The following is a 111,247-nucleotide window of genomic DNA, read 5'->3' on the forward strand; positions in this document are numbered from 1 at the left end:
TACTGGGAGAGCCATCTGGAGTGGTGCTTAAGCAGCTGGCTTCTCAGATGATGGGAGGGAAGGAAAATGAGAGCTAGTAGGGTACCCCATCAGGCTGGCCTGGCTCAGCAAAGATAGTGTGGGCATAGGGCAGCACCACAAATTATAGTTCCTAGAAGGTGGGTTTTCTTTCAGGCAGCAACAAAAGAGAACACCGCCATTTGCAGGGAGTCTCAGTAAGCTGCGGCATATCTTCAGAGCCAAGGTGACCTATGTGGCATATACAGGTTCTGTCTTCTGAATGATCTTGGCAGCTTTTGTGAAGAAGATGACTTCACACATAGTATCCTATAGACTACAGTAGGTTAGACGGTTCATTTAATCAATGCAACCATTTTCTCAATTACTTAATCTGGGCTAGTTTTTTAATCTTTAATGTTCTCCTGCATCTCAAAAATAGTAAACAATTAAAACAAAAACAAACTTCTCATTCTAGGATCATGACTTTCAACACTTTCAGAAAGCTGTCATTTTTTTTAACAGTATCACATTACAAAATTCACTCTTTGTTGACACAAGCACTTTATGGACACCGTATTCCCTTCACAAGTCTGTTACCTGTGTTTTATGTACTCTACATTTTCCAGAGCTCAAGATTATGTGGGCAACTGCTATGTTGTCAGAGAAAGTGCAAGAAATATCTGGGCAAGCAATTTCTTTGCAAGGGGCGTGAAAATGATATACCTGCAACCATGTGGAGCTTGAATGTGACCGGTACAGAGAGATCATTTAGCAGCAGGAAGCAAGCAATTTCCAACACCCAGAGTATCAGACCCTGCCCAGAAGAGAATAGCCATATATCTTCTGTAACCTTTCCTCCTTCAGGCAATGAGTGCTACAGTTCCCTGATGTTCTCTAGCTATTCAAGATGCCCACAGATTCCCCTCTCTAGCACCCTATTGCCTCAAGAGGTAGCCTTTCAATTTTAGAGGATATACATGAAGAAAAATGTACCCCTAAAGAAAGTGATAAATAACTGTGAATGCTAATGTCTGTGACTGGGGGGCAAGGGACCGGCTCTGAGAATAGAATTGGAGGGGCAGTGGATTTAGGTAAGGGAAGGGAGTTGAAAACATGCATTCCGTGAAGAGGAATTACCACAGCATTAGTTTTAATAATTGTCACCAGCACACTGTACTAGAGTGACTGCTATCACTCCATAGTTAAGGTTGCATCTGAGTTTCCATTGTAAGTTCAGTGTTCCCTTATCCCTAAAATTTAGTCTAACTGCTCTCAAATTAGTAGGTTAGATCTGTGTCTGCAACAGAATCTTTCAATGAAGTTTTAAGTTACCTGAACAGGAGGGTTCCAAATTTGACATCCTAAAGATAATATATGGGAGGTTTTAGTATTTTTTTAATTGCCATGATAGCAAAGAATACAAAACAGGAGACAAATCAAAACTCAGTTTATTGGGCTCTCCTTGCAGATCTAGAGCAGTGGTTCTCAACCAAGGGTGTACACGTACCCCAGGGGTACGGAGATTTTCCATGGAGTACTCAACTCCTGAAGATCAGTATTTCTCATCCTGATTATGGGGATTGCAACTGTAAGGCCAGCATCAGAGAGGGCAAGCATAGCAATTAACCAGGGCCGCCATGCTACAGGGAGTCCTGTGTAACTAACTTACATGCTTCAGTGCCGGGTGGTGAGGCTTGGGCTTCAGATAAGTCTCAAGTGGAAAACAGCCTCAAGTAGCACATTGAAATGTAAGTATAGTATTTATTTTCCAATTGATTTATTTCATAATTATGTGGTAAAAATGAAGAAAGTAAGCAATTTTTCAGTAACATGCTGTGACCCTTTTGTATATTTGTCTGATTTTGTAAGCAAGTATTGTTTGTGAGGTAAAACCTGAGGTTCATAAGACAAATCAGGCTCCTGATAGAGATACAGTAGTCTGGAAAGATTGAGAACCACTGACCTAGAGACTACTCCAGTTTTTCCTGTAAACTCTGCACTTGTGCAGCCACTCAGAAGAAATTCCAATGCTACCCAGTTGATTAGCGAAGTGCCCACAGTTAGATTTGTATTTCTCCTGGTAGTGCACATTCACACATGCCTCAGTGAACATAACGAAATTTATTCTGCACGTGGATGTAAAAAATCACATGGATGAATAGAGAACTTTGGACTATGCTCAAATTTCAATAATTAACTGTGATCATTGGGTCAAGCCACCTTAGAAGAGGTCATGACTTGATACCTGAAGATCTAAATATTCACTTGTATAAAAAGTGTCTCTTGCACATTTCTTGGGGGGGAGGGGAGGGCTTAATTTAACCTGAAAAATGGGTGTGGTTAGAGTTCCTGTTTGTTCTGAACATTATAGTTCACAGTGTACACTGAAGATACATCAGAAGGTGAAAACATCCATTTTCCTTCCATTTATTTCTTTCTCCTCCCATACATTACGGAAACAAATCCTACTTTGTTCTACATTAGGTACTCCCCTGTGTAATGTAAGTGCTGTTAGAATATTTTTTCCATTGTGCATTTGTAACTCCCATTTATTGGAAGTGTAAATTGTAGCAAGAGTGGTCTTTTTGGAGAGAAGAGATAGATGTACCAAGATTCGAACATGCATTCACCAGACATCATGTTTAATATCTATTTGATAATTGATCCAGATAGCGCTTGAAGACCCAGGATTATGGGAGGATTGGCATTACTTCAAGAAAAGGAAGCCTCACAGGAACAGCAGCAGAAATTACATTGCAGAGCCTAAGTCTATTGGCAAGGCTGTATTTAATTAGAGGAAAATCTGGCCAGTCTTCCTGCACTGTCTGGCATGTCAAAGGGAATACATTTAAAAGCCTAAAATAAGTGTGGTGTTCCTTGTAAACAGCTCCCATCTATCATTGCTCTTAAATAATTTGTGGTATTGGAGTCTTAGCTTGTTCACCCTTCTTCTGTTTGGGCATCTTTTGTATCTTCCTTCCAGTCATAAGTACTACGTGTTTCTAATGTACTTGATATCTAAGGATCTCAAACTCAGGAACATTTCCCTGGCCTTATACACAAACAAATCCCTATTTTATCTACTACACTTTCTTTCACTTTTCTGATGGACTTCAGGTGCACTCATCCTTACTTTTATTTTGAAAGAATCAAGAAACATGAATTATACTAATTGAAACTGTGTGTCAACTTGCTTTTCTGGGGCTATGTCTACACTGGCGCAATCTTGCGGCAGAAGTATGCAAATGAGGCTAAGCGTGGAATATCGCTGAGCCTCGTTTGTATATCTAATGAGCCACCATTTTTGCATTAGAAGTTCTTGCACTAGAAGGAGCTGTCTACACTGCCCCTTCTTGCATAAGAAAAACCCTCTTATGCAATGCTGCTGATTATTTTCAGGAATAAGGGCATTGTGCAAGAGGGTTTTTCTTATGCAAGAAGGGGCAGTGTAGACAGCTCCTTGTGGTGCAAGAGCCTCTTCTGCAAAATGGTATTCCACCCTTAGCCTCATTTGCCTATTTCTGGTGCAACAACCTGCCAGTGTAGACATAGCCTGTGTGTGTAATATACAGGCTGACTAATAAAGAATGAGTTTGTCCAATACTTCCAAACTAATTAAACAGAGGTAACTGGGCTAATGGGAGAAGCCTAATTATATAGTAGAAAGTTATCTTCCATCCTTTCCCACACCAATCCAGACACAGTGGGCTTTGCAGCACTATCCCTTTCAGCTCAAAGACTGGAACAGTAGGATACAACATCTCAATACTCTTCAAATGAACCCATATGGACACTGATTAGAATTAATGTGTTTGCCTTGCAATCAGTTCCTGCAGCTCTACTGATGTTAGCTATCCTGGCCACTAATACTCCTAACTGAATAGAATTCTGCTGCACTTGTAACTGGTAGGGCTTTGTCCTATTGAAAATATTCCTCTTCTGCCACACCAACTGGGACAAAAGTTTTATTTATTGTAGTTGTAGAAAAAAATCATTCATTGCTCTGGGTACTTTCACAATAATATAAATGCTAATCTGCCCTTCTGTATATTTATACAGTAAAAATGTAATTTAACAGAATGCCTACTTCAAGATATTGAACTTCTATTTATCTTTTTTTAAAAGTCAAAATTTACACACACTTGATGTTATAGATTGAACCTCTCTGGTCTGGCAACATGCATGACCGGGCATGATTTTACTGGCTCTCAGTGTTTTGTGCTATTATTTAGCTCTAATTTACCCCTAAATGTCTTCTAAGAACCCAGTAAGCAGTGGAAGTGTTGGTAATGCTACTAGCCAATATTCTGAGGGTGCCAAACTAGAGAGGATAAACTTCAACAACAAATAGTCTGGTAGCACTTTAAAAACTAACAACTATGTAGATGGTATCATGAGCTGCCCACGTCTTCAGAGGGCCAGCCCCACTTTTGGTTATTGGAAGAAGTGGTCTGTGCCCACTAAAGCTCATGATACCATCAACATGTTTTGTTAGTCTGTACAGGATCAACTTAAAAAACAATAAATAGTCCGGTAGCACTTTAAAGACTAACTCAGCTACCCCCTACAGCTTTTAAACTAGAGAGAAGGTCAACCTGTACTATACTCTGCTAAAGACAAGATCAGAGATTTCTGCATTTTATTTTTGCACAGCTTGTCACAGTTTTAGTTTGGCTTGAGAGCAGCTGGTAAGTGAAGGGAGAAGAAAGGAAAAGGGGAGTGTACCGAGGGAGGAGGAGGGGACAAAAGGGAGCGTGCAGAGAGGAGGGAGGGTACAGGAAGCGTGTAGGAGGAAAGGGGAGGGCACAGGGCGGTGGCCAGGAGGAGACAGGCCGGGGGCGTGCGAAGGGAGCAGCAGAGGGTGTGGCGGCGGCAGAGGAGGGTGCTGCCGGGGCTGGAGGAGGTGGTCTTCTCAGGCTCGGCGTGTGCGGGGCAGGGGCGCGATGGCTTCTATGGCTGCGGCGATCGCCGCCTCCCGCACGGCGCTGCTGAACGGGAACCGGCCGCTGGACGAGCGGGAGCGCAAGCGCTTCAGCTACTTCTCGTCGCTCAGCCCGATGGCGCGGAAGATCATGGCGGAGAAGGAGCGGATCCGCGAGCGCTACGGGCCCGACTGGGAGCGGCTGCCGCCCCGCCAGCAGGACGAGATCATCGACAAGTGCCTGGTGGAGCCGCACATCCAGGCCCGCTACGCGGCGCATCGCGGGGCCGCCCGCCCCGCCGCCCCCGCCTGCTACCCCAGCCTGCGCCTCAACACCGGCCAGAAGGTGGTGCGCTTCGGGGACGAGGTGAGCGCGGCCGGCGCGGCGCCGGGTGTGTGGGGCAGAGCGGCCCGGGGAGCCGCGGGGTGGGGTGAAGTGAGGGGCACCGGCTGGGGGGGATAGGATGGGAGGCACCGCGGTGAAGTGTGAGGGGGGAAGACGGAGGGATGGTAGAAGAGTAGGGGTGGGGGGGAGAGCAGTACGGGGGTATTGGGGGCATGGGACAAAGTGTGGGGGGAGGACAGTGGCTGTGGAGGGTGAAGGGGGCAAAGGAGGTATTGCAGGGGAGAAGGATGCTGTGCAGGGACTGGGAGTAGGGGGAGAGGAGTAGGGACGTTGGGAGCAATGGGGCTTGTGGCAAGGGGACTGCACGGGGAGGGAGAGGAGTGGGGGTTATTCATCAAGTGAGGTTAGGGGCTGGTAGTGGCTACAGTTGTGCTCTTGTCTGTTTCCATCAGTTATGTTAGAAACTTTCACTGCTTTGTGCTGTGGCCAAAAAAGAAGACTGTCAAATGCAGTTATGAGCTATGGGTGCGGGGAGAGGGATTGCTTGATGATTCCTTGTTCTGGTCCCTCCCTCTGGGGCATCTGGCATTGGCCACTGTGGGCAGTCTTGATAGTGGGCTAGATGGACCTTTGATCTGACACAGTATGGCCATTCTTATGGCCTTCTCGTGCTTTTGGGACCTGTGCAATACCTGCAATACCTCCTGCAATACCTCCTTTGCCCCCTTTGCCTTGTCTACTCTGAGAGGAACAGAGACCTGATTCTCTGCTGATGGCAGTAACAGTAAAAGTTGTGGCATAGCCAGGGCACACAGGTGGTCTTACCAACTGTTGTACAGCACTGCTTTGAATAGCAGACATGACAAAAGCCTGATCCTTGTCTATACTATGGCTACCGTCAGAGTTGTGCTGGTGGTGAGTTATGAATCCCAGTTTTCCTAGTATAAATGCAGAATGAAGGAATTTTATAGTGTGAATGAAAGAAGATTTCTGACTAGATTGGCAAAATATGTGATTGCAGTTAGCAATAATGGAATAAGTAGATCAGTAGAAAAGTACATCTGTGGAAGTTGTATGGATTGTGAAGAGGACTTTACAGATGGTAATTTTTAATAGGAATATAACAGTGTAACCATTTAAATGGTTAACCGATAAGCATGAGCTCATCGGTAACCGTAACAATTACACTCCAGCTCCCGCTCCCAGGAGTCGCTGCTGCCGGCTCTGATATCAGGCAGCAGCTGGCTCCCCGGGAGCAGGGCCAGGCGGCAGCTCAAAAGCTGGTTCCCAGAGTGTGCTGGCTTCCAGGGAGCTGGCTGCGCCCAGCGCTGCTGCCTCTCATACACCTCTGATACAGAAGCAGTAGTGCCAGGTGGCAGCCATCTCCCCGAGGACAAGGCGGCAGGTGGGAGCCAGCTGCCACACCACACTGCAGGCTGTGCAGTTGAAAGCTTATACTTCAGAGCCTGCAGCACAGCTGGCTCCCCAGGAATGGAGCCAGGAGTCGGCTCCCAGCACACACTAGCTGGTGGCTCCGCCCCCAGGGAATTAGCTGCACTGGGGAGCTCTGCAGTATAAAATGTAGGTTGCAGAGCCCACAGCATGTAACTGCTAAGATTTTAACGGTTATGGGGTTACCTCATTAGCTGCTTTTTACATCCCTAATTTAAAAAATAATTTAATAGTAGTAGAGACATGATCTCTACAAGTAGAACTCAGTTAATGTTTACATCGAATCTTTTCCGTGTTCTGCTTTTAAGCACAGTATTGAAAATATTCCCAAATTCTGGTCCTTTTTTAGAAACCTTTAAAAAAATTCTTGGTCAGTCTTTTCCACTGCTAATACAGTGCCAGGAAAAACAAGGATGTGGAAAGTTAGGTGGTTGAAAATATAGGTTTTGAAGCTTTTGATGTTCTCTCCAAACACATTTTAGTGTTAAAGGCAAGAAACTAGGTACTTGGTTAGTAGAGCACAGATTGATGTTACTCAGATTAAAGCTCTATAAACAAATCTGTCCATCTCTGAAGCCCTTCCTTTATTTGAATACATTGTTCATCTCTCCTTGGATATGGGATTCTATTCTATTTAGTTATTAAAAGAATGGGAAAAACCACAGCCGTTCAATTGTTTTAAAAAGTCTCTATGAAAGCAGACACAGTGTACAATATCAGTATAATTTGTTATCCTGATTTAAATTCTTAAGGCAAATTACTGTCAAATTATTTTTCTGGTTCTCTAGTCACATGACAAATTAATCTTATGAATTTGTACCCACCAATTTAATTTGAAGTGACTAGGGCTTGTGTTAACCCCCTTACTAATACCCTCATGTAGGATTTGTGAGCACTGCTTGAAGCACTTAGAATAGATAATCACCATAATGTTTCAGAGCTGGCTGTATTATAGGAGACCTGCATTCTGCATCTCCTATGTAAGGAAAATGTCAGGTTAAGCAGTATACATGTTTTATATCTGGAGTTTGATCCAGAAATATAGGGTTGTCTTGATTCTTAGTCAGTGCTAATGGAAATCCTGAATATTTCGCTCAATCAGTTCAAAGACCATCAGGTTTTTTTTTGGGGGGGGAGGGTGAAGAATGTGGTTGATCCATCTATTTGAAGAGGTATCTAAATTGAAAACGGTATATTTGGGACATTTTAGTCTTTCCCATTCCTTAGGCTGCATGTTTTGCTTTCATTGCTTTGAAATTGTGAAGACTTGCTGTTCTGAATTGTCTTGGAGTTAGAACAAAAGTGCTAGGAGTGGTTCTGTTGCAGCATTTTGACAAAATCTTTTCCCGCTTCATGAACTGATAGGCAAAATGCCACTGAGACTTGGCAAAACAACAATGAATAGAAATATCACTGTTCTTATCCCCTGTGTATGCTCTAACTGAGGGTAAACACAGTTAATCAAATTACTTGGTGTAGAGAGTTAAATTTGGGTTATGAAGCATCTGCATCAACTGACTTCCTTTTTCACTTCTCAGCCAACGCTTACATAAACAATCTTCCTGAAAAAGAGGTCCCGCTCTCTTCTGGCATTCTCCTGTTCCATTTTAGTCTTCCAATTGGACTGCCAAGCCTGAGGGGCCTTTCCTGGCTCATCATTCCTTGGCTTTCACAGCCTCCCTTTCTGATGCCAAACCTGAGTTCTGAACTTCTTCCATGGCTCCCTAATTTCTCTTTCTTCTCCTGTTGCCATAGAGCCACTCTGTGCTGCTTGGGGCTGTCTCTTGCAGTTGGAGTTCAATTTTCCAGGTCTGTGAAAGCCTCACTTACTGAGCTTTCATGTTATCTCTTGACCTGACACTTGCTCAGCTGTACGACTGTAACCCTGCTTTGACAGCACAACTGGATTCTTAAAACCTGACATCTTTCCTTTCCTTTGTCTTTCACACTTAGCTTCATTTTGTGCCTGTTTAGTATTTTCCCCTTCCGTTTGCTAGCTAGCATGCATCTGAGAGTACGTCTAGACTACCGCGTTTTGTCGACAGTATCTGTCGACAAAACTTCTGTCGACAAAGAGCGTCCAGACACATTGAGTTCTGTCGACAAAGCAAGCTGCTTTGTCGACAGAACTCTGTAGTCTGGACGCAATGTTACAGGCAATAACACCTTCTGTCGACAGAAGGTGTTATGCCTCGTAAAATGAGGTTTACCAGCGTCGACAAAACTGCTGAGTTCTGTTGACGTTATGTCGACAGAACTCAGCGGTAGTGTAGACGCTGGTATAGTTTTGTCGACAAAAGTCCACTTTTGTCGACAAAACTAGGTAGTCTAGACACACCCTGAGACTGCTCAAAAACTGCCATACTGAGCAGAAGGCATGAACAATTTGAATTTGCATAGCAGAATTGTATTTGTTGTTTTTTCAGATTTTTTCTAATAAGCATCTTTTTAAAAGAAAAATGAAACATAGCAATTGTTCTTCCATTGTAGCTAGGAAGATTTAATGAGAGAATTTCATCTTGGTGTGAAAGATTTTAATGGTTTTCTTATGTGAAAATAATGCTGGCCAGGTAAAACGGAAAAAAAAATCCTATTATCACTTCTAACTCCATTGTCTCCCTTTTAGTTCTAGTAGCAGGGTTACATCTTTATCTGTCTATCCAACTATCCCTTGTCTGCAAGAAAATAGGATAGCAAAATTTTCCTCTCTCAAAAATAACCATTCCTTTAGCTGTTTTCATAATAGTCCTGTAAAAAGACATTGTGCAATTGTGAGTGAGGAATTCTTTAGAGACTTATAGTGGCCAAGGTTTTAATTGTTTACATTTATTATGAAACTTGCCCAAGAGTTAAATCATTAGCATTAAATCTTAGTTAAACTGCAAAAGTATTTCTCCAGTTATGGAAACTTTTTATCTAAACAGAGCTAATATATTGCAGCAGGGTTTTGTTTAAAAAAAAAAGTCCCTAAAAGGAGGCATTTTATATGAAGAATCATCATTCCAGTTTCTTTTGCTTACCATTCACTCCCACCTCCTTATAAAAACAAATTAAACATTTTTACTTTACAGTGGCTCTGTATGCAAATAAAATGAGCTTTTGAACCTGGGACTGCAAATTCTGTAATGTTTTGGGATGCAATTGACATTACAAGGATAAAATATTTCAAGGTTTTCCTCGAGGACTTTGGGGAAAGTTGTGGGAATAAGCCAAAAAGTAAAGGAAATGAAGAATTCACAAAACTGGCAGTTAGTATCTCTGGTTTTTATTCCCGGCTGTGCCACAAACTTTCTGTAGGATGTAGACCAAGGATATAGATGGGCCGCAGGCCAAATCTAGACTGACAGACACCTTTGAACAGACCCTGACAAATTTATCTATCTATCTATTTATTTATTTATTATTGATTTTATTATTTTCTCTGTTGTCTGGACCTTGACTGTACCTTGGCCAAGAAATTTGAACCTTGATAAAAAATAATTGACTTTCCCTGAGGATGTCACTTGTATTCTCTGTGGTTCAGTATCTCCATCTGTAAAATGGGAATAAATAATTCCCCTTAAGAGGTATTTGTGAATTGTAATGAATTAGTCTGGAATTTTCAGAAGAGCCCATAAGCGGGATGGAATTTCTAAATCATTTAGAATTGTCACAGAAGCCTATTCTTAATGCAGATAAGACCTTTTTGTTCCTCAAATGGAATTCACTATAGAAGAATATGTTAAATTAGCTCAGTGTGCATTATTTCACCAAGGAGAGAGTGATGTGGAATTAAAAATAATACATCTTGCATTGGTTATTTTAGGGTGACTTGACTTCAAGTTAAAGGAGAGCTGGTTTTTAGGAATGGAAATGTGTGGTGATACTACCATCCTTTGGGAAAAACTTGATTTTTGCTGTCATCTTGCGCTCTGCCAAATGTTTAGGGCCTACTCCAACTCCTGTGACATTAGTGGAGTCTTTTCATTTACTTCAGTAGGAATTGTTTCAGCCCTTTTGTTGTTATTTTAATTGAAAATATAGCTTTTTAAAAAGAAAGCAAACACACATGTAACTCACTTGAGGCCTTATTTTAAAAAGGGGTTGGATAGCTCATGGGGGATAAGCTCCCTGCTGGATTGGGCTCATAATAATCAAATGTATGTTTCAAATACAATATCATTATGTAACTTGGAAACTGCTAAATTGGGGTTAAGGGAGGAGCTGAGATGTCCAGATGGCTCATATCGTACCACCAAGCCTTTAACATGGAAGTCTTACTTTTCCAAAGATGCCTGCGGTATTTTCTGTTTTGCATCAGACTTGAGTCTTTGGCTTTGTGATGTGAAGTGAGTGATCACCTGATTCTTTTCTGTTTCGCTAACAAATAACTTTATAATAAAAAATGTCCGCTTTAAATATTTGTTGAACTGCTATAGATTTCTATTGTCAAGAGAACTGAAAATGATTTCCACTAGTTAACCCTCCCCCTCTCCCTGACTCCACCCTTTCCCCTCAATAATGCTTATCAAAGAAGTAGTGTTCCTGTTCATTTTTGCTACAGTAAGATATTCAGTAACCAGCACAGGCTCTCTTTTGTTTTGGTTTGAGACTGGACAGTTGCTGTCAGATGCTTTGAACAATGCTTATATCATACACAGAGAAGAAGAAGGAAAAAAATACAGTATGTCTTTCATTTTGAAAGTCTGACGCCATTTTGCAACAAGCTGCCTGAATGTAGCAATTTGGTTGCATGCTTCTCTGTTGTCTTTGATAATCTGCAGCTGGCTGCTCAAGTCATCTGTGTGACTTGAGTTCTTGTTTGTTTTTAATTTTTTGTCTTGGACTGAAAATTGCCACAAGCAATCTGTTACATAAGTTATGTAGCAAGAGGGCAAATAGCTATTTACCTCTTTTTGTGAGAGAGTTCCATGTGTTGTGTGTTGAAAACCAGCTGATCAATATGAATTGATACTAATTCACGTTGATAATGAATAACCACAAAGATTTTGTTCTAAACTGGTTAGATATTCTTTAAATCAGTATTACGGGCCTAATTTTATTCTCCTTCCTTTTTCTTGCATGAGCATACAAGAATGTAGTGATCATATAGGAAAGGCAATGTAACTTAACTGATGAATTTCTAGTATAGTAAGTATCTTGGGGCTGAGGGTATATTTCAGAAAAATAGTTTCAGGTCTGAGATTATCATAAAGCTTTGAATTGATTAGTAAGTTTACAATGGGGTGGGGGAGGGCAATAATTTTTTGCCTGGGGCCATTTCAGAAATTTTTAAAGTAGCCCCGAGCCACACCGAAAGGGGCAGGGCCTCGAAGGGGTGGGATCAGGATTCTTCCCTGCTTCCCCACCCACAGACCATGATTGGCCTGAGAAAGGGGGAGCACCTTTGTTGTCCCCCCTCGTTCCCGGAGGTTGCCCCTGGCACTGGGGAGGAGACTTTGTGCTCTCCTCATTCTGCCCCCAGGCCAATCAGGAAAAATTCATGCACTTTCCCCTGTCCCCAGACCCTAATTAGCCTGGAGGCAGGGGAGCAGCAGGGCCTCCATGAACCGGATCAACCCACTTGGTGTGCCAGATCCAGCCTGTGGAGTCCTTTTTGCCCACCCCTGGTTTACAGTAACCCTCTGTTGTGACTTTAGGCCAAAAATTGTTGGTCTAGGTTGAGATGAAAAGGGGATGGAGAGGAAAACATAGTGTGATGAGTTTAGAGCATGAAGGTCTCTGTTGTGTTTCCCAGACAAAAAATATAAAAATTTGAAGAACGTTATTTGTCTAGGACAAAAGCCGTTCACTGTAATGTATCTACTATATAGTCGAGAAAGTCTGTCTGTCTGTTCAATAATGCGTCTTAAACGGTAAGCGCTAGAAGCACTGAATTTGGTATACAGCTTCCTCTTATCGTAACTTAAAGCAAGGTAAAGATTTCGTTGTGCCAGGAAAATGGGATGTGCCTGTAATGGAATTACTCCTCATAAAACTATATAGAAGAGAGACAGAATCACCAGGCAGGTGAAAGGGGCTGGCTAGGGGGCACCCCTTCCAGTCCAGGGCTATCCCAGTCCCAAGCCTCCCACCCCCATTTAAGGAGCGTAGGGGACTCCATTCCCCTTTGCCTGGGAGCAAGGGGAATGTACACTCTGGCTGGGAGCACAGGGGGACAGACGAACCTGGACCTGCCTCAGCTGGGGAACATGCACCCTATCTCTGTGCCCAAGGAGAGGTGCTTCTCCCCTGCCCCCAAGCCGCTGTGGTGAGAGGGGGCTGGGTAGTCCTCTCTCCCCAGGGCAGCCTGTACACTGAACCCGTCATCCCTAGCCCCACCCTAGAGCAGTGATTCAAATGAAGCACTTCATTTTCCAAAAATAAAAAAATTGAATTAAGGACTCAGGCAATGCTGGGTAAATCTTCTAGTTTAATATAAAATGGGACTGATCTGTTTGTAGCACTACATATGCCCAATATAAGCCTCATTCATCCTTAATTCATGATGTTTGTAAATATTATTTTCCAAAACATCAAAATGAATGTATAGATTTGGAAAACATTTTTGTTTATTGTATGGGAAACACACAATTTCTCACTTTGCTGCTCCTGCTTTGGTGTGCGTGGTACATGTTTGTGCCAATTATGCTGGCAGTGGTATATACAAATGTAGATTATGCAGGTAGCAAATTCAATAAAGTGGAGTTATGTTGAAAAATAGCATGTTACTCTGGAGAGTATTTGTGTTTTGAGTCATCTCAGCTTTGTTTATAGAGATACAAAATTTACTGCGGTTAGCACGGCAGAGTTACCACGACTGTAAGAGAAGAGGAATACATGTTCTGCAGCAACAATAGCAGAATAGATAACTAACTTCCAAATGGAAAATATTTGGTGGTGGTGCGGTGAGCTAAAAAGAGCCCAGTTGGATTGTCAGAGTGTAAGTTGAGTCTCCAGGACTGACTGTTTAAAAACAAAACAGCCCTTTCCTTCTAAACTGAGCAAATTAAAAGTGGAGTTTCTAAGAAGCAATAACTTTGGAACCTGACAATGCAGTTTGTAGTGTCATTTTTCAGAATATAATTACCATTTAATTTTTGACATTATGTGGTTCTTTACATTGCATAGGATGTTGGATAACCGTCATACACTGTGTATTTGGCTATTGTCACATGTAAAGTAGTTGGCAAAGATCAGACATACAGTACATTTGTAATATTATTGTTTTTATTTGTATAGCAGTGGCATGTAGAAGCCTAAACCAGGTTAATACAGCCATGTTGGTAGGGAGTGTACAAACATGTAATAAATGACAGTCCTTGCCCCCTAAGAATTTACATTCTTTAAACAAAAAAATTCATTCAGTCCATAGATTGCCTATGCCATCTTTCAATCTTTGGCTTGTTCTAATTTAATTTTATTACTGTTTTGTTACGCTTCAAGTGATGCAATATGAGTTTACCTCTTTTTGATATTTTTATAAATAAGATTGCTTTTTTGATTTTTAGAGATTCTTGAATTTTGTTTCAGGATATAACTTGGCAAGATGAACACTCAGCCCCTTTCTCCTGGGAAACGAAGGTAAGTTAGCTATTTACACCCCACCCCCTTGTTTTAAGGTCAGTTTGCCTCCGAATTAATCCTACTCTCATTTGAGAATTGATACATTAAGGTCCCTTTACAGTACACTGAGAGAAACTTGTAAAGTGACCATAGCATACATGAAAATTAATCCCAATATGTTTTCATTGACTTAAATAGAAGCAGGATCAGGTGCTTCATGAGCTAATATTTAGATTCCAAATGTAAGTGTAAAACTCTTGTTGTGCCATCAGATTTTCATCGTTTAGAAAATTGCAAATCAAATCTGCAGAAATTATCAGAATTTCCAGGTTAGGGAAGAAGAGAGAACCTGTAGGACTAAATAATTGTGAATCACCTACTTCATAAGCAAAGAGGACAGGATCCCATTTAAAATATATTTGTGACGGATGTAAGTGGTTTGGAGTGAGGAGAGAAGCATGCATGTATGTAACCCCATTGAATTTTATAAAACCTGCATTAGGCTTCATCTGGTGTTCTCTGCATCAGGCTGTGATGAAAACTGTTGAACTTGCTGCATCTGCGTGAAGTTCAGGTCTGCCTTCTTCCAAAAAGGAGTGCATAGACAAGTATCTTAGACTACTAGATTTGTTCTGCTTGTTGAAGATGTCAACATTGTGGCAAAAGTTCTAGCTAGGTTGTGGTTCCCACAATAGTAAAATAGAATGAGTGTCTCTGTAGCTGCAGAGTGAGGTCACAACTCAGAAATATGTTTGTGAGGGTTTGGTTGTAGTTTTTGATAGTGATTTCTAATGGCAAGATATTTTAATTTCCCATTGTGGAAAAATACAATCAATGGCTATGTCTACACTGGCCCCTTTTCCGAAAGGGGCATGTTAATTTCACAGGTCGTAATAGGGAAATCCGCGGGGGATTTAAATATCCCCCGCGGCATTTAAATAAAAATGTCCGCCGCTTTTTTCCGGCTTTTAGAAAAGCCGGAAAAGAGCGTCTACACTGGCCCCGATCCTCCGGAAAAAAAGACCTTTTCCGGAGGATCTTATTCCTACTTTGAAGTACTTCAAAGTAGGAATAAGATCCTCCGGAAAAGGTCTTTTTTTCCGGAGGATCGGGGCCAGTGTAGACGCTCTTTTCCGGCTTTTCTAAAAGCCGGAAAAAAGCGGCGGACATTTTTATTTAAATGCCTCGGGGGATATTTAAATCCCCCGCGGATTTCCCTATTACGACCTGTGAAATTAACATGCCCCTTTCGGAAAAGGGGCCAGTGTAGACGAGCCCAATGTGTTTGAATGTATAACTTTACTTTTTTTTTTTTTTTTCTTTTAAACATGAAAAGTTAGTCTCAGATTCAGACTTCTGTCAGATGCCAAAGGGGAGTCCACATGTTGAGGAACCAGAATCTACCATGTGTGATAGTGAATTCTCCATTATTATCAAATCCTAAACATGCACATTAAATCCCCCACCTCGAGTTATGTTTGTACAGAGTCATTTTATTATCCTCTAACCAAATCCTTCATAAGTTGTTATTGAGATGCAGTTTTTTCTTTCTACAGGTGAAGAGAGGTGTAACAGTGTAGCTGTAATGCTATGTTTACACAGCAGCGTTATTTCGGAAGAGCTGTCATTCCTAAATAATGGCTTGCTGTGTAGATGTGCTCTTTGTTATTTCAAAATAATGTTGAGCTGAAGGACTTCTTATTCCAACTCTTGCAACCCTTGTTTCACAAGGAGTAAGGGAAACCAAAGGAAGAGTATTCTTCCTTTGACTTCCTGCTGTGTAGACAGCACCAAAAGCTGAATTAAGGTATTTTGACTTCAGCTACGTAATTGACGTAGCTGCAATTGCATAGCTTAATTCGACTTTTGCCCTGCTGTGTAGACGTACCCTAAGTGAGTTGCTTATCTGCAATAATAGAAGGCTTATACCTGGAGAGTAGAGGGACAGTGTGAATTCCATTTCATATTTATATTTGAATCTAGCTTCTTTTTTAGCTGTTTTAAACTGAGACTACTTATATGATTAGTTCCATAAGAATGGCCGTACTGGGTCAGACCAAAGGTCCATCTAGCCCAGTATCCTGTCTGCCAACAGTGGCCAACACCAGGTGCCCCAGAGAGGGTGGACCGAAGACAATGATCAAGCGATTTGTCTCCTGCCATCCCTCTCCAGCCTCTGACAATTATCTCCTGGCTAATAGCCTTTTATGGACCTAACCTCCATGAAATTATCTAGCTTCTCTTTAAACTCTATTATAGTCCTAGCCTTCACAGCCTCCTCTGGCAAGGAGTTCCACAGGTTGACTACACGCTGTGTGAAGAAGAACTTTCTTTTATTAGTTTTAAACCTGCTACCCATTAATTTCATTTGGTGTCCTCTAGTTCTTCTATTTAGGGAAGTAATAAATAACTTTTCTTTATCAGCCCTCTCCACACCACTCATGATTTTATAGACCTCTATCATATCCCCCCTCAGTCTCCTCTTTTCTAAACTGAAAAGTCCCAGTCGCTTTAACCTCTCCTCTTATGGGACCCATTCCAAACCCCTAATCATTTGTTGCCCTTTTCTGAACCCTTTCCAAGGCCAAAATATCTTTTTTGAGGTGAGGAGACCACATCTGTACACAGTATTCAAGATGTGGGCGTACCATAGTTTTATACAGGGACAGTAAGATATTCTGGGTCTTATTTTCTCTCCTTTCTTAATAATTCCTAGCATCCTACTTGCCTATTTGACCACCGCTGCGCACTGTGTGGAAGTTTTCAGAGAACTGTCCCCAATAACTCCAAGATCTCTTTCCTGATTTGTCGTAGCCAAATTAGCCCCCATCATACTGTACATATAGTTGGGGTTATTTTTCCCGATGTGCATTACTTTACACTTATCCACATTAAATTTCATTTGCCATTTTGTTGCCCAATCACTCAGTTTGGTGAGATCTTCTTGGAGTCCCTCAGTCTGCTTCTGTCTTGACTATCCTAAACAGTTTGGTATCATCTGCAAACTTTACTACCTCACTACTTACCCCTTTCTCCAGATCATTTATGAATAAGTTGAAAAGGATTGGTCCCAGGACTGACCCTTAGGGGACACCACGGCTGTGTCTGCACTGGCCCCTTCTTCGGAATAGCCATGCTAATTTAGAACTTTGGAATAGGGAAATGCGCGGGGGATTTAAATAAACATGGCCGCCGCTTTTTTCCCCGGCTTGGGGAAAGTAGGAATAAGAGATCCTCCGGAATAGGGCTTTATTCCGGAGGATCGTGCCAGTCTGGGCGCTCTTTTCCGGCTTTTCCCCAAGCCGGGGAAAAAAGCGGCGGCCATGTTTATTTAAATCCCCCGCGCATTTCCCTATTCCAAAGTTCTAAATTATCATGGCTATTCCGAAGAAGGGGCCAGTGAAGACGTAGCCCACTAGTTCCCCTCTCCATTCTGTAAATTTACCATTTATTCCTACCCTTTGTTTCCTGTCTTTTAACCAGTTCTCAGTCCAAGAAAAGACCTTCCCTCTTATCCCATGGCCATGTAATTTACACAAGAGCCTTTGGTGAGGGACCTTGTCAAAGGCTTTCTGAAAATCTAAGTATACTATATCTACTAGATCCCCCTTGTCCGCATGTTTAACCCCTTCAAAGAACTCTAATAGATTAGTAAGACAGGATTTCCCTTTACAGAAACCATGTTGACTTTTGTCCAACAAATTATGTTCTTCTACATGCTTCACGATTTTATTCTTTACTATTGTTTCGACTAATTTGCCTGGTACTGAAGTTAGACTTACCGGTCTGTAATTGCCAGGATCGCCTCTAGAACCCTTTTAAAATATTGGTGTCATGTTGGCTACCTTCCAGTCATTAGGTACGGAAGCCGATTTAAGGGATAGGTTACAAACCACAGATAATAGCTCAGCAATTTCCCATTTGAGTTCTTTTAGAACCCTTGGATGAATGCCATCTGGTCCCAGAGATTTGTTAACATTACCGTATTTTCCGGCGTATAGGGCGACTGGGCGTATAAGACGACCCCCTATCTTTTTAATTAAAAGATAGGGTTTCATCTTATACCCCAGCGCCCCCCGCCTCCTTTGCTCCCGGTGTCCCTGGTCTGCTGGAGATGGTCCCCAGCAGACCAGAGGCACCGGGAGCAAAGCCGCCAGGAGCGCCTGGGCTGCCCCCCCCCCCCCCCCCCGGAGCCCCTCCGCGGCTTTGAAAGCCTCGGGGGAAGCCGGCGGCGGGGCATCCCAGGCGCGCATGGGCTGCCCCCCCGCCGGAGCCCCTCCGCAGCTTTGAAAGCCTCGGGGGAAGCCGGCGGAGGGGCTCCGGCGGGGGGGCAGCCCATGCGCGCCTGGGATGCCCCGCCGCCGGCTTCCCCCGAGGCTTTCAAAGCCGCGGAGGGGCTCCGGCGGGGGGGCAGCCCATGCGCGCCTGGGATGCCCCGCCGCCGGCTTCCCCCGAGGCTTTCAAAGCCGCGGAGGGGCTCCGGAGGGGGGGGCAGCCCATGCGCGCCTGGGATGCCCCCCCGCCGGCTTCCCCCGAGGCTTTCAAAGCCGCGGAGGGGCTCCGGCGGCGGGGCATCCGGCGTACAAGACGACCCCCGATTTTTGGGGGATGTTTTTTAACTTCAGAGGTTGTCTTGTACGCCGGAATATACGGTAAGTTTTTCTATTTGTTCCAAAACCTCCTCTAATGACACTTCAATCTGGACAGTTCCTCAGATTCATCACCCACAAAGGACGGTGCAGATTTGGGAATCTCCCCAACGTCCTCAGCCGTGAAAACTGAAGCAAAGAAATCATTTAGTTTCTCCGCAATGGCTTTATCATCCTAGATTGCTCTTTTTATAGCTCGATCGTCTAGGGGACCCACAGGTTTTTTAGCAGGCTTCCTGTTTCTAATGTACTTAAACATTTTGTTATTTCTTTTTGAGTTTTTTGCTAGCTGTTCCTCAGAATCTTTTTTTTGCTTTTCTTATTACATTTTTACACTTGATTTGACAGTGTTTATGTTCCTTTCTATTTATCTCACTAGGATTTGACTTCCACTTCTTAAAAGATACCTTTTTGTCCCTCACTGCTTCTTTTACATGGTGGTTAAGCCACGGTGACTCTTTTTTAGGTCTCTTGCTATGTTTTTTAATTTGGGGTATACATTTAAGTTGGGCCTCTATTATGGTGTCTTTAAAAAGTTTCCATGCAGCTTTCAGGGATTTGGCACTAGTCACTGTGCCTTTTAATGTCTGTCTAACCTCCTCATTTTTGTGTAATTCCCCTTTTTGAAATTAAATGCCAGGGTGTTGGACTGCTGAGGTGTTCTTCCCACCACAGGAATGTTGAATGTTATTGTATTATGGTCACTATTCCCAAGCAGTCCTGTAACGGTTATTTCCTGGACCTGATCCTGCGCTCCACTCAGGACTAAATCAAGAATTGTGATTCCTGCACCAGCTGCTCTTATTCTGAGTTGCTTGTTTAAAAAAATAAATTCCACGTATCATCTTGCAGTCTTCATTTCTGTTCAGTCTTTCCCCTGCTAGCTGATTCTTGTAGCAGTTATCTATATAATTTTGTGATGAATGGTATTCCTAAATCTTTTCTGCTTGATGTGAGTGAGCCTTCGTTCACCTGAGGAGAATAATGTAATCAACTTTAAATTTGACATCTAAGTTTACGTGAGGAGGAGGACTGACTTTTCTTTTTAAGCATATGATATAAAAATTATACAAACGGTGTGAGAGAATGATAAAGTATTGTTATCAACAGTCATCCATAACCTTTAAAGTTGGAAGGATTTGATTTTTATTGGTATTGAAGTTAGACTTACCGGTTAATGTCAAGTTTGTACAAACACAAACCAATGGAAAAAGTACTTCCATTGGTGATGATAGCTATGTACAGACTTGTAAAATAAGAAAAATGCTGTCTGAGAATTTGAGAGTTAAGGATATTTTGTATATTTTGATTTTTGTAACAATTATAAAGCTTCAATTCTTTGAATCTCAACATCTCCTGTCATTAAATAATTATTAGCTGACCCTCACATGATTTTCTGCAACTGAAAATGTAAGTCCATAAACATAAATATTATACATTAAAATAATAATTAAAAATTATTTCTCCCAAACCAGTTTATTGTAAAAGATACTAAGAGAATAGGAAGAAAGATGAAAACATTGCTTTCTCTCACAGGGAGCTGAAGTAATTGGTTATTTCTCTCAGATCTTAGGCTACAATATGATGTTTCCAATTGTGAAACATGGTTGTAGGCAAGCAAATACCTTGTCATGTAATATTGAGGCCAGGGTATATAATGATTTCGAAACTTAAGACCCTTTCTATTACTATATCTCTCCACCTAATAATTTAGCTGTTATTTTATAGGTTTAGTCCAAGAGCCTGTGAGGATACTATAGGCAGTGGTATGGTGGAACAAAGTTTATCCACACAAATTTCAATTATTAGGTATACCTTTGTTTGTGAGGACAGAAAGTTTGGCCTTCTTTCTGTCAGTTGAGTGGTTTAAACACAGGCAATGGGAGGTACAAATTCATGAGATTAAATCCAGGCTCCGGCATTGGCTTTCTTTTGTGGTTTTGATCAAGTCACTAAACCAGCATTTTCAAACATGGGTGCTAAAACAAGTATCTGAATCCATATTTAGGTATTTAAATATGTAGCCCATTTTTTCCCCCAGAGGCATATGGTACATCTAGTAGAAGTGCCCAAATATGGAGTTTAGGTGCCTGTCTTTAGGAATTAATATTTGAAAATCTTCTGTTTTTTGTGAGGTTTTAACTAATATTTGTAAAGCACTTCCAAAAATAGTTTGTTTATTTTCAAACATGAGGCATCAGAAATGGTGAGGAAGCTTTTAATTACATAATGATCTTTCCCTCTCACTTTTATATTTTGCCACTATATGATTTTTCTGGTTTTATAAAATTGTTCTTTAAAACTTCAGCAGAGAGTAGCTAAGTGGATTACAAGTTCTTAGCATTTCAGATCTGGAAGCTTGTGCTCCAAATCAAAGATTTTAAACCAGGGGTGGGCAAGAGGGCCTCTGCAGGTTGATCTGGCCCACCAAGTGGGTTGATCCAGCCCACAGAGGCCCTGCCGCTCCCTCGCCCCCAGGCCAATTAGGGCTGGGAGCGGAGGAGCACACGAAGCTTCCTCCTGCCCTGGCAGGAGCATGCAGTGCTTTAAAGCATCATGTGGCAGGAGGAGATGTCATGTGCTCCCTTGCCCCCAAACCCTGATTGGTCTGGAGGCAGGGGAGCTGTGTGAAATTTCCTCCCCCTGCCCTGCGAGGAGCGCGCGGCACTTCAAAGTGCTGTACACTCGCACAGGGTGGGGGCAGGACAGAGGATGCTTTGTGCAGCTCCCCTGCCCCCAGGCCCTGATTGTCGTGGGGGTGGAGGGAATGCACGAAGCCTCCTTCTGCCCTGTGAGGAGCACAGAAGTGCCGTATGCTCCTGGCCGGGGGGGACAGGAGAGGGTGTGAGGAGAGAGGAGTCTTCGTGCGCTCCTCCGACACCCAAGCCCTGATTGGCCTGGGGATGGGGGAGCATGTGAAGCCTCTTCCCGCCTGCCAGGGGCATGGGTGCCTAGGGGGAAGGGGAGGGCAAAGGGGCTCCTCCACCCCCAGACCAATCATGGTCTGGGGATGGGGAAGCCTAGAAGCACGTTGGCCCCGCCCCTTCCAGGAGGCCAATTACAGTGGATCTTCCGTGGTCTAAAAAGTCCCCTCTTTCGGAACCAGTGAAGTCCTAAGGGTGCTGAACCAGTGAGGTCCAACCTGTATGTGTCCACAAACAGTACTCTTGCACATGGAGGCTAAAACCAGGCTGAGCAAAGTAATTTTTAAAAAACAGATTCCTAAGATGGTATTTTTGGTAGTGGTGGGGGCTGGCTTTTGTCTCTTTCGTACAGGTCGTATAATAATGTCAGCTCCAAACAATGTTTTAAATATTGTTGCTAATATGTTGGCATGAGTAGCACTGTTGGGTAGCAGTTTTGTTCCTATAAAACCTATAGACTTAGAACAGCGCTATAAACACATGCTATAGACCACTGTTTTTCAGGGTGGTCTGTGGGCCCTCATTGACAAAGCTACTAATGGGCCATTCTAGTTTATTTAGTGGCTCAGCAGCCACAGCTCCCCTTGGTTGGAAATGGTAAACCAGAGCCAATGGGAGCCACAAGGCTCAGTGGGTGAAGAGCTGCTAGAATAAACCAACTGGAGCGGCCCATCAGCAGCTCTCGCAAAAACACTGCTATAGACTAACTCTCTTTGGGTCAAAAAATTCCTGCCTACACTGGTGGTGGAATTCATTTTAGCAGCTTGCTCGTAATAACTGTTCATACATGGATTGTAAATAGCAGCTTTGATTTCTGTGATTAGGTTCTTTGATAGGCAAAATATAATTGTCCAAGTTAGATGTTGGGCAGGTATTCTTTATTGCCAGGATTGTTTTTTTTTTAACTAGATACTAACAATATGGACATAGGACATATTTGGGTTTAGACCAGATTTTTAACTGACTAACTCAAATACATCTGTGACCATGATTTTGCTGTTTCATATTTTGTAATCTCAATTATTTCTGAAGTTATATAGTGTGTATCTCATCTCAATGTATTTTATTTTGGATATGGACACACAGTATTTTTAGTCTTTAATGACTGGGTGGTTTGTTGCTTTTTTCTTGTGGAGTTTTTTTTTAAACCTGTTTGATGATTCTTTGACTTAGAGGTTTTAATCCTTATCTTTGTCATATTGTTGAGCACTGCTGTGCTAATTTGGCTGCTTTCTTCAGCAAGTTGAGGTCCTTATTTTAATTAATTATTTTTGGTCTTTTGAGTAGACTGCTTCATTATTTTGCTGCTTAATATGCTGGACACTGCTTAAAATGAGCTTGCTTTGATAGTGTTTCTGAAGCCTTTGTCTCAACAACTTAGATGTCTTGAGGCTGCCAAGCCAAACAGTTTATTTTGGCTGTGTGTGCCCATGTGTTCAGTAAAATACTACACATTCCTGGTAAATGAATAAGATGTAAAAATAGCTCTTAAGTGTCTTTTTCATCTTTCTGTTTTTAGTATAGTCCTTATGAGCCAAGACCTAGTTTTATACAGTAAGATTACCTCATTAGGCTCTATGAGGGTCTGGTGCACTACACCCCTAACATGAACACTGTGTGCCTGATAATCTCACCACCATATTTGGTGTTTTATCACCTTGTGCTTTTGGCTGTATTGGGCTTACAGAGATTCTCCCCTCCCTTTCAAGGCCTGTTTGCTGCTGCTTTATTTCTTTCTGGGGGATTTGAATTTCATTTTCAACTTTTTTGGAGAACTCTAACTTAAAATCCAAGCATTTTGTACTAATACGGAGCACTTCTATTGCCATTCACACATGAATAAAAAATGTAGGTGGGTGCTCAGACTCACAGTGGAGTTGGGGCTCAGGCTTGCCTGGCGGCTGTCTGGTGGAGATGGCAAGGAAGGTCCCTCTTCCCTCGGTCACAGCTGCAAAGTGACTGTCAGCCTATCTTTGACGTGTAGACCAGGCTTTACTCTGAATACAGTTCCCTCTAGGTTTCTCCCTGCATATCTGTTCCCTGTTGGATAGCCATGCTTCTGCTTCTTCCCAAGTGTCTGGTCACTTTCTGGTTCAGGGTCCTTTCTAATTGAGTTTCTGAATCTGCTCCTTCCACCTGTTTGGCCAACAAGCAGGGAATATACAAGGCAGAGGTGAATAGAAATGTCTCATTTTTAATAGATTTGTCTAATACTAAACCAAAGAAATTTAGTATTAGAGGGGTGCTGTCTATGCTATTCTAAACTAATTTCCCATTAAAACCCTGTGGTGGTAAGCCAGTAATGATTTTCTAGAATTTAACTTTTTACCATTTTTTGCTGTTTGTTTTCGAAAATGTAATGACTTGTTTTTGGCACTCATTACAGTGCTGCAGTGTTCTGGATCATAGTAAGGATGTTAAATCAGTTACTTTGAGTAGTTGATGGAATTTCCATCGATTACTCAATAGGCACTTCTGCATTTCTCTTTCAAAATGTACAAGAGCCCTTGTACAGTTCAAAGGAGGAATGCGGAACTCCGGCTGCAGCCAGGAGAGTCCCACTGACTCCAGCCTGTGTGCCAGCTTTGAAATGTACAAGAGGCCCTAGTGGGGGTTCTTGTGCATTTTAAAGTGGAAGTGCCTTCATGGAGCCTGGTCCATCTGTGCTGCTGACTTGAAATGCTGCACAGAGCCCAGGATCAGCTGGGGAGTCCCCAGCTGACCCCAGACTCCATGCAGCACTGCCCCTTTCAAATGCCACCTCAGTGTTTCAAAGCGGCAGTGCTGCACAGCTGATCTCCAGCTCAGCTGGGCAGTGCTGCCACTTTGAAGTACTCTCTCTCTCCCTCCTCCCCCCCCCCAAAAACCCTTTGGTGCCTCTGATAGAGGTGGGGGGGAAGAAAGAGGGGAATTGACTAGTTGATGGACTATCTGATAAGCATTTGCTTATCAGTCAACTAGACCTTAATCTTAGATCATAGCACCACAAAAAATATTTAAGTAAACATATTTGCTGAAACATCACATACAAGCATTTTAATGTACATTTTGTAAAACCAGTCTTCTGCAACATCTCAGTTGTCTGTTTGTGGCCTGTGAAGTACTATCAGGGTTCCAGCAATGTATTACAGTAAAACTGCTCATAAGTAAAGTAACTAATGCAATCATTGCTTTTCTAAGTCAGATTACTAATGACACCACAATATTTTTGAAAGGTCGTTAGTCACATTAACTCGCTGTGTTTCCTTTATCCATCGATAAAATGAGATCTCTTGGCAGCTGATTACTCCAAAGTAGTACAAATCAACCAATATAACCACGGTTACAAAATGTTATAATATAAAAATTTTGTTGAACTAACTGTACATTTGTTGCTCCTTCAATTTTAGTACTAGAAGTTGCACCTCTATAAACCTTAATTCTCTGGTCCAGCAACAGCTGTGATCCTACCAAGCCATGGATGTTCCAGGATCAGAGTCTCCCGGCATGCTGCAGGGAGTGTGGGAGCCCAGAGTGATGCAGGGGGTGGGATCCAGGAACCTTGGTACGCATGGCCCCTAGCTGGGATGCCCAGGGGAGCTGCCAGGGAAGCCAGGAAGCCCAGTGGGGCAGGCAAAATCCCTCATCTGGGACCAGTCAGGTCCAATTTGTAAAATTCCTGTTGCTATCTAATTAGCATGTATAGTTAAATGTCCCACTGTTTCAGAAGTAGATGAAGTTATAAAGTTTAACTCATTACTTGGCATACAACTTATACATTATAATGGAATCAGGCACTCAAAAGTAGTAAAGTTTCTTGGCGTAAGTCTTATTAAAAGGTACTTTCTAAACAGATCCTTTAAATTAAGGATGTTAGAAATTGTTTAGTAACCATGTAACCGCAACAATTCTTATCGGCTACACAACTATTCAGTGGGCCCCGGAGGTGGGGACAATAGCTAATGCATTCCCAGGGAGTCCCCTGCCATCCTGCCTCTGTATCAGAGGCAGCAGCACAGGATGGCAGGCATAGGCCAGCCCATCAGGAGAGCTGGTTTAAAAACTGGCTCCCTGAGCAGACGTGCCCCCTGTGTGCAGGGGCCACTGCCACCCCACACTGCTGCCTCTCCCCATGGACTGGTTCCCACCTGCCGCCTTGCATGCTTTTCATTGAAAACTCAGACCAGTGGACTGGGACTGAGCCAGCCTGCCAGGCTGAGTTTTAAATGCAGAGCATGTGGGGGAGGAGGAAGTAACGGTTGCAGTTAACCACGACCGTTAACCTATAAGCAATCTCTTATCAGTTAAATGGTTACCCAGCTAGCTACCAGCAATCCCTACTTTAGCTTAATATGGATTTATTACTCTCTTTTCATTGCGCTATACTATCTGCATGCGCCACTCCTTTTGGACAGGATCAGATTGCTCAAATGTATGATTACCTCCCTTGTAGTGTCTGGTCTGCAAAAGGTTTAATAGGATTTAGGCTACTGAAGGAAGAATCTTCATTATACTGAACATAGAACTAGAGGCATAGAAGCTTGGAAGGAAACTGCCTTTGTGATTCTGTTCTGAAAGTCCTTTGGTGCAAATTTTAACATATATACATGCACCATCCTTGTAGTAACTTTAATAACCAATTGCACGCCTTTGATCCTCAAATCATGATGTAAATTGATTTTTGCCTTTGTAAAGAGATTTGAAATACATTGTTGTTTTCCCTTTAATCCCTACAGAGTCAGATGGAATTCAGTGTTGCATCTTTATCTATACAAGAACAAGGTTCACAAAATGAACAGAGGCAACCAGTCAAAGCAGCTCCCGCTGTGCAGGCCCCCAAATCTTCTCAGGGTAATAAGGCACCTAGCTCCGATGGGCTAATGCCAGCGAGGAAGGAAGAGGAATCATCTTTCTGGAAGATAAATGCAGAGCGCTCAAAGGTTGAAGGTGAACAGGCTGAATTCCAGTCCTTGACCCCCAGCCAGATCAAGTCCATGGAGAAAGGAGAGAAATCCCTTCCAACATATTACAGGCAAGATTCTGCTCCAAGAGAGACAACTAAAGCTGAGAAGTCAAGCATAGCTAAACAAGAAAAGTCTGTCAACCCAAGCCTTCCTGTCACATCCCTAGAATGGGAGAAGCCTCGACCCAGTCAGCCGTCTGCTAGCACTCTAGATGACCTCTTTCCTCCTGAACAACCAGCATCTGCAGGGTCAAAAAATGAAGATGCTGATGGCACAATGCTTTCAGACCCACAAACCTTTGGACAGGTAAGCACCACTATTTAATTCATTATCTTTAATTTGAGAGTACATAACAAGTCCAACAAGGTCACTCAGGAAGATTAGGGATTCTATGGAGCACTAAAACCCTAACTAAGCTTGTCTTTTTTTTATGCTGCAGATAGAAGAAATCTGTTCAACCAATGCACTAATTTGTCTGTTTCTGTAATGGGTATTTAATATCTTATTTTTACATAATGCCTCTTATCCAGTGAACACCTAAAACCAGTTTACCTTTGAAATGGCAACCCTTTCTGAATAAAACACAGCATCTGATTAAAGACAATCTTAAACAAAGCAGGACAGGAAATGAGAGAATACCATACCCAACAAACTAAGGAACAGTTATGGTTATTTTTCACTTGGAATAGCAAATCTCACACTCATTTCATACTGTTGTTATAGTTTACCTCTAATTTCTAGTTTTCACTTGGAAAAGTTTTACTTAAATGCGCAAGGAAACTTCTCTCAACTAAAGGCCTCAGGATAGAGAGATGAGTTGTAGCAGCTGGGAAAGAGCTAGGTTTTTGTTTTTAAAACTCCCTCCCTGTGCTGCCCAGCAGTTACTTACCCAGTGGGGCTTCTTTCAAGTGTACTCAGTTGAAAAGGCTAAAGCAGGAATAGAGCAAGTTCGTGACTTAGCCTTATTAACGCAAACTGTCTTGAAAGCAACTTAGTTGTTAGACAAGAATCTGCTTTTCAAATAGATCCTGAGAAAAGGAGAGGATTTTGTTCAGCATCTAACCTAAGCAATGGGAAGAAGAAAGTAACATGCAGTTTAAAAACTAAATGATAGGAAAGAATACTTCCTTATTTCACTGATACCACCTCTTGTGTAGCATAGCGATGCCTCTGGCAGGTAATTACTTTACAAACAGATAAGTTATTCTGTACAGGAATCACTACAACCATTTTGAATTTAAGGCAGACAACCCTCTAAGATAAATATTACATTGATTGTGTAAAAATGTGTAAAATTTTGGCAATGAAATGTTTTCTTAAACGAAGGAGTTAATTATTGAATTGTTACTAAGGTTGCATTGGGATGTGCACTTACAACGGAATTAAAACCCCATTTCTGTATTTGTAATTATTGAATGTTGAATCTAAATTTAACAATTTAATTTTCTGTATAGAAGCCTTACTTGAATTTCACCGTTTTCTCCCATTTCTTTATGAAGTTAGTGGCAACTGAGGTGGTTTAGCTAACCTTACATTCTGATAGTTCAGATGTTGACCACTTTTGAAGCTTTGAATTTAAACATGTATTTTTAGAGAGCAAAATTTAGATAACTTCTCAGGTCTGTTTGCTACTTCAGTTTAATACAACCAATTTGGCTCCCTGACTTAGGCTGAAAAATGAGATGGGGAAATGAATGAATTTGTGTGACTCTTGTGTTGCACCTACTCCTGAAAAGATGACTCCTATCCTATTATAATAGGATAAGTACCTTTCATAAACCCAAAGTTCATTATATGATGGTAGCCAGTCTGATATGTATAAAACTGTAATATTCCAGAAGTATTATAGTATGCAAGATTTCAATTAAATGTCTTGGCAGTGGCCTTCTGAACTGTAAGAGATTAAGTTCTTGGGAAGCCAATGAGTAGATAATGTTGGTGTCGTCATTACTTACATAATAAGTAATCTGTTTGAATTAATGTACAGTTGATGGGTTGTGCATGTTTTCTTCTCCCTCATCCACTCTCCTAGCCTGAAAAATAATCATGTGAGTTAGTAAGAGGGAATAAGGAAATCCTTTGACCAGCAGAACACACAGTACTGATTACTCTATTAATTAGAAATACCTTTTCTCTACTCCTATGTGGATATTTTTAACATATGTCTAATTTTCTAGAGCAGATGCTTTTCAGGCATGCAGGAGTATAGGGGAAGAATGTGAAATGTTGATAGACTATTTGCCTTTAAGCATTGGCTTAATTTTTTTTATTTACTCTTAGATCTAAGAGTCAGTTCATTTGTAATGCTCTATTTTCTTTTAAACCTAAGTTTGTGTTTCTCTTACAGATTAATACCAGCAATGTTATCTTGAAGACTGGATTTGATTTTCTAGACAACTGGTAAAGATACCTCAGAATAGTTCAGATCAATTTTGGGAAGAAAAAGGGACATCTTTCTCAGTGTATGTTAAGTTACTAACTAGCATCTGTGTATTTAAAAAAAAGTTTCAAACTCAAAGTTGGGCTTTGTATAAACATTTTTGTAAGACCAGCTGCATTTTTATATTTTAAAAATGATCCAGTGATAGAAATGTGGTCTCACTTTGGGTTTTTTCAAATGTCTGTTACAAGTTGAATAGTTATTTTATTGAGGGACTAGTTTTCTACCAATTTGTGTATTAAGGATAGATAAACCTAATCAAAACCTCTCATTCAAATGAATGACTCTACCAAGAACAGGTTTCTATTTTCAGTAGCAACATAGCCAACAAGGCTAAGCAACCTGATAGGTCACTACAAAAATCAAATGGAGTATTGCTCTAAATAAGCTACCAAAACACTGTCCTGCGTGCTTCAGTTAACTGATGGGGGGGAAAAAAAACCATGGAAAAAATAAGCATATTAAAAATTATATTAACTTTGTATATTTTGTATTTAGTCAATTTCTCTACTGCTGTTTTGAGAAAGTATAAGGGTTTTGCCCCAAGAATTGATCTAAAGCAGTGTTTCTCAAAGTGGGTTGCGGGCCTGTGCCACTTTGTTTATCTAAAGTGTCCGTAGCCATGGAGCCTCACAGTTCTCCTTGGCTACGGTTTACCGTTTCCAGCCACCAGGAGCTGCAGAAACTCTGATCTAAAGTAGCATTGCAGCTGTACCCCAGAAATGGAATAAAGTCAGTTTTCTGTGGGGGAAAAAAAAATATTTTCCTCCAAACATGCAATGCATAGGGGAATAGTACTTGTTTTGGGTTAGACTGAAAAACACAATCTTGGGAAATGCATACCTACAGTGGACACTGATTTCCTTATATATTGTGCTAACTCCTGCAAGCTGACGTGTTGGAATGAAATACTTATCTCCAGAAGTATAAATCACCACCTAAGTGTGTTACAGTAAACTGATATGCTTTGCCACAAGTTATAGCAATAAGATTTTTATGTTTAAAACGGCTATTCCTCGAGTACAAGTCAACTTAGTTTCTGGTGCTCTTTCTCCTCTTGTGCATACATTCTCTGGTGTGCAACATGAGACAAATAGACTCTTGGAAGGGTACGTGGCAAGCTGGTGTTCAGTATAGAAAACAGAATAAAGCTATCTTTGAACTGCCATCTCTGAAATGCACCATAATTTACACACTGACTCTCACTGTGTTTACCTTGCCTTGAAGCCTTAATTCCCCTTACGCACAACAGTGAATGGTCTCTCTGATGCCAAAGGCTTATGACCTTTCACTTTTACCTCAGTAATTTGGTTCAGAGAATATTTCTTTTGGGGTAGCTGGCAAAATCTACAACTCATTTTAGTCAGTCAATGCGAAAGCTATATCAAGGCCAACTGATGGATAGTCTCTACCAGCTAGATCATAACGCCAAGGCCTCTCTTGGGCTGACATTTGACAGTTTGCAATCTTTAAGGGCTCGTCTACACTGGCCCCTTTTCCGGAAGGGGCATGTTAATTTCAGCTATCGTAGTAGGGAAATCCGCGGGGGATTTCAATATCCCCCCGCGGCATTTAAATAAAAATGTCCGCCGCTTTTTTCCAGCTTTTAAAGCCGGAAAAGAGCGTCTACACTGGCCCCGATCCTCCGGAAAAAGCGCCCTTTTCCGGAGGCTCTTATTCCTACTTCAAAGTAGGAATAAGAGCCTCCGGAAAAGGGCGCTTTTTCCGGAGGATCGGGGCCAGTGTAGACGCTCTTTTCCGGCTTTTTTAAAAGCCGGAAAAAAGCGGCGGACATTTTTATTTAAATGCCGCGGGGGATATTGAAATCCCCCGCGGATTTCCCTACTACGATAGCTGAAATTAACATGTCCCTTCCGGAAAAGGGGCCAGTGTAGACGTAGCCTAACAGTAGCAGTTGAACCAGCACATTTCAGACTTTCTGCAGAATGTTTTCCTAACATTCAAGGATGTTTTAAAAAAAAAAAAAAAAAAAAAAAAACCCTTCCAAATCTTCCAGTATCTAGTCTGTAAACTGCTGTATTGCTGCATTGTTTGCTTTGTAGACAGACACATGTTGGTATCAATAGCAGTAAATAATGCAGCCTAATGTCAAAATATAGCCTTGGTCAAAACAAGTACCCACTTCTAGTAATAAAAATAATGCAGATGGCTAGTAAGAAAGAACTTGAGGAAATGTCATTCAGTTTTGTTTGAGGTAAATTGCTACACATACTTAGATTAAGTGTATTTAGTAGCCTAGTCTTATAGTATTTCAGAAGTTTCTTTACTTTCATTCCTCCCAGATGAGTCTCCCTATCCACCCCACCCAAAAAGTTATAAAATGGGGTTTGTATTAGTACGCTTCAGTTCAGGACAAGTTTTCTCCTTTTAAGTTTTTTGCCTGGATTATATGTACAACTTTAGCTGTTCAGTTTAATATTTCTTAAATGACTCTTGGAGCTGTTACTCATCTGACACTAAAATTGTGACTTGAGCACAAATTCTATAGATGTAGAACAGTCCTCTACATAAAGTGCAAATCTGCACTAAATCCTTGGATTTTTTTTTTAAAAAAAAATGCTGAATGACACTAAACATGTATTTTGCAGCTATTAATAGAACTTCAAATCCAAGTGTTTTTTATTCCTTGAAACATTTGGTTTCACAATAAATGCTTCAAATCAAAACAGGAGACCAAGTTTACTTCAGTTATTGTTGCTATTTGTGGAAAATTTCTTAAATGTTGGGAGGAGCATTTTTAAATCTCTGCTAAAATGATGAAATATGTATAATCCGCTTTGATCCATGCCCCTTAGTCTCCTCCTCCAGTGCTGCATACTGTACACCTTGGGAGCAGCTGGTAGAACATGCTGCAGAAAAATTGCTCATCGCAATGTTTTTCCTTGTTGTTCTATGAGTCTGAAAACTAATGTTCCTCCCTTTCTTTGATATGTTTTTTATTCAAAATTCTTACAGAAATTGTATTGGTCACATTTTATATTAATAAACCTTTAATAAATCCACTTGAAAACATTGTTTTTATTGCTTCTCTTTTATTAAACCATACTATCTCTTTACTTCACCTGGAGCAAAATAGTACAATATCTTGGGCAACTATAAATTGTGTGGTAGGGGGAAAATGACTTAAAACTGGGAGACTTAAACAATTCTGACCTTTCAAAATGTAGACATTTTACCCTGCATCTTTCTTAACATTGTATTAAATATAATGAAAATAAAGACTTTGTACCCCTTTTTTCTAAGTTACAGTTTAATAAGATGAGGGAGGAAGAGAATTACCTGGAGTTTAGTACAGACTGCCATCTATTTTAATTTTGTAGACTGAAAGATGGAATCAAAAGATTAGAATTTGGAATTTAAAAACCAACCAAACCTGTAGCAATTCTGTTTAAATCAGCAGCCTGAATGAAGATATTGCAGCTGCAATATGAAAAAAAAAATAAGATGGAAAGAAAATTATGCACAAGCCTCGGTGCAAGGGGAACCTCTCTAGTCCAGCACCCTCGGGACCTGACCAGCGCCAAACTAGAGAATTTACCAAACTATGGGAGGTCATTGTGGTCTAGCGGCATTACCAACACTTCCACTGCTTACTGGGCTCTTGAAAACATGTAGGAGTAAACGAAAGCACATCAAATAGCACAGAACAGTGAGAACTAGGACTGGTGGCTGTAAGCCAACTTTACAGGACCATGGGAAATTTGACCACCTCCATGATAAGTAGACATCTGACTGACTAAAATCATGCTGGACCACAGATGTTGCCAGGGCAGAGAGGTTCAACCTATATCATGAATGGCTAAATACAGATCTGAAGCCTACTCCCTAAAACTGAGACTTCAGTTATAGCCTTTTATTGTTTTACTGCATTGCATTGCTACTGCTTATAATGAAAACATCTGACATGTTAATCCTGCAGCTGTTACTTTGACATGTCCACAATTCCTTTACCAGGAATATTCCCATTCTGAGCTTTATTTTATTAGCTAACTAATTAGTCTGAGTTTCTACCAGTATCAGCTGGGTTCTAAAAATCATTAAGGAACCAAATAAATGAGCAATAGAAAAAAGACTCCTCTGATATGGAGACACAACATGATCAAGCAGCTCTCAAATGTTCTAATTTTATCTCCAATCTGTTATAACTGCATTGGTATTAGGCAAGATGTGAGGAATCCTAGGGAGCTGGCATAAATTGTCCTAGGTAAATTGCAGTCCATATTCACTGGAGGATCTAACCCCTAACAGAGCATAGAATAACTTTACATATCAAATGGATGTTAGTGCCCAGGTACGTGAAAGCTGTTCCACTTTTTTTAGGGAAAAAAAAAAGGTATAAATTGCTGGTAAGCCATCAAGTCCTGCTTAGCTTTTAACAGAGGGCAGGATGGCTGTATCAGTCAGAAAGGAGACAGATTTGTCAAACTGATCCTTAGCCATATAAAAAAAAAAATCCATATTTAGGACCAGAAACTTTCTACTGTATTATTCTGTCAGGGATAAATAAACCTGTTATTTCAGAACACATGAGATTCAGAGTTCAGTACTCAGATTTGAGGAGTTGTGTACCAAGAACTAAGGTAGATTGCATGGTAGTCCTGGGGTTTTGGTCTTCCGCATGGCTTAGTTTATGGTGTCACACTGTTAGGGCCTCTTAAAGCTGTTTCAAAAGGCCACCTTAGGGGTCCAGAACATGGGGCAGATACCATACAAAAGTGCATTAGTGGGGAGTGGTTGGTGGAGAATAGAGGGATGTGTTGGTTCATTCCCTCCCCAGCTGTAGTAGATTTCAAGCCAGAGATCTCTGCAGGAGCAACTAGGACAAGGAGACCAGTGAGCCTTTATTTCACTTAGTCTTAGAGGCTTGAAATGGAGGTTATGCCTCTTCTCATATGGGCATCTCCAGGTGGGATATTTCATACCCCCTTTAAAAAAAAATCAGGGCAAATACACAAAGTAGAGGATAAGCACAATTGACACAGCTGTCTTAGAGTTACCAGTGTATGCCCTCACCCAACTTCCTTTGATATAAAGCAGGAATTACTGGTTACAGACTCCTACAGTGTGATGGGTATTAGCAGTTTGCGACCTTGGCCCATGTCATGAGCCTGGGGCAAGGAAATAAAGTTCAGTAGCTACTACTGCATTACCCCTTTAGAGAAAACAGCTCAGAGCCCACATTCCTCCTTACTTCCCTCTCCTACCCATCTAATGCAACTGGGAACTGTTCAAGTGTCCTGAACAGCTTCCCAATCCGAACAGGCATCATTGATGCACATTGCTGAGTGTAAGGTACCGTGGAATGCAAACACTCACCTGTTCAGTCTGAAACAATGCTTTGTATATAGGCCTTTGAGATGCCTGCAGAGCAAAAGGTACTAAGGAAAACTTAACAGGGAATGCTGTCAAACAAAAATGAAAGAGTTTACAGAACACATTTTAAATGTAACACTTAGCACTATACTGTAGCTGTAATCCCAAGCCATAGTTTGGTGCAAAGGTAAATGAATACATAAATTCAGCATAATAAATGTATGTTCTTGCAATGCCAGTAAATCAATAATTGTTAATTTCATGACAGTCACAAATCATAATGATTTCTCTATAATATTGAGCTCCAGGAAGAATGGATGAAAATAAAGATACCCAAGGAGCATTAATAAATTGTGAAGGTTTTTCTAACAGAGAGCAGAATGATTACAAAAGGGCCTGACTTGCATCTCAACCTCAGCACTGCTGCCTTGCTTTTGCTTCAAATGTACATGCAAATGTCTGTGAACGTAAGAAGTGACTTTGATGTCCAAGTACTTGATTATACCCTAAAGTCAGCCACTTAGATGTGACTTCATATGAGCCTGAAAAGAACTGTACATGTGAAAAGGGAGACTAAGCTGAATTGAAAGTCTGCCAAAAAGTATTAATAGAAATAAGTTGCCAGCAATTTTGAAAAGTAACATTGTGTATTTTAAGGAACTACAAATGAATATTGTAACAATACACAGCAAGAGGTTTTTCCTTTGGGAACAAAAAAATTTAAGCTGAAGAGATGGGGAAAGTAAGAGAAAAACTTACTTTCTCCTCAGCTCCACTTTTTTTTTAAGTGAGCATTCCGAATTACAAAAGGTGAAATCATAGCCCCACTGAGCAAGACATAAGAAGTCATTCTTCCGCTCTACTCTATGCTGGTTAGGCCTCAGTTGGAGTATTGTGTCCAGTTCTGGGCACCACATTTCAAGAAAGATGTGGAGAAATTGGAGAGGGTCCAGAGAAGAGCAACAAGAATGATTAAAGGTCTAGAGAACATGACCTATGAGGGAAGGCTGAAAGAATTGGGTTTGTTTAGTTTAGAAAAGACAAGATTGAGGGGGGAACATGATAGCCATTTTCAGGTATCTAAAAGGGTGTCATGAGGAGGAGGGAGAAAACTTGTTCATCTTGGCCTCTGAGGATAGAACAAGAAGCAATGGGCTTAAACTGCAGCAAGGAAGGTTTAGGTTGGACATTAGGAAAAAGTTCCTAACTGTCAGGGTAGTAAACACTGGAATAAGTTGTCCAGGGAGGTTGTGGAATCCCCATCTCTGGAGATATTTAAGAGTAGGTTAGATAAATGTCTATCAGGGATGGTCTAGACAGTATTTGGTCCTGCCATGAGGGCAGGGGACTGGACTCGATGACCTCTCGAGGTCCCTTCCAGTCCTAGTATTCTATGAAATTAATGGCAAAACTTCCTTTGCAATCAGCGAACCAGGATTTTACCCTCAATGTTCTGTTGTCAGAACAATTTACAAAACAAATACGTGCAGACGTCTTTGCCTCCTCCAAGTATAGCTCTGCAGATTTATAGAATCTCAGGGTTCTGCTTATGTCAGGGCAACTACACTGGTAGGACCCCCTCCATGATCCCTCAAGGGCAGGCATTGAAGGTCTCTAAGCAGGGCTGGCCCCACCATGAGGCAAACTGAGGCAGCTGCCTCAGGTACCAGACTATGGGGGGAGAGAGAGGGTGCCACTAGGACCCAGAGTGTAGAAAATTGTGTCTGCCACTGGTGCATATGTAGGTAGCAGAACAGTACCATGAGAGGAGAAGAACAGGAAGAAGGCACAATTGAGACCTTTCAAAGTTTTGACCCAAGCGAGGGGGCATAGGGGCGTCATTTGAGCTCCCCGGCTCAGGTGCCAAAATGTTGTGGGCCGGCCCCGTGTAAGGGCACACACATTTACCAATGACTTTTTATGGTGAAACCTTTGCATGTGCAAGAACTCTGCATGACAGAGAAGTGCTAGCTGGGAGTGAGGCTGTCGAATGGAGACCCACATCTCCCTCTTTTCTGACTGGTGGGTTTCAACACTGCATAGCTCCCTGCCTTACAGCCCGATATCCCCAGACTGCCTAATGGCCAGCAACTGTGCTTTGCTTTCTTTCAAAAGGTGGTGCCAGCCGGTACAAGTTACCAAATTGCACTTGAACAAAGTTAAGGTAAAAACATTAAAAAAAAACAAACCAACAAAAAAAACAATTAACGAGATTAAACACACTAAACAGACCAGGAGTCACCATCAGTCTTGTGAGGTGCTAGAGGCCAAAGCTTCTGCAAGAATTGAGGTCACCTTGGGTCCTCCTGAGATAGTTTAAATGCATCCTTTTAAGCCAAAGGCTCTTCCTTTGTTTTCCTAGAGCCTGACAACTACATGGGGCACTTTGTCTCTGGAGGGGTTTACAATCCAAGAGATTCACCTTAATCAGCCCCTCCACTCGCCCTCCCCCTCCCCCGCTTTAGTTCCTGATGCTGCAGGGGGCGGGTTACCAAGATAAAGACCACACATACAAGTCGGATGGAAAGTCCCTGCCTGAGCTAAAAATAGGGTTGCCAAGTGGCTGGTTTTGGACCAGAATGCCCAGTTGAAAAGGTCCCTCAAAGTCCAGCTGGCCACAGCAGCTGACTCTGTGTGGCTCTTAGGAGCTGGAGGGATATGTTGGCAGATGCACGTAACGGGGCTCCACATGCTGCCCCGAGCACCAGCATCGCAGTTCCCATTAGCTGGGAGCTGTGGCCAATAAGAGCTGTGGGGGGAGGGAAGAAGGCTTGCTGATATGGGGAGGAGGCAAAAGGATAGTTACCATAAGGCCCAGCTATGTAAAGGTGCCTGGAGCTTCTGGCCACTGCTACTGTACAGTGCTGGTGACTGGAGACCTGGGCCTCTTTAAATTGCTGCCAAAATCCGTGGAGAGGTGCTGAGGGGGCACATCTCAGTCCGGACCACGTGAAGGACTGCCCTTGGCCCTGCCGCCTTTGGCTCCTAGTAGCAGGCCAACCAGGGGACTCCGTGTACTCCTTTGGCCATGGCTGCTGCCTCTGCACCATAGGCCAAGGTGTGGAAGGGGGCTGGCTCTGTGCCCCCAGAAGGGGTGGGGCCTCAAGCAGGACATGCTGACTGCTTCCAGGAGCTGCCTGAAATAAGCACCACCCACAGTCCGTGCCCCAACCCCCTGGCCAGCCCTGAACCCCCTACCAATCTGAACTAGGGATGTGAATGACTAGTTGCTTCCCCCCCCCTTTCTGCCTCTATTTGATAGGTGTCAGCAAGGGGGTGGGGGGGGGAAAAAGAGGAGAGGGTATTTCAAAGCAGCAGTGCAGCGTGGAGCCTGAGGCCAGACTCTGGGCTTCACGTGGCACTGCTGCTTTGAAACGCCACATGCAGCCCAGGACCAGCTGGAGTGTCCCCAGGCTGCACGCAGCATTTCAAAGCGGCAGCATCACGTGGAGCTTGGCATAAGCTGGGGACTTGCCTGCTGACCCCGGGCTCCACATGGCGTTGCCACTGTGAAATGCCGTGAAGAGCCTGACGCCGGGCTCCCCGTGGTGTTTCAAAGCAGCAGTGCCACATGGAGCCTGGAGTCAGCAGAGGGAGTTCCCCCGCTGACCCCAGGCTCCACACAGCACTTTCGCTTTTGAAGGTGGAAACGCTCTATCGATTAATCAAATAGTTGATGCAAAAATGCATCGACTATTCGATTAGTCAATTACTCAAAATGTAACATCCCTGCTCTGAACCTCTCATATTTGGCCTCACCCTGGAGCCCATACCTCTTGCCCAGAGCCCATACTTCCACACCCAAGCTCCTGCCCCAGCCGGAAGGCCCCGTTGATCTGAGTCCAAAGCCATCTGCTGCACCCTGAATTCCTCATCCTTAGCCCTCCCCTTCTCCTGATCCCAACTCCCTCTCAAGGCCAGTGAAAATGAGCCAGTGAGCAAGGTGGCTTGTAGTTACACAAACCTTACACATCACCACCGCCACTGTAGCTAAATGCCTTAGACTGGGTCCTGGGCCACCATACCTGGTCATCCACCCTGCTTACTTGGAAAGCCACACTGACTCTATAATATCTTCCCTTCAGGAAGTCTGATCAGAGGTGTGCAGTGATCAGGCAGCCTTTTAAAATCCAAGTATTGTCTTTGTAGCAAGAACCAAGCATTCAGGAAAAATAAAAATCTATGCACAACTCCTGATAGGAACATGGCAGGCCTTCCTTTGTCAGACACCCTCCCTGTGTCTCCAATGACTTCAGCTGGCTCCCCCAAAACAACACTCCTTTTTTTCCCCCTTTTTAAACCTTGCTGTAGTTCTTTTGATCTCCAGTCTGTGCAGGACTTTTCCCCTGTCCTCGTATTGTCTCTTAACAATCCTCCAGTGTTTGCAGAAAAATGTTTATCTTGAGCCAGTCTTCCTTTTCTGCTTGCTTTTCCCTGACAGCCTTCTACTGAATTAAAAACAACCCATTCCAACAGTAAACACCCTACTAATCAGATCAACATACAGTATTAATAAATTATAGAGTAGCTCTAAATCCATCACCAACAGGCTTGATTTGATTTTAGCTTTCATAAAACCTTTCAGGCATGCTTGAAAGTTAACAGCGAAGAACGCTCAGGATAAAGGCTGTTTTTTACAATTCAATTGAATTAATTACATTTTAACTCTACATTATTTTTATAGCAGTCAGCATTGGCTTTTTATAGGACATATTCTGCTCAAATCTCACTTTCCATAGGGCCCAATTGTGCAATCTTGCTCCATACATACAGGCTTTCATGAGAGTCCTGCACAGAGGATGCAGATAGGATCAGGCACCTACTGCATTTGTGTAATCTTTGGGCCTGATTCTTTGCTCACTTGCATCAGCATAAGCCAGAATAAGTTTGTTGAAGTGGGCAGGGTGGAGAAAGAGGCTCTCATAGTTGTAAAGCCAGTGTAAGCGAGATAAAAAGAAGGCCATTTTTGAAACAGTCCCAATGACGAAATTACTTCATGGCCAACAACTGGTTGAAAAGCAACCTCACATTCTAGCTTCACATTTTCTTTTTACTGAATCATTAATGGCTGGCACCATAAAGGTTTAGCATTTACCCACCCACTGCTTCTTATAGAGGTTCTATGAGTACAGGCAGTCCCCAGGTTACGTACAAGATACGGACTGTAGGTTTGTTCTTAAGTTGAATCTGTATGTAAGTCGGAACTGGCGTCAGCCGCTGCTGAAACTAATCAGTTTCAACTGCGGCTGAATCTGGATGCCAGTTCTGACTTACATACAGATTCAACTTAAGAACCCCAGGCGTCCCCAAGTCAGCTGCTGCTGAAACTGATCAGCGGCTGATTCCAGGAAGCCTGGGGCAGAGCAACTCTGCCTCTGGCTTCCTGTAGTCAGCCGCTGGTCAGTTTCAGCAGCGGCTGACTTGGGGACGCCTGGGACAGATGCTGGGTTGGTCCGGAGCGGCGCTGCGGGACCAACCCGGCAGCCCCCAGCTGCTCTACCCCAGGGGTAGGCAAGAAAAGCCTGGTCTGCTGGGGAGGGGGGGCACTAGCTGCACCCCCCCCCAGCAGACCAGGGAGACGGGGGTGGCCCAAGTCCTCCACGGCTTTGCTCCGTCTCCCTGGTCTGCTGATCTGGGAGACGCGGAGCAAAGCCGCAGAGCATGCGGGCAGCGAGACAGTCCAGGCGCGCCACAGCTGTCCCACTGCTGGCGTGCTCGGAGGCTTTGCTCCCCATCTCCCTGGTCTGCTGGTCAGACCAGGAAGACGGGGAGCAAAGCCTTGGAGCGCGCCTGGGCTGTCCCGCTGCGGGCATGCTCCAAGGCTTTGCTCCTGTCCCTCTGGTCTGCTGGGGGGGTCCAGCAAAGCTGCTGGACCCCCCCAGCAGACCAGGGACACCAGAGCAAAGTCCCCGCCTGGGCGGCTTTGCTCGCATGTCCCTGGTCTGCTGGGGGGGTCCAGCGGCTTTGCTGGAACCTCCCCCCCCAGCAGACCAGGGAGAAGCTTTTCTTGCCCCGGAGGACACGGGTGGCGACCCGCCGCCCGTGAGCTCCGGGGCGAGAAAAGCCCCATTCGTAAGTGCGGATCCAACGTAAGTCGGGGACTGCCTGTATTCATCAAAACTGCAGCACTTGATCCTATTAAAAAACACTATAGATCAGGATTCCTAGAAGTTCCATTAGCGTTTATGATTAAGTGCATTGGCAAAGTGTTCCATTTTTTAAGTCATATGGCCCTCATAATGCACTCATCCTAACATGGAAAAATAGATGTGTACCCCGTGCTGAATAGGAAAGCTACTCATTAATCCCAACAAACAGTTCCGGAGAATTACAGTTACAAAAATATATATGTGCCTTTCCACCCAGTCCAGACAGCTGACTTGGAATATTGTGAGTCAGGATTTTGATTTCCACAGGAATGTAATAAGTATGACAAGTGTATTTGTCTAGGCAAACTAATTTTAGATGTTTTGAGTCGGCTGGTAGGAATGCTAAAAATAATGCTCAATCTTCATTTTTAAAAATATTTTTTGTAGGAGACAATCCATCTAGGGGTTTATAACTACAGGACTTCATATACCAGGCACTCAAAAAAACTTGGAACCATCCGTTTCAATGGATGCATGTTAGCAGTTGTGCATATGTAGCACAGTGTATTATCAGAGACAGTGCATATTGTTATTTTTAATAACACTTAGGTCATGTCTGTACTATCAAGTTATTTCGAAATAGTTATTTTGGGAGTCATTTATTTCAAAATAAGCTTATTCCTCTTCACAAGCAGGAGTTACTCTTTTGAAATAACAAGCCCCTTTGTTTCTAAACAGATTTCATAATGTGGATGCTCATCTTGTTATTTCAAAATAAGGAGAGTTATTTTGAAATAACTCCCCACTGTAGACATGCCCTTAGAGACAATAATTGAGCTCAGGACCTCGGTGGGCTAGGTGTGTGTATATATATATAAATAAAAGTGTCCCAGCTCCAAAGAGTTTATAATCTAAATAGTGAAAGGACATGTGTTGCAGAAACTGAGGCAGAGAGGTGAAGTTGGTGGGAGCCCTAGGAATAGGTCTCTTGACTAAGAGCATAAGAACAGCCATTCAGGGTCAGACCAATGGTCCATCTAGCCCAGCAACCTGTCTTCTGACAGCGGCCAATGACAGATAACCCAGAGGGAGTGAACAGAACAGGGAATCTTCTTGTAATCCCTCCCCTGTCACCCATTCCCAGCTTCTGAAAAACAGGCTAGGGACACCATTCCTGCCCATCCTGGCTAATAGCAATTGGTGGACTTATCCTCTATGAACTTATCTAGCTCTTTTTTGAACCCTGTTAAAGTCCTAGTCTTCGCAACTTCCTCTAGCAAAGAGTTCCACAGGTTGTCAGTGTGTTGTGGGAAGAAATACTTCCTATTGTTTGTTTTAATTTAATTTGGTGACCCCCCTAGTTCTTATGTCATGAGAGCTAGTAAATAAATGTCCTTACTTTCTCTCTCCAGTCATGATTTTATAGACCTCAATCACATTTCTCCTTAGTCTCCTCTTTTCTAAGCTGAAAAGTCCTAGTTAATCTCTCCTCATATGGCAGCTGTTCCAAACCCTTAATCATATTTGTTGCCTTTTTCTGAACTTTTGAACTGAGCTGAAAGTGCAGTGCCCTCCCTGTAAGCTGAGTCTCCCCTAATTTAAAGGGCATCCAGCTAACGCTGCACCAAAAGCCCTCCCCTCACTTTTTTCCCCAGCTGTAGCAAAAGCAAGATGCTTCTAAGCATGACTGGCTGGATAATAAACTCTCCCCTTTCAAACTGGATGGGACCTCCACAGTGTCCCTTATAGCTTGACACGGGCCAAATGAGAGTAATCTACCCAGCTGACTGAAATAGCCAAGAGAAAGCACTTGCTCTCTAGGCACCTGTCAAATTTCACAGCCAAGGCTCACTCTTACAAGCTCAGACGTCATCTGCATCACCTTTAAAATGAGGGAGATGAATTATCTTCTGTCAAGAGAGGTAGATTTTGCAAAGGTTTTCTGACACACGGGACATACAAGCTCATTTGGAACACACGCATTTAGTTTACACCAATAAAATCAGTCTAGCAACTCCAGCAATGGCAACCTTACCCCATAGCTTGCTCCACAAGAGAGGCGGCTTAATAGATACGTTAGATGCACTGGCATTTGCAATGCAACAATTCTAAGGCCAGACCCTCCAAAGCCCTCAGCAGAGTAAATTATATTATGTAAACACAGAATAATTCTCGTTAAGCCACTCCATAAGAGACTGGATAGGGAATTAGAGATCGTTCTGTTCATCTTGATTGACAAAAGCCATTGGCTACACTCCATAATTGGGCCTGAGGAGCACACAGGGCACTCTAGAGATCATGCTTGTGCAGAGAGGACTCGAAGCCTCTTTACCATTCCCTTGAGCCTGCTGTGCTGCTCCCTGCCATGTATTAGAAGGACCTGAGGGCTGCTCTGATTTATATCCGTTGCCATGGGCCTCAGAAGCCTATTTCCACAGCTGGAGATCCCCAGGACACAGGCAAGTCCTGGCTCTGGCTCCTTTCCACAGCCAGGAGACTTTCCCTGCTGTGGAGGTTCTTTGCCACTCAGAGCTCACCCTGAGGTAGGGTTGATGGTGGCATGCCTAGATACGTGTTGGGCTAGGAGGCCTGTCCATCCAGAGGAAGGCAAATGGCCAACAAGGCCCAGCTCTGCTTTAGCCTGTAGCACAGGCTTTTTTATTCTTCTACCAAACAAACCACGCTGGAGCCATGACAACAGGAATAGACCTGACCTGGGCTGATACTACAGGGTCCCCCTCCCAACTAGCTAAGACTCAGGAACCTCCTTTAAGCCTGGGCTTACCTGCCTTGTTGTAGCCTTCTGCTACTGCCCCTCAGGGAAGCGTCTGTCTGTCCTGGCTGGTTGCCTCCCCCAACTTGGGTCCTCACTTCTCTCTCCCAGCTGGGAGCTGGAGTAATCATCAGCTGCTGCTTAGTTGGATCAACTGGTTCTCAGCACCTGCCTGTTAGTCTTCTTCTTAAGCCAGGGCTTGCTGCTCCTTAGCTGTGTGGACATTTAAAGTGGCAGACCACCCTGCTATGCACTCTCCTCCCTCCCACCCAAAGAGTGGAGTCAGAGATGCTCTTTGTCTTCCCGGTCCCCTGCTGCTCATGAAAAACATCCACATTGGCCCGGACTCACTGGCGGACCATAAATGCGTAAGGCAGCCGAACTAAGTACCACTGGGCCAGCCTGAGGTTTTTTTCTCTCATGACATGAAGCCATTTTAGAGAGGCGTGGTCTGGGAGGAAAGGAGAACGTGCCCCAAGTAAATCTAGGGGCCTTAGGGACCCGCTTTATCCCAAGGCATTCCCTCTCAATCACTGCCTATTCTTTTTCTCAGCACAGCAACTTCTTGCTCAAGTACAAAATGGGGTGCTCTCTATCCTCAGATAGGACAAGAGGCAATGGGCTTAAACTGCAGCAAGGGAGGTTTAGGTGGCACATTAAGAAAAACTTCCTACCTGTCAGGGTAGTGAAACACTGGAATAAGCTGCCTAGGGAGGTTGTGGAATCTCCATCTCTGGAGATATTTAAGAGCAGGCTAGACAGACACCTATCAGGGATGATCTAGACAGTCCTGGGTCCTGCTGTGAGGGCAGGGGACTGGACTCAAAGACCTCTCGAGGTCTCTTCCAGTCCTAGTATTCTATGAGTCTATGATTCTTGCAAGAGGAGAGCTCCCACGTCCCCGTTCTGATGCAGCCATCCATAAGAGGAGCTCTTTATGGAAACCTGGGCTGCTGAGGATTTTTTTTTTTATTACGCCAATGCATCTGCACAAAGGAGAGGCCATCACACTTTTCAGGGCATCTGTTACATACTAGGTCGGTTAGTGGGACCATAATCATGGAAAAGTGGGGGACTAAGCACTGGCAGCACCTCACCAGCCCAAGGCAAGATTGGATTTGCTGCTTTGTGGTGGCGACGGGGCATTCTACCGGGGTCTTTACACCTTAGCTATCAAGGCTCTGATCTGCTCATCCCCCAGCACAAAGCCTAGTTCCGTCATCTCTGTGCAACCAACCTGGCGCTTGGCTGGGCTGGCTGTGAGACCTGCTGCCCTAAAGGCCTGACCTGTTGGCAGGACTCTACCTAGATGGAGCAGATCACTACATCGGACACTCTGCGGGGCAGAAGTACTTAGTCCATGAGCCTCTCAAAGGTCACAGGAGTGCCATGGAGGCCAATTGGAAGGTCTGGATATGGCCCATGGGAAATAGCCAATGCCGTTAGCACCTTAAGAATCAGGTGCCAAGAGGACATGCCAATAGCTCTGGTTGAGGGTGGTGATGTACTCAGCCTCCCTCAGGCCTTCTAGTAGCTTGTTGTTTAGGGACAGAGAGTAGGCAGCATTCTTGGTGTTGCATTTAATTTGCAAACTATGATGTAAAAGTGAATGTTGTGATCTGAGTTTGGGGCCAGCACAGCGAGGCTGCACCATTCACTATTCGACTCCTCAGAAATGCCCAGATATAGCATGATTTGTTATTCCTTCTTGACTGTGTCCTGCTCTGGTATCTGGGAGTGGCCCTTTCTGGACACAGCTCCCAGGTTTCTGATGTACATGGCATTCAATTAGATGGGCCTAGTTGGCACCCAGGGCTGAGAGTCACCTTGTAACCGGGGTGCTAGAATGGGGGGGGAACCCATGGACTCCCACTTTTTACCAACTCTAAAGGTAAGCAAGCCACAAGGGGAGGAGGCAGAGAGGAGCAAATGGGATTTCAAGGGGTGGTGTGGGACCTCAGGGCCACAGGTCAGGCCTCCGTGCCCCCCCCCCCTTAGGGCACTTTGCCACTCCTGCCTTGTTGCCATCTTCCTCCAGCGTGAGGGAGTCTTGCCTGTCCCAGCTGCTTGTTGCTCCCTAACATGACCAATCCCACTCCCCATCCCTGGATAATAAGAGAATTCAGCTATTTTTTTAAATTGCAGACTTCTAGACATGTAAATCTGGCAGAAGTAAATTGTTTAAATTAAAAGGATTTGAATAAACTCCCACATGTGACTCATTCACTACCCGCAATGTATTTTTGTTTCAAAAGTCCTCAGCTGAAGCCAATTCCATTTATGTAACAGGTATTTTGTTTTTACCTTTCCCTGCTCTGAGACTATAAAAGACGTCTGGCTTTTCAGAATCATATTGGGAAACAAAAATAAAACACATTTGTCTCCAACCTTTGGGGAGACAAGTGTCAGCTGGATGCAATATGAAGTTGCTACAATATTTTTTTTTTAAAGTCCTGGAAATAAAGTTTTAGAATGGCAATACCAACTCTCGTTTAATAATACAACCCAAATCTGCTGTTGCTTCCACTTTTAGAAAAACTCTTAGCTCCATCTGCCATTTGCTATTTTCAGAACAGACTGTAGCGCTGCTTGCTTGTTTACTGTGGTTGATGTCAGAGTGTGTGTATGTGTCTCTATGCTAATTATGAGCAGCTAGACCTCCTTGGATAAAGCACCAAGTTCTGCCCTGGCTTACATTCATGTACAGGGGCTGCACCAATACACCAATGCAGAATTTGGTGCTGACAAGAGAAGAGGAAGGATGGTAGTGTGCTCAGGGCGTTAGCCTGGGAGTCTGAAATGCTGTAGTTGGTTCTATGCTTTGCCACTGACTTCCTATGTGGACTTTGGCACATCACTTGGTCTTTCTGTACTTTAACCCTCCCCCCACACACACACTGTAAAAGGGAGGCCATAGTGCTTTTCTATCGCACAGCAGTGTTGTGCAACTAAATAGGGTCCATAGAAGTATCTGTTAAAGACAGAACACCTGGGCTACGTCTACACTGGCCCCTTTTCCGGAAGGGGCATGTAAATTTCAGCAGTCGTCGTAGGGAAATCCGCGGGGGATTTAAATATCCCCCGCGGCATTTAAATAAAAATGTCCGCCGCTTTTTTCCGGCTTTTAAAAAAGCCGGAAAAGAGCGTCTAGACTGGCCCCGATCCTCCGGAAAAAGTGCCCTTTTCCGGAGGCTCTTATTCTTACTTCAAAGTAAGAATAAGAGCCTCCGGAAAAGGGCACTTTTTCCGGAGGATCGGGGCCAGTCTAGACGCTCTTTTCCGGCTTTTTTAAAATCCCCCGCGGATTTCCCTACGACGACTCGTGAAATTTACATGCCCCTTCCGGAAAAGGGGCCAGTGTAGACGTAGCCCTGATGTATACTTGCAGCTTAGTTTAGCTAAGCGCTATTTTATTTCTTTAATATTTATATTACATTAGCACAGGACGTGGTGGATCTCGGGTGTTTGTGGGGAGAGGAGGCTGTGCAGGCACAGTTCCAATTCAACTGCAGGAATGTTCTTGGGGCATGGAGGGGAAGGGCTATAGCAGGGGTGGGGAACCTAAGGCTTGGGGGCTGGATGTGGCCCCACAGCATGGCTGGGGCTCAGGGCTCCCTCCCCCTGCATTGGAGAGCCCACGCTGGCACTCTAGCCCCTGCCACCCCTCTGCAGGACTGGCTCACACCAAATCTACAACCTTAGGCCCCCTAGGCTCTGGTGTGCCTGGGGAACATGGGGAGTGTCTTTCTTCTTCTCAGTCAAGGGCCACATCAGGAAGGGGGTTTCTTTGTTTTTGCTTCTCACGTGTGTGCAGCCCCCCAACTGATTTTTTCTGTGGGTCACCACCCCCCCCAACACAAAAAAGGTTCCCACCCCTGGGCTATAGGGACACACACAGCAGTAATGTATGTATAACTCAAAGAGCTGTGGCAGGCACAGTAGAAGGCCAGGGAGGCAAACCTCTGTTGCAGCGTGGCAGACCTGCTATTTCTATAGGGAGGGAGCTGAGGTAAGGGGAGCCAACATCATCCGTAGGCTTCTGGGCAAGCGTGGGGGGGGGGGGTTAGGGTTAGGAGGGGGGCTGTGCTCCTAGAAGGGGTGGGGCCTCAAGCAGAAGGGCCACCTAGTCCTCAGAGCTGCATAGCCCCTTTGAATCGCTAGACCCTGGGGCAATTCCTATCCCACGATGTATGCAAACTGTACTGTAACTTCTTTGTTCAGCCAGCCAGTCGTGAGCCTGGTTTGTATCAGGAAACGTTACCACAGCTCTTGGTTCAGAAAAGGGCTTGTATGTCTGGCCTGTATCTGGAAGGAATAATCACCTCTCTGTAGTACAGTATAGTAGGCTCTGGCTAAGAGATGTTAACTGTTTCGTGTCTAAGCCCTTTAGGAAGCTGGACTGCTGACTATTGTGAATGTTCTATTCCTCCCCTTTCTCCACATGCTTTTCAGTGCCAGTGAAAGACGTGGGTATGATTTTGGCATTCCCCATTCTGGGTTAATATTAAGGGAATTTTAAAATTTCCCCTCTTGCGGTGAAGTGTTTTGCCACACGTTTAACGAATCATTGCAAATCTGCTTGTGTCCTTTATTGCTTAGCAATTGGCCTCGGCTAACGTCACACAAGCTGCCACCTGCAGAGGCAGCAGCCTCTGTCACAGGCTGTGCAGGCACAGTTCCAATTCAACTACAGGAACTTTCTTGGGGCATGGAGGGGAAGGGCTATAGCAGGGGTGGGGAACCTAAGGCTTGGGGGCTGGATGTGGCCCCACAGCGTGGCTGGGGCTCAGGGCTCCCTCCCCCTGCATTGGAGAGCCCATGCTGGCACTCTAGCCCCTGCCACCCCTCTGCAGGGCTGGCTCACACCAAATCTACAACCCTAGGCCCCCTAGGCTCTGGTGTGCCTGGGGAACCATTCAACCGTAACCCACTCCTCCTGACAAACTATCAAACCAATCCAATCCTGCCTTAAACCCCATTTCTTCTGGGAAGCCTGCAAACATCAACCATGCCACGCCAATCAATGTTTCTAGCAACCCTTTGCTGAAATGCAGAACTACCAAATGGAAAGAGATGCCAAGTTAGTCCCATCCTGTGGGGTTTCAGGAGCATGATGCCTCCAGTCTTCATCCGTCTGTTTTGCTTGTGAGAGACTGTTGGGCCAGAGCTGTATCTTCCAACGTGTCTTCCGCAGTGCTGAATACAGCCATTCCTACCGTTCTTGCTAGCCCCACACTTTGAGGCCATTTGTAAATCTCGCTGTGCTCCAGCCCTTCCTTTCTGTCCACACCAATAAATCTCGACCAGCCTCTTGTCTTGACTACTGCAACCTTCTCCTTAACTATTGCAACCATGCACCCCCCTCTGGTCACTGCAGAATGCTGCTGGTGTGGACACTTTCCCAGCCTTTCATTCTGCCAGATCACCCCATCTTTGAGTCCTACCAGGGACTCCTCCTTTTCCACTTGACCACATGCAAGCTTTTTATGCTTCCTTTCAAAGCTGCTGCAAGTTAGCTCCCCTCACCCTATCCCCTGTTACCGGTGTGCATTGACACTCCAGTTATTCTCATTGGCTCCTCCAGTCTTGATTGATTACTTGAATCCTTTCTCCCTCAGGTACTTTCACTGCGTCTCCCATACCACCTATGTGTGACACATCCTTGATGCAAAAAAATCCATCAGCTCAATATTGTCTGAGCCGCCAAATCCCTACTTAACACTCATCTCTGTAGAAATGACTGCAGAACATTGCTAGCTGATAATGGCTAGGCAAGCAGGTGGATTGAGCCGACTGCTACTGATCTACTTATTTGTCACCATTAACACATACAAAATTAAAGATTTAGAATCTATTCACACACATATTGGACCAGACATCTGAACACTGTAAGAATATTAGCTTCCATAAAGATCACTCTCAGTTCTGAAAGAGTCCATGAAAGAGTTATTCTTTATCTAACTGGCCTTGAATTGTGTCCTGCTAGAACTTTCCATAAGATTCCCCCCCACCCGAGGATAAACATGTACACTCTCCCTTAACCATATCAACATATGGTGAGTGTGACTGAGAGATGCCCGATTAATCACTGACCCATTTTCTGTTTCAGTCACACAGCATGCTCCAGGAAATGAAGCAGATCAGGCTGTGACATGACAAATCCATTGCACCGTGGCACCAGGCAATCTGTTTTCAAACTGGAATGGACTCCCAAGCCACTGTTCTATCTGTAAGCGGCAGGACAAATAATCAAGTCGTAACATCAGCATGACTCTGAAACCTCTTTGTGCCAACTGGCATTTACGAGGGATCCCCTGGAGTCAGGTCTACGGCCAGAGCAGGGGTGGGCAATAATTTTTGCCCTGGGGCCACTTCAAAAATTTTTGAAGTAGTTGCGGGCCACCCCGGAAGGGGCGGGGCCTAAACAGGAAGGGGTGGGGCCCCCACCCTCAGACCATGATTGGTCTGAGGGTGGGGGAGCCCCTTTGCCCCTCCCTTCCCACTAGGCATCCATGCCCTGGAAGAGGCTTGGCATGCTCCCCCATGCCCAGACCAATCAGGATCTGGGGGCAGGGGAGCACGGGAAGTTTCCTCCCAACCTGTGAGGAGCACGTGGCACTTTGAAGTGCTGCGGGCCCCTTGTAGGGCCTGGGCAGGGCAAAGGAAGCTTCATGCAGCTCCCCCACCCCCAAGCCCTGATTGGCCTGGGGGCGGGGGAGCACGCAAAGCCTCCTCTGCTCTCCCCCCACTGCCCTGCGAACAGTGTACAGTCCTTCAAAGCACCATGTGCTCCTGGCAGGGCGGGAGGAGGCTTTGCACGCTTCCCTGCCCCCAGGCCAATTAGGGCCTGGGGGCGGGGAAGCAGCAGGGACTTCATGGGCAGGGTCCACCTGCTTGGCAGGCCAGAGCTGGCCTGTGGAGGCCCTTTTGCCCAGCCGTGTGCCAGAGTCAGGTCTAATAATTCACCAAAAGGTGCCAGGCATTTATGTCTCTACTGAGAGCCAATTGCTCACTCTCTATCATAATTACTTGCAAATTATAAGTATGGCTCTCACGTACTGAATCTGCCGTTCTTCTTGAAAAGTAATAATAGGTGTAACGGCATTGCGCAAGAGGGTTTTTCTTGCGCAAGAAGGGGCAGTGTAGACGCTCCTTCTTGCACAAGAGCCTCTTCTGAAAAAAAATGGTGGCTCATTAGGTATGCAAATGAGGCTCGGCGATATTCCACACTTAACCTCTTTTGCGTATTACTCGCGCAAGAAGCCGTGAGTGTAGACATAGCCCAAGTGTTTTAAAAGCTAAGACAATGTAATTGTAATGCCTCAAAAACCGGGAAGGGGACTCAACGGCATGCATACAGCAAACCTACTTTGGATTTTTTTTTGTTTGCTTACTTGTAATTCAGGCCGATACTATTATGTCTTTCTACTTAGAAGTGTGCGTTGCTTCAAAATCACTCAGCAAATGCTATTAGGAACTGCGGAATTTTCTTTGAGTGGCTTGATAGGACCACATAGCTCAGCTCATGAGAAATCTGGTGCCAACAAATGTTGTTGGCAGCAGACAGCTCAGCTATCATCCTGCAGTTTGAGGTTTTATAAACAGGTTCTGTTTGGGTCTCTCTGCAGGAGGAGGAGAGCTTATTGGTCTGAGTTACCACTGCAGCTTCATGAGTACTGTTAACCAAAGAATTATAAAGAAATCTCTCTGTGATGAACTCCATTAACATTTCCTGCTGCAGACAGGCAGGGCCAACAGAATGAGGCAGTGGTTGCTAAAAGGTTGGGAGCATGACATGTTAGAAAACGAGCTATTCAAATTATGTCCAGTGCTATGCAAAGTAGCTTGCCAGAGCCAGAGCTTTACCGCCCTACAGAAAAGCCAGCAAGATCAGGAGATGGACCCCCCAGTCTCTCTCTCTCTCTCACGTCGCAGCCCAGAAGCCATCACAACAAGAACTGTGGAGAATGACAAAATGTGCCTTGCTCAGCAGCTTTATGGGTGAGGTCACTTTTCCCATCTGAGAATGGGCCTGGCTTTCATTCAGAGAGGATGATGATAGTTCAATGCTTAGGGCAGCAGTTTGGGACTAGGCAGAGCTGGGTTGAATTTTCTGCTTGGTCACAAGCTTCTTGGGTGGCTTGGGGCCCAGGGGCTCTGCTGAGCCGTGTAATGCCTCTGGCCTAGGCACCTCAGAGGCCAGTGGAATTCTTGGCCCAGAATTAGGCCCTCAGGTTTGCCTACTGCACACAGGGAGATGGAGGCATCTAGGGAAGGTGCTTTCTGAAGCTGGAAGCCACCAAAGTGAGCCAGGAATGAAATTCTGTGACCGAGGGGGAGAGGAGATGGGCTTAGGCACCTAAGGAGCTGACCTAGAGTGCCTGGCTGATGGGCCTGAGATAGGCACCTCTCTCTGCTTGTATCCTCTGCGATGAACCCTCTCCTGAAGTGAGGCACTGGAGCCAGCTCAGTCACTGAGGCAGCCCACACCCTAACAGCCAAACCTGCCTGTCTCCTGCTCTCTCACATGCCCCCTGCATTTCCCTGTACCTCTGTACATCTTTTGAGGGTGCTCTGCTGCCCCTCAACCTAACACTGACCTGCCTCCAGCCCTCCTGATACAGGGGCTGGCAGGTAACAGGTGTGCACTGAGAATGCGTATGGAGAAAGGGCCCTGCTGGTAAGACTGGTGTGTGTGTGGTGCTGGTGTGGAAGGAGGTTTGAGAACCTGCTTTGGCTTGAGCTCCGAGCAGCTTGTTCGCTGCGAGATAGTTTCCTTACTTACATGGCATGGCAAATGCCATCTGGCAGAAAGGGATGTGGACACCTACGAAGTTAGGTGTCATCTTTGAAACTGTCCATGGCATCTAAATGGTGGGCTAAAGAGCCAGCTAATTTCCTACGTATCTTTAAGGATCTTGGCTTTGGTCTTTCTCTGTGCTCCTCTGTAAAAGGGGAGTGATGCTACTCCCCCGGCGCACAACAGTGGTGCAAAGATAACTACATTACAGACTGAGAGCTGCTCAGACAAATGGTGGTGGGGCCAGATGAATATCCACGAAAGCAAGTATCCTGAGCCTCTTCGAGTGGGGCTGGGACCAGTGCTTAATTTGTAATGAAAGAGGAGCAGGGCTCAAGCATTTTTGTTTGTTTTCATAACTGACATGCCAAGTTGAGAGGGGCTGGGGCGCTGAGTGGGAGGCTAGCTAGACTAACAAGGTGTTTGGTCTTCTGCTTCTTTGTGATTCAAACAGCAGATGTCCCTCCTCAAACTGGGTGGTGGAAGCTTTTTGTGTCTTTTTCTATTTTGACTTTTTTTTGTCATTTTCAGTGCAGAGCTAGCTGTTTTTAAAGACACCCTTGGCCTCTCCTACCACTCCTGTTTCCCCCAAGACACTCCCAGCTCCTGGTAGAGAAATAGCCAGATGTGAAACCAGGTAGTGTGACTTCTCACTTCTTCTGTGTCATTGATAACATTGCGGTAGAAACAATTTGTGATACAAACCACTAATAAATAGTAACTAAGCCCCGATGATACACAGAGGTTTGACAGCCTGGCATCTATAGGTTTGATTTTTAGTGGGGGATGGCGAAGGAATGTATGTTGGATAGAGAAGGACCTGAACTGAAGCGCCAAAGTAGAACTCCAGATCCAGACATTGTGTAGGATGAATTAAAACCTCAGATCTGAAAAAATGCTGAAACAGAGTTTGAATTCTAGGTCTTAATCCAAACTTTTCCAAAGTTAGAAGACTTTGCCCATAGCTGTTACAGGGATACGCAGTCTGAGAAAAATAAACTCACGCCATAGAGTGCCACACCTTGGTTTACTAAATTCTGTAAAGCGTCTCCATGCTTTTTGCCCACCTTGCAGTAAGTTCCAGAGGCATCTTCTACACAGGCAGCGGAAAATGTGCTATATCACTTGTATTGTTTTAACCTCACTATTTTTTTAAATTAAAGCTTGATTTCCCATTCAGAACTCCCTGTGGGGCCCTCAGGTCCAAAACAAAAGCCCTGGCTACTTCAATATGACAAAACTTGGGCATTCAGAAATGAATAGTTACTCTACAGAAGTTTCTTTTGCTGCAATAAATGAGTTGGAAAACAAACTCAGCCTAGATGATTTATTACAAAGCAAATGTGAGTTGTGGATGTACTTATAGGGAACAAACCTGGAGATGTGCTGGGACTTTGACTTAATTAGAAAATAATTAAGCTGAACACCAAAGCTACATGACCACTAGTGCAGAGCACCTGGAGACTGATTGACACAGCCTGTCTACCCAGCAATTTGGAGCCAGTGGGAATGAGCCTCCATGCTCAGGTTGATAGGCTTGGACTGGCAGAGCTCACGTTAGCGCTCTACGAATAGCCATGTAAACAGCACTCTGAAGTTGTGGCTTGGGTTGGAGTTGAAGCTTCAGGAGTGACTAGACCCAGTTTGCATAAAACGGAACAGAATGCAGCCACCTGCCTTCCGGTGTGGAACTCAGGTCCTAGCTGCTCAGCTCAGGCTGGAGCACTGCATGTTGGCACCGGTGGTCTCAGAGCCACACATCCATATAGAAGTGAACACAGCCACTGACTGCATGGTAGAACTCTGTGAAATGTATTTGCCTTGTGGGATACATTGTGGTCAGCCTGGTGCTAGGGAATGGAACGAAGGGGAGTAAGTGGACATAGTTTGCATCTCAGTGAGACTGTAGACAGAACCAAATAATGGATCAAACCCCATTCTGAGCAAGCCAGACTCACAGCTCCCATTGGATAAATGTTTCAGGATAAATGTTCATCTATTACACCATGCCTCCACCCTGATTCGCAACACCCTGGGATGCTCTTCTGTAATGCTGGTCCATTGTTTGTTGGGCAAAACCCACTTGGAGGCCAATACCATTGTAATGAATTTCTGCAGGCTTCTATATCTTCAAAAGCATTGTGGTAATCTGTAGACCAGTGTTTCTCAACCAGTGGTACGAGTACCCTTGGGGTACTCAAGAGAAGTGTGGGGGATACGTCAACACAACTGAAATTTGCAGAAAACTGAATTTTTGTTTTAAGTTTTACAGCGCTTTATTATTTTTTTACTTTTTACACCCAAAAATTTCATCGCCTGCCCGGCTACGATTAAGTTGTTTAAACAAACATGTTGCAATAGTAGAAAAAAATGTGTGTATCTGAAAACTGTAGGTAGGGGGAGGTACTTATAATTTTTTAAAAAAATGGGTACTTTATAAAAAAAGTTTTGAGAAACACTGCTGTGGACAAGCAACAATGAGAGTTTCCATGCAATGAATAAGTATATTGGGGCAACATGACTACACTTCATAAAAGGCATTGGTCCCTCACAAATATCAGTTTCAGGCTGCTTGAAATGTGCAAGCGCCCCATCCAAATGCTTATTTACACTGTAGCAATCAATATTAATCTTTATACAAACTAAAGCAAATTTAATCCCATCAAGATTTTATTCATTAATGCAACGGGACTGGAGAAGAGAAGGAGTGGGAAGAATAAGTGTTCCCCTTGCACCGTAGCACTTGTATACATTTGCACAGAAAGGGGAACAGCTCTTTGGTTGGAGGTTTGAGTGGCCCAGTCAAGAGATCTTGCTGAAATCCAGGTTGGAGATCTTCAAATGTTCATTGCAAGGGTGATAAACTATTAGAGACATAAAGATCAAAAGTTATGACTGATAATCCCAGCCACCATCATCAAATCCCAGGTGCCCGATGATAGGCCTTGTAACAGTACCCTATTGTTTTGAGTTGATGGCTTACAAGGCAGGGGAATTGTGATACTTGTGCCAAAGAACCAATGCCTTAGATTAATTGTAATCAATAAAAATATTTGTCAGCAAAGGTAATGATGAGATTCAAGCACTTCTTCATGACTAAAAGAAAGGCAACAGGACAAATTCTTCTCTCACTGTGCACCCTCACTGCAGGGCCCAACTCGAAATAAGCTACGCAAATTGAGCTATGTCAATTGCGGATCTTATTTCAAAATAGCTTATTTCGAAATAGGGAGCGTCTATACAGCACTTATTTCAAAACAGAGCACTCTTCTTCTGACTTCCCTTATTTCTTGTACATTGTGGGTTGCAGGAGTCAGAGTGAGAAGTCCTCCAGCTTGACAATATTTTGACACTATTTCAAAATAACTGCCTGCTGCATAGACATGGACTAAGTTATTTCGGAATAGTGTTGCAGTGTAGACATACCCTCACTTAGGCTATGTCTAGACTGCAGGCTTCTTTCAGAAAAAGCTTTTCCAGAAAAAATCTTCCACACTTCCAAAGCTCATTGAAAAAGTGATCTGCTTTTTCGGCAGTGTCCATGAATGGGTGCTGTCTTGCATTTAAACTGTGATTATTATGGATGGAGTGGCCACCAGGGCACCTGTGCTTTTTCCTCTTTCCTCTTCTTTCAAAAGAACTCCCTCTTCCCCGTCCACACACACCTTTTTCCTAAAGAGCTCTTTCAGAAAAAAGCTTCTTCCCCGTAGAATGTGGATTACCAATGTTGGAAAAACTCCTCTGTCCTTTTGATTTTTCTTTTGGAAGAACGTGATTGTAGTGTGGACATAATGGAAGATTTTTTTTAAAAATGGACATTTTTCCAAAAAAACTCTGTAGTGTATCATATAAATGTAAAGTAACTCAGTTGACTTTGCTGGAGTCGCTCTGAATTTTCAACAGTGTAAATGAGAGAAACATTTTGGTCCAATTATTACCAGGAAAAAAAATCTTTAGACTCCTAAAAAGAAAATGTACTCATGCCCAGTGGCAGGGACAGAAGTTGGAACCCACCCCTCTCCATGCTCTGACATGGAATTTGTTGAACATTAAGTCCTGTAGTTAAAAGGAAGGTAAACCCTGCCTCAAAGAGCTCATAATAATCTAAGCGTGAAATGAAAGAGAATGGAAGAGGTACAATAGGCAGAGGGGGAGCACAAGGCAACAATGAGAAGATATGGAGTAGGATGGTAACAAAAGCACACCCTAGAGTAAAGGGTGGTCTGGATGCTCAATGATTTAGGAAGAACCAGGAGGCATTTTGCTCCAATCAGCTGCACCCATTTACCCCAACAGTGAATTGAGACCAGAGAAAATCAGGAGGAGAAAAAGGGAGCAGTGACTATGAAGTGGGGTGAGAAGGTGAGAAATCACCTTGCAGGAGACAGAGTTATGCAATAATGGTGAAATCCTTGTTTCACGGAAATCAATGGCAAAACCTCCACTGAATTCACTAGGACTAGGATTTCACCCTCTGAGTGCTGCACCTATTCCCAATTTTTAAAAAGCGAGAAAGGTCTAGAACAGATCTCCAGGTTGTCAGTTTTTGTATGAAATTATGATCATACCTCATTTATATTCAGGTTAATGAATTCTCTGTTTTTCATAGTTAGTTCCAGGAATACTCCTGAAACAAACATCAGGACATCACAGTTATAAGAATGCCTAAATCACATTCATACACATAAGCAATCTGTCCCACTGTGAAGCCCCATTTGTGGCTGTTCCAGAGAGGAAGGATTTGGTTTTCTATAAAGGCTTTAATCATATGTGACTGGTGAAGAATGGGTTGAAAACGGAATTATTTGTGAAGGCAAAATGACTATTGACTTTAATGGGATTTTTGCCTGAGTATGGACTTCAGAAATAACTCACAGTTGGTGGTTTGGGCATGAGACACATCCAGAGATTTGAATAGATGTCTGTATTTTATCCTGATTATCTGTACTTTCTTATTCTGAAAATGTATGGTGGGAATATAGCAAAAATACCTACTCCCTCTGTGCTTTGTCCCTTCAATATCCAGCACAGACTGGAACCAGAAAGGGAAAATAAGCAAAAAGCTTAATAATAATATTTAAAAAGTTAACTAAACTGTTTTTCATCCTCATTAAGGGGTTGGGTTTAATCTCAGTTTTGAGCCAGAGTCAGAGGCTGATTTACCCATCCCTATTAATTGCTACTAATCTGGACAGAAAAATTAATTGAAAAACAGAATTCATAGCTGCATGCTGGGTGATATTTTTCATTCAACCCCCCAAAAATAATTAAAAAAGCATGTAATGTCAGCACAAGTGTACATCTAACTATCTCTTACGTGGGTCACTGACAGCATTTGAAACCGAGACCTTCAAATTCATAGGGCAGACCTCTGCTTCTTGAGCTAAAGGAGTAACTCCTCTATCTTGTTGCAACAGTAGACTGTTATCTTTTTGTGGATGAGCCTTGCCCAGGGCTACAATCCAAACTTTGTGGGAGTGTCATACATATGATTTAAGCAAACATGGATACTTACGGCTTGCATTCTCTAGGCGAATTAAGCAGTTTAGGAAGTCATCAAAATCAATTTCATACTGGTCATTAGAATATCTGAGGACAATCAGCTGCAGCAGGTAATTATTGAGTTGAAATCCTTTAAAAATAAAGAATAAAGAAAAAGCAGCAGCAACCTAGTTGACCTGAAAAGGAATCTGAGAGATTTTAATACATAATCTATTTATTTATTGAAAATCTATTAGTGGGCAAATAATCTATGGGTGTGTCTAGACTACCTAGTTTTGTCGACAAAAGTGGACTTTTGTCGACAAAACTATACCAGCGTCTACACTACCGCTGAGTTCTGTCGACATAACGTCGACAGAACTCAGCAGTTTTGTCGACGCTGGTATACCTCATTTTACGAGGCATAACACTTTCTGTCGACAGAACTCTGTCGACAGAAGGTGTTATTGCCTGTAACACTGTGTCCAGACTACGGAGTTCTGTCGACAAAGCAGCTTGCTTTGTCGACAGAACTCAATGTGTCTGGACGTTCTTTGTCGACAGAAGTTTTGTCAACAGATACTGTCGACAAAACTTCTGTCGACAAAACGCGGTAGTCTAGACGTACCCTATGAATTGATTCTCTGCCTCAAGCAGAAATTGAGCTGACTATAAAATGATTTTTATTTAAAATAGATGTTGTGATGGATAGGAGGAGTGCTGGCCAACACTCAGTGATTAAAGAGTTAAACTCAAGTAGCTAACGGTGCTGTTGGCAGGGAGCCAGAAGAACCAATGGGATATAGTGCTGAGATTTAAATTGTAAATATATACCTGCTGCTGTTTCTCTTTGTGTGAGTTTAAGCCAGGAGTTGGGAGAAAGAGAATGATTTAAACCCATGCAGGACTACCATGCCTCCAAGGAATTCGGGGCATGAAAGTGGACTGGACCATGAAGGGATTTTGAGTAAATAAGGAGGTAAATGTATATTAGTTTGGATCAGGGTATTTGTCTTTGTTTCTGTTGTTTGGTTAAACTTCTCCGTGTGAATCCATGCCTTTCCTCCACCATGCTGCATAATTAAGCTACAGCCCAGAGATACCACTTTTCTCTGTGGGTGCATCTATACTGCACTGTTTTTCCGGAATAACGACTGTTATTCCAGAAAAACAATACTAGCGTCCACACTGCAATTGCATTATTTCAAAAGAAAATTGAAATAACGGATCGCTTTTTCTAATGCTGGTAAACATTATTCCACAAGGAATAATGCCTCTTCTGAAAAAGCTTTCCGGAAGAAGGTGTGTGTGGATGCTCCATTGCTGCTATGTCGAAATAGGTCCTCACCAGGGCCATTCTAAAGTTGTTCCTCCCCACTGCCTTCTGCGGCTCTAAATCGAGATACTGACTCCACATTCGGGGAGCCTGCCCTGGACTAATTTTAAGGCTTCCCTGTAGTGTGGACGCTCTATTTCGAAATAAGCTTTTCTGGAAGATATCTTCTGGAAAAGCTTATTCCGAAAGAAGCTTGCAGTATAAACATACTCGGGCTACGTCTACACTGGCACCCTTTTCCGGAAATGCTTAAAACGGAACAGTTTTCCGTTATAAGTATTTCCGGAAAAAGCATGTCTACATTGGCAGGATGCTTTTCTGGAAAAGCGTCCGTGGCCAATGTAGATGCGCTTTTCCGGAAAAAACCCCCAATCGTCATTTTCGCGATCAGGGCTTTTTTGCGGAAAAGACTACTGTGCTGTCTTCACTAGCCCTTTTCCGGAACAGTTTTTCCGGAAAAGGACTTTTGCCCGTACGGGAGCAGCATAGTTTTTCCGGAAAAACACTGACAATTTTACAGTAGATCGTCTTTGCTTTTCCGGAAAAGCAAGCAGCCAGTGTAGACAGCTGGCAAGTTATTCCGGAAAAGCGGCTGCTTTTCCGGAATAAGTGGCCCAGTGTAGACACAGCCCCTGTGTTTTAATCTGTTCTTTTCTCAGTTGCTCTGATTTTTTGTGTCCTGGAAGTTAACAGGAGGGCTCTGTGTGTGCCTACCTAGCTTGAGAGGTCAGCTAACAGGGACACAGTTTGTTTTCTGTGGGTTTTTGTTTGTTTGTTTATTTCTTTTTCAAGCTTTCTTGTGGCCAAAGAGCTTAGGGTACCCCTTACGAAGAATTTCAAGTGTTTCTTCCTAGGTTTTTTTTAGGGATTAAATCGCTTTATAGTGGCAGTTACCTCCCAAAGTCAGTGAATCTGTGACTCCGGGGAGTTTTTGTAAGCAGAGCCTATAGAAGCAAACAAAGTACTTAAGGTCTCGAGGGCCCCCACCTTCTGCACTTGGAGGCTATATCTAGATTGCAGAGTTTTTCCGGGATACTGGTGGTATCCCAGAAAAACTCTGCCGCGTCCGGGGATCGCATCTGCTTTTTTGGAACAGTTTCCGAAAAAGCGGGCACATTCTTTCAGCATCTCTGAATTCCTCATTTTATAAGGAATAAGAGATTTTCCAAAAGAGGAGGTTTTCCCCACATTTGGTCCCATACAGATGGGCCAAATGTCGGAAAAGCCTCATCTGAAAAAACAAGTGGAAAAAGGTATGCAAAGTGCATATCTTTTTCCGAACAAAAATTGCAGTGTAGATATTGCCAGAGTGGGGAACAGCCCTGACCAATGTAGAATTCAGAAATAAGAAATTTTGAAATTGTTGCAGTTTTCATTCTACAAACTGTTCTCTGTGTGAGTGAAAGCTCCATCTCCAGTAAAGGATCTGCCCACCATGTATTTTTTCTGTTTTCTCCCCCACAAAAAAAAAGTCTAAAATTTATTTTACCTGCAGCTTTTAGGGCACTACGAAGCTCATAGGAAGACATGGTGCCGGATTTATCAGAATCAAAATGAAGATAGATACTCTGCATGGGGGAAGACACTGACATTCAGCATTTAGTAAGTTCACACATCTCACATATTTAAATTGTAGCACATGAAGCCATGGAGTTCCATATTCTAAATGCCTCTCTCAAAATCTTGATGTTGCACACATATTTAAGGAAATGGAGGCAATTTAAGGGATGGGGGTGCAGTGACAGTGGGCACAAGGGTCTCGGGGGTAGGAGTTCTGTGAGAGTCAGTGGGTTTTGCTGGGGTCTCATGAGTGGAGGTGCAATGATAGTGAGGGTGGGGGATCTCAGTGGAAAGGGTACAATGTGATTCAATGGAGTTGGAAGGTCGGGTGCAGTGACAGTGTGGCTGGTGGGGTCGCTCAGGGTGCAGCAAAAGTGAAGCTTGGGGTCTCTCCTGAGGAATGGGGGTCTAGAGAATTAAATAAGGTTGGGGGAGTCTCTCTGGGTGTACAGTGAGTCATTGGAGGTCCAATTCTATGGGCACTGCTTCTTCCCTCTCATTCTTGCTGCTCCCCATCCCTTCCTTCTCTGCTGGCCTAGCTCTAAGCCTGCTCCTACAAGGGGAGATGGTTAGAAGGGGAGGGTCTGAGGCTTCTGTGGCTTCCCAGCCCCATCCTGACTTCTAGGCTGTGCCAGGGCCGGTCCCCCATCTGAGCTCTCCAACTGCTGCTCCCCAGTCCCCTGCAATTCCCAGCCCCAGGCTCTGCTCTCCCAGGGCCACAGGTCCCCTGTCTGCATGATCAGCAGGTGGAAGGGCCAGGGAGTGGCCATGGGGAATGGAGCCCTGTGCTGCGTGAGGATGCAGAAGGGGCTGGGCAGCTTATGAGGCATCAGCTCTGAAAGATGCCTTGTGCCCCCCAGTAATCCTATCTGAGCTTTACATTTTCCCCTAGATCAGAGACTCCCTGGGACTATCCCCACTTTAAGCACTGAAGGAAGGGAGAACATGCACTCAGAGACAGCTGAATGCCGTGGCTGACCCTGGATGAAATCTGAGGAGCGGTTTTTGGGTCAGGGTACAGACTGCAGAGTGCCTTTGGTGCTGTGAGCAAAAGAAGCTGATTCTTGCTATTTAATTCGTATGCCTTCAGAAACATAGGACTACCACCAGTTCCTATGCCTACCTGGAATAACTGACTAGATCCTGAATTTCTGGCTAGCTGGTTGGGTCAAAAAAAGAAGTAGGAAGCTTGCTGAGGTCAAAATCAAACAGTACTGTCAAGATCAAAGCACTCAAAATAATTTTATAAATAATAATTTGGGGTTATTTTTATGTGCCCTCAGGTTTCTGAACCCCTAAGAATCACTCAGTTAATGTTTTTGTGCTTTGCTCCATAAACAGGAAATCTAGAAAGAGGGCAACAAAAACTATTCTAGATGAAACTAAAATTCACACAATCTCTTGCCTTGAGAAACTGAGGTGTTAAGAAAAGCAACAAATATCTGGAGACTCACAGTAAAACCATAAAAACTGGCAATAGTGATCAAGGTTTGACCCAGATATTAAATGTTTATCAAACCGAAGTAAAATTCCACATTCTCCATGTGGGTTGGGGTACATCAATCTTCACTCTGTTGTGAACTAGTTATATCCATAGTTATATTCATTCTGAATGTTTTCATCAGAAATATCTGGAAATCTCTCCATTGGGGACATGAATTTCTTAAGTGTGGCAGTTTAAAAAAAAGCAATCGTTTTATTAAAGGAGAGATGAAAGTGATCCAGAAAAACAACTGAGACTTTGGATGAAAAATCCGGGAAGTATAAACTTCCAACTATCACATCTTGGATGTAGCACGAATACAGAAAAGATTATTAATGACCCATGAGGATGCAATTATTGTGCCTTGCCATGCAATCCTGCAAACGCATATTCACATGCTTAACTTTACTACCATGAGTAGTGTCCGTGATTTCAAAGGGAATATTTACAGTAGGAAAGTTAAGTCATGCGTGTAAAGTGTTTGCAGATTTGGAGCCTAACTGACTAATACTGCCCCAGACTTTCAGTATTGCTGACTGCTGAGGAGAGAAACAACGAAAATATAATAATCAATCACATGACTAGTTCCTTGCTAATTACAACTCAGCATTTTCTTCCTGTGTGAAACAACAGAAATACACCCCCCGCCCAGTGTTATTTTGATTGGCTTCTTATTAAAGCACATTTCTGAAGTTCATTACCTCAAACATAGTTTCTTAACTTGACAAAATCTCTGACATGTCCAGTAAACCATTCTGGTTTGGGGCAATGGAAAAACCTAAGAATTGATCTTACCTCCCAGGAGGAAAAACATTTGTGTTTTTAATCAATACTTTGTGCTTTTGAAGACATATGCCATTAGATTTTTATCTCTGACTAGCATAGAAATATAGGGCTGGAAGGGAACTTAAGAAGTCTAGAAGTTCATCCACCTGTGCTGTGGCAGAATCATATATCTCTAGACCACCTCTGAAATGTGCTTGCCTGACATTTTCTTAATAAATCTCTAATGATAAAAGAAACCTTCAGTTACAAATTAAAGCTGCAAAATAATGAATATAGTCACATACTAGCCACTTCTTCAGTTTGTCCCAGAAAATCTTGAACTCATTAAATTCCAGTTTCCCGTTACCAGTGGACTAGTATAACAAACATTAAGGAAAATACTGGTTAGGTGAAGTCCCATGTTTTGTCCAAAGCTGCCAGTCATTCCTTCACTCAGATAACAATATCTGCACCAGGAAACCTATGATGCTTTTGGGAGCAAACCATTGTATTAAGTGCGGTAGGAAATCTAGTAGAACATTGAATGATATCTCAGCTGTGTACAGGAGCAGCCCTAGCTGGGCTGCCAGCAACTGGTGCCCTAGGCAAAACACGCGATCGGCGCCCCCGCCTCTAAACCCCTCAACGGCCGTTTATCTTGGCACCCTAGGCGACTGCCTAGTTCACCCATATTGATGGGCTGCTCCTGCTGGGTAACATAGGGAGAACACTGTCCCGACATAAGAGCAGCTTTGTATTCTAATCATATATATAGTAGCCCGATGTCTGTGACTCTGTAACGCTGTAGAGGTACGAGTCACCTCTGGGGGGCACTGTTGCCTCGTGCCGTGGCGCTCGGCTGAGTTCTGTGCCGCTCGGTGCTGCATGGGGACTGTGGGCCCAAAAGGCCACTTGTGCTGCTTGTTCCCCAGCGGCGGCCTGGCTGAGCGGTGCAGAACTCAGCCGAGCGCCACGGCAGGAGGGGAAGGGGGCAGGGCAGTGACATACATGGCCAGGGGGCAGGGCCCGGCACTCATGTCCATTGTCAGGAATGAGAAAGATTCCTGAGGTGCATACATTGAAAATGTTGCCCCAGAGAATTCATGTTAGCATTAATTTGAAAGGATACATCCATAAGAGAGATGATGTTTCTGCATGTCATGAGGCATACTTTGTCAAATTTGATGTCCTTTGCTGAAAAAGCAGAACAGTCAAGTTACGTAAGAAATTAAGTAATTGGACAAAAACTTAAAGTCTATAAAATTAACAATGGAAAAAAGCAGAACAATGCACTTCATAAAGGTATCATTCCAAAGATATTCCTATAGCCACTACCTGCAATTCCAAAAGAGTAATTCACTTAGACCATATCTACACTTCAGATAAGATCAAAGCAGCAGAAGTTGATCTTTTGGGGTTTGAATTAGTGGGTCTAATGAAGAAACACTAATTTGAACTGAGAGAGCACTCCCACTGACACTGGTAGTCTTGCTTTGACAAGAAGTAAGGGAAGTCGAAGGGAGAGTGTACTTTCATCGACCTTCCACAGTGTGGACAGTGCCAAAAGCCTATGTAAGATACTTCAGCCCTGGCTACGCACTTTATGTAGCTGGAGTTGCATATCTTAATTTGACCTTATCCTCTAGTGTAGACCTAGTCTTAGAGGCTAACTCTGCTGCCTCAACTCACGTGAGAAAGCTCCAGTGACTTCAGCTAAAAAATCTCATTCAACAGGACTGCTTAAGAGAGTAACAGCTGCAGGACTAGTTTTGTAAATATAGATTATATATCTATATTATGTTGTATATATTATATACACTATATATATATTATATTATGTTGTATTCTATATATTGTATATATTCTTAAATATAATAAAATGGCATTATTATAGTTGATTGGGGATTGATCATCTCATCAACCTGAGGATGCAGAGAGGGGTGAGAGAATCATGGTTTCAAAGCCATAAGCTCCATATATTTTATGTATTTATTGGTGTCCTAAGCCTAAGGGTTGTTACACACGTTTGAAACTTCCATTAAAAATATTATTGCCTGATCCAAAGCTCAATGCAGTCACAAAGTCTAATAGGATTCACCATTCCTGACTTCACCGGGACTTTGCTCCCTTAGAATTTACGTTAGGTAACATTTGCAGAAGTGCCTGTGTGACTTAGGCTCTTTTGAAAATTTTCCCTTTTAATACAGCTATTCAACATTTTGCTTTCTAGTGTTTTAATGGCAAGGGGGAGGGAACCAACCACCAACTAGAATCCTCGTCGTATAAGAGCATAATAGGATGCACCTGCCCATTTCAGATACAAGAGACCTGTAAGCCAGCACTATCCCATCCCAGCTTTGGCTTTTTAAAATGTCTGGAGAGCAGAGAGTGTGATCAGTGAAGGGAGGAAGTGGTCTTTTGGTGATGAGCTGGGATTTGTAGAGCACCATTCTGCTGGTTCAGGACATAGTTCCTGAGACTGGTGCTCTATGAGCAGGGTGGGCTAGACCTCTCCTCTCAGTGGTAGAAATGGATGATGTAGTTGCCAATTGGCTTTTCTGTGGGATTCAAGGGGCATAGAGTTGCTGGGAAATGTAGTTTCCCTGGCAAGTAGTTTGGAAAGCTGGGCTGGGCAAGGCAAGCTATAGGCAGCTGAACCCATTTTGTTATGCTGTACGTTTTTGATACAAACTGGAGGTCCTTTGTGCTGCTTGTTTGATGAGCAAAACCAAATGCCTGGGCAGGAGAAGATTGGTGGTAGTGGTGGTGGGGGCGGGAGGTTGTGTGTGTGTTTCTAAACTTCATGGGCCATGCCTTTTTGTTATTGTTTGGCCTGCCACAGTTAGTCACAGGCTCAGATCTCCAAAAGTATTTAGGTTCATAACTCCCATTAATTCAGTGGGAGTTGGGTGCTTAACTATTTTTTGAGGATACAGGCCATATGAGCTTAATCCTGAGTTAAGTGGAAAGGGAAACATGTTGAACTCCACCCATGTACGTATTTAACTGCAGAGTGTGGCAAGAGGTACACCAGTCTCAACACAATGAGTCCTTGCCCCCTCATCATATCCTGCATGACTACATAGTACTCAAAAGGAAGTTGAGGACGGGCTATTACTGAAAGTGCTGAGTGCAGATCCACAGGCTGATAACAAATTGCTTATCAGCAGATTGCGATGTAACTTAGTGACTCCAAAGACATCAAGTGAGCGCCCCAGGATTCACATCAGTGTAACCAGGAGCCGAATTTATCCTTTCTTAGGCAGAGGCCAGTGCATGCATCACTGTATTGAAGTCACTTCTGGGTTGAAACCAAACAACTGTGAATCTGCGCTCTGCAGAGCTAAGGGCATTTGAGGATGGAAAGTGAAAGACACTGTCACAAGGGAAGCTACATCTTAATTGCAGGTAGGAAGAATAGCAGCTGTGTTTATGATCTCACTTTGTGGACCTAGTGTACTCTGTGCATGAGCAGATATTCAGAGGGCATTGATGCTATTCAGTGAATGGAGCACTTGCTGAGATGAGCACACACAGACTTCCTGTGCATTCCCATCAAATGTAAACAAAAGCTGCTGTTTGGATTGTAGAGAATAGCTTGGCGTTTCCTTTTTCCTGACTCTTTTAAGAATCAGAGAGTCATATGAAATTTAAAAATCTCAGAAAGGCAGAGAACATCAGTTTTGCTTCCAGTAACTCTCTGAGTCTCATTTTCTTCAGGAAGATAAAAAAATAGCCTTTATGCTTTTCACATTTTCATAACCTCTTCCTCGGCTTTGTCACTATTTCATTATTATTGCATGTTTGTCTTGTGGCTCTGCCTAGGGACCCTGTCCAACATGGAAGCCATATTGTGTTAGGCATAGTACATGCATTTAGCAACAGACAGTCTTCGTCTCTGAGGGTGTGTCTAGACTACAGGGTTTTTTCAAAAAAACTTCCCCTGCATCTAGACTGCGCTGCATTCTTTCAAAAGTAAATTGAAAGAACGCAGCAGTTTTTTCAACTGCGGAAAACCTCGTTTTATGAGGAAGAACAACTTTTTTTGAAAGTGCTCTTTCAAAAATGCCTCTTTCAAAAGAGGCTTGAAGTCTAGACGTAGCCAAAGAGATTATAATCTAAATGGACAAAAGAGGGGATTGCAGAGTGGAGAAAAAGAAATAGGATCCCCATTTTATGGATGGGGAACTGAGAGAGAAATGATTTAGCCCATGTTACGCAGAGAATCTGTAGTAGAATGGAACAGTGTTCCCTCCAAGCTGTAGGGGTAGCACAGCTTCACAGGTGATTAATCAGCCCCACCCAGTCAGAGGCTCAGGGCACAGAGCCTCTGAGCCTCTGATTGGGTGGGGCTGATTAATCACCTGTAAAGCTGGCCTGCCCCCGCAGTTTAGAAGGAACACTGGCATCGAACCTCCTGAATCCCAGTCCACTGCCTTAATCACAAAACAACCCTTTTTTCTCCACAGCAGGGAACTGGCAGCACTGAATTGAAATGGATTTTGTTGGGAGACAGCATAGGTTAGGGGCAAGGTCAGGAAACTTGGATTCTGTTCCCAACTCTGCCACTGACTTGCTGTGTGACATTATACAAACCTGAGGCAGGGCCTCATGTTTCCCACCTGTAAAGTGGGGATAATACCTGCTTTTATAAAGCCCTTTGAGGTCTTTGGATGAAAGCAGCTCTGAGAGTGTAAATAAAGTTATTAACACTTACCTTTTTTTAATACGGCATTCAGAACATATTCAAGTTCCTCTGCAGTTATCTCCATGTCCTAGAGTTGACAAATTAAAGCAGCTGTTATTTTTGTGTGTCCAGAATCAGGCATTTTGAAAGCCTAACAGAATGCAAATGGCATCTATTTGACAACCACAAAACTCATTGCTGTCATTGGGTTTACAGCTTGCTGCTAAAACTGAAGAAATAGTGAATCACACAAACAGAAGGATTAAAATAAGAGGACATGGTCAAAATACAACTGAGTTGCTCTCTAATATGCTACATGGAATCACATCTCTTCTCAAACAACATAACTGCAGCTTCAGACACAACCAGACTCCCTCACAACTTGTGTTCTAGTGTTGTCTCCTATGTTTACCAGGGACCACGCTGTCAGGAGTTTTATAAAGGCCACAGAGACATCTAGTGGATAAATATATTACATACAGAACCCTGAATTTTCACTTCATGTGGATTCACATGACAACAAAAATATATCTTTCAGCTATGTAGGGTTGTTACTATCCCAATTTTTATAAGACATTCATTTTTTGTATAGTTACATAAAGTTTGAAGTTAGAAGGGCTCATCAGATCAACTAGTCTGACTACATTTCACCCAAAAACCCCTGCATTGAGTTCAGTGATGTCAGTTTAATCCTAAAAAGACAAAACTGTTGCAGGCCACAAACAGAGAATGGGAAAGACCACAGCCCAAAGTCCCTGTGATGCCAGGGAATTGATCGGGTTTGAGATACATCCAGATGAACCTGGCAAATGATGCTTGGCCCATGCTGCAAAGGCGGTAACCTCCTTCCACCCAGTTTCCTTGCTAATCTGACCTGAGATGATATTCCTTTTTGACCCCACATCTGGTGATCATTTAGACCCTGAGCATATGAACAAGATACACCAGCCTGATCACACTGCCTCAGAGCATTAGCCCATCCCGGCTGGAACCACACCTCTACCCATGGCAGATCTCGGCTGTGTTAGAGGAAGGTGAGGCTCACTCCCCCTAGATTATAAGTGTGTATCAGGGAAAAACTTCCTCACTGCCCCCCCGAGAGAGCCAGCTAAAGCGCCAAAGCATAACATTAGATCATAGCCATTCCCGTAAGACAAAGCTAAAAGTGTTATGAGTACTCACTCACCTCTCCCGCAACCTGTTTAAACAATGCCCGGAACTGTTTTTCTTCTTCGGTTTCTTCTTGTGGTGGGGTTGGCTTAGGGGGCTATAAGAATAGGGAGACACTAAAAGTATCAGAGATCTAACATCTGTTCTTGCATACAGGTTATGAGTTAGTCAGAGTAATTCTGTTAAAGGCTAGAAGAGACCACCAGACTATGGTGATCTGACCTTCTGTATATCACAGGGCACTGAGACCAGCCAGCATCCACACACTAACCCCAACAACTAAACGAGACCAAAGTGCTACAGCCCCAAGGAGACTAAACTATTATGTGTCACAGAGAATAGGAGGGACTGAGATGCATCGATGCATGAGGCCTCTGCAATGGCAGGGCAATGATTAAGCCATCCATCCACCCTTGCAGCGCAGCGGGGAGTGCTGGGCATCTTGAAACAGATACATCTTTTAGATTCTGTTATATTTTGTATGAAAAACATAACCCTCCATGGCAGCCGATGTATTAGAAAGTTTCACCTTTCATTGCTGAGAGCCCATGCTGTTGTGTATTCCTAAGAAGCAGGCAGAGCATGGGTGCTAAACATTGGTGGCCGCTAGTATCCTGAGCTACACGGTTTCCAAACTATCTGTTTCCCATTTTTTAACCACATTCAATCAAGTGAAGCCTGGAATAAGCAGGTACAACAGTCATGGAAATCTCTGGGTCGAATTCGGTGGTAATAGTCACTGCTGTGTGTAATACAAGGCTGGGTGCATGAGTGGGTCATAAAATAGGTGTAAGTGGCAGGGATGGCATTCAATGGCTCTGTGCAAAATGAGTGCAACTTGCATGTCAATATACGGGAAGGACGTGCGCCAAAGGAGAATCAACAGATAAGTGAGGAAGATCCTGCACTGTTCCCAGCACTGCCATAGAATAAGATATTGTATAACCACTGATACCAAAAGTTACATTGATTTGACACTTATGCTCATTTTTCATAACATTTAAAGCTAGAGTAAACCCAACATGACACTTAGCCCACCCACCATTTATCTACTGCCGTTCAGATGCAGGCACTTCAATACCTAGGCTAGATAAATAGAATCGGGAAATGTAAAGGTCAATTTGTTACCCAGTTTCCGGAATCCAGGGAAAGCCAAGTGAAACACAGTTATAGAGATGCAGGCTGAAGCTTGGTTTACTTTCCTTCTGCAAGTATTTCCACTGCAACCAGTGGGACTATTTGCAGGAAAAAGATGAGCAGGGTCTAGCTCAATCATCACCCCAATATCGTGACTACAAAGTGCTTCAAAGACTGCCTGTCCAATTCTGATTAAGCACCAAAATCAGTGTAATATTCAGCAGCAAAAGATGTCTAATCATTTTTATGAACATGCAAATATCAAGCATCTCACTCCAAAACATTCTGTGTATGTGGGCATGCATGCATGAGTGAGAATAGGGTCTGTGCCCCTAACTGTGACAAGCTGCACAGGACAGTGACTGGACAAAGCCACAGATGGTACACAGTGGCTCAGGTCAATCGATTTTTGTAGCTATGTCAAAATATACCAGGTGTGGAACCAGCCCTTAATTTCTTTCTGATTACAGCTGCCTAGCAGCAAACACTTGGAATTAACACAATCATACTAATACTAATATTAACTTTCTTAAAATCCAGCCCAATTGCACATATCACACACACAGATGGCATGTCCCTAAAATGCAGGTGAAATGAAAAAGCACAAACAGAGCATGTTAAGATTATATTGAATTATCCACTCCTTATTTTAGCTCTGTAGACTTACCTCTGGTAGATCAATATCAACATTTCCATCCATATCCCTGAGGGAAACAAACATGCATTCAGTAACAAAAGACCTTACTGGAGAGACTTGCTGTTTAAATTTTCTGGAAGTAAAAGTGAATGTGGTATTTGTACCGAACAAATTATTCACTTTGGGTGAAATTCACCCCTCGGCAGAGAGTCAGGTCTTTGCATCATTCAAGCTCAAAACAGAGCTTCAGTGGTTCTAATGTCTAGCCTGAACCATAGTTACAAGGGTTAATTTAACATTTTATATGTTCTGCAAATGTTTTTAAAAATAATTTATTCTTTATTAAACATGGTAATTTAGCGAGGAAACAAAAAGGAACATTATTACATGTGCAGCTGGTATCAAGCTGAGCGCCCCAGGGCGCAGTCCTTGGGCCTGTTTTGGTCAACATTTTCATTAATGAAAATGGATCTGAGGATTATAATGGATGAGATATGAGCCAACAGTGTACCCCTGTTGCCAAGAAGGCTGACGGGCATATTGGACTGCATTAGCAGGAGCATTGCCAGCAGATTGAGGGAAGTGATTATTCCTCTCTATTTGGCACTGGGCCACATCTGTAGTACAGGCAATCCCCGAGTTACGTGGATCCAACTTATGTCGGATCCGTAATTACGAACGGGGCTTTTCTTGCTCTGGAGGATGTGGGCGGTGGGACTGCCCAGACGCGCTGCGGTCCCGCCACCCGGGTCCTCCGCGGCTTTGCTCCGCGTCTCCCTGGTCTGCTGGGGGGTCCTCCCCCCAGCAGACCAGGGAGACGCGGAGCAAAGCCGCGGAGGACCCGGGCGGCGGGACCGCAGCGCGTCTCGGTCCCGCCGTCCGCGTCTCCATGGTCTGCTGGGGGGGGCGCAGCTAGTGCACCTCCCCCCAGCAGACCAGGCTTTTCTCGAGGACGCCTGTGATAGAGCAGCTGGGGCGCTGCCGGTTGGTCCCGCAGCGCCGCTCCTCGACGCTACTGGACCAACCCAGCAGCACCCCAGCTGCTCTGCCCCGGGCTTCCTGGAATCAGCCACTGATCAGTTTCAGCAGCAGCTGACTTGGGGACACCTGGAGTAGAGCAGCTGGGGTGCTGCCATGTTGATCCCTGCAGTGCCGAGGTGCGGTGCTGTGGGGACCTACCCAGCAGCGCCCCAGCTGCTCTGTCCCAGGCGTCCAGATTCAGTTGCTGTTGAAACTGATCAGCGGCTGATTCCAGGAAGCCCGGGACAGAGAAACTCTGCCTCGGGCTTCCTGTAGTCAGCCGCTTGTCAGTTTCAGCAGCGGCTGAATCTGGACGCCAGTTCCGACTTAAGTACAAATTCGACTTAAGTACAAACCTACAGTCCCTATCTTGTACGTAACCCGGGGACTGCCTGTATTGTATCTAGTTATGGGCCCACTCTGCAGAAAAGATGTGGACAAATTGGAGGAAGCTCAGCAGAGGGCAATGACAATGATTAGGAGACCGGGGCACATGACTTATGAAGAGAGGCTGAGGGAGCTGGTTGCATTTAGACCTCAGAAGAAAAATGTGAGGGGGGATTTGATAGCAGCCTTCAGTTACCTGAAAGGGGGGGGCGGTTCCAAAGAGAGAGAGGGGCTATTCTCAGTAGTTGTAGAAGGCAGAACAAGGAGCAATGGTTTCAAGTTGCAGTGGGGGAGTTCTAGGTTGGCTGTTAGGAAAAACTATTTTACTAGGAGGGTGGTGAAACACTGAAATGGGTCCCCTAGAGACATGGTGGAATCTTCATCCCTAGAGATTATTAAGGCCAGGCATGACAAAGTCCTGGTTGGGATGATTTAGTTGGGGTTGGTCTTGCTTTAAACAGTGGGTTGGAATAGGTGACCCCATGAGGTCTCTTCCAGCCCTATGATTCTATGATCTATGGGGTTTCTTGCCTGGAGCGATATGGGGAGAATACCCTCAGGAATCTCTTATGGTTCTTTAAAAAAACACGTGTGGGAGTTTTGGAAATTGCAGGAGGCTGACCACTCTCCACTGATTACTTACTGCGTGATGGCTTTTTTCTCAGAGAAGATTCTGAGGCAGAAGTCAGCTTCCTGGTGTGGTTCAAAAGTAGTAGGAACAAGAACATACTCCCCAGGTGGCAGCCTGAATTGGTCAGACACTTCCCTTAAGTTGATATAGGTTTTGCTCCTTGCCTTGGAGGGATGGTATCTGAAAAAGTCTTTGTTCAAGTGTTCATCTTTGCTAGGGCTCTGCAATGGAATTTGAAGCAGGGGTTTTAGTTTATTCTTTATTGTAAGTAACTGAGGTACACAACAATCCCCACCTCCCTTCCTGATCTGGAATCACGGGGCCAAACTGCCTTCAGATACATGCATGACTCGCTGGCTCAGGAAGCCACCATTAGCCACTGGCACTCCTCCCACCCCACGGCCTATGCTGAATGCAGCTTGGATGCTGGAGAAATCTAGCTCTCAGGCTCTAAGGTAAAGCAGACATTGTATGCAGAGGTTTAGGATGGAGAAAAACTATTTTGGCAAAGCACTTCTGTACTAATCTAAGGACATTTTAAAGGGAAATCCTTATCTAAGGAACATAGGTGATTAGATACCACAGTGATGGGTGTGATACAGAAATCTAGACTGATACACAGAGAGATGATATAAGGGAGGTGGGGAGAAAGAGCGACCATGGCTACTACATTGTAAAATACCAGGTACCTCATAAATAGCATAGCCAATTGTCAGCATTTCAGCACCTAGTTTCCTGAGTTTACGCCGATTCTTTTGCATCAAAGCTGCTATAAACGTGCATTCGTCTTTCCCGTCATCTTTCTCCGTCAAACGCAGCTTGATCTGTGGATTTGTCCAAAAAGTGTCTGCCAAAGCAAAGAAGCAGTTTTTTTTTCCTCTCACAAAAATAAACAGAACCAAATAAGGCTAACAGAGAGTAAATCTGAGGATTTTTTTGCGGGGGAGGGGAATGGGGTTGTTTTGTTTTTCTATTTTCCATTATGTATCTTGATGATTTCATGCAATTTTGCAGACCAAGAGCCAACTCCTGAGGGACTTGGATTTTAGTATAAACCATAGCAGAATTTAGCCTTAACATCTCATTAAAAACCAGTGGTTTAAATCGGAGATGAAAGTTACAAGACAATTAAATGGGGTTTTGTTGAAAATATAGAAGTACAAAGGGTCAAATTCTAATCTCATTCATATTGGTGTAAATCTGGAGTAACTCCATTCAATCAGAGGAGTGACTTTACATCTACACCAGTGTGATGGAAAGGGCTAGATTCTCCTTTCATTTGCAGTCCTTTGACAAGGGTGTAATTTAGCTGACCTTAGTGGAGTTATGCCTAAATAACACAAATGTATAGGAGGGGGAAAAGACTTGTGCAAAACAAAGGCAAATTATGTCTCTCAAGTGGAATCTTGTGACTGTTTTGATACTTTGCTGGGGCTGAGCTAACTGAGACTCTGTTGGCCTTATTCAGCACGTGTGTGTGGAAGTTACAAAGTGGTAAAGAATTCTGAGTCTATAATGGGTGCTTCCACAGGATTGGGAATTATTTCCAAAGAAAATTCTTTTCACCTAGAAAATTTCTGCACCCTCCAGCAGTGGACCCCCTGACCCAGCTCCCTTGATGGACTGTCACTTCCCACTTGTTGGTAGCATTGTCCCCAAGAGCATCTGGAGTTAGGTTGCAAATCTCAACTTTATCAAAATGTGTTTTGAAGTCTTCAAAGGTCATCCTACATGGAAGGAAGGGAAAGGGGTGAGAACATCACATTAGTGACTGAACAGAAGCAGCGGGTGAGGCAAAAACTACTCCCACAGACCAATTCAAAATGCAGAGAGTCAGAACATAGGGCCAGATGATGAATTTCAGTAAATCAGTGTAGCTCCATTGACTTGATTGGAGTTATGCTGATTTACACCAGATGACGATCTCGCTCCATAGATCTGATTCTCCTCTCCTTTACACAAGTGTAAATCACAAGTAAAACTATTCACCCATATGGGCCTGAATCTGATCTCTCCCATACCAGTCTTAACATATGAGACTCCACTGACTTCATCTGAATTACTCCTTATTTACACCAGTTTAAGGGCGTGTGTCTACACTGCACTGTAGCTCAAAATAAGATATACAATTTGAACTACGCAAATTGCGTATCTTATTTCGATCTTATTTAGAAATAGCTTATTTCATAATTTGGTGCTGTCTACACAGTGCCAAATTTCGAAATAACCTGCTATTCCCAACCATCCCTTACTCCTCAAGGAAGAGGTTTACAGGGATGTCAGAATAGTGAGCCCATCATATTTCAAAGTAATGGGCTTGCTGTGAAGATGTGGGATAGCTATTTTGGGATACTCTGGTATCCCGAAATAGCATTGCTGTGTAGACGTAGGGAGAGAATCAACTCTAATGGAATGACAAGAGTGTAAAAACTGGTGTGGGAAGGGAGGCTCTAGTATTCTAGTCACACAGCTCCTGGTCCCTGTGATCCCTTTTAGTGCAAAAACAGTACAGCAGGGGTAAAAGTTCTATCAAAATTGAAACCATAATAACCAAGTCTGATACACTGCAGACAACCATTCCAACTCACTGCAAGAGGCATGCAGGTAGCTCACTGTGCAGCAAGACAGAGGAGAGGCCCACTAGCACTTTGCTCACTGTGAATGGGTCTGCACTCAATCGAACTGGAGCAAGAACCAATAGGGGAAGTATTTACCCAGTCAGGGACTGGTGTGGACTGCAGCAGTTGCTGGTGGATAGGAAGGGGAATAGAGCAAGGAAATATGGCAACAGAAGCCAGGTATCAATCTGAGCAGCAGGGCCCATATCCTCAAAGATATTTAGGCTTCTAACAACCATTGAAGATCTGGGCCTTAGGCTATGTCTAGACTACAGGCTTGTGTCCTACCTGTTTTTAAAAACCTCCAGTGATGAGAATTCTATGGTTTCCTTTGAAGTGCGGCACTTGGTAGCCTCTTGCCCAAACCAGTCAAGATCACTCTTCAGGGGCTCCAAGATCTACCAGTAGATCCCGATCTACTGGTTGGTGACCACAGTTCTATATACTAGACCAGCAGCTCTCTACCTGGGGATTTGTGACCCTGTGTTAATGGGGGTTACAGGGCTAGAATTAGACCCCCACTTGGGGCTGAAGCCCTTTGGGTTTGGTGGCCCTGCCACCTTGAGTTGGGGGGCTCTGGTTTTGGCTTTGCTCACCCCTCCTGAGGTGGCAGAACTCCCTCAGGCTCAGGCTTTGTTTCCCCCCTGGGGATCATGTAGCAATGTTTGTTGTCAGAAGGGGATCGCAGAGCAAAGAAGTTTAAAAACCTCCATACTAGGCCACACTGCTCTAAATGACAGCAAATCTGAGAACAAACCAACTGAAAACTCTCCAGAAGCCTGTTAGGCTGCTCTTTGTTGATTTCACTACTTTCCTGTCCTTAAGAACACGCAGCACACACGGTACATGCTTATTTAAAAGTCTCAAAGGGGTACATATAAAGAGCATTTGTGCAGCCTGTGATGTGACCCACTGAAACTCATGAGTCATTCTTTCACCAGGTGTGGCACAGAAGAGGTGAAGTGGCAAATGCTACTTGGAAAGCATCACCTAATTCAAAGGCCATTAGTAAGGTGACATGTGATGTATGGGAGTGGAGTAGTAAGGCAATACAAAACTCGCCAGACTTGTTTCTGAAGCATTGCCTTATATTATACAAACCACCTATGTCTCATTAACCCCTGCAGGGAACAAGTCAATCACAGTGCCATGCATTTTGACCGTGACATCTTTAGAATTCACAATTTTTAAACACGTTCATGCCCGCTGCTAAGTGTGGCATTTTAAATATTTTAAAGATGTAGTCTGTTAGTAAGAATATGTATACAAAGAACGATTTATATCAAGATTTCATTGTACTCTTTGGATTAAACCAATAAGGTTACAGTTCAGAGCTATTCCCTGCTGCTCCACTTGTCCTGCCTGGTTATTCTCATTTGCATATTTGTTTTCCCAAAGGGTACATACCAGAACTCTCCATCATCTAGTGCTGTCTGACATAGACGATTTTGCTCCGACGGGCTGACTGCCTTCCATTCAGGAGAACTACAAGAAAACAAAGTCTAGCTTTACAAAGCTATCAAGCACTTACTTCATTTCCCTTGTCTCCAAGTCACCAGCTGGAGATATTAGCAGATTACACAGCTTTCATCTTGATTTTATGTGAGCAGTAGACAGAACCAGTGCCTTTAAGGAGCCTGATCCTGCTGCTGTTAAAACCAATGTCAAGCTTTCCAGAGACTTAGATAGAAACAGGATCAGGGCTAAAACCTTGAGGTTATAGTACTGCTATATTGACCAGTCCTACTGTATTTCCAGTATTCCCCATAGGGGGAAAGGGGAATACTATGAAAGCCAAGGTAAATTTAACAAAGAGTTGGTATATCTTTAGATTGTACATCCAGTGTGCTGTAAATCTTATTGTACATCTGTATTGTTCTTGCCTTGGAGTGTTTTGATAATTTAGGACCATCCCCTGGCTCCCAGGTGAAGTCAGTAGGAACAGGATGGGGCCCTTTAATTGTATAAATGAGCGGAGGGAAAGAGACTGAAATAGCTGACATCCCAGCTGAAAATCTGTTTTTTCATGTCCATTCACTGCTGCAGTTCCTGTAGGCATAAAAGTGGAGACGCCTAGATGTTCCATGAAATCCTGTTCTTACTACAGCAATGTAATTCCAACTGGATTAGAAGAAGAAGGACCAGAAGTCTCTCATGAGATCACTGACCTAAGCCATGATCCTGCAAGTCAGTGTGTTAGTACAGACTCCCATTCCCACATGAAGTCCCACTGGTTTCAGTAGGACTGTTGTGTGGACACTGATCTTCATTAGCAATTCCACATGCAGGTTCAGAATTTCTTTTGACAGACAAAACGCCATGCATAAAAACGGGCCGGCTCTAGGTTTTTTGCTGCCCCAAGCAAAAAATTTTGTGGCCGCCCCCCCGCCCCCTCTTTTTTTGTTGGCAGCGACCTGGACCCAGACCCGGAGCAGGGGCGGCTCCGGCCGGGGCTTAGGCCCCCTGGCGCGGAGGAAGGAGACATTCTGCTCTGTGCACTTGGCCCGGGCTACAGGATCTGGACCGACACAGCCTGGCATGGGGATAAGAGCTCGGCCTGAGACCAGAACCGGCCCCGAATGACCCGGGGTGCCAGGCTGGAGCCTAGACGCCTGGGTTCTGTCCCTGGCCCTGAAGCCAACTGGCCTGGGGCAAGTCCCTTCCCTGTTGCCTCAGTTTCAGCTTTGGGAGCTGGGGAGACTCTGCTGCCCTGCATGGCCAAGCATGGTGACCAGGTAGGGAGGGGCGGAGAGGCTGGGGCTCGCTGGCCACCCTGTCCTGATGGATGCCCGTGCACCATGACCCCCCCGCAGGGCCCTGTGCCCTCCCCCTCCGATTCCCCCTGCAGGGCTCGGCCGGGTCTGTGACGTGGTGCCAGCTGGCCAATCAGAACACGCAGCGGGGCACACGCAGGTCCTGGCCCCGCGGGAAAGAGACTTGGGCAGCGCCGCCCGTAGAGGGGCAGGGATATGGGGCACCTGCCTGGGCGCTGGGGCATGGGGGGGGGGGTTGTGTGGAAGGGGCTGCTGCTGGCAGGTGACTGTGGATGGGGGGCAGAATGGGGACAGCACAGTACACACAAGTATGGCCGGAATGCCGCCCCTGGAAATGTGCCGCCCCAAGCACCTGCTTGCTTTGCTGGTACCTAGAGTCAGCCCTGGATAAAAATCTCAAATGGCTGTCTATTCTGAGTTTAACTGCTAAATCTATTGAGGATTAATCATCTCCAATTGAGCTGACCAATGATTCTCCCAGTTTGGGAATTTATTTATGTAAATATAAATATTTGGGATTTATCTGTGAAACATTTTAAGAGAAGGGATATTTGAACCCAGTGGTAGAAAGGTATCACGTCTGCTAATTATTTCACCACTTTGAAAGGGGCAGCCAGAATAAATGATGAAACAGAGTCTCAACCCATTGATACCAATATAAACCAGGAAAAAACTCAGTTGCAGACAATGGAGTAAGGTAACATAAGAGATCTCAGAAACAGGTCATCTGTAAATGTAACCAAACATGAAAAATACACTTAATAGAAAATTCCAAAACTGAATCTACTGATCACCATTTAAGCTTTTTCCTTTTTAAATGATTATTATTTGCATTTCATCCAGCTTGGATAATGAAAACAGACCAGGAAGTTTCACTTTTTACCCAGGTGGCATCTGTTGTGTGGTTTTGCTCTTTACACAGCAAATATAGCATGAAGGAACCACACAGGCAAGTAGGGTCCAAAATAACTGTCTTTAATAACTACACAGAACATAAGAACATAATAATGGCCGTACTGGGTCAGACCAAAGGTCCATCTAGCCTAGTAGCCTGTCTGCCAACAGTGGCCAGCGCCAGGTGCCCCAGAGAGGTTGGACTGAAGACAATGATAATGCAATTTGTCTCATGCCGTCCATCTCCAACCTCTGACAGAGGCCAGGGACACCATTTCTCTTTAAACTCTGTTATAGTCCTAGCTTTCACAGCCTCCTCTGGGAAGGAGTTCCACAGGTTGACTACACGCTATGTGAAGAAAAACTTTCTTTTATTAGTTTTAAATCTGCTACTCATTCATTTCATTTGGTGTCCTCTAGTTCTTCTATTATAGGAACTAATAAATAACTTTTCTTTATTCACCCTCTCCACACCATTCATGATTTTATATCATGCAATGTCTACCTAAATATATATCTTACAGCTAGTCTACAGAAACTAAGCCACTCCGCACTGGACAGGGAAAGATGGAAGGAAATAGTGAGAGAGGCATCGGACACCAATGGGTGTTGAGCCCACGGTTTTTGTTGTTTATGATGATATGGCTTCAGAAAAATAGAACACAATGGGTACCCTTAAGGGGGCCACAAAATATTGAAATAGACACTGACCAATTACTTTATGCTACCTCAGCATTTTCCAGCTGTCATACGATGGCACAAGGTTTGGATGTTTGTGTTGAAAATGCAGGAGAACGTTTAAATAACATAGATTATATATTATGCAAATTATACACTTGGATTTATCTTAAAATGGAACAACATTTATATTAAAGAGGATTTTGTTTCTATTTTTAACAATAGCAACATTTTGGGACTAAACAACCTAGACAATGCCTCTTTAAATGGTAACTGAGAAGTCTTGGTTATACCAAGGTCAGGATGTTATGACAATGACAGTACTGGTCTGCATGTGTAGGCTATTCGTTAGAAAAGGCCGAAAACAGCTCATGCTGCAAATAGCTACAGATGAGACAACTACACAGAACACTGACTTGACTTTCCTCCTTGTCAGTCCGACCTCTATGCAATTCAAATACTTATTATGCATAAAACTAACTTGTCACTCCAACGGCCATTCCACTCCACTTGCCCCCATGGATTTCTTGGCCTTATGAGTTGTACCTTTCGGCCTCGGTAGGTCACCTAGAAATAGGAAGACAAAAATAGAGAAAATCCTGAATGGCCTTAAAATATGAGACTGTTGCTAGGGTAATAATCCCTGTCTGGCTGCTGTCATTAACTAAAAAGCAATTCGCCTCCAGACTGCATAACCTGCATAACTCTGCTGGTCCCCAGGGACCTCAGCAGGAGGAAATGTACAAGGGGGTAGAAGGGATGGTGAAGAGGAGCAGAAAGAGAAATCTCTGACCAGGGTTGCATTAGAGCTTCACTTGACAGAGGAAGAAATGTAGAGCTGGGTGAATAATGAAGTTTTGGGTTTACTGGAAATTTTTAAAAAAAAGTTTCTGGCCAAACTGAAAATTAAATGGTCTATTTCCAACAAATTCCAACAAGTTGAAAAAAAATCATAACAAACCATTTTGTTTGCCCAAAATGAAACATGCCGTTTCAATGTCACGCATTCTAAAATGTTTTTAATGTCTAAAAAAAAGGAAAGGAAAGGAAATTTCAAAAGACAAAGTGGTTTTGAATAAATAAAATGTACTTAGTTTCAAAAAGGTCAAAACTCAATGTTTTATTTTTTTCAGAATATTTTCCCCAACCAAATTAGTTTGGTGAAATCAGCACAAATTCATTAAATATTTTAGTATCACAGAATTCACATTTTTTTTTAATAAAAAAAAGTTTTAGTTGGAAACTTTCATCTGTAGGGAAGAATCAGAGGTTACATACAGTCGCCTGACTCTCTCTCCCCCCCCCCCCCCCCGCGCCCACCTAAGTTGCTTTAGGCACAAGAAGCTGGGCACAACTTTTAAGATGAAGGGATAAGGGGCATACCCTGTATGGCCTGTCAAAATGCTGCCCCTTTACTCATAGAGTGGTGCCACCCCAATTCCCCAGCCAAACTGCATCCGGGCGGCATGAAGAACAGGATTTATGAGCTCCCTGTCTCCTGCTCTAGGTCTCCATCATTTCAGAGTTTGTAGCGTACCCCTTGTCAGCCTCTCCACCACACACTGTCAACATAGTGACCATTGGGACATACCTCATCAATGCCAGTTACGGAATAAGCATGACCCTTTATGAGGCCAAAGGGGGTTCGAGCTTCTGACTCAGCAGCGCTGGTGGTCTGAAATATGAAAACACATGTTGAAGTACCCTGCTTTGAGAGGACATTGTATGTGGCAACGCTTTGTCAGTATCCGGGCCACAAAACCAAACTAAAAAGAGCCTCCCTCTAGTCCTTTACTTACATCAATGGAACAGCCCACCATTGACCCTCTTTTAAGAGCTTTTCCTAAGATTTCATAGAAGTTGTCTGGAGCCTGTTTGACGTCATACATTTCTCCAACTCCTCCAGTGAAATCTTCCATGGCTTCGAGAGTACTGCCTCCTTTTAGGGCTTCGTAACTTCCATTCAGTCTGAATCATATAACATCAAGAGAGAGAAACATTTTTTAAAACTTTCTTACTCTGAGTCTTTCTCATTGACGATGGTGCAAACCAGAGGTGAAAGTAATTTTAAAAATTTACCAGTGTGGGGGCCTGATTCTAGGCCCCTGGAAGGGGCAGTTCTTGGGCAGACGGGGCTGGACCTCAAGCAGAAGGGTCAGAAATGGGAGACAGCCTCTCCCAGCCAGACCTTCAGTGCTGTATGGTGTGTGCCGCTAGGGGCTCCGGCGACAGTTTAAAGGGCACGAAGCTCTGGCCGCTGCTGTGGTAGCGGTGGTGGCTGGGAGCCCACAGGACCCTTTTAAATCACTGGGCCCCAGGGCAGCTGCCCCTTTTGTCTCTCGTCACCCCACCTGATGGTAGCCCTGTAACTGCACTAGCACCGCCACAGCCTCATCCCAGTCTCTGATTCGTTCTTGGTTCAAATCCAGCCAGGGCTGGCAGTGACAATACTGTCAATTGCCCAGTGGCCTGCAGCAAGCCAAACCCAGAAATAGCCTCATTCCAGTTTTTAGCCAGAATTCTTGGCATCATTATTAGTCCTCTCAGCAGAAAAACAGAGATCAGGCGTTAGGACTGAAGCCAACTGGAGTCACACCACTGACTTTCCTGGAAATGGGATCAATTCATCAGGGATCAATTTAGGACATGGTATCTCTAGGTCAAGCCTGAGGGAAATGCATTGAATGAATAAAGTCTGACCGTTTGCATTGTGTGACAAACTGAGCAATGCACACACACCACAGGGCAGCCAGGACTTACTTGGCATAGGCTTTTTCCAGTAAGGCACTCCAGAATTCATTGTGTTCGGCCGAGTGCAGAAAAACCAAGCGGTCTTTAAAGGTGGGTAATCGGTCATCAATAACAATATCCAGCCACTCATTGTGCTGCCAAAACTGTGTTGAATGGAAGTTGAGAGAATTGATAACTGTAATATTTCATACGGCTAGCATGCCTCTCTGACTGCTGTATCCCTATGGTTCTAAACTACCTCAGTGACATGTGGGGCTATGACAGAATTAAAACCACAGCTTTTTTGTGAGCTAAGTGAAATCTGGCCCAAAGTAAACACCACATTTCCTCCACTAAGCTTCTTCTCGATCAAATCACTAAAGAAACAGGTGGGCTTCTATCTTCTAAACCTTACACAAAGACAGGGCTGCTGTTGAACTCCATAGACACAATTTCCTGAAATTAGGCACTTCATATATGCTGTAGTGTCATAAACTGCAGTATATTATATAAACCTTGCTGAATTCATGTGTTGGGACAGAGTTTCTGTGAACATACACATTACAAACTGTAGGACATTGGGTGCTATTAGGCAGAATGGTAAGTAAACTAAACTAATAGCCAACAGGAATTTTGTGCCTCCTCCCACAATTTCTCTCAGTCCTTACGACAAACTCCTATAGAATACAATAGAGTTTTACTGAGATTAAGTAAGGTTGTATATACATTGTTCTAAAAACCTATAACATTTAATAGACTATACCATTTTTCTATAATTTTCAACCAACCTAGAGAATTTTATAGCAGAGATTTATGTTATTCGATCCATGTTTTTATATTATGTCCACCTCTGTGTTTTCTGAGCACCTATCTATTACATTCTAGAAGTTTGTTTTAAAAATGTATATAAATTAGCACTCTCTATTAAGTTATATTGGGCTATTTAGAAGGAATAGGAATCTGAACTTAGTCAGAGATACCGATATTAAAAGTGGTTAGGAACTGCTATCCTATTTATTCATCTGAAAACTAGATATAAAGTATTGTTATGCTTTATAGTATGTTTATCTTACCTGAAAGTGAAATATTCCAGCGTAACCTGGTCCAAAATTTTGATCTTGAGGTACAACTCTGGCTAATGTGTTTTCATTCAGTGTAAGGGAAGCTATAGCTGCTAACAGCCAGCAGTCACCTGCAAAATGGAAAGACCAATACACAGATCACTAGTAATATATTGTGAAAATAAACACAATCTACAGGAAACAGATACTGAAGCCGCCTTGTCTCTAACTCTGTGGGCAAGATTCTGACTTCAGTTACATCGGTATAAAGGTCAATGGAGTTATTCTGGATTTATGCCACTAACTAAAATCACAATCCTGACCCACATGTATTACAGGTTCCGCATTTAATTATGTATCTAGAGTTCCATTTGGTGGAGTAAACTCACATTGATTTCATTTGTACTTTTTTGTTTATTTCCCATGCAATGTGAGATGCTGCCCAAACCAACCATAATTACCCATAACTGATGATGAACTGAACTACTATCAGCTGTTTTCCTCCATGCAGTGAGCTACATTCTGTTCTAATTTACTGTATAAATGTAAATCCAGATGAATTCCACTGAAGTCTGCCATGTTACTTAGATTTACACTGATGTAACTGTAAAAGACGACTTTAGCTCATTATCAGGCCTGCCGATAAGGGGAAGGGGACCAAAAAGGGGGCCAATACCCTGGGACCCGGCAAGTCAACTGCTGCTGCTGCTACTGTGGCAGTGGCCAGAGCTTTGGGCCCTTTAAATGGATGCCACAAAGCCATGTGACAGGCTCTGGGAGGAGCTGAGGGATGGCCTCCCACAATTCCACTCCTTCCACCTGAGGCCCAGCCCCTACTGAGGCCCAGCCCTACTGGGACTTTCCTGCTCTTTATAATGAAAGTTTACAAAGTCTGGGAATTACTTTTTTGCCACTGGGAAAATAAATAAGATGGGGCTACATTTGCTGACTCTGTGTGTGATATTTCACATGACTTCCTATGATAAGCAAGCAGTAGGATGGCTGAATGTCCATCACCCAAGGACACTTAATATCCTGTTTAACTTAAAACTTCAGGAGAAGACTGGCTGGCTAGCTGGCACCAACCAGACAAGATGTATTCTGGAACCACTCAATTCTCAGCTTTCTTGGAAGTCTTGAAACATCTGAGCCAAGATGGTATCTCACTGAAAACAAGGGAAAAGCTTCCATTGTCCTGAACAGGACCAGTTTTTAGCCTTTTCTGTGTTTTTCTTCCTCACTTGAAGGCAAGATGTTGGCTTTGTGTTAGTGACTCACATAAGGAAACCGCTCAAGAATGGACGAGAGGAACAAAAATGAGCCATAGATGTTTTCCAAGCTGGCAGGCCTGCTGCAAGCTCTGTGTTGCTTGCACTGAGTGAAGGGAGCACCGAGTGTCTCATAGGAGGCAGCAACAGCACAATCGCCTGAAAAATCCCTAAAAGCCATTTTGGAAGAGTATGATAGGAAGACATTCAACCTGCAATGTGCACCTTAGAAATGTCCTATGGAATTCAGGTGAGATTAAATGAATAAGTTTCAATGGAAATGTAATAGGATTGCATCAAAGTTACTCTAAAAATCTATTAAATTCAATAGAAAATTATAAACTTTCTTTCAAGAGACAAGGTGGGTGAAGTAAAATCTTTGATTTATTCACCCACCTTCTCTCTCTCTCTAATATCCTGGGACAAAAACAGTAAAATCTTTGTGTGTTTTGGGCAAACCGATAGTGTTGGATAGCAAGAACATAATTCTATTGATTCTGTGGCTGTGGTGTAGTGCAATTCAATCCAAAGCACTCACTGTTTAGAGTGGGGTGACTGAGAAGCTGCAATAAATGTACAAGTTAGTCTTAGAATATCATGTGCCTGTACTAAATACCTTCATCTTTTTAAAATGAATGTTTATATTCCCATTTGCTCTTTCTCTCATGGAAACCACTTTCCAGACTTTATCTTGCAGGACCAAATAGCTATGTCCTGGCATTATTACCCATGTTGCATCAGTGCACAATATGGCATCATCATGCAAAACACAACATTGGCATCAACCTGTATGGTTGAATTGGCATGATGGAACACAGTGTCAGTGCATGCCTGAGCAGTGCCCTGCCATGTGGATAGCTACATTCTGGCTTTAAGACTTCCCAAAAAGTATTTGAGACTCTAAGCTGCTGTAGATGCTGTCATGTGCTTCCAGACATAGGTCTGGGATACTTCTGTGATTTCATGCTGGATGGCAAACTGGCAGCCCAGACTTCTCCCTTGCCTTTCACAGCTCTGTCTCTTTAATTAAGAGGGAAGAAAGAGAGTGTTTGCCTTCACAGCAGCCAATACTTTATGAAGGCATCCAGAAATGGATAAGACGTTCAAAGGAGAACACAGGTTACATCTGAGTTTCACTTCTTCCATCCATTTAAGGAACAAGTGACTGGAGAGGCAGTTTTGCCTACTGGATAGTGCCCTGGCCAGGGATGCAGAGGACTATGGGTTCTAGACACAGCTCTACTGCTAGTTGACCTTGGATAAATCATGTCCCCGCTCCATGCCTCAGTTTCCCCACCTGCAGATTGGGGGAGGGAGGTATTGATGTCATACACCTTTGAAAAGAGATGAGAAGTGCTCGTAAAAGCTAGGAATTGCTATTCGACAATGAACATCCCCCCGCCTTACTCCCACCAGTTCTAGAATCTCCTGTACCCCAGCAGTTAGATAAGGGTGGGAAAATTCTATAAAGGGAAAACACTCACCAAGATCCCCTTGACAAATGTCAGTTCTTGTGGCTCCTCCAACTACAAACTCTGGGTCTTTAACAATTTCCTGAGAGAGACAGAGAGAAAAAATAATTTAAAATAACCTGGAAAAATATAGCAACATTTAGGGGATGGCCCTGTCACTGATATGCTCCATTCATCGTGGTATGCTTCTTCCACACAATAGTACAGATACTGTGTTATCCTATGTTGAGCCTTTCATTGCTAATTAGAAAGTGTCACAGCGAAAGGTCATTGGTGCTAATTTCTTCGTGCTGATGAAAGATACTGGATTGGCAACTCTGGCACTGTGCAGACCTCTGTTTACTTGCAGAACATTTATAGCAAAGGCAGTGGTTAGCAACCATGATAACATCTTCCCTTAAAAAAAATAAAAGGTTGATCCCAACCTTTGTTTGCTTTACCAAGTAATGTTAGTTTTAAGTGAGAGCTGGATCAAGTAATGACACTCACACCCTTGAATGTCCAAAGGTTGAGAGGGGCTGAACCTATAAGACATATGTAGGAAGGAAAGCAATTCTGACCGGCCATTCTTTTATTTCTTTATTTTGTATTCAATTAAAAATATCTCAGAGGTTCTGAATTAGATAGCCGATTATGCTTGTAAAATCCCTTGAAATCTAACTTAAGTTGTCACTTAAAAAAAAGCATTCACTGCTTTTCTGCTGGGTCTCTATGGCATTTGTGTCTCATTGACTGGAGCATTAGGGTATGAGAGATACCTATTGATCTTTGTCCTTGAAGTACCCCTTTTGTCTAAATACTTTAGGTATTTAGATGTCCCCCCTTTACTGTACCTGAAGAAGTGGGTTGTGCCCACAAGAGCTCATGATACCGTCTGTATTTTTTTTGTTAGTCTTTAAGGTGCTCCAGAACCCCTCGGTTTTTGTTTTTAAAATACAGACTAACACAGCTATCCCTCTGAATCTTTGATGTAGATATCTTTGCCATACCTCTGTGAGTACTCTAGGGAGTACTGGTATCCCTGTTTTAGAGATGTGAAACAGAGGCACAGAGAGTTCACCCATCATCACAGAGGAAATCTGTGGTGCATTCAACATCTTTCAGGAATCCAGGGCTGGCCTTACCATGAGGTGAACTGAGGCAGCCGTCTCAGGTGCCAGACTGTGTGTGTGTGTGGGGGGGGGGGGGCAGTAGGACCCAGAGTGTAGAAAATTGTGTCTGCTGCTGTTGCATATGTATTCTCTCTGCTCTAGATGCACAGAGATGGTGGAATGCTAAATGCTGTGCTGGAGGAAGGAGGGGACAAGAGACATAACAGGCAGGCAGGAGAAAAGGTGGCAAGGGGGCGTCATTTGAGCTCCCCGCCTCAGGTGCCAAAATGTTGTGGGCCGGCCCTGCAGGAATCAGTCCATAGGGAGCATAATACTGCATCTTTGTAATGAAAAGACTCAATTCTGTTCCTACTGAAGTAAATACGAGCATGCCAGAAGAGCATAGCCTTACATAGGAGAAGAAGAAAGACATTAACATCTGCACAGCTAGTGAAAATGAGAAATGTCCATTGCCGATGTAAGGCATTATCTAGAGCTGAAAACATATTACATCGGCATAATTTCGCACCCCTGGCTTCAAAGGAAGTGGCAGAAGGAAGGTGACCTGCCCACATTCCTTCAAGTCAAATACCTTCCCAGCAAGAAGCAGTGGTGAAATCGATGTGTCACCATTACAGAAAACAAAGGCAAGTCAAAGCAGAATTTGTCATGTATCTGACCCACCTGCTTGTTAAATATATGCTGGAGTGTGTGACCTGTACTAAATGATAAAAAAGCCATTCACAGTCCTTATACCATTGCAGAATAGGAAAAAGTGAGGGGATGTTAATTTTAATAATATGCATTATTTTAAAATTGCTAAAGGGAACATAAGTACGTAGCGATTAAGAAACTCGCATTTTCAGAGAGCTGATTAACTCAATCTGTCCCCAAATGCCCTATAGTTTTGTGGTTACCCCCCCATAACCTTTACTCCCTATGTACTGAGCACACAGAGCCCCCACCATGCTCTTTCTGTGCACTTCTGAGGGTAGAACAACTTCCCAACACCACCTAGCTCTGAATGATTGCACCAGTATTGTGGTATCGCAACTCGATTTTACAAATGATATTTCATATCTTACTTGCATACAACACCCTTCCTCCCAACTAAACAGTTTGTGGTAGTAATGAGATAAGAGCCTCTCAAATCCAGGCCATTAGAGGGACTCTGGATTAGATTAACAGTAACCAAATCTTATTAATGTCCAATGATTGATTGGTAGCTGCTGTAAACTAGTGGTCACTGTGCAGCTCCTAGAAAACTGTCTCTGCCTCATAATGAGCACCCTTGCAGCCATTCGCATTAGAGATGTAGGCCTCAATTCTCCTGTTGCTTACAGCAGTGTACATCGGAGGTAATGTCCTTGACTGTTGCTTACATGAGTGTATCGCAGAGAAGAATCAGGAATGAATGGACATGAAAGCTGAACCATAGGTGGCCCTCATCGGCTTTAACAGAAGATTTCAGTTTCTAGAGTTTCTCGAGCTACCGAGCCTACACCTTTGAGGAGCACAATATTTTAAATGCACTTCTCCTCGTGATTTTGCATAGCACTCTCCAAACTCTGGGAGTGTGATTTTGCAGCTGCTCTTGTTCTGTGGTTTCTTCCAACCCTATGATTCTATGATATACAGCCCTACCATATTTTATGATTATAATTCTGAGAGGATTGTATTACACAGCAGCCTGGAGTCACCTTGAAAGGCGGCCCTACCCCCTGCCAGTTGAAGCCAGCACGAATGCCGGTGCAAGGGCAAGGCGAGATGCAAAGTCCGGTGGTTCAAAGTAGTGGCAGCTTCATTCACAAAGGGGAGATGGGGGGCCAGAAGGAGCCCAGCTCAGCCCCCCAAAGTGGGTGGTATTGGCTGAAAAATGGACAATGACCAGGGCAGGCAGATGTAGTGACTCCCAGCGAGTCCCTCAGCAGAGTTCACACAAAGCCCCTTCTCTTCTGTATTGGGAAGTTCCACTGTAGGGTGCAGTAGTACTTAGCGATATAGAGAGGAGAAAGTCACAGCTCTTTATGGCATGCTTGCTGAATTTGGCTATTAACCTAACAGCATATTCAATAATTGCAGAACAAACGTCTGTTTTCAAACCTAACATGGAACTGCACATGGACCATAAAAAGAAAGCCAGAGAGAGATTTCCCCCAAAGAAGCGGTTTATGCTGGAAGCAAGGGTTAAATTAGAATCCTGAGTGGGAAAGCCAGAGTTTGAATTGGTATGTGGCCGTTCTTCTCGAAACGCAGTAGTGGCTGGGGGAGACAGGACATTGACTCGCCTTCTCATGTTGACTGGGCTTAGATCTAAGGGAACATTTAAACTCTCAGTGCAGAGCTTGCGGCTGTGTGGGGAGTGTCTTGGGGGGGGTCTGCAGATCATCATGAACCTCATCCAGGGTCCTCTGAAGCTCATCGACTTCAGTGGGCTTTGGCTCAAATCCATAAAGCACTGTAATTAGGTAGGTTCTAGGTTGGCTGTGGCTAATTGAAAATATCCAGTATTTGAACCTTGTTTGGGTCAAAGTATTATTCTGCTGGGAGTCTTCCCTTATTGGTCCGTGCCCTCCACAATGTACCTCAGATGTGCCTTTTTAAAAGCCACATTGTGTCTTGTAGTGCATATTGCCCTGGGGAAATCCCAACCTTTACTCTGTGGTCTGGTTTTTTTTGGCGCCAACAAAGCAGGGACCACTTCTAAAGAATACAGAATACCAAGTACCTGCTGGAATAAGGCATGGTGGGACAGTATGGGCAAGTTTAACTCTTGTGTACCTTCATTGACCTGAGTGGAACCACTATAGGTTGAACCTCTCTAGTCCAGCACTCTCTGGTCCTGCAACATCTGTGATCTGGCATGATTTTAGTTAGTTAGATGTTCACTTATTATGGGTGTGGCCAAGTTTCCTGTGGTCCCATGAAGTTTGTTTTCAGCCACCAGTCCTGGCTGTCAGTGTTCTGTGATGTCATTTAGCTCTAATTTACCCCTAAATGTCTTCTAGGAGCCCAGTAAGCAATGGAAATGTTGATAGTGCTGCTAGACCATATTGACCTCCCGTGATTCAGTAAATTCTCTGGTACAGCACTGGTCAGGTTCCTAGGGTGCCGGATTAGAGAGGTTCGACCCGTAGTGATTCACACTTGATCAACAAGGAGACTCAGATCCTATATATTCTCCATAGGTTACTAGCCAAACTGGATACATTCAATAAAGTTGCGAATAGTTACTGTATTAATTAAAGGCAAAAAGAAATCTAGAGTTATCGTCAACTGAGGCTTGAGGTTTACGAAGAACCCCAAAGAATCCATCCAGTAAACTGCTTTAAAGTACTGAACTTTAATTGAATCATTTTAATGCTGTTTAAAACCACACTTTCAAGTTTCTTACTAATGAAATGCAGATACAGGTGCATGACAATGCCTTATGGTGTGATATGATTTCAGTTCAACATCCGATTATTAACACCCGTCCAAACTCTGAAAATTACATTGTATAACATTAAAAGCAGCGAATAGGCCTGTGGTACCTTAGAGTCTAACAAATATATATATATAGCATCATGAGTTTTAGTGGGCAAAACCCACAAGTTAAAATGTTCCCCTACAGGTTTCTGTGTGTTATCATATCTAATATCTGTTTTGTGTCCATTAATCCTTTGTAGTAGTGACTGTCCAGTTTGGCCTATTTAAATAACTGTGGCACTCTGAACTACTAAACAACTGAATCTATTACAGACTATTTGATATTTATAATGGGTGAGTCACTAATATAATCTAAATATTATATGAGGATGTATAAAGAAAAGAGAGGTGTATCATGCCAAGAGGAAAACTGCATGGAAAAGGGTCAGGTGTTCTCAAACAATTAATGAAAAAATGGCTGTTGGAAGACATAGTTAAGTTTTTCTTTTCAAATAAGAAAGAGAAAGCAGGCTAATGTTGCTAAATTGCTTTTCTTACTAATGGCATATGAGATTTGGCATCTAGAGACAGACCCTCAGCTTTTGTAAAGCAGCAGTGCTCCATTGACTTCAGTGTGGTTATGCAAATATACACCAGCTGGCCTATATTGTGAGCGCACGCGTGCGCGCGTGTGTACACACACACACACACACTTTTGAGAAATTAGGAAGTCTTTCTTCTACTGAATAAAGAAGATAAAGCTATTGTGCGGTGCAAATCTGAGAGCTGATATTATCTGGCAATGCAGTTATCCCATTTGTTCTAATATTCTTTACACAAACGACTAATGAGAGGGTTTATTATCTGACTTAAAACAATGATATTTGAATTTTACTTAAATCCCACAGATCATTATTTCTTCAAGTTTTAAAAATTCCAGGTCAGTTTCAGAGATGAGGTGAGAGGCAGTGTTAGTCAGTCTCCCTTACACAAACATAGACATGGTGGGTTCGGTACTATGTCTACCTTGTCTCTCTAGTATCCTGGGATTGACATGGCTTCAACTACATTGCTTACACAGAGTCCCTACCACTTAGCCTCTATTACCCCAACTTACAGATATGAAAGGAGACTAAACTGGCTTGATTTACATGCTGAGGAGCCAGAAGAAGGTGAAACTTAAAGTAGGGTGTGGGCAGCTATTACTTACACCCTGCCCTGAGCTGCCTTTCTTACTACACTCCTCACACACACACACACTTTCACATGGCAGAAATCACAGCCTAAAGGTACATCCCATGTCAAGTCACTGATTTGTCCTGAAATACTGTATTCTGAAATACTTCCAAGTTCAGCTTGCAAAAACTAGTGGTGGCTGGATTTGGGGGAGACACTGAAGACAGACCACTCTCCATTGCAACAAACAAGAACCTGGAACAGTTTTGATACTAACAGGGTCTGGTAGAAAAAAAAACCAATTTTTTACTATTTGATAGCTTCTGTGTGTTTAAGAAGGAAAGGCAAACAGGGCTTTTGCTGATCTAGATTCACAAATCTTTGCATTTGGCACCAGGTACACACAGCCACATCCTCTTACTATGGTCACACATTCAAAGTCATCGCTTACCTTCCGAGTATGCTTCACAACTGGATGGAGTCAATAGACTTTGTGCCCTCTCACACCTAACACCTACAGGGAGCCACTATGTCCCTAGAACAGGAGTAGAGACAGCACCTGGATGACCTCAATCCCATGCAGGGTAGGCAACCCAGGGAATAGGACCTGATGTGAGAAGTGTCTGGCAATGCCATACTGATGGCTGAATTGTTCACTTAAAGCAGGGATTCAGCCTCTTTATTATGTACGAAAACTAGAGTGCACCCTTCCCATAATTACAACACACATAGTTTGTATACAAAATGAATACTCTATGTATTTATCAGTAAATCTGTTAATTAGTTAAGAATTCTAATGAACTAACAATGGGTCCTTTGAGAATTATAGTCCCTCCTATCAGACCCTTGTTTTGCCCTTATTATCTCAGTAAGGGTATGTCTAGACTGCAAGGATCTATTGGCAAAAGATATGCAAAATGTGCTTTGCATGTTGCACATCTTTTTCCAATATTTTTGTCGGAAGAGGTTTTTCCAAAATTTGGCTTGTCTAGACTTGGTAAAATTTCGGAAAAAAACCCTCTTTCAAAAGCCCCCTTTTTCCTTGATTACTGAAGGTATCCTGAACACCACCCCACCCCCCCACCAAAGTCTAACTGTGCCTACTCTTCAAATGTCTCATATAATTAAAACTCACTGAAATCTTGTGCATAGGCTACATTTGAATTTTTTTTCAGATCCTATTGTTTAATGGTCAATTCCCTTCATTTTTCTTCCTAGCTAAAAGAGAGACACCCTAACTCTGCACTGCAGTGACTCCATGCAATACCTGTATGATTAGGATCATGGCATTCTAGTATTTTTGGTTGCAAATTAAATTAAACCAGTTTTTAAAGATAATTTTTTTCTCATTCTTTTCTCCCTTCAAGGTGTCACTACTGGGCTGAGGTAGGGATCCTGTTGGCTAAATACAAAATTCTAAAATTAATAATCACATTTTTGGCAGGGTCAAGATGATGAGACAAGGTTACAGGAGTTAGGATTTTTTATGGAATTTTTAAATATTATTATTTTAATGTTTCAAATCCATCAGTGGGTGCACATTGTTAATCGATGGTATGGTTTGATTACTGTTGCCATCTTTCTTTTTCTGCCCCTCCCAATTGTTTGCTAAACACTTAGGGTATATCTATACTAGTTCGTTAATTCGAGCTAGGTAGGCAAATCAGGGAACCGGAGTTGCAAATGAAGCCTGGGATTTAAATATCCCGGGCTTTATTTGCATGTTCCCATCCGGCTGCCATTTTTAAATCCCCCTTAGTCCGAACGAACTGCCCGAGGCTACACGCGACAGCTTAAAGTTAATCCAAACTAAATCCTTAGTTCGGATTAACTGTTACTCGAATTAACGAGCTACTGTAGACATACCCTTATACAGCTTGTCTTACATTAGGCCCTGATTCTTCAAAGACTTCAAGCATGTGAATAGTGCCACTAAAGTCAACAACGCTGAATCTGCTATGGGTTTGACCTTCTTCAACCCTTCCTGGGGGTGGACAACATGTCCCTTACAAATTAACTAAACCTCATGGACTGAGTTCTCTCTGGATTACAGAGGCACAAACCAGGAATAATTCTTTTGAGTAAAATGGAGTTAAATTGCTGTAAAAACCTGTCAGTGGAGAGTCAGACCAAAAGTAAGACAGGCATATAACATGCACATGCACATTGCATATAGATAGAGCTACTGAAGATTTAATCCGCCCATCTGCACACACACACACTGCCCATCTGCGCACACGCGCGCACACACACACACACACCCACACCCCAAGAGTCTCAGTCTCTCTCTCTCTTTCCACTGGAGCAGATCCTGATTCATACTGTAAGCTTTCTGGTGGGAGAGACTATGGGTGAAATCCTGGCCACAGGCAAAACTCCCATTGACTTTGAGAGAGCCAGGATTTGACCTCAACATGTCTCTGATTTGTCTATAAAGCTCCATAGACACACAGGGCTCTCTGGCCCTAGTGCTCTTTGTTTGGTTTTGTTTGATTGTTCTTTAAGAGGTCCAGCGTCAGGGTGACCATCCATCCCGTTTTTACTGGGACAGTCCCGCATTTAAGGGCTGTTCCCAGCATCCCAACTTTTTTTAAAAAACGGGCACATTGTTCCATATTTCTCCTGCAGCAGAGGGCAGGGAGAAGCCACCAGCACTCAGGGCTTCAGCCACTGAAGCCCCAGCGCTGGCGGCTTCTCCCCCCAACCAGTCTGGGGTTGGAGCCCCAAGCGCCTCCAAGTGCCCCCAGCTCATCCCCAAGTGTCCCCAGCTCCTTCCCCCCACACCCGTGAGGCAGGAGCTCTGAGCATCTGAGCTCTGAGCCTTCTTCCCCCACCTCTACTGTAGGGCTGGAGCTCTGAGCACCAGTTGTTCCTTCTCCCTACCCACATGGGCCTGGAGCCCTGAGTGCTTCCCCCCACCGCTGCAGAGCTGAAGCCTCAAGAGCCATCCCCTTTCCCCCACCACTGCAGGGATGAAGCCCCAAGCACTGCCCCTCCCATTCCCCCCACAGGGCTGAAGCCCCAAGCGCTTGGTGTCCCATATTTGGCATGGAGAAATATGGTCACCCTATCTGGTTTCATCTCACTCTTGGCGGGAGTAGTGGAGGAATACATATAGCAAGAGCGGGAACAAGTTCTAACTACTGTCATACTCACCCCAGGCCTTTTCCATACAAAGGGGATGGATGGCTTCTCACTGTAGAAGAGAGAGGAGCAATTGGCTGGGAAGTCACAATCCTCAAATAGGGTCCCCCTTTGTTGGCACTGGCGCTTCAGCTCCTCATACGTCTGGCCAGAGGAGTGTGTGGCCTGAGCACTCTGAGGTAGAGGGGGAGATCGTGGTCTCGAGTCCCGGTATGTGTACGGCATTGTTCAGTGCAGCAGCAAAGGCTCCAGTGAAGCACAGACAGAGATTAACGGGGGGAGGGTCCAGGAAAAGGAGCAGAGGAAAACTCCAGCACCCACCAAACAAACAGAAGAGAGGAGGAACAAGGTGCTCACTGAGAAAAAAGAATGAAAGGCGTCTGTGCTGCAGGGAAGTAAAAAATGTGCCCAAGCACCTCCTCTTTTGCACCTGTTTGGATGACAAGGAGACTTCCCTGTCCACCTGAAATAACAATAGCAAGGAACGCCCCGAGAGCAAACAAAAAAGCAAACTTGTTTGCCCTTTTTAGGAGTTCCAGCTGCTCGGTGTGTGCCCTCTGGTATGTTACCACGAAAAGGAATTCAGAGATAACTTTATTTTGTTCATGTGATGTGATCCTGCTGCACCCAGGAAGAGAGACAGCAAGTATGTGAACACCCTCAAACAAACTCTTTTATGCTCACATGATATGGCCAGGGTGTGGAGCTATTTTCTTTGCTGGCTGAATAACTCTGAGAAATGCCACAATGCATGAAAATCTCTCTCAGCTCCTGGTAGAAAGTTACCTAATTAAGTGCTCTCATCATTTAGGTTCCTTTCACCACTCCCTATCCCTGGCCAAAGGACACCTGAGAGAATCTCTGCAAGGAGGCCCCCAAAATCCTAGTCCTCCTTCATATAACAGCAGAACCAGGAGGAACCCCAGAGTCTTGTCACAGACTAAGTGACATACGGGTATCTCCTTCCCAATCTGTAGTCCATGTGACAGACAAGGATGGAAACTGCCGATAGGCCCTGGAACAGCAATGGGCGACATGGGCTAGTGAGTGAGCCATACAAGTGGTACTCCTTCATTGCAGTGGGCCCCAAGATTGTCGTAACCAAGAAGGTTTTGTAGGACAGGGTAGTTTTGCTAACTGCGCTTGGGTACCAAGAATTTTCAGGCTGTGGCGGTTGAACTGTAACAGCGTTTTGACTGGACACAGAGGGACCGCACAGCTCTCACGTTCAGTGTTGTGTGCAGTCAGCATGCACCCCACTTTGTGTGCCCTGGCTTTATGTACATGGCACTTAAGTAATACATGTAAGAAACAAACTATGCAGCCGGAAACCAGAGGAATCTGGCAAGCTCTGTGTGTGGGCAACAATAAAACAAAATGTCTTGCAGGTCACACAGACCCCCGATTGGCTACCTGCGCACCACTGCCCTGGAATCTACAGCACTGAGTCTGATATCAAAATAAAGGAAAATTGTATTGAAGGTGGGAAGGATGATGAAGGGTGTGTAGGGAATGCTCAGAGGAAGGCTTGCCCAGGGTGTTGTGTGGAATGAAGACACGGCATGGCTGGGTGGTGCAGGAAAGTATGTGTGTGGGGTCTGAATGATGAAGGAAGATGGGAACTGGACAGAAAGGGCAAATGTCAGGTAGGCATTTTGCCCTGAAAGGGATTTTAGTGGTTTGTGGGGAAGAGAGATTTGTATATATTGTAGATCATGTTTCGGAGGAAGATGTGTATATAATAGCTACCTAACTGTGAAAACCTATTTTTGTGTCCCATGTCTAACCATCCTTCTATCACATTTTTTCTACCATTAGAATGTAAAATCTTTATGCTAGAGTGTGTGTCAGTCTGATCTGATCTGTTAAGTGCCCAGCACGTAGCGAGTGCTGTGGAGAAATTTTAAATAAATAATATTATTTCAAAGCTACAGTTGGAATGGACATTCTTGCATGCCTGCAAAGGTTGAAGATGCAGATTACCTGTCAAAAACCGTAGTTAATGGATTACAAAACACTGCCTTACCATACAAACACTATTAGCGTTTCTTCTGTTTTAATTGGTGCTTTGACAGCTCAGTCAATCTTGCTGCTGAGATATGATTTGTGGAAATCAATTAGATGAATCAGAATAAATTCTTTTCTATTCTTTTCCGTAACAATGTGGAAAGGAAACCCTTCACTTTCAGAATGCGTATTTCCTTATTTACCTCACAGAACTGTATTATTGTTACAAGTGCCTAGATATCCCCACTTAGATCAGGGCTCCACTGTGCTCTGCCCAAATACACTGTAAGACAGGGATAATGAACCTTTTTTTGGGTCAGGGGCCACCGATCCACAGAAAAATCAGCCGAGGGCTGCACACAAGAGAGAAGCAAAAAACCAAACCAAAACAACAACAAAACCCCAAAACCAAACCAAACCAAGACAACAAAAAACCAGCCAAACAAACAAACAAATGTGGCCCCTAACTGAGAAAGAAAAAAAAAGACATTCCCCTTGCACACCAGAGCTTAGGGGAGCCCAGGCTAGTAGATTTTGTGTGCTCTAGTCCTTCAAGGGATGGAGGGGGAGGGGCTGGTGCACCAGCACGGACTCCCTAATGCTGGAGAGGAGTTCCAAGCCTCGAGGGCTGAATCCAGGCAAGCCAGGGGCAACATCCAGCCCCTGCTCCTTAGATTCTCCACCCCTGCTGTAAGAGATAACTCTTGTTCTAACCAGGCAGGACAGACACAGAGTGTAGAGGGAAACAGAGGCACAGAGAAGGGAAGTGAATTGCCCAAGCTTGCACACCAGGTTAGTGGAAGAACCACGAACCCTGTTCACTTGACCCTTAGCCCCTCCACTCCATTCCAAAGACCTGTCCATTAAACCACATGGCATTGCATTGGCTAAGTTCTTTCCTCATACACTTGATTGTAACTCTGACTGAAGCAAATGGGAGCTGCACGTGCATATCTTAGGGCAGAATTTAGTCCTTGATTTTTTCCTGTGTGTGTACCCTGTCTTATCACTTATCTTAAATGGCTATGTAGCTCTGTTGGGGTACATCTACACTGCGGACTGAAGTCGAATTAAGCTACGCAATTCAGCTATTTAAATTTGTAGCTGACGTCCAAATACCTTAATTCAGCTTTTTTGGAGTAAGAAGTCCGTTATTTTGAAATTATTTCAAAATAATGGGCTTGCTGTGTAGACGCGCACTTTGTTATTTCAAAATAATGTGAGTTATTTCAAAATAACGCTGCTGTGTCGACATGTCTGTAGTGATTAACCATGGTGCCACTTTCTGTCTCAGAGGAAAATATAGTATAGCTTACATTGACCACAAGATGTTGCTAAATACATTGCAATTAGTCAGTGGATTTTACACAGCATTATAAGTTAGTTGGACAGATAGAGAGTTCCTGCTCTTATCACAAGTGGTACTACCAGCCTGATACCTCTCATTCTAGTACCCCATTTTCAGTTTAAAAATTTGGTAAGCTTCAACTATTTGAGCTAAAATGTCTTTTGCTTAGTATTGACCTGCAGATGAATTGATCTGGAACATGTTAGCGAAAACAGTTCAGCAGTTTCTAAGAATGAGGTTAGAGACAAATCTATTGTTTTGCCCACGTTAAACAAATTCCAGGGACTTTTTCATTAAGATGCTTTAGCACCCCGATGCTTTGAAGCAGAGGTCTTGGGACTTGGCAGAAACGTGGTCTCTGCATTAAGGAGGTGCTATTTGCCATCCCTTTGAAAAATCCATCCCAATTTAGGCAAGTTATAAGCTGTTGCAAAACTGCAGTTTGCACACACCTAAGGACGTTGTAGGTTTTAATGGCTAAATTACCCAAAGATTCATGTACACTACTGGACAGGTCCAGCCCTGTGCAGAGCAAGACTTTCTGTGCAACATCAGTTCTGGGCTGCTGTGGGAGGTGCTGGGTCCAGGTTTTGGCTCCTCCTTTGCTCTTTCTGATACCTCTTTCTGCTGGGCCACGGCAGCTCAGAGAAGGACGTTTCCTGATTTGAGTGCAGAGGGAACAAGAGCCATATCTAGAGAGGCATGGAGATGAGGGGAGTGGATTGGGACAAGGATCTGGGGGAGGAGAGGAGGGAGAAACTGGGCATGGAGGCTGGCAGGGGGCTAGGTAGGAAAGAGAGACAGGTACTGGCAGCCAGGAGGAGAGACAGTGACTACTTGGGAGTGAGAGAGGAGATATGGCCAGAGACAGAGTAAGAGATGGGAGTGTGCTAGACAGAGACTGGCTGGACAAGAAGCCTCAGACTGGGAGCCTAGGAGGGAAATGAGAGGAAGAATAGGAGCCTGTAGGTGAGGGACGGGGGACGACTGAAATTGGAGGAGGAACTGGGATGGGCTAGGTAAAGAGACAGGGAATGAAAATCAGTGGGATGGGGGTAAGGAGATAAGTGGAGAATGAAAGCAGATCTGACCAGGAACCAGGATGAACTGATACCCTTCTGCTAGGCCAAGGCGGTAGAACTGGGAGTGGCTGAACAAGATGATTAGGGAGTAAGGTGAGATTGGGACTTGCTGGGCAAGGAGATGGGGGAGAAGAGGTAGGGAACACACAGGACTGGTACAGCCACAGGTTAGAACGGACAGAGTAAAAGGGAGGGACTGGAGAGAAGAGTACATGCCACTAAATCACATTCACCTCCAGAGCCTGGAATGGAACCCCAGAGTTTCAACTTCCCTTTGCTGTCAGTAGATCTCTGTGAAACACACTGGCACTGTGTGCGTCTCCTCTTTCACTAGTTCCATTCCACAGAGAGGGTGACAACCTACTACTGCTATTGATTACTCGGTTAGTTTAAGTGGCAAAGGTCTATGCATTGGCTGTAAAGGTTCTAAACCTGCTGATGACCCAAGTGAGTGTCAATATGATGCCACATGATGGATTTTTTGTTCCTCTCAGTTTGGTTTTTGCATACGTTGTGGCACACATTGGATACTATTTTATTGTCGGGGCAGAATGGAGAGGGGCAGGAGGGGGTACATGAACCCTCAACATTATAGGTAGGAGGGGCCAGAGTTCCTGGGTGTCCATGAGGACTATGGGAGCGGGAGCCTGGTACCATAAGCAGGGGTCAGCCCCTGTACTCACCAGCAGCGGTGGTGGAAGTGTAGCAACGCAGCTTCTGCTCGCTCTGCTCCCCCAGCTGCCACGTCACTCCACAGGCTGGGGAGGGAGGTGTCACATGGCTGGTGTCCCCTTCCCAGTTCCTCTCCCCAGTCACCCCTGTGTAGTATAAATATTAAATGCAAACCATTAGATTGACAGACAGAAAGGAATGTCTAAGTAGTTTATTTACAAAAGCTTGATGGCCAGTGGTGGAACAGTGAACATTTCTATTTTCCTGGGCAACAGAATAGGTGTGAAGGATTTTTTTAAGAATCCCCTGAGCCTGCTGTCTGTTATTAACGAGATATTGGCAATGCTCTAGTCCACGAGTACTGACGTTACGTAACATTTTGTTACGAAGGATTGCATCGTGCAACCAGGGAATTCAATGGGAGTTTTTGCCATTAACGTCAATGGGGATCTGATCTGGCTGATACTTTTTTAGGAACAAACTGGCTGTCTGTGAGCTGATTGAACTCCAGCTGCCGGGGCAGCTGGCAGAACAGATACAGGGCATGAAGACAGGCAGTTGCAGGTGAGATTTGCTTCCGGCCCAAAGAATACTTGCAAGAAAATCCTGAGCTACTTAACATTCTCAAAATAGTATTTAAGAGGGAGTTGAATGGAGCAAAGGCCTAGAGCATGTATAGGACGTTGTCACAAGAAATGATACAAAGTGCTGGATTTAGGAGTGTGTATATATCTTTCAATGAGTACCAACAGTATCCGCCTGAGAAGTTTGTCCAATATCCATAGCAGACGGACATAGTAGACAGACATTTCGCCAAAGAATCAATGCCCACAAAACAGACATCAGACAGTTTCACAAAGAAAAAACAGTTTCTTGCCATTTCAACCAGACAGGGCACTGTCTCAATGACCTGACTACATGCATACCACTTCAAAGAGACTTTAACACAAGACTTCAAAGAGAAGCCTCTGAACTGTCATTCATGCTTAAATTTGACACATTACGAATGGGCCTTAACAAAGATGCTAATTATCTTACCCATTACAAAGATAGCTTCCCCAATTATCACCTCTAATATCATTATCTCATAGACACTCACCTTCCCCCCTCATCCCTCCTCTGTTCTAAAATCTGATTTGTCTATTTTATATATATTCACTTTTTTGATTGTATCCCTTTGGTATATATGGTCGTGCCAATTTTCTTCCACTATTTGACCTGAGGAAGTGGGTCTGGCCCACGAAAGCTCATCACCTAGTTAACCATCTTGTTAGTCTTTAAAGTGCTGCATAGTCCTGTCTTTTGTTTCAGGTTAGTACTTACTGAGACTTGTATTTTTTGAGAAAGCAGTGGAACAGGTGGCCACAAGGAGGAGCCTCAGCACTATGTGTCCAGCCAGCTCTCCATGGTCCATCAAAAAGTGCTGGGCTCACCACCATTTAGGAACCACTGATAGTAACAGAATGTGCTTGGTTCTCCTCTCTATTCTGTCTTCCCTAAAGCTCTCTGATGATAACTCAGTGTTTTAGTTTTCTCTCTTTCTAATTCATCTTATTAACATTCCCAGGACAGCAGTCGGCGTGTATCAGTGTCTCCACTGGATCACAACACCTATCACTGGTTTTCAAAAGATAGGTAGGTGCCTGAATCCCACTGCAATCAGTGTTCAATGGCTGTTTGGTGCCTTTAACAAAATCAACTTTACTACATGTCTCCTTGTGAAGTTTCCTTCCACTGCTTGTATCTGTCATTGCGTGACCTATTGTCAAATACTGCCGGCTCTGATTTGCTTGGAGATTTATTTTTTTAAAGACTCCTATAAGTGAGCCCAATGCAGAAAGACCCTGCCTGAGAGCTGTAATTCTTATTCCTTTTCTCTGCCTTCCTTTGGGTGAAACTCTTACCCTTTCCTTCAGCCTCAGTATAGCTAGTAAAGGGATCACAGCAGCATAAAGGACCCTAAAAAGCCTTGGATCTGACCAGGGGAGAGCTCCCCCAAATACAGGAATAGAGGACACCATCCCAAGACCTGGGATAGGGGTGCACAGGAGGAAGGGCTGCAGCATGGAGCACCTTGGAGAGTCTGGGCAGCCCTGCTGCCCATGGGAAAGTGGAGGCAAGCTGCCATAACTAAATTATACTGGGGGGTTGCATTGGATTCCACAGCAGCTCAGAATCAGGAGGCAGCTTGAAGCGGTCTTCATACTTACCTCCCAATGGCTTAGGAGTAAAATTTTTGGTGGGGCTCAGAGCTTAGGGTTGAAGACCTCAGTGGGAGTGTAAGAGGCAGATTTACCTAGATTTATGGAGCTGGGAGGGGTGAGGCCGCACAGGGAGACATAGTGTAACAGAAGGCAGGACAGGCCAAATTGTAATGGTGTTTCACCCTATGTGACATGTTGCAAAACCACTCCAATTTAGGGTGGTGAGGCAGGTAGCCCAGCCCCCTCCCTCAACAAAATTTTGGTCATACCCTGGCTCAAATATCACTGGGGCTGGGGCTCCATATGACCCGGTCATATCTGATCAGCTGTTTGTCCGCTCAACGCGCTAGTCTGGACGCTCCCCTGCTGACATCAAAGCCCTTTGTCGGCAGCACCGGTAAACCCCATCCCACGAGGAATAACGGGGCTGCCGACAAAGGGCTTTGATGTCAGCAGGGGAGCGTCCAGACTAGCGCGCTGAGCAGACAAACAGCTGATCAGCTGTTTGTCGGCTCAGCGCGGCAGCCATGTAAATTTAAATGAAGCGGCGATTATTTAAATCGCCGCTTCATTTCCCTTTGCCTATAACCCTAATCTACATGGCTCCGTCGACGGAGCCATGTAGTTTAGACACAGCCTTAGTGTGTCATCATTTTTACATTTTGCTGGGTTTAGCTACAGCCTTTGACCTCCCTGATTGTAGGGCTCTTGTTCATTGGCCATCCTCTACATAAGCTCAACTCAACGTGGTTCATCCCTCTCTAAATGATTATTTCAGGTTATGAATTTATCCTGATCCCACTAAGAGGGTGAGTAGGCTGTGGTTTTGAGGGTCATCACTGGGTTTTGTCCACATATTTTATTATTTCCCTTGTGTCCATAAGGACACATTGAAACATTTAAATAAATTACAAGGCGTTATGTCTGCATGCTAATGAAGCTTAATATCTATTTCTTTCCTTTACTTCTCTGAGGTTCTGTTTTAAATGATACAGTACACCTTTGTTTTTATTATATTAAAACACCGATCTCTGTTTACAGTGGTTGGTTATAGTGCTCCAATCACAGTCATTTGAAATTAAAAAGATTTATTATGGTTGCCATCATTTGGCTCTACGTTGCTTAACTGGGCCCTTCTCTGTGTCAAACTAAATCCAATCTCACTCATACATCAGGTCAAGTTCATTAAAAGGAACACAAGTTGCAGCAAATCTTTCACAAATCAGGATCATGGGGTTTGGGGTTTAATGACCATTGAAGCCAGCTGAAATTGTGCCCAGAATGGAGTGTGTGTTGAGAAAGGTTTGTTCGACTCTGAATCATAATTTAGGCTATGTTCACACTGTGTTCTTTTTCTGGAAAACGATATGCAAATTGAAAACCACAATTTGCATACCTTTTTTCTTTTTTTTTTTTTTTTTTTTTTTTTGGAAGGGGCCTTTCCGACATTTGGCCCATCTACACGGGGCCAAATGTGGGAAAAACCTCCTCTTTTATTCCGCATTAAATGAGGAATACAGGGCTTCCAAAAGAATGTGCCTGCTTTTCCAGAAACTGTTCCGAAAAAGCAGACACGTTCCCTGGATGCAGCAGAGTTTTTCCAGGATATCTCTGTAGTGTAGATATAGCTATAATACTCTCTCTGCTAATTACAAAGGACTTTGCATAGATGGGTAAGCATTATTTTCTCAATATAACAGAGGAGTGAACACCGAGACTCAGGCAGGTTAAGCGATCAAGCTCAAACAATAAGTCCATAGTTGGACTGGCTTTCTATGCTCTATACACTGGACCACCTTATAAGTGTATAAGTGTCACTTGCTGTACACCAGCCAAAAGGGCTTAGAATGTCTTAGACCAGCAGGTTTTCAAACTTCATTTCACTATGACCCTTCTGACAACAAAATTTACTTACCATCCCAGGAGGGAAGCCTGAGTCTGCCTGAATCCATTGTCCTGCATGGGGACCACGAAAGTCTAAGGGCTTCAGCCCCAGATGAAGGCCTGTAACCAAATGCCCTGATGTCCTCAGAGGGTTTCAGCTTCAGCCCTGGGAGATGGGCCTTGGCTTGGCCCCAGGTAATGGGACTCTGTCTTTGGCCCCAGGCTCCAGCAAGTCTAACACCAGCCCTCATGACCCCATTAAAATGACCCCCACAGCTTGAGACTGCTCTTTTAGATCTACTATTCTGTGTCAAGAGCAGTGAGAAAAAAGATTTTGAAGATCAAGAGGGAAAATCCCTCAAACCAATAAAAATGCATTAAAAACAATAAGGGCACCTCGACACAACAGGGCTAAACTTGAAATAACTTGTAGCTTAAGTCAAAATAGCTTGCGTAGCTTAAGTCAAAATAGCTTATTTCAACTTTTGGTGCTGTCTACACAGCAGTTATTTTGAAACAGAGCACTCATCCCCCAACTTCCCTTACTCCTCATACAATGAGGGTTACAGGAGTCCAATTTATTTCAAACTAAAGGTCTTGCTGTGAGGACACACACCATGTTATTTCGGAATAATTGATGTTATTTGGAAATAACACTACTGTGTAGACACAGCCAAAGAGCCAGAATTCTAACTTACTAAGGAAGTCAAATTAATGCTCATTATTATTATTACTTAATTATAAATTATTGGGGTACTTCGAAAAGTCTTTAGTCATGTTGGACCTCAGCTAAGCACTGATTGTCCCTTCCTCAAAGACTTTTCAATCTATAATGTTTTGTCAGTGTGCATAGTACAAATAATTGCTCTTTCCACAGCATCTAGCAGAGGGGTGGGCAATAATTTTTGTTGGGGGGGCCACTCCAAGATTTTGATAAGTCTTTTCTGTGGAGGGAGTGCGGGGTCGAGGTTGGGTGCAGAAGGGGGCATGGGGTAAGGGGTTGGTGTGCAGATGGCGGCATGGGTTCTGAAAGTATGTTTGGGTGAAGGAGGGGGTTGTGACCTGGGTCAGGGGATTGGGGTGTGGGTGCAGGAGAGGATTCTGGCCTGGGAAGAGGTGTAGGAGGAGGTCCAGGGCCTGGGAGGCAGTTGTCACCTGGGGCAAGGGGTGCAGAAGTTTTGGATGGTGATCTGGGGGAGGCAGTTTGGGTGCAGGAGGGGTTGGGATGCCAGAGGCAGGCGCTGGCTGGGAGGCACTTATCTAAGTGTCTCCTGGCCAGCAGGCTGCAGCACCCCCAAGGTAGGCTGGGCTCCCTGCTTGCTGCAGCCTCAGCCCACTTGAAAATACAGGCTGTTCCCTCCACTCTGGGTTGGGGAAGGGGCTTGCGCTGCCCCAGTCTCTTGGGCCAATCTCTCAGCTCCAATTGGCTGGCTGTTTCCCAGCCAAACTCTCTGCACCCCCTGACCCCGGTGACAACTACCTCCCAGATCCTGCATCCTCTCTGACACTCCTCCATAGCCCTAATAAGCACAATACGTGTCATGCAGAATTTTAGTACAACAGTGGTTTTCTTACACTTGCATTACTGGGTTCTTCAAAGTCCTGACAGGGAACAGAGAGGATTATGAGAATTTTTAATACCTTTCCCACTAAGCACATTCTAGGCCAAATTTATTCTTCCTTACCTTTATCCCTTGGATAAAATTGTTCACTATACAATCCTGATGTTACTCACTTTGTTGGAAATCTAACTACCAAACCAAGGAAAGTACTAAGGTAACATTTTATTTCATGTCTTTGACTCTTTATATTTAAAAAATTTGCACAGAATTAAAATAGATCCTAAACTGCAACACATTAAATATTTGTTAAAGTATCCATTAAACAAGGGAAGAACATGAAATTCTGCTTTACAAAATTACTGTTGCGCTATTTACCTCTGAAATCCAAAAAACTGAAAAGTTTTAGTTCCTGTAAGACAAAAGTAGATATAGCAAATATTCAAGTTTTGCTTTCTTTTGCTTAAAAAGTTATGGGCTTAATAAGGTAAAGGAATAACATTGTCCTTAGTGTTTAATATATGATGATCACGTCTATCAACATTGTATACAGTATTGTACACACAACATATACAATATTAATTGCAGATTATCAGAAACCTAGCCATATAACTTCACAAGGGGGCAGAATCGGCTAAGAAAATAGGTAGCATAGTCCTAAGATGGACTTGATAACACCATTTTCTGTCGCGTGAATTTTCAATTACTTCAAACCTTAGACCAGCAAATAGTTACATTCAGGCATTTGTACTCCTATGCAGAACAGCTTTCACTATAAGCCTATACTGACAGGGGTTTCTTAGCAATTCATTGGCAGACATGTTGTCTTCTGACAACAGAAAGCCTCTAATCTTAGAACTACCAACAGAGCTCCACCAGTATGTTAATAAAAGACCCAATAAAGAACCAGAAAATTTGTCAAGCCGCTAAGATATATTGTCCATGTGCAATAAAATGTGTATGCTCTGTTGTAAATAATCTATGCACAGCCCGCACCTACTGTTTACACATGTATCAAAGTCCAGATTCACAGTATTCCTTCTATCCCTTAATTTTAAAATACATATGCACATTATTAGTGGTAATTAGCTCACTCTATATATCTGTCAGAATGAAGCCACAACCAGAACTTTGAATCAAATCTATCTATATATCCAGACTTGCTTTGCTTCTGGACAGGATCCCAAACTGGAAGAGACCTAGTCAGTCCTGGATTCAGCAGTGACCAAAACCTTGTGGGAACAGCTGATTAAGGACTTGAGCCAAAGGCCAAAGAACTGTCCCCACTGATCTGTTGGGCACTGGATCAGAACCCTAATGAGGTTTTTGCCATTTGAGACTGAAATCTCACAAGAACTGTTTAAACAATATCAGGGCTATTGAATATGAACCCAAGCTGTGCTTTAAAACTAACATGGACCTCCAAAGTGCATTTCTCCAAAACCTTCTCTCTCACAATGTTACTGCCACTTTGAGTGATACTTCCGGTTCTCCCAGTATCCCCCACTTTGAGAAGGGGACCCTCTTTCCAATTGGCACACTTTTTCAAAATGTGGGAAACTTTTAAGTGCAACCTCTGTACGTGTGTCTAGCCCCTTTGACCCCAATACATTGTACAACAGCTGCAATTTAGCAGTGCAATATACTTTTGGGATGGAAGGTAGCAGCCAGCCAATGCTCAAAACACTGCTCAGTGACAAGGACAAGAAACATTTTGCCTTAGTGCAGAACAAACACACATAAAATGCAAAGATTATTTTAAATCCCTGCAAAATAGACCAGCTTTGGTTTGAAAGATCTCCTCTGAAAGACACCCCCCTCCCCCAACGCACACAGAGTAATTTTGCATGGAACTTAGCTTTTCACCTTGGAAAGTTAAAGAGATTTGGGTCTTGGCTTCCAAGGACTGTTGAAATTGAAATCCCAAGGCATACAACATTACACCCCTGACAGCAATAGCCAAGCCTCTTCCTTCACACTTGTCTGTGATACAATAATTAAATAAATAAAACTTTTACTGCTGGTTTCCTCAGATGGAAAGTGTAGGGGTGGGGCAGCAACACCTCCCATGCACCAGACAGTGCCAGTGGAGCAACATACAGCAAGTCCTATTATCCCATGTTCTCCTCCAGGCTGTCTCCAGGCATAAAACTCTCCAGGCACTGCCACTCAGGTGACGTATTTCCTTCCCTTCTCCTGAGCAACACTGACAGAGAAGCAGCATGGTCTAGGTCAGGAGATAAGGCTGGGAATCAGGAGCTCTGGATTCTATTCCCAGAACTGCTACTGACCTGCCGAGTGACCTTGGGAAAATCACTTCCGCATTCTGTGCGTTTCCCCTCCTATCCTTTCTCTGTCTTCTCTATTTACATTGTTAACACTTTGGGGCAGGGACCCTCTTATGATGAAAATATACTATACCTAGCATAATCTCAAGATATGTTGACAGTAACATGCCGAGGCCTAAACACCATCTGTAAAGTACTTTGAGATGCTTTCGGATGAACACTGTTCACTTTCTCTCTCTCACACACACAAGGATAAGTAATATATTCCTCTATCTAGGAATTATATTTAAAATGTTGTTAAAATCATTTCATCCTCTATTTCAGGGGATGGGGTAAAATGAAAGAGAAATTTATACCAATGTAGAGAAATCTCTGTGTCCTAGACCTGCAAACAGAAGTTCTACCAAATCAAATGAAATTGCAAGATGGAACAAAGTGAGCTAGTGTTAATATAAACTCATTTGTAGGTAGTAAATCATTAGATAAGCACCACAGATAGAATATCAATGCAGTGCAGACCTTCTTCAAGGGCAATATTCCTTTAGAAGCTTTCCACACACTGTGTACCAGTAGCCATGATGACATTTTGAGGAGGACTGAGTTAATTAAGTTGAGCAAAGGATTACTGTGTTCAAGAGCACAAAGGTACATTCTGAACAAATTGTTCAGTGGTAATCTGCAAAGCAGCTGTTTACTTTGACTGGGCCATCAGCAGAGCCCAATAGACTTTTGGGAGGTTTATTCGGTTGTTTTTTTCTCAAGAAATTTGAATGATAAACTGGGAATAACTGCCAGACTTTGGGTATATCATTTAATGAAATCAAAGAGTGGGATTTTTTCAGATGCTGCAGGCACAGTGATTGAACAGCAGATATTTATGGTAATATGAGGGCACAAAGTATACAGGAATGACAGAATTTCATATCTGAGTTCCTTCAGAACTATTGGGTGAATACTATCTGGACCTGGTGACCTATTACCATTTTGGAACAAATTGAAAAATTAAACCTTCTCTATAGGCACCTCCATCTGGGATAGTTCCTCAGATTTGTCAGCTAAAAGAAATGGTGCACAGAAAGCATCTCTATCACAATCTTGGCAGTGATGACTGAGGCTATGTCTACACTACAGAGTTTTTCCGAAAAAACTTCACTTACATTTACATTGCAATTGTGTTCTTTTGAAAAAAAAATCGAAAGAACAGACAGGGTTTTCCGACATTGGTAAACCTCTTTTTATGAGGAAGAAGTCTTTATCCGAAAAGAGCTCTTTCGGAAAAAGGCATGTGTGGACGGGGAAGAGGGAGTTCTTTCAAAAGAAGAGGAAAGAGGAAAAAGCACACGTGTCCTGGTGGCCACTCTGTTCATAGTAATCACTGCTTAAATACAAGATAGTTTCCATTCAGTGTGGAAGAAGTTTTTTCAGAAGATCTCTTCTGGAAAAGCTTCTTCTGAAAGAAGCCTGCAGTCTACACATAGCGGCTACATCTATACTGGCCCCTTTTCCGGAAGGGGCATGTTAAATATCCCCCGCGGCATTTAAATAAAAATGTCCGCCGCTTTTAGAAAAGCCGGAAAAGAGCGTCTACACTGGCCCCGATCCTCCGGAAAAAGCGCCCTTTTCCGGAGGATCTTATTCCTACTTTTAGAAAAGCCGGAAAAGAGCATCTACACTGGCCCCGATCCTCCGGAAAAAGCGCCCTTTTCCGGAGGATCTTATTCCTACTTCAAAGTAGGAATAAGATCCTCCGGAAAAGGGCGCTTTTTCCGGAGGATCGGGGCCAGTGTAGATGCTCTTTTCCGGCTTTTCTAAAAGCCGGAAAAAAGCGGCGGACATTTTTATTTAAATATCCCCCACGGATTTCCCTATTGCGATCGCTGAAATTTACATGCCCCTTCTGGAAAAGGGGCCAGTATAGATGTAGCCGCTATGTGTAGACTGCAGGCTTCTTTCAGAAGAAGCTTTTCCAGAAGAGATCTTCCGGAAAAGGGGCCAGTGTAGACGTAGCCAGCCTGATTCAAATAATTCATTCATCTTTTACACAACTTGTATTCCTGGAGTGCTCCTTCTGGCCCTCAGTTGTCCAGCAGCCCGGCTGTTTGTTTGACAGGCTTCCTGCTTCTGATGTACTTGAAAACTTTTTTGCTGGTTGTTGTTGTTGTTGATGATGTTTGTTTTTGTGTTGTGTGTGTGTGCGCATTTGGCAAGTTATTCTTTGGATTCTTTTTTGGCCTGCCAAATTACACTATTGCACTTGGTCTGCCAGAATTTATGCTCTTTTCTATTTTTGTCAGTAGCATATGATTTCCAATTATTAAAAGATGCCTTTGTCTCTAACCACCTCTTTTTCTCTGTTTAGACATGGTGGCATTTATTATTAATAGTAATAACTTATATTATATTATTTAGTATCAATTATTATTTATTACTATTATTATTTGGGGTGTACCTTTAGTTTGACACTCTATTATAGTGTTTTTAAAAGTTTCTATGCAGCTTTCAAACATTTCACTCTTGTGACCTAAGTTCCCTCTAGGGTGTGTGCCTGCCTGGATATGCACAAAGAATTTTAATTCCACTCACCTCCTCAGCAGAGCCACATAGCAGCACTCACCTTCCTGCAAGGTAAGCTGGGGGGAGCTGGGAACTGGTGGGAGAGTGGGGGGGCCAAGGCCACATGGTGGCTGCCCAGCTGTTCCCAGGGCACAGCCACATGGTGGGTGGCTGCTCCATATTCCAGGGCTGGAGCCAGCACATGGGGCCTGGAGCCAGCACATGGGGCCTGCCCCCAGCATAAGCCCTTCCCCAGGGTTGGAGGTGCAGCCTGGATGGGCCATATGGTGGCTGCTGGAGCTGGAGCCGGGGCTCAGAAGAAGTCTCAGGCTAAAGTCTTCCTATTTGGTTGGAAGTGTTTTGCTGTCCAACAATAAGATATTGATAGAATTCTGCAGCTTCTGTTGGCTTGGGTTAGGTGTTGCTTTACTTTCCTTCCCTCCATTCAGCAAGTTGGTCTTGGCATTACGTCAAGTCTAAATGGCTTTTTTTGCTGCTGCCTGTTCTTCTCTGAGCCTCTGGATTGCACCCCTCTAGTTGAATGAATCTTCATGTCTGAGACAGCTAGAACTTCATCCTCACTGTCCAGGTTATCCAAATAGAGAGATGTCAAGACAGCTGATTTAACAGACGGGGTAGTGATGTGACTGTTTTCTTGTCCTTCTTTTCCTGGCCTCTGATTTGGTGGTGTGATTTCCTCCATAAGCCATTTTCATTTTCACTAGCTGTCCACACATCTATAGAAGCGATATCATCACAGAACCTAACCACATAAACCACCACATCAGAGGCTCATTTAACTGCACATCCACTCATGTGATCCAAG

General features: G+C 43.7%; 2 protein-coding genes and 2 long non-coding RNA genes across 6 annotated transcripts; 2 read left to right on the forward strand and 2 right to left on the reverse strand.

The window, feature by feature from the left end:
- The first annotated feature begins 4,813 nt into the window (after window positions 1–4,813).
- Window positions 4,814–29,983, forward strand: C3H1orf198 (chromosome 3 C1orf198 homolog). 2 transcript variants are annotated; one of them, XM_075924710.1, is made up of 4 exons: window positions 4,816–5,288; window positions 14,232–14,282; window positions 26,553–27,086; window positions 29,128–29,983. In XM_075924710.1, exons 1-4 carry the CDS (start codon window positions 4,944–4,946, stop codon window positions 29,182–29,184), a joined length of 987 nt encoding a protein of 328 aa, XP_075780825.1. In that variant the 5' UTR covers window positions 4,816–4,943; the 3' UTR covers window positions 29,185–29,983. The 2 variants fall into 2 exon arrangements, with proteins under 2 accessions (XP_075780826.1, XP_075780825.1); XM_075924711.1 differs by lacking the exon at window positions 14,232–14,282 and having other exon boundaries at window positions 4,814–5,288.
- LOC142827960 (uncharacterized) lies at window positions 26,888–43,564 on the reverse strand. Its single transcript, XR_012902783.1, has 4 exons — window positions 43,429–43,564; window positions 28,736–28,813; window positions 27,670–27,843; window positions 26,888–27,021 (listed from the first exon to the last, which is right to left on the reverse strand). It is a non-coding gene; the product is annotated as an uncharacterized LOC142827960 (long non-coding RNA).
- Window positions 43,565–54,908: 11,344 nt separating this feature from the next.
- CAPN9 (calpain 9) lies at window positions 54,909–110,663 on the reverse strand. Of its 2 annotated transcripts, XM_075924713.1 has the most exons (22): window positions 110,452–110,663; window positions 99,945–100,079; window positions 94,837–94,876; window positions 86,018–86,087; window positions 83,278–83,396; window positions 82,235–82,368; window positions 81,274–81,442; window positions 81,066–81,149; window positions 79,956–80,041; window positions 76,536–76,613; window positions 74,077–74,237; window positions 73,200–73,357; window positions 72,523–72,731; window positions 70,503–70,539; window positions 68,715–68,795; window positions 67,559–67,616; window positions 63,971–64,035; window positions 63,147–63,215; window positions 60,523–60,601; window positions 57,732–57,848; window positions 56,785–56,843; window positions 54,909–55,080 (listed from the first exon to the last, which is right to left on the reverse strand). In XM_075924713.1, the coding sequence occupies exons 1-22, from the start codon at window positions 110,661–110,663 to the stop codon at window positions 55,054–55,056; spliced, it is 2,247 nt and encodes a 748-aa protein (XP_075780828.1). In that variant the 3' UTR covers window positions 54,909–55,053. The 2 variants fall into 2 exon arrangements, with proteins under 2 accessions (XP_075780828.1, XP_006122057.2); XM_006121995.4 differs by lacking the exons at window positions 99,945–100,079; window positions 110,452–110,663 and having other exon boundaries at window positions 94,837–95,635.
- LOC142827961 (uncharacterized) lies at window positions 80,803–110,505 on the forward strand. The gene is made up of 3 exons (XR_012902784.1): window positions 80,803–82,315; window positions 101,501–101,568; window positions 110,395–110,505. It is a non-coding gene; the product is annotated as an uncharacterized LOC142827961 (long non-coding RNA).
- Window positions 110,664–111,247: the final 584 nt, after the last annotated feature.

The sequence above is a fragment of the Pelodiscus sinensis genome, chromosome 3 (assembly GCF_049634645.1).
Source record: "Pelodiscus sinensis isolate JC-2024 chromosome 3, ASM4963464v1, whole genome shotgun sequence".
NCBI lineage: Eukaryota > Metazoa > Chordata > Testudines > Trionychidae > Pelodiscus > Pelodiscus sinensis.

Excerpts from the sequence above, each read along its gene's own strand:
- C3H1orf198 (XM_075924710.1), top strand. The coding sequence starts at position 4,944 with ATGGCTTCTATGGCTGCGGCGATCGCCGCCTCCCGCACGGCGCTGCTG. Across the intron at positions 5,289-14,231 it reads TGGTGCGCTTCGGGGACGAG|GATATAACTTGGCAAGATGA; the intron begins GTGAGCGCGGCC and ends ATTTTGTTTCAG. Across the intron at positions 14,283-26,552 it reads CTTTCTCCTGGGAAACGAAG|AGTCAGATGGAATTCAGTGT; the intron begins GTAAGTTAGCTA and ends TAATCCCTACAG.
- CAPN9 (XM_075924713.1), bottom strand. The coding sequence starts at position 110,663 with ATGCTGGGGGCAGGCCCCATGTGCTGGCTCCAGGCCCCATGTGCTGGC. Across the intron at positions 100,080-110,451 it reads TATGTGGCTCTGCTGAGGAG|GGGTGACTGGGGAGAGGAAC; the intron begins GTGAGTGGAATT and ends TATACTACACAG. Across the intron at positions 74,238-76,535 it reads CTAGATGATGGAGAGTTCTG|GATGACCTTTGAAGACTTCA; the intron begins GTATGTACCCTT and ends CCTTCCATGTAG.